The following is a 129,615-nucleotide window of genomic DNA, read 5'->3' on the forward strand; positions in this document are numbered from 1 at the left end:
AAAAAGGGTGAATTGTTCCATAAATCTCAATTTTCGTGTATGATTTTGACAAATATCTCAAAATTCTTGCAAGACCCGTGATTTTTCCATTGCATATGTTGGAAATAGAGTTTTCTAAACTAGAGCTTTTATAAAACGTTGTTTGTTGTTTAATAAATACATTCCTAAAGTGCTGTGGTACTTTAACATGTATTTGGTAAATAAACTGAAAAAATACTTTTGTATAACAAAATTACTATAAAGGACATTGTATAGTATTATACAACATAGCATAATAAAATATAATATATATTTTACATAAATGTATGATATAGTATAATATTACTGTAATATAATATAATATTATTATAATATAGTAATATAACATTAGATATTATAGCATAATAATTTAATATAACATATCAATGCATTATGATATAATGTAATATAATATTATAGTTATAGTATAATACAATAATAAAGATACAAAATATTATGATTATTAGCGTAAATTAATTTTTCATAATATAACATAATATTAAATTATTTAATTCATAATTAGGATTCTTTGTTAGGGGTCCAGCAGATTTTTAGGTTTATAAAAGGACAAAGTATATAATTATTATATTTTATTATGGGTATTTTGGTCAAACAACAACTTTTCGACAAAGCTCAAAAGTACTTTTTCGGAAAGCTCCAAAGTGAAGCTTCTCCCAAAAAGTTGTTTTTAGCTTTCTGAAAAAACTAAAACAGTTTTCTGAAATTTTTATTAAACACTCTTTTTTATCCAAAAGCTCTTTTGGAGAGGTAGAAAGTACTTTTTTTTTTCTCTCCAAAAACTTTCCAAATAGTATAAAATATTATAATTATTAGCATAAATTAATTTTTTTTAACATTAAATTAAATTAAATTATATTATATTATATATTTATGTATTAATATATTAGTTATTGCACTTACGGTGAGTGCAAGCCGATATTTAGCATCGTCCCGATACTTTCGCAAACCGAAATTTCGCCGACACGGAAACATTGAATAGATCTCGGCATCCCTCACGGTCGTCATAAAATTCCGTCTTCTCCTCCACCCAGCGAGGGTGGAGTTTCTTTCAGCAGAAGCGAAAAAGAGCGGGTAACTTCTTCTCTTTCGCTCTTCCTTAGGGCTCGATTACTCCTTCTAGTAATACTTCAAGATTATCCTGCTCTAATAAAAGAAAGAAATTAAAATCCACAAGTTGGCAGGTCCAATCCGATGTTTCTGTCAAGACTCTCACGGCTCGGTCTCCGGATTGCAAAAGACTCAGGTTTCATTTTTTATGAGAACTTCTTAGAATCGTTGTTGGTTTATGATCAAAGTGAGATACATGGTAGCTCGGTTTGTTGGATTGGTGAATTTGGTTACAGTATTTTGTTGTGAAGTAAAAAAAACTTTGGAATATGGTAAAAATTAGGTAATAAAGAATTATTAAGGGCCTGTTTAGCATCCCGTTATTTATGTTTTTGTTTCTCTGCAAGTTAGTGAAATACCAAGCGGAAATTGATGTTGAAGATAGCATTTGCCTGAAGTTATTTTTACTCTTTCTTGAAAGCAGCATGTCTTTGATACCAAAATCTCTAATATTCTTGCAAACAATTTCATTTCAGAGAACAGAAGGGTTTCATCATGCATGTTGCTCGCTTAACTTCGTTTTTCTTCTTGAATTTTTGAAAACGAAAACAGAAAAGAAAAGCCCTAAAATCGTGGATATTTGATGTCGGGTAATGGGTGTAGGTAGTGCTACAGTTATGTCTATATCAATGAATTGCCAATGCTGTCTATGCTGAAAAAAAATTTGGATGCCGATGAAACCTTAATATAAAATTATCATGATCTTTGACTCTCAATACTCTATGGGTCCTAGCAGTGAAACAAGTTGATGAGTCCTGGGGTCTATCTAAAACTCCGAAGTCCGAACCTTAATTTTCTGCTCTAAGTGCAAGGACAATCATTTCCTAATTGTTGGATAAATTGATTGCTTTGAGATTAATGATAACGCCAAAGAACTCTGATACTATCTTTTCAATCTTCTTATCTCACGTAGGTTGCCAATAAATTAATGAAGAATCCATATGAAGAACAATGTGTTTGATAGTCATTTTATCGTGATATTTAATATGTATAAACCCTTTAGGGTCCAAGTTTTCCTTGATCTCAGATAGTTAATGCCTATCATTGGATGAGTTATGGATGCTGATCATGATTTTAATAGAGATTCACTTATAATCTGCAACTTTCAATAAGTTTTGGGCCTCTTGACACACAATAAGTCTATTAGGTCTGCAGTCTGTCTCAACCTTTGGGCCTTAATTTTCTACTCTAAGCCAATGTGAAATTATTTCCTACTTGTTCACTGATCAATTTGTTTCAATTTAATGATAAAACCATAGAGCTTCCATCTTGTATCTGCAATTTTCCAGTCTCCATGGTGCGTTCGCAAAACTGCTCTCCCAAGTGCAGGAGAATCGCACAAGTAGTATAACTCGGGAGTCCGAGGTCGATTCCTAAGGGAGCGATCTATGTATTATTAGCGCAATTTCAGATGTAATTTCATATGGTTTTTAGGAATTGAAAGCAGAGAATAATAAGTAATTAAACAAAGTTCAACGAAATAGAGATGGTTAGGGATGCGCATCGCGGCTGGCCGCGGGATACCCGGAACGCGGAATCTGGGAGGCTCGGACACGGGTCCGTCCTGGATGGCAAGACATGGAAGAGGATGGCTGGATCGCAGGCTCCGGAAGCATCGTGAATGGCTAGGATGCGGAGGACGGGTGCGGACGCTAATCCGGAAAGGAAGGAAGGCTGACCGCAGATGGAGAAACTGACGTGGGACCTTTTTGCATGCATCGCGGGGGAAACTGGACCGCGGAGACGGAAGGAATCCATCACGAACGGTTGGGAAGCGGGTCGGAAGTTGACGCGGAAGGAAGCACGAAACGAACTCCTCCCCTATTTTTGCACGGCTCACGGCTGATCTCTGTTTTCCTAATAAGAGGGGATCGGATCTGCTGATTACGTTCATGATTGAGAGGGATCGGGATCTCCTCCACGCACTGGTCATGGAATGTAGATCGGAAGGCTAGGAGTGGATGGCTGCCATGTGTCGCTCCAATGTGATCAGGCTTGGCCGCTGCCCGTGGTTGTGAGCTTGATGAATGATGGGTTCGACCAGGCCATGGCAAGATTGGGTGCGCACGGCTTGGGGCTATGCATCTTTCTGAACCCAATCTGTACCAAATGCGCATTTTATCTCTGATTTACGATAATCTGTGCCAAACAAAAATATAATATTAACTTAGCGATTTTATCGTTATATGTTAGTAGTAATACTAATTTAAGCATCGTGTAAATCGTACTTTTGTGCTCTCATCACACACCCGAACTAGCTTATTGCTAGTCTCTAGCAATTAACGAGCAAACGATAAAATGAGGGTACAAAAGATGTAGTCTAACCTATGACTTTTTATTGAAGCTAAGTACACAAAACGGAGATACATACCCATTTTCGTAGGAAATCATGATTGCACTTAGCACGTGCAACAAGCCGTTAAACCCCTAGGTTACCCTAGTGGACGAGTTTTGTCTTGTGAGGGTTTGCAGAGATGTTACCCACAAACATCATGAATGATATGACATGAAATGAGATCCTAATAGAAATGTGAAATAAATCCTAAGCCAATACACATGTAATTAATATATATATATATATATTTTCAAGCATGGCAAATTTCAAAGCAAGAAAATATAAAAGTGTAGTGTGCATAAAATAGTATGACTTTCTCAGAGTACCAATACCTCCACCACAACAGGGCACTGGCCGAGCTTTAGGCGCACTACTCAAGTTTACAAGTGTTTTCTGCAATTTGTTAGAACATGACCCATCAAATTTTCAGAATATCACATGTTGTCTAAATTGTCAAGAATGGTTCGCATGTAAAGAAGGAGCTATCAATCCCAACTAAATAACCCGGGTATACATAGGTCCAACACAATGGAGTCAAACCAGCCATTATCATATGTCACTGGGTTCAGTCTGACCAACCCATTCATGCTTATTTTTATTTTTTTATTTTTAAATGCATATGACGACTACAGCTGTCCAACCCCATTAGGCTCTAGTAAGGTCCATGTAGTGAGTTTTCATGCAATCCCCGATCCAGTTGGCTCAAGGCATTAGATGAAACACCTCTTGAACTTAATTACTCGAACCAGACTACGCCACGAGGCCGGACTTGTCATCATAAGGATTTTTTTTTTTTGAATCATAATTATGCAAGAAAAGAGAAGGTAGACTGAACCATATAGATATTTTTATTATATACGTGACTGCATCGTGACTATAGGTCAAACAGGGTCGGATCATAAGGCACCTAGGTGATCTAGCCGGAATATTCAACCTCTATTTTTATGTGAAAACTAAATCATGAACCTCATAGTACAAACAAAGATACTCGTACTTCTTTTACATATAAGATTTACAAAAATGCAGCTAACAATTGTGAACTTCTGAGGCCCTCCTATTGTCATTAAGTGCATGTGCGGGGATCTAATAATAGGTCTCTGATCAGTCATAGTATGCATGTGTTCCTTGCCTTAATAGTTGCACAAACTCAATATGAAAATACATGTGCCTTTGCTTAGAGAAGAAAGTAATAGCATAAATCAAATGCAAAAACAAAACCTCTCCTCTTTTCTTTTTTTTTTCAAAATATTTTCCTCCTCCCAACTTAAACATGCAAACAAGAAGGCAGGTATATGTTGGTTTAGGTAGGAATCGGGACTGTGTTAGCTCGTAGGGAGAGTTGGAACTACTCCCACCAAATTGATTGCATTGTCCTCAATGTAATGGATACAAGAAAACGATATATGAGAGACAATAGAAAAAATAGTATTGGAGAGCAGAGTAATACCTTGAGCTGTTGATATCCAGAAAAGAAGACCTACAAAATAAGAAGAAAACTAGAAATAGAAAAAAAAAATTCTAACTAATATACACATACCTTTGCCGTCATGCTCAGTCATAAGAAGGCTTCCCCAAGAAAAAGGAATCCTCTTCATCTGCAAAATTCTCAAGAAAAGGTTTTAACCTATGTCCATTTACCTTGAAAGTATTACCATCCTGTGGATTCTCAATCTCAATTGCCCCATGTGGAAAAATAGTTTTGATAAGGAAAGGGCTTGTCCATCTCGATCGTAACTTGCCAGAAAACATATGTAAGCGGAAATCATATAAAAGAACTTTTTGCAAAGGTTCGAAAGACTTTTTCAAAATTGATTTATCATGTAAAATCTTCATCCGTTCTTTGTAAATTTTAGCATTATCATAGGCATCTCTACGAATTTCATTAAGCTCGTTCAATTGCAACCTCCTAGCTAGACCGGCATCTTGCAATTCAAAATTCAATTTTCTCCAATATGATTTGTGCTCTATTTTTATAGGCAGATGACATGCTTTCCCGTGGACTAGCTGGTAGAAAGACATGCCAAGAATAGTTTTGTATGCGGTACGGTAAGCCCACAATGCATCTGATAGCTTCAAGGACTAATTTTTTCGTAATGGATTCACCGCTTTCTCTAAAATATGCTTGATCTCCCTATTGGCTAACTCTACTTGGCCACTAATTTGCGGATGATATGGGGTAGCGACTTTGTGAGTGACATCATACTTTTTCAATAAGGTCTCGAAAGGCTTATTACAAAAATGCTTTCCACCATCACTAATTATAATCTTAGGCATGCCAAATCGTGAAAAGATATTTTCTTTCAGAAATTTCAAAACAGGTTTGTGATCATTGGTTCTACAGGCAACAACTTCTACCCATTTGGACACATACTCAACACCAACTAGTATGTACTCGTGTCAGAAAGATGGTGGGAATGGGCCCATGAAATCGATGCCTCAACAATCGAAAATCTCGATAACAGTAATGGGCTGAAGAGGCATTATTTGCCTACGAGTTAGACTTCCAATACGTTGACATGGATCGCATGTTCTACAGAACTCGTGGGCATCTTTAAACATTGTAGGCCAATAGAAACCACATTGCAAGACCTTTGCAACAGTTTTCTTAGAGGCAAAGTGTCCACCACAAGCATTAGCATGGCAAAAAGAGAGTATGCTTTGTATATCATGATCCGGTATGTATCGTTTAAAGATTTGATCATTGCAATACTTAAACAAATAGGGCTCGTCATAGTAATAATTCTTCACCTCGCATAAGAAATTTTTTCTATCTGTCGACTCCCAATGCTTCGGAATCCGGTTCGTAACAGTTTACAATGTCAGCGTACCATGGCATAGTAGAGAGTGCAAACAACTGCTCTTCAGGAAATGAGTCCTTGATGGAAAATTGTGACTCTGAATCATGAAAAACTAGCCGTGATAAATGGTCAGCGACCACATTCTCTACTTTTTTTTTATCTTTAATAGCGATGTCAAATTTTTGGAGTAGAAGTATCCATCGTATTAAGCGTGGTTTGACCTCTTTCTTATCCAGCAAATATTTTAGCGTTGCATGGTCCCTGAAGATAACAATAGGAGCACCAAGGATATAAGAGCGAAATTTGTCTAATGCAAATACTATTGCAAGCAATTCCTTCTCGGTAGTAGTGTAATTCATTTGAGCATCATTTAAGATTTTGCTCGCATAGTAAATGGCATATGGCTTATTATTCTTACGTTGTCCTAGGATAGCTCCTATTGCATAGTCATTGGCGTCGCACATGATCTTAAAAGGTAGCGACCAATCGTTCGTACAATAGGTGCGGTGCTAAGCATGGACTTTAACTTTTTGAACGCAACTTAACAGGTTTCATTCCAATTAAATGGTGTATCAAGGGCTAGGAGGTTACACAATGGTCGAGCTATGACACTAAAATCCTTGATGAACCTCCTATAAAATCCGGCATGACCCAAAAATGATCTAACATCTCTAACCATCTTGGGTGCAGGTAGCTTAGCGATTAAATCGATCTTAGCTCTATCAACTTTCATGCCCTTCGATGAAACAATATGTCCTAGGACGATTCCCTTTGGCACCATGAAGTGGCATTTCTCCCAATTCAGTATCAAATTCTTTTTCATACATCGAGCTAAGACTGCTTGTAAATGTGACAAGCAATCATCAAATGAGTCGCCAAAAATGGAGAAGTCGTCCATGAATACTTCCAAAAACTTCTCGTTCATGTCTTCAAAGATGCTGAGCATGTATCTTTGGAATGTTGCAGGCGCATTACACAACCCGAATGGCATCCGTCAGAAAGCAAATGTGCCAAAAGGACAAGTGAAGGTAGTCTTCTCTTGATCTTCTGGTGAAATCTCGATTTGGTAATATCCAGAATAGCCATCGAGAACAATAGAAGGCGTGCCCTGCAACTCTTTCCAACACTTGGTCTAGGAAGGGTAGAGGAAAGTAATCCTTGTGATCGAATTCAGCTTTTGGTAGTCGACACACATGCGCCAACTCGTCGGAACACGAGTTGGGACCAGTTCACCTTGCTCGTTTTCTACTACCGTCAAACCCGACTTCTGAGGAACGACTTGAGTAGGACTTACCCACTTGCTATCGAAAATTGGATAAATAATACCCATATCAAGCAACTTGAGGACTTCCGCCTTAACCACATCTCTCATCGTAGGATTCAACCTGCGTTGCATTTGCCTTGTGGTTTTAGCATTGTCCTCCAAATATATCCGGTGCGTGCAAATCAAGGGGCTAATCCCCTTTAAGTCGGCAATAGACCACCCTAACGCTCTTTTATGATTCTTTAGAACACCAAGTAATTTGCTTTCTTGGCATGATCAAGCCCAGAAGAGATGATTATAGGAAAAGTGTCCTCGGGTCCAAGAAAGACATACTTGAGTTCTTTTGGTAAGGGTTTCAACTCGAGCTTAGGCGCTTGTTCATGGGATGGTACTATTTTTGCCTCTCGAGATGGCAGCTGGTCAAAATATTCTACCTTTGGTCTCCACCCATTGATCATCATAGCATTCAAACAGTCCACACTAGGTGTGACTAACAAATCATCTTCATCGGTGCCATTAGAACACCAATCAATTAAGCCATCGCCGGATAGGTCGTTAAATACTCCAGCTAACAAATATTCTTCCGCGATGGTTTCAACCCAATCAACCTCCTTGCTCTCTTTGGGATCATTGGGTTGCTTGCACACATTAAAGATGTTTAGTTCCAGGGTCATGTTACCAAAAAAAGGCTTCATGACGCCATTTCTATAAGTAATCAATGCATTAGAAGTTGCAAGGAATGGACATCCTAAAATGACCGAAATCTGAGACTGTGAGTTTGAAGCTGGATGTGTGTCCAATACAATAAAATCGACAGAAAAGTAGAACTTGTCTACTTGGGCCAACACATCCTCGATAATCTCCTTCGGAATCTTGACTGACCCGTCAGCTAATTGTAAAGTGACGGAAGTTGGCTTTAACTTACCTAAACCAAGTTGCTCATATACTAAATATGGCAACAAATTTACATTCGCCCCTAAATCTAACAATGCTCGCTCTATCCTAAAGTCACCTATGATGCATGAGATGGTTGGGCAACCCGGATCCTTATATTTAGGGAGGACGTTGTGCTGCAAAATAGCACTCATATTTTCAGTTAAAAATACCTTCTTTTTAACATTTAATCGGCGCTTGACAGTACACAAGTCCTTCAAAAATTTAGCGTATGAGAGTATTTGTTTGATTGCATCAAGAAGAGGTATGTTGATCTTTAGCTGCTTAAAATGCTCAAGAATTTTAGAATTTGGTTCGAGCTTTTGCAACGGCTTTAACCGTTGTGGAAAAGGTGGGGAAAAAGGGCATTCGACTTTCTCGATAGAGGTTGGGACCTCAACTTCTTTGTCCTTTTTATCATCTTTGGGCACATCAGAATTAGAAGTGACTTGCGGTCTCAATGGGACAGTCTGATCAATGACTTTTCCATTATGCAAAGTCATGATGCTCTTTGCATGCTCTGTATGCGAACCAGAAGGAGTCGTATTATTACTACCATGCACTTGTGGGTTTGGTTAGGGTTGAGCTGGAAGCTTACTCTTCTCCTAAGTACTTAGGACCGTAGTCAACATTGACAATTGGTTTCTTATATCTTCAAAATTTCGAGTATTTTGAGCATTGATATTGGCTTGACCTTGTAGAAAAGATTGTATAGATTGCAAGGTATCCTCGATACTCGGCTTCTGAGAGGGTGATGGTGCATAAGTAGGATGTGCAGGTGGAGGGGCTGGATGGTATATACTGCTGAGGACGATCGTTCCTCCACCTAAAATTCGAATGATTCTTCCAACCAGGGTTATAGGTATCCGAGAATGGATCATTATAAGTCTTCTGGTAGGAGTTCATAGCGTTTGCCTGATCGTGCAAGACTTCCTTGAATGCCGATATGGTGGGGCAATCTGTAGTGGTATGACCAGATATGTCGCAGATCCCACAACACTCGTTTCTGAGCTCTATGGTCTTGACGGGCTCAACCTTCCTAAGTTCAATTTTCTTTACCTTCCTAGTGAGGGCTGCCATTTTAGCATGAAGATCATCCTCAGTTCTGAGGTTGTAAAGGCCACCCTGTTCAGAGCTAGTAGGCTTGAGCAAAGACTTATTGTTTCTATCCCCGTTATCCCAAAGTTGGGCTGTCTTAGCAAGAAAATCCAAATATTCCCATGCCTCATTAGGTTGCTTTTCTAAAAATCTACCATTGCACATGGTTTCTACGAACTGTTTCAATTGTGGAGACAAACCTTTGTAGAAAAAGTTAATAGGTCTCCAAATTTCGAACCCGTGATGAGGACATGAGAGAAGTTCTTTAAATCTGTCCCAACATTCATAAAAGGTTTCATGATCTTTTTGTTGGAAATTGCTGATTTGCCTTTTTAGAAAGTTGGTCTTTTGTGTGGGAAAGAACTTTTTCAAAAATTCTCTCTGCATATCTTGCCAAGTTTTTATTGATCTAGGTCGCAAGGAGTTTAGCCATGTTTTGGCCTTATCCTTTAGAGAGAGAAAGGCAACAACGTCAGCTTGAGGATATCCTCGGTGACGTTCGGCACCCTGAATGTGATGCTTAATTCTTCAAAATTCTTTAGATGAAGATAAGGATTCTCAGACTCTAAACCATAAAATTTTGGTAGCAATTGAATTACCCCTGGTTTGATATCAAAATGTCCTACATTATCAGAAAAAATCATGCATGAAGGCTGACTAGTTCTAGTAGGTTGTAGGTATTGTCTCAAAGTCATAACAAAGGGTTCATGTTCTCGATCAGGGTGACTCCCGGCATCTTCATTTAAATCAGCCATCTCACGAGGTGTGAGATATTGCGAAGAAATCTCAGGAATGTGTTCCAAGGGATTGTCAAAAAATGTACGACTTAATCGACCGCTATCGTCCCTATTCCACTTTAGCATGCAAATTTTTATTTTATTTTATTTTATTTATTATTTATTTATTTATTTATTATATATATTTTTAAAAAAATGAAACTTACCTAAACTAAATCTCTAATTGGATCTGAAAATATACTAACAATTCAGCCGTTCCTCGGCAACGGCGCCAAAAACTTGGTGCGTTCGCAAAACTGCTCTCTCAAGTGCAGGAGAATTGCACAAGTAATATAACTCGGGAGTCCGAGGTCGATTTCTCAGCGAGCGGTCTATGTATTATTAGTGTAATTTCATATGTAATTTCATATGGTTTTTAGGAATTGAAAGCAGAGAATAATAAGTAATTAAACAAAGTTCGATGAAATAGAGATGGTTAGGGATCCAGAATCCCCCTTGATGATATCGCATCCAAGAAATAAACTTTATGGTTCTTGATTAAAGATTAATAGTAGGATAGATCTAATCATGGTATATGTTTCATGAACACATGAACCCAATTTCTAAGCATTCATCGTAACTATTACATCTACGACAAATCAAATACTAAAGCGATCCATGTATCAATAGACATAAACCATTAAAGAACTATCTACAAAATAATTATGTAAGAATCCATAACACATCAAAAACATAAATCAATAAGAGCAAAGGTTCAGAGTTTACTTCAAAGAAAGCAATACATCAAAGGTTCCTCCATCACCCTTCACCTAAGAAATCAGCCTCTCATTAAAAACATTAGCCTCTCTTCTTTTTTTTCTTTTCTTTTTGGAAACAGAGCATCCTCTGTTTCTTTTTTTTTAAAAAAATGAGAGCTCCCCACCCAAGCCAAGAGAGATGCCCCTTATACCCAACTCTCCCCCCACAGTTTATTCGTGGAAGGCCAATCTTAATTTAAATTACTCCCTAACCGATCGCACGAGACAAACGTGGAAAGGAGAGGGAACGGATGTATGGGATGAACGCGGAGAAGTGGATCGCTAATCCGGAAGCTGGAAAATTACTGGGAATGCTGAAATGGAGAAGGAAGCGGACGCGGGAGGCTGGAATCTGGGAAGTGAATCACGGACGGCTAACATGCGGAGGGTGCTAGAATCTGGGAGGAGGCGGTCATCCAGGATGCGCATCCCGGCTGGCCGCGGGATACCCGAACGCGGAATCCGGGAGGCTTGGACGCGGGTCCGTCCTGGATGGCAAGACACGGAAGAGGATGGCTGGATCGCGGGCTCCAAAAGCATCGTGGACGGCTGGGACGTGGAGGACGGGTGCGGATGCTAATCCGGAAAGGAAGGAAGGCTGATCGCGGATGGAGAAACTGACATGGGACCTTTTTGCATGCATCGCGGGGGAAACTGGACCACGGAGACAGAAGTAACCCATCACGGATGGCTGGGAAGCGGGTTTGGAAGCTGACACGGAAGGAAGCACGAAACGAACTCCTCCCCTGTTTTCGCATGGCTCATGGCTGATCTCTGTTTTCCTAATAAGAGGGGATCAGATCTGCTGATTACGTGCATGATTGAGAGGGATCATGATCTCCTCCACGCGCTGGTCCTCTGCAGGGAAGAACCAGATGCATGGAATGTAGATCGGAAGGCTAGGAGTGGATGGCTGCCATGTGTCGCTCCAATGTGATCAGGCTTGGCCGTTGCCCGTGGTTGTGGGCTTGATGAATGATGGGTTCGGCCAGGCCATGGCGAGATTGGGTGCGCACAGCTTGGGGCTATGCATCTTTCTGAACCCAATCTGTACCAAATGCGCATTTTATCTCTGATTTACGATAACCTGTGCCAAACAAAAATATAATATTAACTCAGCGATTTTATCGTTATATGTTAGCGATAATACTGATTTAAGCAACGTGTAAATCGCATTTTTGTGCTCTCATCACTCCATTACATTGGACTGGGACCTGTTGGAATTACAAAGTGCTTTATACGTATTGTATTTTGTTATTTAAGATGTACAGACCCTTCAGCATCAAGAATGCTTCCATGAATCTTCCATTTCTTTAGAGTTGGCTTTATGCATTTTTCATTTCTGTATGCCCTTGACTTCTTGCCATGTGTTATTAGTTATCTTTGGAATTTTGTTTCAAATTTGCCTTCTTTTTTGCAGGTCAATTTTCTACAATTAAAAGAGGCTACTTTAGTAGGCATTTCAGTCATAATTTACACCCTGTGGTTAGTTTCTTTTTTTCTGGTCGCATAAGTTTTCCTATCTAAAATGCGGGCCATATGCTGAATTCAAAAATGTTCCAGATGACAACTTCGTATTGTTTTCTCATCATCTTTTGAACTACCATTTTGAATTATTAAATTTATTTGGCAACTAATTGGCCTTCTTATGCTTCTTTGATTTTCGCTACCATTAGTTAGTTTTTCCCCCTCTGCCAAGGCTATATATGTGATATCTTATGCTATTTGTATGAAAAAAATATGTATCATGAACTTATTGTAAAGCAAAACAACTTGAAGCTATCCCTGTGAATGCAAACTTCCATTGAGTAGCTATAGTATTTTGAGTGCCAGCCCTTATTTTGAAAACTAAAAGTAGGAGGTTTAGTAATAGTAATGCAAAAGACATCATTGAATCCGCCATATCTTGTACAGCTAAGGGTTGACCAAATGTGCTTGTCTCCACTTGTACTTGTTAGGGATGCTAGTTTGCTCGATACAATTTAGAAGCTCTTTAAAGAGGTGGTTAAAATGGTTTCTCTTTGTGGTGTGGTGAGATTTCTGGATGGAGTTTAGTCTTTAGAAAAAGAGTTTTATATATTCATTTTTCTTTTTTTTGAAGAAACTAAAATAGATGCGAGTGGGGTAGTTTATTAGGTTTTAATGATAAGAATAGGCCCTATTGCTCCAGGAGAAAGAAGTCTTACAGCCAACTATTAGCAGTGATGAAGGAGCCATGGAATTTATTACGGTTCTTGGTTCAGCAAAAAAGAGAAAAAGTAGGTCGGACAAGAAAGAGATGAAAGAAAGAATGAGAGAATGAGAAAAGATAGGGGAGAAATTAAAAGAAAAAAGAGAAAGGATAAATGATATGAGGAGCTGTAAAGAAACAATAAAGAAAGTACAAGAAAGATTCAGCCATGTTACTGTAGCAATATGGAATTTTATCAGGACCTCCTTTCCAGCCAACCTTGTGCTTAACCAAATCAGTGGCAGCCTACCATTTTCCTTAATTTTCTAAATGGATGGCCCTACCAGCATTGTTATGTGATAAGTCACTAATATGATGCTTCATTTGTATTAGGATCTGTTCTTGCAACTAAGAGAGAATGATGGATTTCTCAGAAATGCCCAGATATTTGGATTGAGGTATCATGAAGTTGGTTAAAATGAGTAGTTGTTTGATGGTTGCTAACTAAAGTAAAAAACTTAATTCAACTTATTTCAACTAAGGATGATGCCTTAGTTTGAACATTTCCTTTGTGATCCTGAAATGACTAGTCATAAAAAAATTGTGCTGCTCTCCGTCCAAGCACAAGTTTTCTTGCAGTGCAGGGACAGATGTAGTAGTGCCCAACTCTTGTTGTGTAATCTGCTAGCATTCTTAATGCGCTTACAGCTGGAAGCTTGAGATTTTGGAATTTACATTTTTTGCTCACGGAATTTACATGGTAATCTTCTTTTTGCTTTGGAATGCTTTTTCATAGTGGTCAAACCTGAAAGGCATGTGTCAATTTGATTAAAAATCTTACAAATTCTGTGATGTTTTCCAGACGGCGAAGTTCTTGGTTTTGCAAATAGACATATGGGGTACACCGTTCCCTGTTCTTATTATTGATTGCTAATTTCATTTGTACAATCTGCCTTATACTTTTTATTAATGATGTATTAAATGTCAAACTCTAGTTACCTTCTTTTTATCACATTAAGCAACTTTCATCGCTTCATTGCTTCAATTTGTAACTACCGTGCCCCTTTTAAGTCATAATATATTCTAGATTTTCCATGACATAATTGTCACTGTTCTGCAGCCAGATTGTTCTTTCATTTTATACCGTAGATGTATAAGAAATGCTCTCTTTTGAGTGGTTATATGCACCTTTCTCCATCTCCTTGTTTTAAAAAATAGTTGGATAGTGCTCTAGGTTCTAATCTCTAAGACTATTTATTTGCCATTGTCCAGAATAACTGTTTTTTTTGTACTACAACCATTGATAACATTCATGAGGAAGGGAGCGAGCAGAAAGAAACGTAAGTTCTTAATCTAGTCTATAATTGACTGATAAAAAATATATCTTCCATATTTTGGTATGTACAGGCTTCATAAGCATGCAATGTTATAGTTGTCTTCATAACCATGCAATGCTATCTTCTGATATATGCATAGAAATTCCTATGCTGCTGTTGGATTTGCTATTTGCGTCTTTGTAATACCATTCTATCCACTTGTATGTGGTCTAGTCCAATGAAAAGCAAGGACCAGGAGTTACACCATACTTGGCAAAGTAAGACATTCTAGAGACAACTTCAGTGGTAGATCCAGGACCATCTGACAATTTCTATGCTCACGCTCTAAATATAGCATTGTCCCTTTGTAAGTTTGACTTATGCCACCTTTCTGATGTATTAGCTACTCACTCTTTTGGCATATCTCGGCTATCAAGTGTTCAAAACCTCAGAAGATTTATATTTGATTGTCACCTCTTAACAGGAAACATGATTCCAGAACTTTTAATTTGTATATGTTGCTATTGATGAAGACCTTAAAACCTGATTACGTGCATTTTTAAGCCACTATTGGCATTCTTGCTGAATGCTACTTCCTGCATGTTTAGCATTTGGCCTAGCTCTCTATATAGCAAATGAGGTCACCATTTTTAAAAACTTCAGGCATAATTTTGGTTGTTCTCAGCATTTTATTATTGTTAGTATTCATTTGATCCCTCTCAGAGAATGCTAGTATCTGTTTATTTACAGGTCTTTAAAACAATTGAGACTTATGCCTTCTTTATAGTTTGTGAAGTAATAACAAATATAACTTCTTTCATTACTCAGACACTTCTGGTCTATCATTTAGGAGCCCTTCCTTATCTGCAGTTAATTATGCAGAATATCTGTGACATTTGTCGACAAAGATGGAGAAGAGAAGCTTATCAAGGTTCCTATTGGAATGTCAATGTTGGAAGCTGCTCACCAAAATGACATAGATTTAGAAGGTGAATATCTTGTCGCAGTTAGACGATCAATTGATATTTGCAACATGTCATTTTTGTGATAACATTACCGAGTAGTTTCTTTAAACAATATTTTTGAGAGAAAATCGATATTCTAATTTTCTTTGAGGATTGCGAACAGTCATGTCCTCTTGATTGTTTGAATTTTCTTGTACCTTTAAGAGCCGATTAGATAAATACATCATGAACTTAGAATAATGAGCGTTTAGTTTGTTTGCTTTACAGTTTCAGTAACATTTCCTGCTAACGTGATGTCAGGGGCTTGCGAGGGCTCACTTGCATGTTCAACCTGTCATGTGATTATAATGGTATGACAGGCATACTATTCATCTGAAATTTTCTTCTTTGAGATAGCTTATAAACTTGATATGGTATCTGATTAGCAAGTTGCTTATAGGATGTGGATTATTACAAAAAGTTAGAAGAGCCAACTGATGAAGAAAATGACATGTTGGACCTTGCATTTGGGCTTACGGAAACGTAAACATCTCCCTCCACAATGCCCTTTTGGTTCTTATCTATTTTATTCATTAAATTTAACTCCTGAACTGTTGAGTTTCTGCTCCAGGTCGTTTGTCTCCACATTTTGTGCATCACACAAGTCAAATCCCAATCATATTATATTTTAAATATGCTTTTGGCATCATATCATTTCTCACCTGCAGTTGAGTGATTCTTTGGATGATCCAGCTCCTATCAAATATTTGCCATGCACTATTTGCAAATATGCTGAAATTCATGAGTTGATTTCTATCCAACTCAATCTTGGAACTTCCCCAAATACTGGAAAAAAGTATATGGATGACAATAACATCTGCTTCTTATGTGTTTTAGTCATGGGTCGATTTAAAAAAAAAAGAAATGGAGAATAAAACAAGAAAGAGGAAAAGGAAATTAGCTTCAATGCATAGTTGATTTTTATTCCAGATTTTAAGTGTGTGATAGAAATGATTTTTTTGGGGGGCCTTGGCAATTGGCTGTCTTAAATGCTTCTGTGATTTTGGACCCCCTGTTGCAGGTCCCGTCTTGGTTGTCAAGTAATTGCAAAGCCCGAGCTTGATGGAATGCGCTTAGCACTGCCGGCAGCAACGCGGAACTTTGCTGTTGATGGGTATAAACCAAAACCACACTGAGTGCAATGTGCATCCTACCTTGCAGTATGCAAAGGGGTCGCAATTCAACCTCAGTTTTCTCAGTTTTGTAGCATATGCCAGAATACATAATTTATACATCAAGATCATGAAACATAAAAGGCTTCGCCGCGTCCATGCCGGTTATTATACAATAACCGATCACATTTTTCCTGGTATGTGTCGTGGACTTGTTGGCTAATCTAAGATGGAGATTGGCTCTATACTCAGAGATATAGGGATTAAGCTTGAGAAGGTTTAGAACTCATTTGGTTCATGAAAAGAATTTTTTCTCACTGTAATGTTTATTTTAGGAAGCTCATGCTTGGATATATGATATTTGGAAAAGTAACTCTTGCTTATTTGGTTGACCATAAAAAAGTAGTACATTACCGAGTGGCTTATATTTGGTTAAGCATCTACTTTCTAAGAAAAGTTATATAAAATACATGTTATATCCTTAATGAAAAAAAATGATCTTATCCCATTCTATCTAAAAGTTTAAGAATATTTTTGAAAAAAAAATATTCTAATTCTTAGGAATTGAATTTTTGTCATACTCTAGTTTTTCTTTCTCATGAAATATGAAAATCTTATTTTTATAAAAAGTTATTTTTTCATCTCTCCTTTGAAATTTCAATCAAATATGAAATATTTTTCTACTTTTTCATTGACCATATTTTCCATCATCTTCTTCCTGCGAACCAAACAAGTTCTTGAGGAGTGAGGCTACCTATCAATAAGCAAGCATGATTCCTTTATGAGCTGTCACTTTTTTTGTTCTTGTTCTTCTTGCTGCTTCAAGTCTTTCATGATTTTATTATTATGACTGCTAAATCAGATTCATGAACCTCGTCCTCGAATCCCAGAGACCATACCAGCTAACATGTGCATGTATTTTGCGAAGCCATGAGGAGATGTAATGTGATTCATAAGCATTAGATTGGAGTCTTTTTCTTTTTGAGCAACACTGGACCATAAATATTCAAATGAGAAATAATGGACCGGTCTTAAAAATTTAGTGATTTCGAGACATGCGCCTGCGTTCATATTTAACGTTGCCTCATATCATAGAGCAGACTGCGTGGGAAGCCAGCATTCGTACGTGACAAGCACCGAACAACCACTAGCTTCCGGCTAAGCCTCACTCTGTCCGCCCGGGCCCGCGTGATAAATTTGTATCCAGGCAAGAAAGAGGCGCAAAACTACAACGGTAATCGTCGCCTGCGGAGCTTTCTTAACTCTAAAAGCTATTGCTTGTATTTTTATGAGGAACTAATACATCTGAGGAACAAACCAAAAAAAAGGAAAAAAATTAAGTGCTGTGCATTTGTGCTTGGTGCTTTTTATAAGCTTGTGAGTTTAACCTGAAATATGTATGTCAGCTAAGAATCCGCGAGCGGCCCAGATTTGGCAGTGCGTGGGGGATCTTTCTTGATGTCGGGCGTGGCAGGTCCCCATTGAAGGTTTTTCTCACTCGCTTGAGGGCGTTTGCGAGGAGGCCAAACACGGTGAAGTGGGGGGTTCGTTGTGCCTATTTGGCCTATCAAATTTAGCTGAATAGAAACCCCCGGATCTTCGAAGATAGGTTGCTACATTTGAGGGTGGTGGCAGCTAGAGTTTTGCTTCATGCATCGGAGGTCATTAGTAGTGCACTTTTTTATTCTTCCGAGACGATTAGGGATATCCTGGGCTCTCATTCAGCTGAGTCAGTGACCAAGTTCGTTTTTGTTTTCTAAAAGGCCCCACCCTCTAATTTTTTTAAGGTGAATTTTGATGGCAACGCTATGGAGAAAGGTGAGTAGGGGGGAGTAGGTTTTGTTATCAGAGACCACTACTCCAGGCTTGTGGCGGCCGGCGGATGATGGATCTATGACACCTCTATCATTGGAGCAGAGCTAAGGACGGTATGGGAGGGTGTCTCCTACATGAGGCATGCTCTGGGTGCTAATTGCATTCACCTGGAGGGGGACTCGACCACTGTGATCGAGAGAATCCGCAGACAACACACCACGACGGATGGGCAGTCTCTACTCTATGATATCCGGAAGATGACAGGGAACTATGGTTCCTTCAGGGCTACTCATGTCTATCGGAAGGCGAACACGGCAGCCGACTGGGTGGCCTTCTTCGCGGGGCCTCGCTCTAGGAGTTTTCTTTGGGTAAATCAGGCGGATATTCCTTACTCTTTTTGCTGGTGTCTTTTTTCTGACTTTATTGGTTGTACTCAAATGCATTGGGCCGCCTCTGCGTGGAATAACACATGTTCCTCGTTAAAATACTCAGCAAGAATGAATCTTGAAAAATAACAGACAAGATACTAGTTAAAGTATCCAACACAGGGTTGCCATTAATTAAGAATTAAATATTAATATTATAAAACAAAAGGAAGACATGAAACATGTTCAAAATTCGAAAGCCACACAAACAAATGGCATAACAATACGTATTCCGGCTTCATCATTGGACTCAAATCTAAAAATGTTATTTTGGACCTTGTACGTATTTTAAAATAGCATGCCGCGATATTTACCCAAGAATCCTCCGGAAATGGTGTAAACCCAGTTTGGGTAGGTGTTCTATTGGAGGTCTAATTGCCAGTTTTGCCCTGAGAGTTCCGGAAGAAAAAAGTATAAGTTGAACAAGTTTAGGGAGATGGAAGCATTTTTCTTTAGGCTAAGTGCTCTAAGTCATGACAATTCAAGCCGTTTCCTTTTGACAAATACATTCATAAAAATTCCCTACTTGACCGGGTTTTCTTTGGAAGGGATACATGTAGTTAACATATTTATGCAAATCCATCATATTATATGAAATGAACCCATCAATTTTTTCCACTGGCTGCTCCAATAGTGTGCGCCCCTTGGATTGAATCCTCTCTTGAAACTTCGAAATCAAACACATAGTATTAATATGCCCAGTTGATTGAGTCCTCTCTCTCGAAACTTCGAAATCAAACGCATATTATTAATACGCCCATCCAATTGGGTCCTCTCTCAAAACTTCGAAATCAAATGCATAGTATTAATACGCCCATCCGATTGAGTTCTTTCTCGAAACTTCGAAATCAAATGCATGGCATTAATATAAAATTAATTTGAAAGTCTTTCCTAAAACTTTGAATTCAAAAATGGAAAGTATTTGTTAAAAATAATCATCTCAGATATTATATTTTTACATATTCATCAATTGCGCCCACCGAATTGGATTATCCCTTGAACCTTCAAAATTGAGCACACAATATTGACATAAAACCGAAGGCGAGAGATCCTTCTCGAAACCAAGGTTCATGAACATGCATTAAATGAGGGACATATGATGAGCTTATAAAAGGCCATGAAGGAATCATGGCCTACCCAGAGCCATTCCCAGTGTGATATCCCCCATGAGATTAAGAGAGTCCCCACCATGCCCTTTGAGGGCCTTTGTGATGTGCAAAGCCGTCAAATGGGATGCCTTTGATGCTTGCACTATGAGTCCCATACCATCCTTACCTAAATTCTACTCCGAGCGGCCTCCTCCACGCAGCGCCGTCATCCTCTCATAGCCTTCGAGGGGGTGGGTTGCCATCTCCATCTCTAGAACGAAAAGGAGGAATCGGCGATACCCCCAACGAAATCTAGAGTAGAGAAGACGTGAGTGCTGCCATCAGCGAGGCCCTCGTTGCTGCCGCCACCTCCAAGGGTGGTAAAGATCGGGCAGGAGCTTTTGGGGGCATGCATGACGTGCCAAACTGCCAACATCCCCCACCCTGCTTCTTTGATCTTGGGACCTCCCTCTTCCCTATTGGATCACTGCCACCCTACTCAAAGTCTTTGCCGCCAGAAGGAGACAGAGAAGGGACGAGCTTTGTGATCCATGATCACAACTCCAGATTTATTACTGTAAGAGGGCGCTGCACTTGTGACACGATAGTCATAGGAGCGGAGCTCACGACGACATGGAAGGGCATCATTTATGCGAAGATTATTTTAGGAGCTGGTGATATCATCCTGGAAAGAGACTCCGCTATGGTGATCGATTGTATACGGGATGCTGAGCGCCAAGGCGATGACCATCCTTTCCTTACAAATATTTAGCGGATGGCAAGAGATTGTAAGTCCTTTCAGGCTGCTTCTCTATATCAGGAGGCGATCAGGATGTCAGATTGGATTGCCTCCTTTGCTACCCATCATTCCAGAGAGATTTCATAGACATAGGCTGATATGTATCTCCATCTTTATGCCACATTATGTTTCTTGACTCAGTTGGTTGCACTCACGCGAAATTAATATGACAGGCCATTGTACCAAAAAAAAAAAAATCTTTGCTGCCATCACCAAGCGGGCCGTGTGGTGGGCGACAAATAGCAACTTTTATTTTTGCTAGGTACATGTTGGACATGAACCAAGCTCGGAAATCCAGAGAGCTACCAGCAAGACTCATGGCTTGGCAAGAGCTTGAGGAAGCCATTATGGAGGTGCAAGATTGAAACCATGGCACTGATTTTCTTTCGAAAAAATTATATATTAATAAGATTTATACTTTGCATATGTATTTCAAATGGCAATTTTGATTTTAAATACATCCAGCTATAAAGTTTTACATGCAAATGAATGTGTAGTTCTAAAAATGAAGGGAAAAAAATAAATATTTCATATTTTTTTTATCTTGTTGATGAAATTCATTTTAACATATGAATGCATAGGGATGGTAAACCTAAGACTAACCGGAAACTAGAGAGAAGAGAGAGTAGGAAAACAAATAAAATAAAGAATTTGCTACAGTGGTTACTAAAATTTTTGCAGAAATTTCTGACACCATTTGTCGTAGAATGAACAGTCTTGTTTTCGCTTGACTGTAACGGTTGTAGCTCGCGAAAAGTCCAAGTATAAACGGTAAGTATGGTGATTTTTCTTACTTTTGGAGGCCATTTAATTGAACATCACAGGATATCGAGTGGTAATGTACTTGGTCAGGAAGCACGCTTAGCAGGCTCTCGAGCTCCTCCGGCCGTCCGATCCCCTCCTTCCATATCATCTGCACCATCAATTCCCCCAAATCCTTACGCGGATCGCATGGGCCACTTCCACCACCACCACGAAACTCTCCAACCCACCCGTTCTCCTCCGCCTCCGCCCTCCTCCACGCTGCCGCCGGCGCATTAATCCTTCCGATCTTCGCCCTCGATCCCACCGACGGCCGTGGGGGACAAACTCTAACCTTGGGCCGGACCCTCCCGCCGAAGGGCTTCCTCGTCTTTCCGCCGCTACGATTCTCCTCCGTCCGATCAGCATCACTGGCCAGAGGAGGCTTCGTCCTACCGCCGGAAGCCCCGCCGCGTTCTCTTCCCGCCTTGTCGCTCCTGCTCCTCCTCGTGCGCCGCCGCCGCCGCCGGTGCACCCGCGCGGGATCGCTCTCTGAGACGGGCTCGAAATTCCGGGACCATCGCCGGGACGACCACCTCGAGAAAGGGATCAGTTGGCCCAGCGGCTGCGACTCAACGACGTGCAATTCCGACCGGGGGTCGGAGAATGAAGGTAGTGGCCTGAATTCGAGCTGGCTCACCGAGTTATGCCGGGCGGGTCGGGCGATTCCTAGCCAGTGACTCGTCCTCTCTCGAGCGAGAAGGCTGTCATCCTCAGATGGATCGCCGGCGTCGTGGAAGGAGGCGAGGAATCGGGCGATTAGGTGGTCGAGGACAGCGGGGAAGATGGAGAGGTGGTCGGAGGCGGCGGGATGGCGAGGAAAAGTGGGCAGCGACGGGAAGGAGACAGGTTCGGTGCTTCGCTTAGGCTCGGTGGGCGGGGCTATTTGCTGAAAAAATTTTGAATACTTATTTAAAATTAAATAAATTAAATAATATTTTTTTGGTTAGCTATTTGGTACACAGTTCTCTTTTGAAACTTCGAAATCAAATGCATGGTATTACTGTGCCCATCGAATCAGAGTCCTCTTTTGAAACTTCAAAATCAAATGCATGCCATTAATATAGAATTATTTTAAAAGTTTATATTTTACATATTCATAAAATTGCATTGACATTCGCCCACTGGATTGGATTATTCCTTAAACCTTCAAAACTAAGCATGCAATATCGACATAAAACCAAAGGCAAGATCCTTCTCGAAAGCGAAGGTTCATGAACGTAAATTTAATGAGGGACATATAATAAGCTTATAAAAGGCCATAGAAAATTCATGGCCTACCCGAAGCCATTCGTAGTGTGATATCTCTCATGATATTAAGAGAGTCTTGCCCGAAGCTATTCGCAGTGTGATATCCCTCATGAGATTAAGAGAGTCCAATAATGGCCTACCCAAAGCCATTCATAGTGTGATATCTCTCATGAGATGAAGAGAGTCCTTATTATGCTCATTGAGGGCCTTTGAGATGTGCAGAGCCGTCAACTAGGATGTCTTTGATGCTTGCACTATGAGTCCCATACTACCGATACCTAAATTCTTCTCCGAGCAGCATCCTCAATGCAGCATCGTCATCCTCTCATAGTCTTCGAGGGGGTAGACTGTCGTCTCCATCTCTAATACTAAAAGGGGGCGTTTGGTAACCCCAACAGGATCACCACGATGATCTAAGATCCCTGATGATCCGAATGCTAGGGTGATTTGATCCCCGGTGATCTAAGATCAATATGTTTGGTAGGCCATGGTCCCGTGATTAAAAATTCTGGAATATCCATGAATAACTTGTGGTATGGTACGAAGATCCAAGATCACTGACTACATAATACCACAAATATCCTTGATATATCTTAGATGGATTTTTTATATATTTTTAATTCTCATGAATTAAAAATATAAGTCAATATACTAATTCTTATAATAGCTCCATAATTTTGTCACATATTCTATTTTTAGTAGCTCTTATCATATATTTTTTAATCATATAAAATATTAATATATTTATCAATATATTAATTATTAATATATTCTATAAAATATATTTATTACTCCTATAAATTATTAATCTTATAAAAATATGTTATTTTTCATTATAGAATTAATATTTTTATTTATACTTATAATAGATTTTTTAATACTAATAATTATTTTGATTAGAAAAATAATGTAAATAGGAGTAATATAGTAATATATTAAATATTTTCATTATATAAATATAAAATATAATAATATATTTCTACTAGAATTTAAAATTATCCTTCAATAATAATAGGATAATAATATGACTAGTAATATATTATAATATAATATATCATTAATATAATATATAATATCAACATAATATATATATATAATATTGACATAATATATTGATGGTATATTGATATATCATTTTTTCTGCTAACTTGAGAAGTATTTTTGTCTTTAATTTTCAACCCAGAATCACTGCCATGGGGCGATCTTGGATTTCCGACCCCAAGGATGGATATCCCATCACCGAGTTGGGAGGTGATTTGAGGAGTGGAGGTGATTTAATATTACTGCCACGTAGGATCACCGTGGTGCAACCAAACACGGTGATCTCATCATCTTCACCCACATCACCCTTGATCCTAGAACGACCACCCCATACCAAACGCCCCCAAAGGGGGAACCGGTGATGCCCCCAACGAAACCTAGAGTGTAGGAGATGGCAAGCGCTACCACCAGCGGGATCCTCGTTGCCACCACCACCTCCATAGATGGTGAAGGTTAGGCAGGAGCTCTGGGGCAGGTGCCAAACTGCCAACATCCCTCCACAAGACCAATGCATCCACATTCTCCCTTGCTTTTTTGACCTAGGCCCATCTCCTTCGTCGCTATCATTTCCTCCCTATTGGATCACTCCCATCCTCGCAAATGCCTTTGCCACCATCACGAAGTGGGCTGTGTGGTGCTTAATGTTCTGGCCGGCTCTACATGATGGTATACACCATGTCAGACTAATAGCCTCTTAAGTTGACACATAGGCACCAACAGCAGGCTTTGCCCAAATTTAAAGGTCAGTGGGAGATATTGCAACAAATTGAAAATTATAGAATTGGCATTACAGCAATTGGAGATATAGGAAGTAAATAAAATGCAGGATGTTAATTATTTTTTAGCCTAGATTTTAACTTGGTATGATATTTATGACAGTTGAATGTAATCATTCCTCACAAATTGGTTAATTAGTTTCAGGACCATAAACTTAGCTAAGGCGAACTTGATTGCATTAGATCTAGTTGGAATAGTCTAGCACACGGACTTGAAGCCATAATCAATTTAAATCTAATTCAAGCTAAACCTAGTATAGTGCAACTTCCTTGCAACCCTGGTCATTATTAAACAATATAAATTACAATAGCATGGAACACCTTATGATAGTAACATTGTAATGGCATTAGAAATATTTAAGATGTAAAGGTGTTGCTCTTTATGGGGATGTCATTGTTATAATATTAAATTGGTCATAAATGTGAAATTGTGATAATTCAAAACTTGATATGAATATATAGCATTATGGATGGAAACTAACTAAAAGAGAAAGAAGATATTGCAAAACTCTCATGCCAACTTAGTAGAGAGACTCGGCTTTATATAGTCTGAATGTACATCTGTTGATTACATTTGAAAATGGAAAAACTATTGTTTACAAGGAATGTATACCAGAATTTCTATAATCATGGAAAAATGTGATTTGGGTAATAGGGAGAAGATTGTGCCTTGACTGAGGATGCTTTAACCAAATCCAAATCTGGAGAATTTTGAATTTTGAATTTTGAATTTGATCCTCATGGAGGAGATCGTGCCTTGATCGAGGATGCCTTAATTGAAACCAAATCTAAATCCAAATCTGGAGGATTTTGAATTTTGAATTTGATCCTCATGGAGGAGATCGTGCCTTGACCGAGGATGCCTTAATTGAATCCAAATCTGAAGGATTTTGAATTTGATCCTTATCACGCCTCTGCAAGATCAACGGGGAGGAGATCACATTGAGCTTGATGCGGAGATGAGCAAAACGAGTCGAGACCAACGGTTTGGTGAGACCATCGGCTAGTTGGTCTTTGCTAGAGATAAAACGAACTTCCAAAGATTTCTGCTGAACTTTCTCTCTAACAAAGTGATAATCGATTTCCACATGCTTAGTGCGAGCATGGAAGACCGGATTTGTGGTGAGGTATGTTGCCCCTATGTTGTCGCACATAAGACAGGCCGAGTGGGGAGAAAAATTTCAAGTTCGCGAAGCAAGGATTGGAGCCAAATAGATTCTGCAGTAGCATGAGCCACGGCATGATATTCAGCCTCCGTGCTTGAACGAGCAACGGTGGGCTATTTCTTGGAGCTCCAAGAAATGAGATTGTGTCCAAAAAAGATGCAAAAACCTGATATGGATTTTCTATCATCGGGGCATCCAGCCCAATCTGCATCTGAGTAAATAGAAATTTGAAAAGAGGAGGTGGGTCGAATGAGAAGTCCGAAATCAATGGAAAATTTCAAGTAGCGAAGAATGCGCTTTACTGCCGTCCAGTGAACATCCGTTGGTTTGTGCATAAATTGACAAACATTGTTAACAGCAAATGAAATATCTGGACGTGTGAGAGAGAGATATTGGAGTGCACCCACGACGCTACGAAAAAGAGAAGGATCCGAAAATGAATTTCCGACAAACAAGGATAGTGGTTGAGAGGATGACATTGATGAGGAGACCGGCTTGGCGTCGAGTATATTAGTGCGCTGAAGAAGGTTGAAAATGTATCTTCTTTGAGAGAGAAGAAGACCAGCAGATACACGCAACACTTCGACACCCAAGAAATAATGGAGATCCCCTAAATCCTTGACAGCAAACTCACAACTTAAATCGGAAATGAGTTTATTAATTGCAGCATCATCAGACCCGGTAATAATAATGTCATCCATGTACACAAGAACAAATAAAGTAACCGAACCGTATTTGAAGATAAATAGAGAAGTATCAGAACTGGAATTCACAAATCCAAGAGACAAGAGCTGCTCACTCAAACGAGAGTACCAGGCATGTGGGGCCTGCTTCAAGCCATAGAGAGCTTTGTGTAATTTGCAGAGATGGTTGGGAAAATTAGGCTGCACATACCCAGTTGGTTGGCGCATATAAACATCTTGCGAAAGAAAACCATGGAGAAAGGCGTTCTGTACATCTATTTGGCGAATTTTCCAATGATGTGAAACTGCAATACTGAGAACCAAGCGGATGGTAGTTGGTTTAATCACAGGACTGAAAGTATCATCAAAGTCGATACCTTGCTGTTGGTGATACCCTTTGGCAACCAATCGAGCCTTCCTACGCTCCATAGAGCCATCAGGCTTTTTCTTTGTTTTGTAAACCTACATAGAACCCACAATGTTCATACCTGGGGTAGCCGGCACAAGGGACCAAGTGCCATTTTTCATGAGAGCTGAAAATTTCTTATCCATGGCAGAGCGCCATTCAGCATGCTTACTAACCTCAGTGTAACAAGAGGGATCTTCAGGGACCATGCTCATAGCAAGAAGAACTTTGGGCAAAGGATAACGAACTGTGCCATTAGTAAATGTCTTTGGTTTCACAATATCATTCTGAGAGCGAGTCCGCATAGGATGAGAACGAGGCATGGGAACATCAGCAACGACAGCGGATTCAGGAGGCAGAGGATGTAGATTTGTCGGCAAGGACTCAGATGTTGTGGGAGATGCAGAGGAAAACGAGGAAGACTGGTCACAGGAAGGAGAGACATGTATTGAAGGAGCAGTAGACGACGTCGTCTCATTCAATGATGTGGACTTGTTTGGAAGAGAGGACAACATAGAGGTGGAGGGTGTTTGAGTGTTGTGTAGGCGTATGGGAAAAGGAAGTTGTGTCGTTGGTGTGGCAGCAGATGGTTGAGTGGGTGTCGAATTTAGATGAGAAAAGGAGAATAGATTCTCATCAAAAATAACATGCCTAGAAACATACACCTTGCCCGAGGTGAGATCTAAGCATTTATATCCACGATGGTTGTTGCTAAATCCAATAAACACACACTGCTTTGATCGAAAGTCAAGTTTGTGTTTGTTAAATGGGCGAAGGAATGGGTAGCATGCACAACCGAAAATACGGAGAAGAGAAAAATCTGGAGTTTTGTTAAACAATTTTTCAGAAGGAGAAGTGCTAAGAGGAGATGTAGGAAGTCGGTTGATGAGATATGTGGCCATAAGGAAAGCGTCATCCCAATAAGCATGAGGAATAAGACCATGAGATAAGAGAGACAACCCCATTTCGACAACATGTCGATGTTTTCGTTCAACAGAGCCATTCTGTTGAGAAGTATGGGGACAGGTGATGCGATGGTTAATGCCAATATCTATGAAGAATTTGTGGAGAGAGCGATACTCACCACCCCAATTTGTTTGAACTAATTTTATTTTGCAATCAAACAATCGTTCAACCATTTTTTGAAAAGAACGAAAGATAGTTAAGACATTAGATTTACTGGGAATAGGATAGAGCCAAACAAACTTGCTAAAATGATCCACAAATGACACATAATATTTATTTCCATGAGAAGACATAATAGGAGATGGACCCCAAACATCTGAGAAAATTAACTCAAGAGGAGAAGAAGACTCTGACCGAGACTCACAGAAGGGAAGACGATGACTTTTTCCTTGTTGGCATGCCAAGCAAACACCAGAAATTTTATTTGAGGAAACGGGAAGAGAAAACTTGGAGATGACATGCTGCACAGTTTGATAGGATGGGTGTCCCATGCGGTAGTACCATGTTTCAAGAGGAACACGTTGACAGAGAAAGGTGTGGGAAGAACCGGAAGGAGACACATAGGAGGGGAACAAGTACAAGCTATCCTTAGTCTTGCTGTGCAGCAGTATGTTCCCCATGGCTTCGTCCTTCACCAAAAAATAAGAAGAGTGAAACTCTATGAAGACATTATTCTCATGTGTAAATTGGCTCACAGAAATCAGGTTCTTTTGAATCTGAGGAACATATAATAAATTTGACAGTTGAAAAGAGTGTGAAGGAGAGCTGAGTGTAGAAGAAACAATTTTTGCAATAGTCAAACCTGTCCCATCTCCCACTTGAATTTGACCTGCCCCTGCATGAGGCTCGGAATGAATGCTTAAATTTTGGAGATCATTGGTAAGGTGATTGGTAGATCCGGTGTCGAGATACCAATTTGCGTCAACAGATGGTTGTTGGGCCATAAAGTAGGCAGACATATTGGGTGCAACACCTTGATAGGCATGGTCAAAATGATAGTAGCACTTTATTGCCATGTGTCCAATCTTTCCACACACTTGACAAACAGGATGAGAGATGGATGAGGAAGAGCCTCCTCTGCCGCGGCCACCACCACCACGACCTCTACCATGATTGTTGTTGTGTTGAGGACGGTTGTTTGAAAATGAGCGCGGTTGTGAAACCTGTCTACCTCCACGAGAATAGGAATTATCATGGCGTGTGGCCACATTAACCGAGCCAACAATAGTATCAAAGGCAGAGTTGTGTTGTTCAAGCCTCAGTTCGAAGTGAAGTAAATGGCCAAACAGGTCTTCTAAGGGCATTGCATCAGTGCGTGTGGTGATAGAGGTTACAAGAGCATCATAGGTAGAATCCAGACCTCCAAGGAGATAAGAGGTGATTTCATGGTCTTGCAAAGGTTGTCCAATAGCAGCCAAGGTATTGGAGAGCGATTTTACCTTTTAGAAATAATCAGATATGGAGAGACTTTCCTTTTTGATGGTGGAAAGTTGGGCCCGAATCTGTATCACACGAGCTTTGGAATGAGAGGAGAACATTCGTTCCAAGGCTGTCTAGACATCGCGTGCGGTGGTTATGCCCACCATGTAAGCGAGGATGCTTTCGGACAATGATGATACTAAAGTACTCAGAACAACCTGATCTTGTTCAAACCAGGTGCAATAGTTTGGATTAAGAACCTCGGTTGGTGCAGCAGAAGACGATGCTGCAATGGGGTTGGGCACATACATAGGAGGACAAGAGATGGTGCCATCAACATAGCCATAAAGGCGTTGGCCTCGCAAATAGGGGACGACTTGTGCTTTCCACAAGAGATAATTGTCCTTGGTGAGTTTGACTGTCACCAAGCTTTGGATATTAACAGGGATAGTGGAGGTTGGAGTGGTGAAGGCTGCAGTTGTTTCGGAGGCCATTGAAAAAAAAAAAATTTGACAATGGTCACGAAAAGCTCTGATACCATAAAAGAGAAAGAAGATATTGCAAAACTCTCATGCCAACTTAGTAGAGAGACTCGGCTTTATATAGTCTGAATGTACATCTGTTGATTACATTTGAAAATGGAAAAACTATTGTTTACAAGAAATGCATACCAGAATTTCTATAATCATGGAAAAATGTGATTTGGGTTTGTGCCTTGACTGAAGATGCTTTAACCAAATCCAAATCTGAAGAATTTTGAATTTTGAATTTTGAATTTGATCCTCATGGAGGAGATCGTGCCTTGATCGAGGATGCCTTAATTGAAACCAAATCTAAATCCAAATCTGGAGGATTTTGAATTTTGAATTTGATCCTCATGGAGGAGATCGTGCCTTGACCGAGGATGCCTTAACTGAATCCAAATTTGGAGGATTTTGAATTTGATCCTTATCACTAACTATACTTAATTCCTTCAATCACAACCAAACATCTAATATTTATGGTCATAGGAATGAGCAACTTTCATTTCAGCCGTTTGGTTGGAAGGAGTTCCATTCCCATTCTAATTTTGGAGGGAGTGGGAAATGCCCACATCTTCCAAATTCTAATCCCTACTTTCTCATAGTATTCAAAATCCGTTCTGATTCCAAATTTGATTCCAGTCATTCTGATTTTTATTGTAATTCATTTCAATTCCAATTCCGATTTCGCCTCTGATCACGAACCAGATACAACTTAATTTGATTTGTAACTAAAAGTTGTTTCTAGCGGCACAAGTCACAATTAAATTTATAGCACATATAATTATATCCTTCAAATAAGAGCGACAGTATATAAGTGTATAAAGCTGATAGAAATTTAACATGAATACTGGGTAATAACCCAGTGGTCGCTCTGATGGTTATATTTTAGTCATGGACATCAAATTAAGGTGGTCCCCTGAGATCATGCTTCCAAGTTAAAGCTTCTTCCATGCGGATAAAACACCCGTGATCCCAGTTATTATCTAAGCAACAATGAGGACCGCTGACACGTTAAAGTGTCGTCCACTCGGTTCACGCGATTTAGCATGAAATATCGACGTTTTCTCTTTAAAAGTAACGAAAAAGTTCGAGACTCGGTGAAGCAGCAAACATCGGTTTAGATTTTTCTTAGCTTGAATGAGTAAAAAAATATTAAGACCCAGGTTGATGAGATGGTGGGGCATTTGTTGGTAAGTCAATTAGAGGGGGATTCAATCATGGACTTTCCATGTCAATTGTCAACCACTAGCTAAGTCAAAACGTTCATACTCAGGGTTTACTTTTAATCTTGACTTTGCATCGGCAAGTCAAAGATTTCATATTATATACTTTATCTAATTTCACCAATATCTATCTTTCAATCTATATTTACATGGACTTCCATACTCTTCAACTTTGTCAATATCCTAGGCATTCATATACTTGAAGAAATCCAGTATAAGTACACTAAATATGATTTCCCCAACCTATATCATCATGTAATATATTACATGCAAAGCACATAATTGTTGCAATCAAAAAACATTTTTTTTCTTTTAAATTCAGCTCAGGAGATAATTCAAGTTACACAAGAAAGATGATTTTTCCCTCACCAATATTTGGCATGGTCCAAACACAAATTATGCAACAAACTCATCTTCCACTCCAATTACTCCATGCATGCAATTCACTTCCAAGGACTTGAATTTTTGACCCCTCACGAGCCAGCAAGGTTTCTCATTTGTAGACTAAAATATTTGAATTATTCTCAAGTAGTTTATGACCAATAACAAGTGTTAGTCGGCAGTTGGCAATATGACCATGTCAAGCGTGAGCATGCGGCCATTCGCCAAATATAGTCTTGCCGGTGACTATTCAATTTGTTCAAGTATAAGTGGTGCCGTCCTATAATCCAAACATTCCTCTCACAAAGAACTTTCCTCCCCAGTTATCCTGTCCTTTCAATATTAAAAACATTTGGACTAGTTTGGTTGGCAGAAAAAGAAAGGTGAAAATGTGGTTAACGAGAAAACAAAAAAATGTTTCTTGTTTGGTGGAAGTTTTGAAAGAAGAGAGATAAAAAAGTTGTGGTCTCCTTTTTTTCCTAAAAATATTGTTAAATCATCAAAATTCATAGGTAAAATTTTTTCTTTTATTAAAGATATAATAGATATTTCTTATAATTTTTTCAGAAAAGTAGATCCGCAACCAAACATAATCCACTTTTGCATGTGCCATTTTTTCATGATCAACCAAACATGACAAAACTATTTTTTCATGTATCATATTCTCAGAAATCATCTTCCTAGAAAAAATATTCAAATAAAAAAAAATTCGCAAACAAAACAAGTCCTTAGGACTTCTTTAGTTCACAGGGAGAATTCTCTTGCTAGAAGGAAATATGATACCTGAAAAAGTAACTTTTGTATGTTTGGTTGGCAATAAAAAAAAAATCATAAAATAACTTATATTTGGTTGAACATCTATTTTTCTTAAAAAAAATATAAATAACCTATTATATTCTTAATAAATAGAATATATATATATATATATATATATATATTATTTTCATAAAAAAACTATTTTTATTTTTTTAAGCAAAAATTAATCAAATAAAAATATTTTCTATTTTTTCGTTGACCAAACAAAAACGACTGCCTCAATAACACCTCAATTTCTCCCTTCCATTCCATCGCTCGGAAAGGTACATACAAACAAGCACGTGATTACACTTTCCTTTCATTCATGTTTCCTTTTTTTTCCCATTCTCACCGCCCTCCCACCCGCAACCGCGGTGGCTTCCACGCGGAATACCAACCAAGCGTCCACCCAAATTCCAGCAGGATCCATTCAGGAGGAGGTTGGATCTTTCCACGAAAGAAGGATTCAACTTCTTTCTCCCGAATCCACCGTTGGATCACCCATCGCACATGTCTGATTCATCTGCCTGCACAGCTCTCAAAGCGCCCGGTGGATGATTCAACGGTGGATTCGAATCTTTCTTTCGGAGGAAAGATCCAACCCCGATCCGATCCCCTTCCTCCTTTCCCGGTCTTTCTTACTCTCCAACGCGTAACCTTGCGTCAACGCAAGCTCCAGCCCGATTGTTTCCTCCTTTCCCTTCTTTCTGATTCTCCTACGCGTATCCAGAGAGCATACCGCCCTTGCCTTTAAACCCCATCCCCTCCAAGAACTTATCTCCAATCCCAAATCTCTCTCTCTCCTTTGCTCTCTTTTCCACACCAATCTTAGCTACTTCCTTTCATCTTCTTTTTTTTTTTTCCGACCTTCCGATGGGCAACTACGTCTCCTGCGCCCTCTCCACCGTTCCGAGCAGCAGAGCAAGAGCCGTCAAGGTTATCCTGCCGAGCGGCGACGTCCGGCGTATCATCGACGGGCCGGTGAACGCGGCCGAGATCATGCTCGACACCCCCGGACACTTCCTCGTGAACTCGCGCTCCATGCAGCTCGGTCGGCGCTTCGCGGCGCTCTCCGCCGACGAGGACCTCGAGATGGGTGACGTCTTCGTTATGATGCCTATGAAGAGACTCAACTCCATCATAACTGCGGCTGATATGGCTAGATTGTTGCTGGCTGCTAACAAAGAAGTCCGGAAGTCGAGGGTCCAGCCGGATTCTTCCTCTTCCTCCTCGTCGCAAGGGTCGCCGGCGAATCCCGTGGCGGCGCCGGCCTTGGATGATGTGGACGACGACGTTCCGACGGCGATGGGGACAGGGGAGTTTAAGTACAGATTGAGCATGTGCCGGTCGAGGAAACCGACGTTGGAGACCATCGCAGAGGAGGGCATCATCTCAAGATGAGAACAATTATATGACGCCTCTCTATCATGACTTTTTAGTGATCAAGGGGAAGAAGATTTCAGACGTAGGCTTCTTTTTTTTCGTGTTTTTATAAAAAAAAAAAATTATTTACTTGGTCCGTGATGGGGTGATTCTGTGACATGGTCTTATTCCTTGAATCACCATAAATACATCCAGTGAATATTCTAAAAGATTTGGTATTTTTTCTAGTGGACTTGGTAACTTTGCAAATCGAGAATGACGTTGTTAGCATCTTAGAATGGGTAAGATAATAATGAAATCAGGAAAATTGCGGTGCAATATATATCCATTTGCTGGACTTTTTTCCTCCAAATATCTGCACCAAAGCAGTAAATTAAGGGTGAAATGACCTCCTAAGAAGCCTGGTGGTGGCTTCTAATTTCAACTATTTTTCCCGAATAAGAGTTCACATATTTGAAAAGAAAAAAGTTTGCGCATGTTTCAGTATTTTAAAGATCGTTGGCTTAGAGTTTTATATGTCTGAACTGAGATATTTTCTTGTATTTTGCATGAATACTATGGTATTGTATTCTTGTATGTATAAGGTTGTGGTGTTCATTTCAATTGTTTCTTTTTTAAATTTAATTTTCAATATTTGTCTTCGTGTGGAGCGGAAGAAAAGGTCAAAAACAGTCTTATTGCCCTTGATCTTTCACACAGAAGATGGAAGAATTAATTAATGGTGCAGCCCTGTTCTTGAAAATTTGGATGATGTGTTGTTGATCAAATTGCTGACAATCTTGATCATGAGCAATTATGAATTGACCCATATTTGTTTGAATCTTCATAGTTTGTTTTGGATTTTGAATGATGTCTTGAATTTCAAGTTTAAGTAAAAAGCCTTTTTATTTTGTGACATTTTCAGATTAATTTATTCATGAACTTTACCTTGAACAAACTTTTATGTTTTAGAATCAATACTATCTATCTATAAGAAAAGAAGAGGATATCATGTACTAGTCTAGAGTCATTCCATCTAACCATAAACCTTTGTAGAAATTTCTAACATTACTAATTCCTTATCTGTTCTCATACAACCCAAACCCATTAGTTATTAAACCTATATATTTTATAATAAAATATGTAAAAGATTTTTGTTTGACTATGCCGCATGGACATCTCTCTTCTCTTCTACCATCTTGCCCGAGCCCGCCACAGAATCTCACTGGAGAGTCAATGTGTTCTTCCATGCAGCATTTTTCTTAAAGATCTATAATAGATTGTACTGCAATTTAGGTACAAAGTATGAAAATGTCTATTTTGGCACCCAATAATATTAAAATCATAGGATTGATTTGTTAATTCTTCTTAAAGCACAAATATATGGAATATATTAGGTTTTATTAAAAATAAAAAAAAGGAATATTATCTAATAATTATTTTAAACTATTAGTGATTATCTATTAAAAATGATATTTGAATTAACTGGAGGATATAGCTAGCTTCTTCACAAATTGAAATATAAACTATATAAAGAGGACAAGTAAATATTGTTTTAGGTGGTTAGTTGATTTTAAGGGCTATTATAAAAGTGGGAAAGATATTTTCTTGAAGCTTCGATATTGAATTTGAGTAATACGTCTAACTACTATATGCTGAATTGAATTTAACCATTTGAGAAATCTCACTTTTCACATTAGTAGATCAAGGATAATATTGTCACCAAAACCATAAAAAGATTAGGTAAATTATTACATGTCAGTATTTTACTCTTCCATAAAAGAAATATGATTATTGCTCTTGATTATTCAACTTGTCATCCATTTGAAAGTTAATCTATATTAGAGATGAATAGCTGATGACACCACAAATTTTATAGCAGCCATGAAAAGCTGATGACATCACAAACTTCGAATGTAATCACAATGAAGTAGAGAAAAGCTGTTGGACCCCTAGATTAATTGATATGCCATACTCAAAGAGGAGCGAAAGAATTGGCAAAGCAGGCTCTCTAGCTAGCACCCACAAGGACAACTTTGAGCTAGAAAGGACACCAATTTGTAGCACATATATTAGCAAAGTGGCACAAACTCCCCAAACTGCAGTGAAAGATGGATTAAAGAGAGCAAGCATACTCATCACGCGCTAGTGGTGGGACATTTGTAGTGTAATCCATGATCTAGCATGTTACTGAAGATTACAGGTGGATGTCAAACACCAAAAATGATGAATAAATCCAAAAATTGCAGCAAAAAATGCCCATTGTAGCAAAAATACGTGGTTCGATACCGACATTGTGCTAGTGTAGCCCCAATATGGGGTTCGGTACTAAGACGGTGAACCTTGAAGCATACCTAGAACCATGCAGAGCTCATGAGGTTTCCACACCACTACAGGAAAACCAACCTATCCCAGCGCTTTTTGCAATCTTTAGCGACTCTTATAAACATCAGCTAAAGTCTCATTGACGCAACGCGAAGCGTCGCCAAAGCGTCGGCGATACCGGAGTGGCAAAATTTTTTGCCGATGCAAGACAAAAGCGTCAGTAAAAATTGGGATTTGCCGACGCTTATAAAGCGTCGGCGATAACCTGACGGACAAATTCCTCACGGCTTTCCTACTGATTTTTCCTAACGCTTTAAAGCGTCAACAATTGCCGACGCTTCAAAGTATCAGGAAATTCCGAATTTGCCGACGCTAATGTAAGCATTTGATGTGTCGGCATAGGCGTGCCGGGGCTGTGCCACGACGTCTTTTACCGACGCTTAAGAGCGTCAGAAATTGTATTTTTTTTAAAAAAATAAAAATCCAATTCATATTATAAAATACATATTATAAAACACATATTATAACAATATGAACCTGTATTACATTGACATATTGACACAAATACTCAGATTATTCGAAATATCAATATTGTCATATCTAATTAAAAATTTGCTTAATAAATTTAGAATTACAATGTACTCTGAAAAAATAAGAAACATATACATATCAAATTCAATAAAAAATAGTTTAGAAGGTTTCGGGGATGGGATTTAGCTCCATCATCATCGTCTCTACGAGCGTTTGAAGTATCAGGAATCTACAAAAAAAAAAGAGAAAACCTTAGAAATTAGGAATAATGTAATATATTAACTCATATATCATAATTGATAATATGTAAAGTATTCAAATATATATAGTTATTTTTTTGAGAAGAGAGAAATCGCTGTAATATGGATGAAATATTGGTGCTTTTGAATTAATATTGGTCTAGCCTATTGCGAAATCTTATTTGAAGCCATTTCATGGCCTTTGTATTTTTTTTTTTTTTTTTTCAGGATAACTTCTGTCTTCCATTACCTTGATCATGTCCGGACTTATCCTGCTATCATGTTTGGTGGTTTGGAAGGATCTCGTGTATGCACGGTTGCATTCTTCAAAATTGAATTTCGAAACTGCTCTTGGAGCAGTGTTGATGACTGGACATTTTGCTGACTGGGAATTCCATGTAGTTTTCCCGTTAAGAATTGTTATCCTTTTTGCAGCTTTTTTTTTTCATGCAAGATTAATAATTTCGGTACCGGATCTCTTATCAATACTATGTATGCTGGATACCTAAGTTGATTAGGCGTACCAGATTACCTGAGTTGATTAGGCGTACCAAGATTCGGTATGCTGCTAGTATCAAGTCTTAGTTTAGTACCAGCAAAGATGGGTACATTGGATATGGGGTGAAGTGGACTGGCAAACGAATTGTATTTTAGGCGATAACATGTTTTAATTTGGGTTGATGATCGGTGATGGATGCATTGAACCAATATTTACTCCCTTTATGCTTCCTAAAGGGTTGGTCGTATTCTTAGCAGGATTGTTCTTATGTATAGTATCTTTTTTTCGCTTGTTTACACTTTTCGTTAATTCATGAATCATGAGCTAGCGTCAGAAATTTGCTGTCATGTGTTGCTACAATTTTCAAATTGGTCCGGATCTAACATCAATATTGTCATGTAAAATGCAAGCAACCGCCAACAATCATTCCGGATGTCTTGAATGCAAAAATTGCATTATAAATCTCGACGCTGCGTTTAACTAAGGAAGTGAGAAGAAGTATAAGTTTTTAGACCTTTTTTCATTCCATCTCTTACGTACGAAACGCTTCTAAGGATGAACATCAATTGTGTTTGATTCAGAATGCTGGCTCCCAGCACGAGCCTTAATCTTGATTATAGAATTTGTGATTGTCCTAAGTGGAAATTGATTTTTTTTTTTAAAAAAAAAGAGTCCTTAGCTCCTTTATGACTTTGTTATTTCATTTTGATTTTGAGGCTAGAAACAACCCCTGTCCATCTACTTTATATCCGCCGTATCCCAATCAGGGCCGGAGCCCAGGCCCCCAAACAGATTGATCTACTGCTCGTGATACAATACATGGGTTCTAATTATGCCATCCAGAGTTTCAGATCAAGCTTCGGTATCGACTTTATTCTATGTAGATTTTAACTCTTTAATGGTAGTATGAGTTCAGTCTGAACATTCTCTCTCTTTAAGAGTGACATGAAGGGAAAATTTTTTTGAAAAAAAAGGGAAAGGAAGGAACTTTTTGGCCGAGCTTTCGAGTGGCATTGTGACTAGTCTTGCTCTTTCACGTTTCCTCCTAAGAATCGAGCTACTAAGACACGACAAAGGTAGAGCCCGATCTCTTAAGCTTGAAGGTTTGTTATTAAACCACAATAAATAATACTGCACGTGCCTGGCCACACCCCCAAGCTCAAGCCCTGTGATTATCTTGCAGCCACGCCGCTAAAGTGGCTACATTAGGTCTCAAGCACTAGTACAAGATCAGGTGCGAAGTACTTGGCCTGTTGATGGCGACATTGAACACAGTGCGAAAACACAACTGCCGGTTTAGCTGGCGAGGTACACACACAATTGCCGCACTTTAATTGTTCATCACACTAATCATACTTTATTTAAAGGAAGTTTGTCACACTAAGAGAGCAATATCACATAACCAAAGCGAAGACGAGCATAATACCACATTAACACCACAGTACCTGCCTAAAACATGCGACTCTAAATTTATTCAACCGTACTGACTCGAACTATCAAACCAAACACAGCACCAAAAGCAGGAGGAGATCCAAAGGGTGTATGAGGCGCATGCCATCACTACTCTCCCTCAGATTCAGACTCGGCATTTTGCAGCCACTCCACAAAGGGCTTCGCAATCTTCAACGCCTGAGAGCTTTTGCCGGCCGCTAGCCCTTCCTCGTACCACTGGACAATGCTCTCCTCCTCCAGAACGTCTCCATCGTAGAGGACCTTCAGAACAAGCGCCACCTCTTTCACGGCATCTCCGCTGCACTTGCCGCAGAAAGCTTCGATGGTTCGGAGCAGAAGCATCTGGGATCCTTCATCCTGCACGGCAGCACTGATGTAATTCTTTTTCTTGCCCACCTCTTTGGCAAATCCCTTCCCAGCACCATCGAAGAGTGCTTCGAACAGGGCTGTCATGACTTCCTGAGGAGATTCCGCAACAGAACCCAGAAAGGTGCGAAGCTGGCCTGGTGCAGACCCCTTGCTCAGCTTGCCCTTGATCTCCTTAAGCAGTGTTTCATGATTGTTAGAATTGACACCATTTTGGGTTGCACCAGCAGCTTTGCCTGCAGCCTTCGCAGTACCATTGACAGGGCTCTCCTCCTTTGCCTTCCGGGGCTGCTGCTTCTCGTCTGGCTCGTTGGTGGCGAGCATCACCATCTCGGCCGTCGCAGCATTCAATTGTTCCTGGATACGCTGCTTCGCAGCTTCAAGCGATGTATCTGTCTGCCACTGCACATCGTCACCGTCGTCGTCATTAGCTGCATTGTCATCGCCATGCTGGCTGCCAGCAGGTGAGGCTGAACGATCTTCATCAGAGCCGCCACCATTGGCTTTCTTCTTTGCAGCAGCAGCAACCTTCGAAGAAGCTCCATCCTTGGAAGTGGTTGTTCCTTTCTTCTTCGTGTCCTTCTTCAGCTTCTTCTGCTCCTCATCAGCAGCCTCCCCTTCCTTTAACCGCTCCTTCTCTGCCCTCCTCAAACCCTTCTTGCCCTTTGCTCCCTTCTTCTGCTCAGGAGGGTTCTTCAAGATGAAGGTTGTCAGCTTGTCCCTCATGTCAACATCAGACACAAAGCCACAGGCTGCGCATTTCAGTGTTAGCATCTGGTTCTTAGTGATGATGATCTCAGTCTCCGGGTTGCCACATCCGTAACACTGAACATATTTCTTGATGAAATTCTCCAGAAGTCCAGCTAGCTTGGCAGTTTCATGGGCCCCATTGACCAAGGAAGTCCCTGTTTTTTCATCAAATTTCGACTGTGCTCCAAGCTCACATCCAAAATATTTTGTAGTGTAAGATGCGGGCCTGGCCAATGCCTTCGCAATATCCACCATGTTCACAATGTTAGTCTTGATGCCATTTCCACGGCCTTCTATTTTGGTTATCATCTTGGGCATCTTGTACCTATAGAAGGCATCATCGCTGTTTGAAGCACCGATATTCTGCAAGGCCATCTCTGATGAATTGATTCCTTACTAATAAAGGCCGTGGTACTTTCAGAGGTAGCAAGCACCTGAAGGAAAAAATCGGTCGTCTCCTTTAAGAACACCAAGCAGATTTTCTGCAATGAGCGGAGGATGCCTACGACAGCAAGTGGTAGAATGTTGAAGTTGCCCCTGATGCATGCAGCCAAACCTCTCCCAGGGGAGCCTGTACCTTTTTCTTGGTGTAGGAGAATACCCTCCAAGCAATCCAATTGATCCCAAATCGAGCGAGGCTTGTTCAGACATAAAAGAAGCTTCAATCTTGACACCCTCCACTTTCACAATGTTGAGATATTATAGATAGATTTTACAACTTCCTGAATTAGGCAAACCATATACCAGATGGTTAAACCAAAAGCCAGAAAACCAAAATGATATTAAATAAAACATGCAAGAAGCCATCCATGGTGTCATATGTAATGATTTTGATGCAGTATTAGCTTCTTAAAATTGAAAATTTATTTGCACAATATTATCTCACAGTATGTGACAACAGTCAGATATAACATCTAGCGGGCATGCAGCTAGTCAGGAGCAAAAATTCAGTTAAAGCCTCTCCATTTGGTTGCCATTGCCTCATCTATGTTTTCCTTCCTCAAATCAATAAAAACCAGACAAAGCACGAGGAACTGGGTTTATATCACTAAATTATACTGTTGGGTAGGTCACTATTTTGGTATTACCTGCAAAATAATTCCTAGGAATCTACTTGCAATTGCATGAGACGTTAACAGTTAAATGCTACTATGCAACTAGCAAACATTCATGTGTGATAGCTGCAAGTCCCAGCAAACACTAGACAAGAAAATAATTTGAACCCTCAAAGAAAAAAGGAAAGGAAAGGAAAAAAAAAAAGACATGCATAGGTCTGTAAATTGAACACATGAGCTTTCAGACAGGCTGTTTATCTTTCCATTACAGATGTAAAGAATCATAAGTACTAAAAGAAGCTGCAGCAAAAACTAAACAATTTTTAATAGCATGAATTGAAAGGACTTTCCCTGGAGTCTTCTGTCTGAGATAGTGTATTACCCCATGATTTGAAGACAACCGATCATTCGCAAGCTCCAGCAGCTAGTTACCAATTGTGAGACTATCGTTTTTCTTTGGACCGCCCTTATAAAAGAAAATTGGGTAAATCAAGTCAAGTCTTTCCAATCCTAGAGACATCACTACTTATCTGAATCTGTGTTTATATAATACTAAGCTATAGGTGTCAAACTGGATTTCCAAAAAACCTTCATGTTTGCGCTGTTGTTATATGAATAATTACAATCAATGACATTCACTTTTGGATGATGAACCCTAGACTGCAATGCCAAGACCGGTTCCCTCATCAGTTATTTCAGTACATGAGCATTATTGCACCGAGAATCTAAACACTTTTCATTCCTACTGCTCCAAGATGTGTATAACCCAGCAATCAGTCATTTATAGCTGCTTCTATCGCATAGTTATCAAAAGTTCCTTCAAGCCCAAAAAAGTAAAAAATTACAAATGCAATTTAACAATTAAAAATAGACCAGTCTCTAAATATGCACAGTTAAAATGCCAATGCTATAAGATATAGATGCTCATTATCCTTTCCACGGAAGTATCATCACTATTTGAAATATTAACGTAGTTATAATACATGTATGTATTCATGAATAATTACATGCACCCAATATGTATCATCTCCCTTGCAAATAGCTAAGTCCGCAAACAAGCCCACCCGAAATCCCAAATAAGCAGAGCACTATTCAGGTTTTGCTTGGTCCCATGGAAAGGATGATCAGGTTCAGCACATGAGCCAACTGAATAAGGTCAATTAACAAGCCAAGCTTGAGCTTATTTGTTTTAAAAAATGTATATAAGAATTCAATGACCAATTTCTCAAAGTAATTTTCGATGGCTTAACAGATCCAACCAAAGAGCTGCAGATTATTAACACTTAATTCATCGAAAAAAGAACAAGCTATAAACAAGCAGGATATCAAAATGAAACCATGACTTCAACAGCATGGTGAAACTCAGATAACAGGATATAATTGTAGCCAGTTTTAAACCAACTATTTCACCTCCACGAGTTTTAGTTTATCTCTCTCTCTCACACAACTTTTTACTTCACACCTAAAAAACAATCCTAACAACCATGTTTACACCTACGGCATGAAAATGGAAATTGAAAAGCACCAAGGTTCCAAGACTAGCCACCTTAACATCTGGACAAAGAATTTGAATGCTAATGGTTATACCATATTTAGCACTATAATAAAACTTCGGATCTATGAACAAAAGCAATAGTTTTGTGCTCTGCAACCACATATTTGACAGCCAGGAAAAAAAATTTCATGGTGATCTTTTATCTAGAGAAATGTAGCACAAAATCAGCACTACGTATCAAAATATAATTTGATAATACACTACCATCTAGCATTCACGTTCTCACAAGTGCATAAGATCAAGAATTCCAACTGCAAGTATAAAGCAACAGAGCAAAGTACAGATTCAAGTCCGATGGCATTTCTTTCTGCTTACTTTACAGCCCCAAAATAACCAATAAAAGAAGGCCACACATATGCATCGCAAGACATGGAATCCTCGAGAGAAAAAAGGATTCGCAAATTTCAGCCGTGATAATTTTGGCTTTGCAGGTGAAAGCCACCATCGCATCATCCAATAGGTTTCAAAGAAACTTTAGCCTAGTTACTGAATTAAAATAACTGACGTCAAATTCGAACAGGACAACAGATAAACCCTCCACTATATAAAATTAGAACTTTTGGATCCTTCTCCAGCAGAGGGCTTCAAGCCTTGATGATTAGCAAACAAAAATCCCCATATCCTCTTTTTAAAAAAAGATAATTCTATTAAAAGATCCGAAAAATATCGCAGATTCAACACCCAAATTATCCATGAAACTCCCATATACAGATCCAATCTGATGTCATCAGAAGAAAAAAAAGACAAAAGAAGAAAGAAAAAATCAAATCAGAAGCAATATAATACGAAACAACATAAAATAATCATCGATCAAGCTGATGCAATAGAATTCACCTTAAGATTACGATCGGAAGAGATCGAAACTCTTGAGAACGATCAAATCAGCACAAAAAAAGCTCAAAAATTCTCAAAAAAAAAAAAACAGGCGTAAGGCAAAGCGATTGAGATCGAAGCCATCGCTGCCATATAGGGAGAACAATACATCGAAGAGAGAAGGGTATTCTTTACCTGGATGAGGCCGCTCCGAGGAATCCCTAGACCCTTCCCCTGCCCGGACTCGGATGAATGAAGAGCCGAGAGGGACGAGGGTTGGCGTTTTATAGGATAAACCGAGGAGCCGAGAGCCTGGTGCTCAAAGGATTAGGGCACCGCCTTGTCCGTTTCTTGCCCCTGGATTTCTTCCGATTTACGAATTCTCTCCCTTCCCTAGGTTTTCCAAGGCGGTGGTTGGTGTGCCATGGTGGGCCGGGGTGGGCCGGAGTAGTTCGTTGGGTCCCAGGCTTGGGTCGGGTTTGCGACTTGATTGGGCCAGCCTACCAAACATGCGATGGGTCTCATGGCTCCCGGGCTCATGATGTCACAAGGCGAGAGTGCATGGATCTCCAAATTATATTACATTTTATCTTTTAGAAGGAATTATTATTATAAAAAGCATATATTCTTACAAATATATATTTTTATGCCATGCATTAAACTAGCCAGGTATTAAACTATCTATTTATATGTTATAATGTTCATAAAGTTCCTTGAACTAGACAATTTGTCTACTGAGTAAAATTAAATCGTTGGAAAAAAAAAAAGAGGCGGCTCGATACACACACCAATAGTGATGATTCTTAATTGTAATAGGAAATTTGGATGATAAGCGTGCCTTTCAAGTAGTGTGGAAGCATCCTGTGATTACAACTTCTTGCATTTCAACTTCTCATAAATACATGTTTGACAAGTGTCATCATATTAAATAGTGACCTTCTTTTATCGTGCAAATTTAAAGTCTATCAACCATGTTCTATATGTATATATATATATATATATATATATATATATATATATATATATATATATATATATATATATATATATATATATATATATATATATATATGCGCAAGAAGGCCTCCCATTGTTGAAATAAGACATATAATCCCCCGCCCCCCCCCCCACAAAAAAAAAACCAGTAAATAATCAAAAGATTTATCATACCTAGAGAACCTTATTAGTTGTTCATTATTTTTAAGAAAAATTTGCTTTTGAACTCGATTAAAACTTGCTCTTAGAGAATCCCGTTGCATCCAAGATGTCGTGTGCCCACTGTGCTATAACCATGCAAGTCGATAGCATGATGTCCCTTGAAAATACACACAAGTCCAAAATCCTGACGTATAATGCTATACAGGATGATGTTTCCTAGCTTAATATTTTATTTAGCGAAAGCTCCAATTCTAGACTAAGCTTTCTTTCTCTTTACCTCTTCGCTTAAAAAATTATCTTGTTTTGTCCTTGTCATCTTCCCTTTTCTTTGTTTCTGAGTGCCCTATGCAGGGTTATTTTATATTTAATTGTTTGGTAGCATATGGTTAACTAATTCTTTACTTATTTTAATCAAATTTGATCTCCATGACATCATATATAAAGAACCAGAGTATTTAATTTTTCATCGTTACCACCACTGCGTAAGTCTCCATTTAATCATGCAAGTAAGATAATTTGTCAGCATCATCTACTGCATAAGTCAGACATGAGATGAAAGGAAGCACGTATGGTGCCAATAAAACTTGGAGATCTTTGCTCAATTCAAGAAGAGAGGATAAAAATACCAAGTTGCATTATCATAAACTCTTCTTCAGAACCTTTCACAAGAATGGGTTTACATAAAAATACTATCACAAAAACGCCTCTCTCTTAAATGGAGATTGTTTTTCTTGGAACTAATTTAGCATAAATGATTAAATTCTAATGTACATAGGGATATCATAATATATATGCACACATCACAATGGAAGACTCGCCTCAAAATGGAGCATTCTAGATTTTCTACGTTGATATAGATGTCAATAAAAAAAAATAAAATTACATATTTTATTGTACACTTCTAAAATAGAGGTTCAGCTCGTATAGAGATATGGATTCATTCACCCCATGGATACTAGCATTAATAACATCATATTCATATGCTCGAATATTATTAGAGAGTATGATTTATGTGTAACAAAATTCTGGCTATTGAAGTCTTTTATTTATTATAATTTATTATATTATTATATTGTATATCAAGAATAATTTGAAAATAGAAAAAAAAATCATCCCATGCGTTACGGATGTGCATGAAATCCTCCTTTCGCGCATACGGATGCCAATATTAATGATGCTAGTTTTTGCCCAACCATCATTAAAGTCTATTTCTTAATGCACAACAAAATTTTGGCAATTTAAACCTTCTATTTATTATAATTTCTTACTTTGTTGTATTGCATTACAGAAAGTAGTTGGAAAAATAAAAAAAGGGCCTTGCATGGGGCGATATTAATGATGGGGTTTATGAAAGGAGGCTCGGATTGTTCAAAGTTATTCGTTTGTCGTATAGACGTCAATATTAATGACGGAAGCTTCTGCTCCATCATCATTAAAGTTTATTATTTTTTTGGTAACTTTTAAAATTTTTTGTGCAATTTGTGTCACGCCCTAAACTCAGAGCATCACAGACGTCACATACTTATATAGCGAAACATACAAGCATGCAAGATTACAGATCATATCAAAGCAATAATAATTCTTAAAAATTTATTTAATTAAGATCTTATTCAAATAATTCTTACAATTGTTTCAAGGAGACATAAGTGAACATATGCTAACTATTTATTTAAATCAAATAAAATATTCTGACTAGTCTAAATAGTTTAACTAGAACCGAGAATGTCTTCAGAAAATCTCTGTACTCCCTCAAATTCTAAACAATCATGAATCTGGATCTGAAAAAAAATATAGAAAGAAGAAATAATAAGCCACATTAGCTCGGTAATCAATCTAACACATCAAAATGGGGTTTAAACATGCCAAATAATTAGTCAAAGAATAAGATAATGACCGAGAATAAATCAATTCTCGAATAACACATATATCTCTTTTGAAGTTTACTATTATTTTTATAAACCGATACTAAAAATCCAATATGAGGCTATAGTCGTATAACCCAGTAGTATAGGTCAGAATGCACAAAATGCCAAATACCACTATTTTTAACCACCAGTGGTTCGATGTCCAAATACCATTATTCTAATCATTGGTGGTTCGGTATTGAAACCAGTTTCTTAGATTACAAATCGACAGGATCAACGAATAATCCCTATTGGCGGGGCCAAATCATAGCCACACTAAGAATACATACATAAGAAACAAATTTCATAATTTACCCAATCATATTTCCAAATTTTCATAACATAATACATAACATATTTTTTTAAAAAAATACTATTGTAACAAAAATATTTTTGACCCATTTGACCAAGTACAAAACAGATATAGCATTATATTTAATAAACTAATTATTATTTTACCAAAATTTGGAAAACATACTTTGAAGCAATTGTCAGCGGCCGTTCGAACGATCCCGCAGAGTCCATGGCAGTCACTGTTGCTGTGGCTTATCCACTTAACCGAAGGGGGAAAAAGAAGTAGAGGATCATGATCGCGATCTTCTGTTTCTATCCTTTCTTCTCGCCGAAGTTAGTTGGGCCTACCGACTTCAGCCCAAAATGGCCTATTCAAGGCCGGATCTCACAATTTGCAATAGAAATTTTGGCTAGTGAAGCCGCTTATTTTGTTATAATTTATTGTATTGTTATACTACATTCCAATAAAATAGGAAAGATGAGAAAAATTGTATCCTACGCATCATATGAGTTACATGCTAGCAATATTCTATGATGGGTGAAGTTTAATCCTCCCTGTAAGTAGACTCAATCATGGGCCAGGCCAGACTTTGCCCCAAGGTCAACACTATTACTTATGCCTAGTCTTGGCCCGACCCAGCCTTCAAGCCTGCCATCAAGGGCCAAGCCCGACCCTTACTCGATTTTCAGGCTTCAAGCTTCATGACCCCTTTTTATCTTTTAATACTAAAATACTTAAAAATATGTTAAAAAATATTAAATACAAATAATTAAATATCACCAGCAATCTAAAATATGTTTGCTATCCAATTAAGTTTGCATGTCACCAATAATTATCAATTAAGTCTACAAATACATCAAATATAAATAAATAATATAAGAAAAATTAAAAAAAATAAGGATGGGCTGGGCTTTAGCTGATGCTCTAATTCCCTCGGTCCTTTTACTTAACGGGTCTACTTCTTTCTTTTTCTCTCTCTTTTTTTTTTTTTTTTTTTTGATACAACGGCAGCTCAAACAGGAGGAAGTTGTCCCGGATCTTACAGGCCTGAAGCTTTAGACCTGATCCGTCCAAACATGTTTCAGGCCCGAGCAGGCCGGCCCGGCCCGTGAACAACAAAGGCCTGCAAGGTGCAGCAACTCCACACCTACTCGGGGCTCAACATATACCTAGAATGCTCCCGATACTACCAATTTTCCAGTGCCTCGTCAACCACTCCTCCAAACTACTACCAAGAAATATACCAATCCAGTTTTCCAGACCGGATCTCTGCAAATCCAATCTCCGGACGTCAAACCCTTCTCTTTTCTTTTTCTCCTCCTTTCTTTCGAGAGATCAATTCCAGAGATTCCGATCTCTTGTCCGTTTCTTCTTTCCCTCTCGAATGTCTATTTCCAATGCCCCGTCTCATCTTGTTCTTCTCCTATTCGTCCTCTTGATTTCGGTTTTCGAAGCTTTCGCTGGGCCTTCGCGGTCTCTCCTCCGAACCCTCGGAGATGGCCCCGATCTCCCCGATGCCGCCGTGGACCTCAACAGCTCCAATTTCGATCGCGTCCTTAAGGAGTCTCCGGCGGCCTTTGCGGTCGTCGAGTTCTTTGCTCACTGGTATGCCAGCCCTTTTCTTTCTCTTTCTCCGCAGATGATTCCTGTCTTGTTCCCCGATTTGTTTCGAGTGACGATGTAAATTTGATCAGAAATCACTGTTCCTGAACCGAGGATTGGCTTTGGCATTTCTTGATTACCAGAAAGTTCTTTTTATTGAAAAAATAAAATTTCTTGAAAGGTTTTGTCTTTTCCAGCAATTTCCGTCTCTATATATGCTGTAGGATTCGTTCGAAACTAGTCTCTTTGAACCGAGATTGGTCTGGGCATGCCATGATTTCAAGAAAATTGTCTTTTTATTCTTTTTTTCCTTTAGATATTTTTTAATCTGAAGTTAAATTCTTGAGTTTGGGATATGCGTACCAAAGGGAGGAAAAAATCAAATTGATCATGTTCAGTTTTGCAGCTAAGTTTCGTTTGATACTGTTGTCAATCCCTTCATACTTTTTTTTTTGTCTGGTCAACTGATTGCCTTATACGGGGGATTCGGCATCTTAATCAGTTGTCATTTGATTTGGACTTCCGATCTGAATTACTTGTGGTATTTAGGACTAGAAATTTGCGATGGGTTGTCTGGCTTTAGTGTCTGAGAAGCAAATTTTGGATTTCTATCCCGTGATGATTCAATTATGAGTGACTGGTTGCTCTACACATAGGACTAAATGCACAGATTCTTTGATAGAATGATGGCATGTTAGAGTTTGTAGTGAATTTGAGATCAGTGGGAAACAAACGGGCAGGGGCTAGTTTTGATAAGATTCTAGGAACCAACTTGAAATTCACCTTTGATGAAAATAAACTTTCAGGTAATGACAGGTTTATTCATATGATTAGTATTCATGAACTTTTCTAGTCATCATGCTCAATGGAGAGATTGGGTTCTGAGGGAATAACATTAAAGCATCCTTAAATGTTAACAACAGCCAATCTATTAGAATTTAAAAGACTTACATGATTGATGTGTAATGGAGATGCAGCTTGACAATAAAAGGAGAATCTAGTGTTATCATGTGAAAACTGCAATCTGAGATCTTAAACTCTCTAATTTTGTAATTTGATTTGATTTTGCATAGATATTCTTAAAAGCTCCTTTTAGAAAGTGGTTATAAGGCACGTGCAGATACATGTGGCTGCTAAATATCTTACAATTGGGGATAATTTAATTAAGTCTAAATTCTAAAGGACCTAAAAGTAATCAACTCATAATTAACTTAAGCACGTTATATCTCACCTTTGCCTTGCTAAATTGGATTTTATCTCACATGTTGGCTTGGAGGATAGCATGAATGTGTCTGTTCCTACATACAGTCTTTACTCCTTATTCTCAAAGTCAACAATGTCAAAATTCATACTTTTATAAGAGTATAGCATGTTTTAAACCTTTAAAAAAAACTAATTCAGACTATTATTGGAATATTTTAAATATTTATTGTATTATCTGATTAATATTATTTCTGGAAATTGAGCTACTTTTGTATAATTTAGGGATTAAGTTTCTTTCGTCCTTCTAACTTCTAAAATAAACTAGGGAAAGTTCATTCTGCCGAATAAATGTTGGGTTAATTGGGTGATTGGTGTGAATAGTTAGTTGACTTGTAAAATATTTTAGGTCGCTAAGATGGAGTAATTTGATGTGTGCTATGTACAAAAATAGAACGAGGTTAAGAGAATAGCACATCATAAGATAAGTTTGAGATAAGAAAATAACACAGCAGCAAAGGAGATAAGAAAGTAGTACAACGGTAAAGGAGTAGCATATACAAGAAATTAAGGGATAGAAGAAAGATATTTGAGCAGTGATTTAGAGCAACTAAGAGAGATTAGGAGGAAACGAGAGGGCTAAACCTGGACTCAAATCTTCAATTCATTTCCTAAGAAAAAACCCAGCATAAATTGCCTTCTAATGGCCAGCCATAGGGCCCTTTCATAGCTTTTTCATAATTTGTTCTACAAGTTAATTAGAATAACCAAGTAATCAATCATCTTATGGAACCAAAAACCTTCTTATAATGCAAAATTAATTCAGAATACAATAGAACATGTTGCTGGAAACTGGACCCGGGGGCGGCCGTCGGCTGAGAAGGAGGAGCTCCGGTGGGGTCGATGGGCTGCGGGTGGCGGCGGTCCGTCGGCGGGCAGCGTCCTCCGGGAGACCTGCAAGAGGAAGCCGGTGGCCGGGGGTTTCCGGCGCCGACCCTCCGATGCTTAAGTCAGAGGGAGAATATGAGCAGGAACAATTCTTTCAGAGTTTCAGTCTCTCTCCTTTATGGTAGAGATATTCCTCTTTTATAGTGAGGTGCTAAGTTACCTGTGACGCGACGGGACCAGGTTGCTGTACGGTCGAGCACGTCACATAGATTGATGCACGATCACGGGAATTAATGTTTTGCCGTAGAGGATGAGGTCGGAATCATGGAGTTGTCATAGCTGATTGCCCGCAGCCAAGCTGATTTGCTGTGGAGGATTGGAGATCCGTAGACGACAGGAGCCATACGCGTTAATTGTTGAGTAAGCCGGAGGTATGCAGAGACCATGCGCATTAATTGTTGCGTAAGCTGGAGGTTTGCAGAGACCATACGCATTAATTGTTGCGTAACCCGGAGGTCTGCAGAGACCATACGCATTAATTGTTGCATAAGCCGCCCAAGGCGTGGTTCCGAACTGGGCCGTAGGAGGACGTAACAGTGGCGGGCAGTTGGTGAGGTCTGACTTCTAGAGATTGGATGCCTTCTCAGGTCGGGCGTTTTCTAGATCGGGCTTTCCGAGGTTGAGAGTTCAGGGTCGGGCGCCAGGTCATCCGTGGTCGGGCACCAAGTCGGTCGTCCGAGGTTGGTTATCCGGGGTCGGGCGTTTGAGGTCGGTCGTCTGATCAGATATTTTGGGGTGACCTGTATTTCCCTTAACACTACCTCCCGACTTCCGAGTCCGAGCTGCTAGCAAGCTAGGACGTGGGAAGTAATTGCTTTTATCGCAGTGGTGGGGGTTATGGAAGTTTAAATTACGCCGACGCTCCGCGCGCTTTGGGGCGCCTTTAATGAGGAGAGGGGAAACGATGCCCTTTCGTCCCTCAAGGTTGCTTCGAATAGCGGGCTTATGATGGGGCTCCGAGATCCGATGGGACGACGCCTTGATCCCGTATCCGAGGCGTCTGTTCGGAATAAATGCGCTGCTCTGGCTTCCGGAGTTGATACGCGGCGCGATCTGGACGAAAGGCGGGATTCAGCCCCGCTGATCTGGACCGTTGGGGAGGTCTATATAAACCCCCCGACTTAGCCCTAAAAAGGTCCTGCTTGTTTGTTTGTTTTTACTGCCGTTTTCTCTCTCAACTGCGACTGAGTCTTCCCGGCGATATTTGGAGGCGATTTCCGGTGGTGACCAGAGACAACTCCCGGTGACCCGCTAGCAGGTCGTCTTCCCACATTAGCTTGGAGGGATTTTTCTTTGAATTCCTGTCTCCTCTCCTTTCTTTGTTTTCGTTCTTTGCTCCTTTCTTCCTTCTTCTTTCTTTCGGGATGGGTCTCGGTCCCGGTGAAGTCGGGTCTTCCCTAACCGAGGAGGAACTGGAGCTAGTTCATTCCCGGTTCTTCTTCCGACCTGGGTTCCGTCTTGAACTCGCAGGGTCGGAAGGCCGGATGACTAGGCCTCCGCCAGGTCGGATCGGGGCGTATATTGATACGCTCTGGGCCGGCCTGCGGTTCCCGCTTCATGAGTTTGTGAATGACCTGCTGGTGGAGTACCAGCTCATTCCGGCGCAGCTCACTCCAAACTCATGGAGGACTATCGTCGGATTTGTATCCCTCTGCCTGGCGCACGGGATCCCGACCTCGGTGAACGTCTTCCGCCGGTGTTTCATGTTAAAAACGAACCCGACGGACGTAGAATGGTTGTATTTTGCCTGGAGGAGCGGTATGTCGCTCTTCCGAGGTGCCCCTTCCTCAATTCATGAGTGGAAGGGGAGATTTTTCTTTCTTTCTTCCGAGCTCTCGTGGGGGTTTGATCCAAGATGGGGGCATCCCGGGCTAAAGGCCCTAAATAGGCTCAACAATCTTTTGGTGGACAAGCAGAGGGCTTTTGATGCCCTGCGAAGCCTTGGAAGGGACATCCTCTTGACCGAGCTTCTGACCGAGGAAGCTCTGGTAGAGGTGGCCTGAGCTCGGCGCGCCCCGAGGGTAAGGGCAGTTGTGCTGCTCCTTCATTCTTTAGTTTTTACCTTATTTGTTTCTTCCCTTTGTTCTTTCGATGTTGGGTTGACGCTTAGAAGAATTTCTTTACTTCAGACATTCCCCACATGCCGACCAGCAACACATCCCTATTTTCTCGGCTGAAGAAGCGGAAAGCTGAAGCCGGCGGGGCTATTCCCAAGCCCCGGAAGAAGTCCAAGTCGGCCTCTACTTCTGCCCCTGCCGAGGTGAGGGGTTCTGAGGCCGGAGTCTCGGCGGTTGCCCGTGGGCAAGTTCCAGTCGCCGAGCATGCGAGCTCGGGATCTGCGGGGGCGTCTGGCTCGGCGTCCCCAACCTGTTCTGCCCCCGTTTCTCAGCGGGCGGGTAGGCCGGTCATCCGCTTGCGACGCTCGGGGCCCGAGCCGAGCAGGGGCCCCGGGGTCCCGAGTGCATCCCGCCCCGTTGTTGCGAGCTCGGCTGGGCCGAGCTCTTCGGGGGCCGACAGGAGGGAGTCGGCCGAGCCGGAATCCCCAATATCCGAGGGGAGCCCGGCTTTCCGAGATAGCGATGTCGCGCGTGAGGTATTCTGCCGCGCCATGCTTCCAGCTGACCGGGCTGAATTCCGGACTTTCACGCTGGAGGAAATCGTCGACCAGACGTATTGCAACACAGCTCGGGTAAGTCATCTTCTCATTTTACCCTTAACTGTCAGTGTTTCTTTCGCTTTTACTTATAGTTGCTTTTCCTGCAGCATATCCACGAAGTTGATACCCTGGTATTCATCGCCTCGGAATGCCAGGAGGAGTCTCGGCGACTCTACAGGCAACTAGAGCCGGCCAAGAAAAGGATTGCCGAGCTTGAGGCCGCGCTGGCGGAAGCTGTGGCGTGGCGAGAGGCCACTGAAGCCGGGCGGCGGGCGATGGCTGACGAGCTCGAGGAGGAGCGGGGTGCGCATGCTTTGGCAAGGTCGGAGTTGCGCGCCTCCAAGGCACGTCTCGCTGAGGCTCGCTCCGAAGCCGCCGGGTACAAGTACGAGGGCGGGGTTCTTCGCCTTAAAGTCGAGCAACTCGAGGCCTGAGAGAAGAGGGTGCTCGAACGGGCCGAAAATGCTGTGGAACTCTTTAAAGAGTCGGAGGAGTTCCGCGACATGTTGGAGGAGGAGACCGTGGACGGGTTCCTCCGGGGCTTCGAAAATTTTTGAAGACAGATGGCCCGTTACTGCCCCCAGTACGATCTGTCAGGGATCCGGCCAAGAAAAGGATTCGGCGATGAGTTCGATCTGCCCTCCGAATTAGAGGACGAGGGGGAAGCCGCCGAAGCCGAGGTCGGGGGACAAGTCTCCGAGCCTGAGGCCGCCGAGGCCGGAGCTGACGCAACCGAGCAGGCGACCTTAGAGGTTCTTCCGGGGGAGGTCCATGAGGCCGCTGGCGAGCCCTCAACCGGGGTCGCCGCGGGGGGCCCCGAGCTGACGCCCGCCGAAGACCCTCGAATCATTATTGTAGATGATCCCGAGGCCGACGCGAAAGGAGCCGCCGCCTCCTAGGACATAGCTTTTCCTTCTGCTTTCTTTTTGTAAACTGGTTCGGCCTTTGAATATGACCGGACCATAATCTTGTATTCGGCCTTTAAGCCTTTATTAATGAAGGAATTTCTTTTTGCAACTTCATGTCTATCTTTCTCTTCCTTCCATGTAGTAAGGGGGTTTATACCTTGGTTGTCAGAACTAAATTATTCCTGACGAATCCTCCTAAGTGCTCGAGCCCAGCTGATAGACTTAGGTCCCAATCACTCTTGCCGAGTTGTCAGGCTTGGCTTTAGTAAAGATTTTAGGCTTCAAGCTTAGACTTTTAGGGAAATTTGCTAAGTCTTTGAGCTTGGATATTGAGGGGGTCCCGCTAGGCCCCTTAGTTTTCCTTCGAGGGGGGATCTGCTAAGCCTTCGGGCTCAGCTTCCGGATCGCCAAAGCACTTAGCTCAGCTTTCAAAGGAGTTTCGCTAAGCGTTTAAATCTTCTTCCTAAGGGATTTAGTCGAGTCCTTAGGCTTAGCTTTCGGGATAAGCCTGCCGAAGCTTCAAAGTCGGGCTTCGAGGAGGTCCCGTGAGGCCAAGGTTGAATTTTCATGCTTTCTGGTTCCGAGCTTGGTCGGGATTTTGTCGATTGTTATGTAGTATAAATAAACAGAGATAGCGATCTAGATACTGAGTTGAATCGTACCTCCTACTTCATTGGAGTTGACCATCTTAGTTTGAGGGGAGTGACTCCACTCTGTGGTCGGCCTTTAGGGATGTCCCTTGGCTAGCCGTTTGCTTCCGTGAATGGTGTGACCCATCGCGGGGGTGGCGCCTTGGCGTAATCCTCATGCGGCAGTATTCCTCGCACTGGCCGAGCAGAGGGGAATGGCGCCTTCCCTTCGAGGTAATGTCTACCTGGGGCACGTCGGCAAGTCAGACGGTTTGCGAAGATATGGCTTTATCATTGGAGTCCTTGGGCGGCCGCATAGATACTGCTTTGCTGTAGCCATCGGGCGCCGTAAGGGACTGCGTAAGTACTCCCCCATATTTCTTCCCGAGGCCGAGGGAGTTTGAGACTCTACGGTCGGCATACGGGGCATCTCGACCTTAGTGGAGGAATGGAGCTCAAGGTCGGGGGAGCTCAGGCTCGCTGTCGACCTGGTGACGCTTTTCGAGGTCGAGGGAGTTTGGAACTCTACAGTCGACACACGGGGCATCTCGATCTTGGTCGAGGTATTGAGCACGAAGTCGAGGGAGCTTGGGCTCGCTGTCGATCTGGTGACGCTTTCCGAGGTCGAGGGAGTTTGGGACTCTACGGTCGACACACGGGGCATCCCGACCTTGGTCGAGGTATCGAGCATGAGGTCGAGGGAGCTTGGGCTCGCTGTCGACCTGGTGACGCTTCCCGAGGTCAAGAAAGTTTGGGACTCTACGGTCGACACACGGGGCATTCCGACCTTGGTCGAGGTATCGAGCACGAGGTCGAGGGAGCTTGGGCTCGCTGTCGACCTGGTGACGCTTTCCGAGGTCGAGGGAGTTTGGGACTCTACGGTCGACACACGGGGCATCCCGACCTTGGTCGACATTTTTTAGGGAGATCGAGGCCGAGCTTGACGTTGACGTAGCATGGTGTTAACCCCTCAACTGGGGCGTCCGAACTTGGTCGGGCATCCGAATTTAGTCAGGTTTCCTGGAGTCCACAAATATTTTATCGTCAGGAAAAGTGTAGAGTAATAAAAAGGGAACTACAAATAGATCAGCACAGAGAGGAGGGGCGCGAAAGTCGTGTTTCCGGGTGTTGGAGACCCTTAGAGGTCCTATTGGTAGTACATCCGGAGGTTTTCGGAGTTCCAACTCCGTGGGATGGGGGTCCCTTTGAGAGACTCCAACTTGTACGCTCCGGGCCGTTGTACTCGGGCGATTCGGTACGGTCCTTTCCAGTTTGGGGCGAGCTTTCCTTGCTCGGTGGGCTGAAAAGCTTCGGCTCTCCTGAGGACGAGGTCCCTTACTTTGAAAAACTTGGGCTTGACTCTAGAGTTGTAGTACTGGGCCGTTTTTGCTGGTACCTTGCTATGCGGACTCGGGCGACTTCTCGTGTTTCTTCAACGAGGTCTAAGTTATTCCTGAGCCGAGAAGAGTTGGAGTTGGCATCGTAGTGCTCCACTCTCGAGGAGGGGAGACCAATTTCCAGCGGGATAACAACCTCCTTCCCATATGCCAGTTTGAAGGGGGTCTCGCCAGTGGGTAATCGGAATGTAGTTCGGTAAGCCCAGAGGACGTTGTACAAATCTTCGACCCACTGTCCTTTGGACCGATCGAGCCTGGCCTTGAGCCCCTGCAGAATGGTGCGATTTGTTACCTCAGTTTCTCCATTCGTTTGGGGATGGGCGACCGAGGTGAAACGGTGGTCGATGCCGAGCTCGGAGCAGAACTCTCAAAAACGGATGTTGTCAAACTGACGGCTGTTGTCAGATATAAGGATGCGGGGGAGCCCGAATCTGCAGATTATCGACTTCCAAACGAAGTCCCGCATCCTCTGCTCGGTGATCCGAGCTACAGGCTCAGCTTCGACCCATTTGGTGAAATAGTCGATGGAGACGATCAGAAACTTCTTTTGCCCGGTAGCTAGGGGAAAGGGCCCCAGGATGTCAATCCCCTATTGGGCGAATGGCCAGGAGGCGATAATCGAGGTCAGCGGGGTCGAGGGTCGGCGCTGGATATTGGCGTTCCGCTGGCACCGGTCGCACCTTCGGACAAAGTCCGTCGCGTCTTTTTGGAGAGTGGGCCAAAAGTACCCTTGGCGCAAAATTTTATGAGCCAGTGCTCGGCCTCCCAGATGATTCCCGCATATCCCTTCATGGACCTCTCGCATAGCATAGTCCGCTTCTGACGGAAGGAGACATCTGAGGAGAGGGGAGGTGAAGGATTTCCGGTAGAGCTTACCTTTATATAATATGAATCGGGAGGCTAGACGCCTGATTCGGCGAACCTCGAGCCCATCATTGGGGAGGGTTTCACTTTGTAGGTAGCCGACGAGCTCGTCTATTCAGCTCGGCTCGGTGTCTATGCACATGGCCGGCTCAGGTTCCTCTATGCTGGGTGTTTGGAGATATTCGAGCGCTGTCGCCTTGGGGAGCTTGCTCATGCGGGAGGTTGCCAGCTTCGACAGCTGATCGGCTCTGAGATTTTCGATCCTGGGGATATGGTGAATGTTGAAGGAGCCTAGGGCGGACGTGAGGTCTCGCACCTTTTGGAGATATTTCTGCATCGACGGCTCCTTTGCTTCAAAGTCTCCCGAAACCTGGCTCACGACCAGTTGGGAGTCACTGAAGACCTTTAGGTTCCCGGCTTTCAGCTCCTTTGCCAATTTGAGCCCAGCAATGAGCGCTTCATACTCTGCCTCATTGTTTGAGGCCGGGAACTCAAGGCGTAGGGCTTGCTCTGCCACCACCCCATCTGGGCTTGGAAGGATGAGATCGGCCCCACTACCCCCCGAGGTCGAGGAGCCGTCCACATATAGGACCCATGGCTGTCTCGGGGTCTCCTTTGTTGGCATGGATGGGTGCTCGGGGTCGTCCGGCAAAGTGCACTCCACAATGAAATCGGCGAGTGTCTGTGCTTTGATTGCCGGCCTCGGGCGGTATTCGAGGTCGAACTCTCCGAGCTCGACTGCCCATTTGGCGATCCTTCCGGCGCGGTCCGACCTCTGCAAGATTTGTTTGATAGGCTGGTCGGTCAGTACGGCCACGGTGTGGGCCTGAAAGTAGGATCGGAGTCTCCGAGCCGAAGTGATCAAGGCGAAGATTGTTTTCTCCAACTTAGAATATCGGGTCTCAGCATCCCTGAGGACCCGACTGGTATAGTAGATAGGCTTTTGGAGCCTGTCCTCCTCCCGGACTAGGACTGAGCTTACTGCAATCGGGGAGACGGCCAGGTACAGGTAAAGAGCTTCGCCTTGCTGAGGTTTGGTAAGTAGCGGAGGGGAGGCGAAAAGGCGCTTGAGCTCCTCAAAAGCTTGTTGGCATTCATCCGACCACAAGAAATCTTTCGGTCGCTTGAGGATTTTGAAGAATGGGAGGCACCGCTCGGCCGATCTGGAGACAAATCTCCCCAGAGCCGCGACCCGCCCAGTAAGTCGTTGTACCTCCTTGACCGTCTTTGGTGGCACCATGTCCCGCAGCGCTTGGATCTTCTCGGGATTGGCTTCAACTCCGCGCTGGGTCACTACGAAGCCCAGGAATTTGTCCGAGGTGACTCCAAATGCGCACTTTGCGGGATTAAGCTTCACTTGGTACTTTCTGAGCTTGGAGAAGGCTTCATTAAGGTCAGCCACATGGTGCTCTGCCGTCCGGCTCTTCACCAGCATGTCATCCACATAGACTTCCATATTTCGGCCTATCTGGTCTTTGAAGATTTGGCTGACCAGCCTTTGGTATGTACCTCCCGCATTCTTCAACTCGAATGGCATCACCTTATAACAATAAGTGCCCTTGTCGGTGATGAAAGCCGTTTTCTCCTCATCTTCGGGTGCCATTCGGATTTGATTATACCCCGAGAAGGCGTCCATGAAAGTTAGCAGTTGATGCCTTGAAGTGGAATCCACGAGCTGGTCGATGCTGGGGAGGGAGAAACTATCCTTCGGGCAGGCCTTGTTCAGGTCAGTGTAGTCCACGCACATACGCCACTTTTCATTAGCTTTCTTCACGAGGACCACGTTGGCGAGCCAATCCGGATAGGAGACCTTCCGGATGAAGCCGGCCTCGAGGAGTCTGTCCACTTCCTCGGCCGCTGCTCGCTGTCGTTCCAGGGCGGAGCTTCGCTTCTTTTGCCTCACGGGTCTGCTGGTTGATTTTACCTGGAGCCGGTGGACCATGACCTTGGGGTCGATTCCCGGCATGTAAGCGGGCGACCAAACAAAGACGTCCATGTTGGCTCGAAGGAATTCGGTCAGACGCTCTCTTTCGCAGGGACTTAGGCCGGAGCCAACCTGTACGGTTAGTTCTGGGGAACTTTCTAGTAAAGGGCTTTGGGTAAGAAGCTCACCAGGCTCTACCCGTTCCTTCCAAGGGTCGTCTCGTACGTCCAAGGTTTCGATGGGCAGCATGTGGTCCGTTGCTTGGGTCGACGCCTTGGCCAGTAGCTCCCGCCGGCTCGGTGCTTCGGCCGATCGCTTTGCTTTGTAGGTCGCCATGTAGCACCGCTTGGCCATCATCTGATCTCCGCGGACCTCGCCGACTCCTTGGTTGGTAGGGAACCGCAGGAGCAGGTGGTAGGTTGAGACTATGGCTCGAAGGGCATTTAGCCCTGGTCGTCCGAGGATAGCATTGTAGGCCGAAGACAGGCGGACCACGAGAAAGTCCGTCCTCACAGTACTTTCTCGGGGGGCGAGACCAACCGTGACTAGAAGGCTGACCTCACCCTCAACTGGGATCGAGTCCCCGGTGAATCCGACCAACGGGGCATTTATTTTCCGAAGCTGGCTTTCCGCTAAACCCATTTTTTGGTAGGCTTGATAATACAAAATATTCGCCGAGCTTCCATTATCAACTAAGACCCGCTTTACATGAAACTTGTTTGCAACCATGGATATGACCACAGCGTCATCGTGAGGAGTCTCAACTCCTCCTAAGTCCTCCTTTGAAAATGAGATAGCTTCGGAGGTGCGCGGGCGCTTTGGAGAGGTCCTTCCCTCGGCTAAGTCTTCAGCCGGGCTTCTTCCTCCCACGACATTGATGATGCCGGCAATGGGCCTGTTGTCATTTGGATTTTCGGGCGGCACGGCGTCTTCTACTGGCCTCCTTTCCTCATGTCGGTTCCTTACAAATCGATTGAGTACCCCGCGCCGGATAAGCGCCTCGATTTTGTCTCGGAGCTGGAAGCAATCCTCCATGCCGTGCCCGTGGTCTCGGTGGAAGCGGCAATACTTTCCGGGGTTGCGCGGGACTCCTATATCCCGCATCGGAGGCGGAGGTCGGAAAAAGTCCCGACCTTCAATCTCCATCAGAATTTCGGTCCGAGGTGCGTTGATGGGTGTGTAGTTCTCGTACTTCCCCGAATGCATCTGAGGTCGTAGCGGGGACCTCGGCCGAGGTGGAGACCTTGGTCGAAGCTGCCCCCGCTGTCGGGGCGGACTCCTCAGTCGGGGAAGATTCTTCTCACGGCGGGGGGATCGGCTTCTCTGGCGGCCGCGCTCCTCGCGGCGCTTCTTCTGCTTCTTTGAAGCCAGCTCGGTCGCACCCCGCCTGTAGGCGATAGCTTTCTCAGCCTTTGCATATTTCCGGGCTCGGGCCAGCATTTCGGTAAAGTCGGCGGGGAAGCTCTTTTTAATGGAGAAGAGAAATCTGTAGGAGCGAGCCCTAGTCTTTAGTGCTGACATGGCTATCGACTGGTCGAGCTCGCGGACCTCCCATGTTGTGGTGGTGAAGCGGTCGAGATACCCCCTGAGAGATTTCTCCTCCTTCTGCTTGATATCCAGGAGGAAGTCCGATGTTCGCCGCTGGCGCCGGCTGGCAGCGAAGTTGGTGGCGAACTGCCTGCCGAGCTGCTCGAAAGAGGATACCGTGCTCGGCTTTAGTCCGGAAAACCAAAGCCGAGCTGTCCCTCGGAGGGTCGCTGGGAAGGCCTTGCAGAGCACGGCCTCCGAGGATCCTTGCAGTTCCATGAGAGCTCGGTAACTCTCCAAATGGTCGAGGAGGTCGGTGGTTCCGCTGTAGGGCTCCACTTAGGGCATCTTGAACCTCGGTGGGACTGGCTCGTCCTCGATCTGGCGAGAGAAGGGGGACTTGGTAGTGAATTCAAAGTCCCCTTCGCGCCTTGCCTTCCTGCTATGAAGCGCCTCGACTTGGCGCTCGAGGTTCTCGACTTTCCTGTCGAGCTCCCCAGCCTGGGGGATTGTCACGGTAGTCTGTTCCGGCTCGTGGCGGTCCGGGGCCGACTCAGCCTCCGAAAGTTGCGGCCTTCGGTCTATGCTTCTCCCCGGCAACTCCCTCCGGAGAGAGGCTCGGGCCGGGTCTTGGCGATAGCATTGCTCTTCATTATTGGCCCTCGAGGAGCCACGGAGATTCTGGCTCTGGGGTACTGGTCCGTTCTGAGGGAGCGCTGGCTGGACCCGGGCCTGCGGGGGCGGCACAGGTAAGGCTTCCCCACGCTGCAAGCCTTGGATGGCTACGGCCAAGGCTTGAACCTGCTGCACCAGGGTGTTGAACTGTTCCGGCTGGACTTGAGGAACTGGATCAGTCGGAGACGGTGAATTCTGGACAGAGTGTTCAGGACTTGGTGGGAGACGCCGGGAGGTGTTAGAAGCTCCTTTACTTCTCAACTTCATGGCTGCAACTCGGGCTCTTCCTCTAGCGCCAACTGTTGCTGGAAACTGGACCCGGGGGCGGCCGTCGGCTGAGAAGGAGGAGCTCCGGTGGGGTCGATGGGCTGCGGGTGGCGGCGGTCCGTCGGCGGGCGGCGTCCTCCGGGAGACCTGCAAGAGGAAGCCGGTGGCCTGAGGTTTCCGGCGCCGACCCTCCGATGCTTAAGTCAGAGGGAGAATATGAGCAGGAACAATTCTTTCAGAGTTTCAGTCTCTCTCCTTTATGGTAGAGGTATTCCTCTTTTATAGTGAGGTGCTGAGTTACCTGTGACACGACGGGATCAGGTTGCTGTACGGCCGAGCACGTCACATAGATTGATGCACGATCACGGGAATTAATGTTTTGCCGTAGAGGATGAGGTCGGAATCATGGAGTTGTCATAGCTGATTGCTCGCAGCCGAGCTGATTTGCCGTGGAGGATTAGAGATCCGTAGACAACAGGAGCCATACGCGTTAATTGTTGAGTAAGCCGGAGGTCTGCAGAGACCATGCGCATTAATTGTTGCGTAAGCCGGAGGTTTGCAGAGACCATACGCATTAATTGTTGCGTAAGCCGGAGGTCTGCAGAGACCATACGCATTAATTGTTACGTAAGCCGCCCAAGGCGTGGTTCCGAACTGGGCCGTAGGAGGACGTGACAGTGGCGGGCAGTTGGTGAGGTCTGACTTCTAGAGATTGGATGCCTTCTCAGGTCGGGCGTTTTCTAGGTCGGGCTTTCCGAGGTTGAGAGTTTAGGGTCGGGCGCCTAGTCTGGCGCCAGGTCATCCGTGGTCGGGCATCAAGTCGGTCGTCCGAGGTCGGGCGTCCGAGGTTGGTTATCCGGGGTCGGGCGTTTGAGGTCGGTCGTCTGATCAGGTATTTTGGGGTGACCTGTATTTCCCTCAACAGATCCCTATGTGCAAAAACACCTAAAACAGCCAAAATTCAAATCCTAATGACTTTATGCCTTGTCCAACAAAAGCTATTCTATAGTGGGACTGTTGCATATCAATTCTACTTAAATCAGGTTTATTGAAACACTTTTAAAATTATCAAAGTAAAATATTTGAAAATATAATAATCAGAAATTGAATTATTTTTTAATTTTTCTTTCTCCGTTAGATTTACATGAATAGAGGTCACTCATCGCACTTTTTGGTTTGCTAAAGGTTAAGCTTATCTTTGGAGTAGGGAAAATATATTACATATAAATGTTTTGAATGCTGGAAGTAAGACAATCAAATTTGCTTTAAATTTTATGTTGAATGTCAAGCAGCAAATATTTATATTTGATGTTAAATATTTTATTTTATTATTTTACTATTGTGTTTTTCCCATAAAGGTTGCTTGTTTAGAACTTTCTTCTTTTATACTTTTTCCAATTGACAAGTTGCCATCTTATATGTGTAATCTCATAATTTTGTCATTGCGCCTCTTTTCTATTTGTATATGCTAATTCTGTATGATGTTTTATTCTGCAGGTGTCCTGCCTGTAGAAATTATAAGGTATATGAGCCTAACATTTGAGGATACTTTCCTGGAATTCTTCAGATGCTAACTTTTGGTCTTTCTTGAGCAACAATCATACAGTCACACTATGAGAAGGTTGCGAGGCTTTTCAATGGGCCAGATGCACCACATCCTGGGATTGTTATCATGACAAGGGTTGACTGTGCAATGAAGGTATAGTGGCTCTAAATTAGGATGAATTTTCTTTTCTATATGTTAATCAGCTGTTGGATCTTTATATCTTGGGTTTGTGTCTTTTGCATGCCCTTGAAAACTCGGATAGCTCGAGTTCCTTTATTCAGTAATTTTAACTATAAGCATGATACTTAATTGAGGAAACTAATGCAAGAACAAGGTTGCACCTTGGGTATCTCTAAATAAATTATAGGGTATTCATGGTAGTAGTACTATCCGATGGAGCACTTTTTTATGCCCATTAGATATTATGCTGGTAGTTGAAGAATTTTTTTTTGTAGATACAAGCAAAATATGGTGCAAAGTCTTTCTTGTCTGTAAATGTGATTGTGGAAAACAACTTTATAAACCTTTGAGAACTTTCATGTATCGTCATATGTTTCAACAGAAGAATGTTGAATAAGATCAACTTTTGTTGAAATCATGCAATGAATTCATTCTTCCAGACTCACCATGGGCTGTAGTTTGTGACTTTTTAACATATTTTTCTTCATATCATATATTCCACTCAAACCTAAGAGATGAGTCAAGATATGCATCATGGTATGTACTTTCTGAAGTACGTCGACATTTTTTCTTAAATTTAACATATTTCATCATTTTATTCTTAAATAGCTGCTTTAATGTTGTTTCCCCTTTCCATTATTTCATAAAAGTATCCGATGTTTGCCCATTCCCATCAATGGAACTCGTACAAGTGGTGCCAGCACAGGTTTCACATCCCTTAGTTCCAAAAATCTGCAATCTCAATTGTAATAATTTCAAGTGCGTAGTTTCAGTTCCATTGCTGCCCACCACGTGGTGTTTTCATTTGTCTTAAATATTTTCTCAACTTGAGAATGAACCAGAGCACACTAAGAAATTTTGTTGGGGCTTTGTAATATTTTTGTTGTTTGTCAAAACCTGCATCAGCTTGAAAATATTAAAATGCATATACATACATGCATATGTACATAGAATTCAAGTTTTAGAGTAGCAAATTGAACCTTGTAATTTGAGGATGTCTACTTGAGCTTATAAGTAGAAGCAATAGCAATTATTTTTGCACAATCGTCACATACATACGTACGTACATACATACATACATACATACGTACATACATACATACATACATACATACATACATACATACATACATACATATATATATATATATATATATATATATATATATATATATATATCCACACACACACACACATAGACCCACATATGCATACATAGATATACATTATATTTATACATACATACATATGTACGTACATTTGTATGTATATCCATAATTAAAGGACTTGTTAACAATTCAACCTCAAGAACAAGTGGTGCCACTTATATTATATATAGTCAACATTATATACGTCTGCTAGTAAATGGTCCATAACTTCTTAACTTTGGGGATATGCTTTTCAATGTTTTCTCTAGTATGTGGCCCTGATTTGCTCCATGTGTTGACTGGCTAGTTCAGGATAAACAGAAAGCTTGACATAAGATGCAAAGCAGGATGGAATATGCCAAGCCATTAATTTAAAAAACTAGTCCTAGGAAAATTATATGCAATCTAAGATCGTAAGATTTGCAAAGAGAAAGTGGAAACTACATGCAATCCCAGAGTTAAGAAGGTATGCCATGATATGTTTGAAAAAACCTAGGAAAAGATGAGATTAAATGGTGGATGTACCGGCAAATCAATCTAATAATTCTTGCTACAAAATATTTTAGGGAGTCCAAGCTGTAGAGTTCCTTTAAATAGGTGTTGTCATGTCCTTTGTGGCTTTCATCCAGATACTCAAAAGCCACTTTGATGCGAAAAAAAACCAGGCAGCAGCGATCTTTGTCCTTAGAATGATCTCCCCTCGACGTGTCATAATTACACACGAGTGAATTTAGAAGAAAATAATTCTCATCAGCAAGCAAGATTTACAAAGATTTTTATCCAAACCTTCATCAACCAATACTTAGTCTACCTACCTTATGGATGTATGCATGTAACTTTCAACTATGATATTTCTTAACATGATTTTAAAAGCATGTGCAAAAGCATTACAACAAATGAGTCGGTAATGCCTCTGGATTATCTTAGGCATGACTTAAAATTTCAAGCATGATTGTGCCCCATCTTTTAACCCTGCACAAACTGATGCTACCAAACTAGGCTTGCTCTAAAGCAAAAACAAAATGTTTATCATAAGAGAGCATTATGAGAAACATCAAAACAATCAATATAAGAAAGTAGAAAGCAGCTTCTAGTTTTCAAGAATAATAAGACTGCAGAAACCATTAATTGTAAATCTATTACTTTGTTGGCGACAATAATAATGTACTATTTTGATGGAAAGAAACTCGGAGGAGGGGGAGAAGACTGTTGTTTTTGAAAACTATATTTTTCATAGTAGTTATTGGCTTATTGCCTTTATTGCTTCCCACGAATATTTAGGCCTGTTAACGAGCCAAGCTGCTTGGGCCCGGGCCCAAAATGAAGCCTGTTTAAACTCGAGCTCAAGCCCGAGCTCGCACCTGAGCAGCTCATGAGCCTAAACAAGCTCGTGACCCTCCCCCCCCACAACTCATGACTTAACCATTTTTGACCCTCCCCCGGAACCCCCCACCCCCCCCCCCCCCCCAACCCAAAAAAAAAAAAAAAACTTGTGACTTAACCATTTTTGACCCTTCCCCCGGACACCCCCCCACCCCACCCCACCCCACCCGGCCACCCCTCTCGTCTGAAAATTGCTTTCAAAAGTCCGGCTCCTCGACCTGGATCTTAGCCCGTCTCCCTCGACGACCTCCTCCATGCCTCCCTCGATGTTGTCGACGATCTCCTCTACGCCTCCCTCGGCTCGCTCCCCGACTTGGATCTCAGCCCGCCTCCCTCGACGTCGTCGACGACCTCCTCCACGCCTCCCTCGGCTCCCCGACTTGGATCTCAGCCTGCCTCCCTCGACGTCGTCGACGACCTCCTCCACGCCTTCCTCGGCTCCCCGATCTGGATCTCAGCCCGCCTCCCTCGACGACCTCCTCCATGCCTCCCTCGACGACCTCCTCCAGATCCCCCAGGCCCAGGACCCTCTCCGCCGCCCCGCCTTGCCCGGATCGACCTCCTCCACGCCTCCCTTGACGACCTCCTCCAGATCCCCTAGGCCCAGGACCCTCTCCGCCGCCCCGCCTCCGCCCCCTGGACTGACTGCCTCCCTCGCCCGCCTCGACCTCCTCTGCCCTCCAGGCCCACCCCGCCACCTCCTCGCCCCCTGCGTCTTCAACCTCTGCAGCCCTGCTACTTCGAGTTCATCGACGATGCCTCCCTCCTCGCCCTCGCCGCCGCCTGCTCCCGTCTCTTCCTCCACCTCGTCGACCCCTCCACCCTCTCTTTCGCCCGACCCATCCCCATCCCCATCCTCGGGCTCGAGCTCGGGCTCGAGCTTGTAATTGAAATGGGTTTTACGAACTCAAGCCCGAGCTTTTGCTGTGCCAAACGAGCCCGAGCCTGAACCCAAGACAGAGCTCGATATCGAGCTCGAGCCCGAGATTCTATGAAACGAGCCAAGCTCGAGCCTCGGGCTCGGCTCGGCTTGTTAACTGGCCTACGAATATTAGAGCTGAGGTGGTTCTCTTTAATAAAGGTTTAAGTCCATGGGTAATGGGTTCTCTTTTGCACAAAGGTTTAGATTTTAGACTAACATGTTGTCTGATCATGGGCATCATCTCTTTGATTTTGTCCTAGCACATGGGAGTTGGAACGTTGGAAATCTGAGACTTTAGAAATGCAGGTCTGAAAGGAGATGGGATCATGGGAGTAATCCAATGGTCATTGGTTTAGGCTACTAGGTTTTTTTATTAAGGTAAGCCACGTTTTGAATTTTTGAGAGTTGTGATTCTTTTTTATTTTTTTAAGCAAGGTTCGCCGTCTCGGTATCGGATCCCGTACCGGTGTCACATTAGCACAGTGTCGGTATGGTACGGTACGCCCGTACCGTCCGGTTTGGGCCGGTATGACGTACCATGCTTTTAAGATTGTATCTTTGGTATTGATTCACGATCCATTTCATGGCATTTAAGAGTGTTTGTGAAACCTATTAATTGGTTTTCCATTTGAGGCGGGCCTCCATGTTTCTTGTATGATAGGTAGCGTCCGTAACAGTCATATCTCACTATTTTTCCTGAAAGTGATGTGGACTGAAATGTTTTGTTATGATATTGGTTAATGCAAGTCTGTGCATGGTACTTGTATTTGCTAACTATGCTTCAACAACAGTTAAGATTGATTACCATAATGGGGATAATAGATTCTGAAGATGGAAGGATAATGGCATCCCCAGGGAGAAAACTACATAAATGTTTCAGAGACAATAGAACACTTAGGTAGATGAAGATGGTTTGAAGCTTTAATTGCCACATATGGTTAATGCTGTAGATGTGACCATGCCCCACTTATTGCCCGTACTTATCTAATGGCCAGAGATGTGGGATTTTGGCTTTGTTCTTCATCTGTATGTTCTGTTAGTAAGACAGATCAAGAGATCGAGAATTATTGCTCTTATCATTTGTTGGAGATCTGGAAGAGAGAAGTACAAGAATTTGTAAAACAGAACTTTGGATAGATGGGTTGCAAAGGGCACTAATTTTCCGTCCCTTTTTTTAAAAGAAGGCATTGTTCTTTGTTTTCCATGAATTCATGTGCCGATCGGCCTGACACAACATGATATGTGCTGTCTTAGTCCCTCATCGGCATGTGTAACTGGCATGGTACTAGTTGCATGTCAGTACTAGGCATGCTGCCTTGCTAGTGCGTGTCAAGTGTGCCAGGCATTGGCATGAAGCAATACAGCAAAGTACATTTCATGCTAGTGCCAGGCCAGCATGCCATTGGCAAGTGATACCTTATATATATATAATGTATGTACGTATGTATATGTATATATATTATAAGCATGCATGTGGTTACGTATGTATTTGACATCTATTTTCTTCTTGATCAACTCTTTGATGAATTCACCAAACTACTTGTATTGATTTGTTCTATTTTTTTTTGAGTTGACTGAAGCGAGAGGAAATTAATGTTGAAGAAAACAAAGGAGACATGTCTAGATCATTTTTTTCCTTTCTGTAAAATGTGTTCTTAATGATAATCATAATGTCAAATTATGCAGATCTACCTACTCATTTATTTCCATCGCAATGTATACAATAGGTTCAAATCAGCTCGGTGAATATTTTGAGGAAGCATGAGCCGTCTCACCACAGTAATTATAAAACAAAATTGAGATGGTGTGCCTAAACATAAGGGGTATAATCTTTTAGCTACCCTTAATTACTTCAAATTATTGCAATATTCAAATGATTCTGTTGGGAGATATTATTATAAATGATGTTTCATGAAGACTTGGAACTATGAAGATCAGTTTTATTTCCAGATGTTGGTCCGCATGAAGGGAATATGTTTAGGGGGATTAGTCTTTAACTTATCATGGGAGGTCTCTTTATGCTTTGTATGGATCGTGATATTTTTCCGTTAAAATTGATTTTGTAGATTGTTAAGGTGTATGGTTCATTTGTTTATTGTGAGATTTTCATATTCTTAGGTAATGTCGGTATACTGCCCAATGGTAATTGGTTCCAATTGTTTTGATTCTCTAGTTTCAAGTCAAATTGTTTTTCACTTCTTGCTCTTTTGTAATGTTTTGAATGGTTCACATTCATGGAGCAGTGCAGGTTAGTGATCGTCTTTATTTGTGTGTGAATGTTTGGCAGCACAGATGAATACGAATCTTTGTGATAGGTTTTCAGTTGGCCATTTTCCCATGCTATTATGGGGTCCACCACCTAAATTTGCATCCAGTCGATGGGATCCTAAGCAAGAGAAAAGTGAGATTCAATCAATTGATGATGGAAGGACAGCAGATCGTTTGCTCAAATGGATAAATAAGCAAATTGGCAGGCAAGTTGTGTCGTATCATTTTTTTTTAATGCTTTCATGAATCAGGAGTCAGCACACACTAGCTTTTGCCTTGTCTTCTTGTGCGTGATATTTCGATTTCAATGTACGGAAACATGATATTTTGGTGTATGAATTTTAAAGATGATACTAGCTTTTGTAATCTTGATAGTAGTTCCTGTAATGGTAAAGGGTGCCAGTTTACGATGCTACTATACTGAGACATGGTACAATAGTTTGTTGGCACCTCCTTTTTCTCTTTCTTTGTCTTTTTCTTTTTCTGTATGTACGCATGCTTGTTTAGGGGAGGGGGTTACTAGTATGAAAGCAATCTCGTGTAGTGGTAATTCACTGGTCTATTATTGTATGGCTAGCATGGACTGGTAAGATCCAGTACATGAATCCTTGGATGGGACATGCTAGATGGTAAGCATCTATTTTGATTATCATATGCTTGTAGTTTAGTTGCGCCACACACACACACACACACACACTTGGACTAGCTTTAAATTGGATATAAATGAAGTTTATGCATCATTGAATCATGATTCTACCTATTATAATATACAAAGATGATATGCTTGTAGGGTTATATGGTACAGTTCCCCCCCCCCCCCCCCCCCCCTCTCTCAAGTACACCAGATCTCTTGATCAGCTTAAAAATAGATGGATTAGTATATTGGCATCACTAATACTAGGAGCATACCTGTGATAAGCTAAGGGCCAATTTGATAAGATAAAAGAGGGGCATGGTTATGACGACCCAAGACCTTAGACAAAATGCTAGCCAGAATATATAATTTGAGTTTGGCCTTGCATAAGTACGAAAGTCTTCTCAGAGAATAATTGATGTGAGACTAAACACATGCCCGCATAGGTCCTCATGCTCCCCTATTTAAGCCTCGACGTCCTCACCAAGCTAATGGTTCGAATTCAATCAAATCCATACAAAAACACAATTAAATCTAAACACAAATACCATAACAAGCTTGTGGTTAGCCCTAAAACGGTCTGTGCTATAGTGCTTTCTAGTCCACATGGGCCATGGGTTGGGTTTCATTTGTAATTACCTAGGGCATTACACAAAAAGGCTAGCCTGAAAATATTATTTGGGTTCCTTGGCTTGTGTAAGTATGCTAGATCTCCCCAGTGCATAATTGATGTGGGACTAAACTCACGGTCCGCATGGGTCCTCACAATGATACTGGAGCTAGGTGGATTCTGATAGTGAGATATTCATTTGGCCTTCAGCATTATACAATAGTTACTATATATTGGACTGAGAATATTGAGAATCTGTCAATGTTGTTAATGACATAATTTTGAGTTAATTGTCTTCCTTATAAAGTACTCTTCTGATCAAGTGCAATTTCTAATTCTTGATCAATAATTGTTACGGATTTTCATCTGACGTGCAACAAACTCACTGAGGATTTTATTCCCTATCCGAGCATTATTTTTCACTATTCCTAATATCTTCTGTGGTTTATTAGCGTATAACATGGAAATCCAACCTAAGTAGGATTTCTAGAGGCGGTTTACAAGTTGCAAGCAGATGTTTGTACTTGTTTATCCAAAATATGCTGCATGGATGTGGTACTTCTTTATGTGCATTATATATATGATGATAGTTGCATCACTTGCATTTCCCAAGTAGTGAGGACAATCTTTATGATCCAGTTAAAAAATCACAATATGCTGAAAACACGAAGATCTATGTTTCTACATTTCTCTGAGGATACCTACAATGGATGAAAAGTTTGTTCTGCATTGCAGAAGATCCCGCATATAAAAGTATAAGGATTTTGGAGCAAATCATATAAATATTTTAAAGGCATATGCCTTCAGTGTCTGACTCAACCTGTTCCTTTTGTTGCTATTTTATATATTTCTTGCTTTCAACCTTAATTATATAAGATTGGATTATTTATGTGATAGCAATTTAAAACCATTTCAGCTTATTATTTCTAAATAAACTTGTTACAAGCATTCTCTGTTACCTTTGGAACTGAGATCATGTGCAAATCCAGCCAAATGAAGTTGCATGTTGCCATCATTTACTTGTTGAATATTATGGAAGCTGTTCAAAATTTTCTTTAGTCACGTGTCTTTGTAATGAGTGACCAAAGCAGATTATAAAAACTGCTCGAACATGATAGACAATGACTAGAAATTTTACTTCAACACTTGAACTGGCTATACTATCTTGCATCTTTTCTTTTCCCATGCTTGTATGCTTTTATGTGGTTGTAGCTTGTAAACTTGTAACTTGTCACTGTGACCTGCCAACAATATGTTTTCTGCTTATGGTCTAGCTAATTAAACTGGTACCTTGAGTTAGCCATTTTGTGCATTTACTTTTAAAATTCCATGGTAAATCGTTACTGTTAAAAACCAGATAAATTCCAATCTTGATATGTATGTTATGTTTCTGATATATGCAGCTCATTCAATTTAGATGATGAAAAATATGAGAATGAAAATACACTTCCACGGAATGACTCTGATCCTGAACAGGTATTTTATGCATTGCTGTGTGCTTTATTGTTATTCTGCTTCAGTTGAATTATCTTTTATCAGTGCACTTTTCTTTCAAGAATACAAGACTAAATTAATTATTATGTACTTATTTCATAAGATTGCTCGAGCTATTTATGATGTTGAGGAAGCAACAGCTGGTGCATTTGACATAATATTGGAACACAAGGTTGAGCTTTTTTCTTCTTGGATTAGATTTGTAAGTTATTTTTTTAAGAAATTGCACTGATAATTCTGTTCTTGTACAATTTGCAGATGATCAAGTCAGATACTCGAGTCCCGCTTATAAAGTTCTTCCAGCTTTTGGTCACTCACCATCCCTCTAAAAGGTCAAATTATCAAACTTTTCTGCATCTAGGACAATGAGTTTGTAGTTGCTTACTCTCGCATTTGATTATTAGGTGTCGAAGGGGAAGTGCTGAGATACTTGTAAACTTTGATGATCTGTGGCCTTCAGACCTTTTTTCAGTCGGTTCTCAAGAGACCAATGTATTGCAGGAAAGGGGCAGATTAAAAGGTTACTTGATCTGTGGGAAGGAAGTCCCTCGTGGGTATTGGGTGCGTATCTTGCTTCTTTGAACTATTCTTGTCTCTAGTATACTGAGATTTCTTTTTCTAACTGAAGTATTACTGAATATTTTGATTTTTGGATATGTTGCTAACCTATATCTTTGTTCATTCAACTTGCCTTAGAATTGAATTTCACAGTTAACATGGAAAATGTCTACCCTCTCTCTCTCTCTCAAAAAAAAAAAAGAACTTATAAGATAATCAGCCTTACATACAAAAAAGAATCCTTTTACAACTTTTAGAGGAAGAAGGATTTCTTGGGGAAAAAAGAATCCTTTTACCTGATAAAAAGTGCTCCTTGTATAAGTAAAAGTTGAAAAGCAGCTTCTAACGTGAGAAAGCTTTGGTTTCTGCAAGGGAGAAGTTAGAACACTTAGGTCTTCTTGGTCTTGCTTATGCTTATTTCAGGTACTTGCTTCTTGAAAAGAAAATGAGTTTTCTTTTCTTGAAGACAAAGGTGGTGTCTAAGGATTAGGCAAACTAAAATTCAATTCCACTCTTCACAGGTCAAACCTGAACCTAGTATCTGAACTGTGGGTTCAGTCTTAATCATTCATTTGGACTGAAACCTCAACCAAGTTTTTTTCGAGTCTTATGAATTCTAGATGCAGCCTACAAAGACTGAATAAACTTGACTTTGTACTGATTTATGTTCATAAGTTCTGAGCCAGACATCAAATATAAACCCAACCTGAGCTGAAATTGCGTCAAGTAAGTGGATCTAAAATCTAGATCCTAAATCCGTATCAAATCAAGCTTGGTTTAGTGCATGGCTTCAAATGGACCCAAATCCTACCAAACTCATCTGGGGATATGTTTCTGCTAATGCTTTTTACCTCTCTTTCCTTTAGTCACTAAAATAGTTTCAGTTACGTGTTTACCAAACACCAAATATCTGAAATGCTTCTTCTTGATCGCTTTCCTGGAAGTGCTTCATGGGAAGCCCTTTCTGAAAAGCAAATGTAACAACCACCAAGAAGAAAGGAAAAGAACCATTCTTTGGGTAAATTGGTTTCATGCTTAGATAACTGTAATGACTAAGAGACTGAATTGATTCACCAAGTCATACTTTACTCTCCAAAAGCCTGAGACTTACATAGATGCCCTTTAAAACTTAAAATTTGCATAAATGACTTTAGTGTTAGATATCATCCTCCTTAGTTCTCACACATATTTGCCTGAAATTTATTTTTTTTTGTTTTGAAGATGTTGCAACCATATTCATCTAATCTATAATCTTTCTTCCTTTACTACATACGAGTATCCTTCTGCTCCATTTCACTCTCCTTCCATGGAATACCATGAAAAATTCCTTCTTGACCTCTAAGTGACCTTTGAAGTTGTGCCATATAATGAACTAATCAATAATTGGTCTTTTCAAAGTTTTTTTTTTTTTTCAAAATACTTCACCAGCCATGGCCATTGCCATTACTGATTGTGGTAACAAGCGTCATGAATTCTTGGGAGCTACATCCTTCTATTTGCTATAATCCAAGAAATAACTATCATTGCTTATGTCCTTGGGTGCTACATCTGAAATAATATCACATTCTTTCATCATATTTATCCATAAAAAAATAATGTTTTACATATTTAGTACATGTTACATTATCTAAAAGTATTGCATGACTTGCTTATTCACGCTGCAATTTCTTTGCCATACTTATTTGTACAAAATCACATTGCAGATTTTTTGTCGTGGCAGCAAAAATGATACCAGGGGCTTTAGGTATTGTATTCTTCTTAGCTTTTCAAGAATAATCTCTGCTCTTGTTTCTTTTATACTTAATTATGTGGTAGCTGGACAATATCACCACACAGAATGAGCTAGTGCAGCACCTATATCTTCATTGGTTCAAGACAGGATTTTAGATCTATATAAAGAAAGAAATGTTTTGTTAGATCTATGTTTAGAAAGGAATATATTGTAGCCAGAACCTTAATAACTGAATTGCATAACAGTAAGATCCCAAAAATCAGATTAAACTGGCTTTGTAATTATCTTTATAATTCAAATAGATATTTGAACCCTAGAATGCCCTTTATTAATTATAAACAGTGTAGAGGTTCGAGGTCCTGGAATATCTTTCCAATGAACCTAGGCTTGTCAAAAATCAAGAAGATTGCTGATATGCTTGGGACAATTGTTCCAGGCCTTTTAGTACGATAAATTCGAACATCATAGTATCACAAATTATATGACTGTCTTCATAATGAAGAATCGGAAATCCCACCTAACAAACCTTGGTTAATACCTTATTTGCGGAGTCATATATTGTTGATTCACAGTTTTAATCTCTAAAAGTCCTCATCCTTGCACATATCTTTGAAATAAGAAAAGAAAATTTTGGTAGGTTTGTGAATGAGCCAAGTTACAAAACACATGCTTGGGGTTGAAAGTTCAAGCCTGAACCTTACCTCACCTGAACTAGGCCTGAGAGTCTGATGCCCAGTCACCTAACTTGGGCCAGGCATGAGGGTCTCGTGCCCAAGTTTGACTCTTCCACTAGTGTCCTATCGGTCCGGGTCAACTACCCAATCATTTAAGGATAACATCTAGGCTTAGGCATATCGCAAAAACTTTCAGGCCATTTAGGCCAGTGGGCCCATGGATAGCACTAGATGTAGTCACTTGCTTTATGATTCCTAGATCACATTTCATGATCCAATCAAGGAGAAGGAAGAATTTTCTCAATCCGCTTAACTTGACTCTCTCAAAAGAAATTTAGAGAACGATGAAAAAAAGGGCGAAAGCAGGAGTTAGGTCTCCTTTCTTTCATTGATGATCCAAAAACTGAGATATATAGCCTTTATTATAATAGTAGTGACGGCCGCCCTTGTACAATTTAGGTTGGATTTCTCTCTTAGTTCGAATAGGACTAGTTTTCCAAAAATAAGCATGACTAGCAGAAATAAATACGAAAAAAATTAAATCTTGTAAGAGGTAGATCTTGACTCCACCAATTTTTTCTTTTTGTCGTTCCTCTTAATTCTTCCCAGATTGGGAGATACGCTCGTTTAAAATCTTTCTAGGAAAGAAATTTTTTGGTTTGACTAGCCCGTTTGGGGCCCAAACGATGAAATTTCGGCCCGTTTTAACCTTCTAGGAGGTTGGCGCTATGTCGTAGATATCAAAAAGTTATCCGACTTAAAAAAAAAAAAGATCATCTTAATCGGACATTGTATAACCAAGTTATGGGCTCTAGAAGTTTGGCGCGCGATTCGGCTTCTTAATATGACAGATGTTGCTTCTGAACCCTATCCAGCTCTACCTATAGTGGCTTAAGTAGTCCACATCGAGCCTGATGATCCTCCTAGATCATTCTAAATACTGTCTATGTTTACTTGGGTCCCAATTCCAAATACTATCCGAAGGGCTTGGTTGTCTTTGAGTAAAGATGAACTAGTAGCTTAGTTTAATATTTTTTGAGGTTTTATAGGTTATGTTTTTCACTAGGAGACTTTGTAACCTTACGATAGCAGGTACACCACTGTGCATAGAAGATTCCAGTACCAAAGCCTTGATTAAACAAGTTGTGTACAATCTTTGCAATAAAATAGATGAATTTCTTACAAGTCTGGCAAGCTTTTTTTTTTCTAGGACATTGATGTCCATATAGAGTGCACCCAGATTAAGCCATGTGAGCTATTCATGAATGATATTAGAAAGGATACAAACCCATCTTGCTAACTTAAATCAGTAGAATCAAGGTTGGCGGAATCGGTACTGGTTCTCCGGTGGCACGAGTTGGTATGGGCCGTACTGGGCGTGTATCGATAGAGGAGACGGCACGCAAACCGTGAGAGCGAGAAAGAGAGAAAGAGGGAGGGAGTTTGAAACAGGGGAACCGACAACGGCTTTGCCTCTTGCGGCCTCCACTGGCCTTCGCCGACCCTCCGCCGGCCTCCCGCCCTCTCCCTCTCTCTCCCTCCCCCGCTCGCTCTCTTTGCTTCTCCTTCTCTGGCTCTGGCAACTGTTTCGTTTCCATTGCCAGAACCATAACGGTGAACCTCCGGTATGGCTCGGAACGGCCGAAACTGTCCGGTTCTGGACGATTTTGCCGACCCTGGGTAGAATGACTATTGTTGCTTTACTTGGCTGCTTGTAACCTTTTCCATCAGTGGTGCTTTGGAGCTTCATCTAGTGGATTAATACTATATATATAAATAGAACTTTTGGGTGTCCATTGTTGGTTGTCTAAATGGATGTTCAATGATCTCATACCCTGATGTGAGATCACAAGAGGAATGAAAGCAGATGGATGATAAAGAACTGAGACTCCAAGCACCATTTGACTTGATCTGCTCCCTTTAAATAATAATAATAAAAAATGATATGCATCTCAGCTGTCTCGCTTTTCTCCCTTTGATTAACTAGTTCAAGAATTTCAACTGTTCTTTCTATATCTCGTGTGCTCAAGATATTTGGAAATTTAACCATATCTTCTTGATACGTCATATCAAATATGTTACATGCCTTTTACCTGATATATTCAATAAATACATTACTTACAGAATTCCATCAGAAATGATGTTTTTGCTTATGTGATATTACTATTGGCAGCTGTGGCCTTTGGGTTCTATTACATTCTCTTTCTGTGAGAGTTGCTGATGGAGAGAGCCATTTGGCTTTCACTGCAATCTGTGATTTCATCCATAATTTCTTCATCTGTGAGGAATGTCGCAGACATTTTTATGACATGTGCTCAAGGTACAAAAAGATAACTTGCAAATGCTCGTTTCAGCGTGCTGTCTTATAGGTCTAATTTGAGAACTCTGCATGTAGTGCTTCAGTCCCATTTAATACAACACGTGATCTAAGCCTTTGGCTATGGAGCACGCATAACAAAGTCAATGAAAGGCTGAGGAAAGAAGAGAAAGCCTTAAGAACTGGTGACCCAAGGTTCCCCAAGGTTATATGGCCCCCGGAGCAACTCTGCCCATCATGCTATCTTTCTTCTATCAGTAAAAGAAATGGCACAGCTCAAGTAGATTGGAATGAGGATGAAGTGTTCAACTTTTTGGTTCAGTATTATGGGAAAACTCTAGTGTCTTCTTACAAGGATGCAAGCCTCGGCAGAAACAAAAGTGATGAATCTGTGGCAGATGATATCATCACCTCAACAAATGCAGTTGCTGTACCTCTTGGAGCTGCCATGGCCATTGCCTTTGCCAGCTGCGCATTTGGGGCGCTGGCTTGCTTTTGGCGGACACAGCAGAAGAATCGGAAGTACTTACACCAACTACACTCTTTAAAGAACATATGATTAGTAGGAGGGTAATCATCAGTATTATTGGCTTTGCTAGGAAGGCATCAATTAATAGTAATGTGAGTAATGTTTGTGGAGTTCACTCATTCTTTTTCTTTCTTTCTTTTCGTTTTTCAAATTCTACCATTTCAGGCAAAGAAAGAAGAATCGAGGCTGAGACTAGTTCAGTGTTAATCAGGCACTAGCGCTACAAAGCTGCATGGCATTATGGACGTTTTCATGACCACCCTGTTGTGCTTTCTTTTAATAATTGTCTAATTCTTCATCAAGGTCATTCCATGTATATTATTTAATATAATCATTATTGAAATTTTCAAATGCAGCTGAGCGCATATACACTGCAAAAGAAAAAGGGCGTGCAGATTAGGAATTTAGATTTTTTTTTCCCCTTTTTTTTTTGGCATGTGTTAAGATATTTTGATTGTTACGAGTCTGTAAACGGGGCAAGAACCCCGATTATTGAACCCATTTTGAGCGTGGGATCTGAAGAGGTCATGTTTCTGTTTAGTCCATTGTTGGGTTTAGTTGTTTCTCTCTACATTGGTTGATTCAATATTTAGAGTGTCGATATGGTTTTCGCTCTCCTCTCTTTTCTTATGTTGGATAATGCTTGTGGATATGGTGACTTGGTCATCAGACAACTCAACCAGCTCATAATCATTAATGACTGGATCTACCAAGAAAAAGGCTCATAAAGACTGCACATCCCGTCCTCTCAAAGTTTTCCAGTGTATGGGAGTCTTCCATTCGGTGGATAAGATGATGGAAGAGAGGATTTCTGTGATACTAGAAAATTTGGAACTGGCGAATCTAGCGGATCTAGACGAGCTTTACGTTCCTTTTCTAAAAATTAAAAGGATAACGGTGAGATCCCCATCTATTACGGTTACCTTGGAAAAATACTCGGCAAGCAATATCTGCTCAAAAATAAAAACCTAAGCGAGTCATCAACGCCATTCCAGGGCCTCCTCCCAAAATGCCGGAATGCAGAGTAACACCTCGAATCTAACAATAGTTTAGATCAAAGGGGCCAGGATGCACACGGGAAGTTTCAATTACAGAGGAGCTCTGGAGCTTGTAAGTTTCTATATTCTAGGTGCTATCTATTCAAGCAACAATTTGATAAATAGACTGAGGTTTTCAAGATTTGATTTCTTCATGGTGATGAAATTTCTTTCCGTACACCTCTTTTCTTCTTTCTTCTAATTGTTGCTTTCTACTTCTCGAAGCCAATTTATACAGACCTCCGGACCTATCATCAGCTGTTGCTGTAGATCATGAAATAGTTTTAGGGACCACGTCAAATCTATAGACATACTTTAAACACTATAATTTAAGCTAATGTTCAAGTGCTTAGACTTGCTTTCTTTGCTCTTAAACATGATAACTTAAAATTTGGTAACCTGGAGTTAAAAAAAGTCTACCCTTGGTTAGCTATCCAGCATCCAAACCCTGCCTTACACCGTCCACACACATCAGTGCCTAAAATTGATGAATGAGCAATAAAGTACATTCTTGGATGCACAAACCGTCAAGAGTGAGAACATACTCTAAATCACCTACAGAATATTAAGTGGCAGTAGGTATCAAGTATTGCTCCACCTGCGCGAGAGACAGACCAAAAGTATAAATAGCTCAGAAAAATTCCATCCTGGTAAGGAAAAATGAGCTTAAAGTATCCACTTCTCAGTACTCTGAACTGGGAGTGGCATCTGGGCGAGTGAAGAAGTAAAGTTGTCAAAGGATTCAAGGAGTGGAGGTGTATCAAACTAAGAATCCAGATATGAAAATATATATTTATAGTGACAAATGACACTCAATCTAGTCATTACATTACTAATGAGTCCATGATATAGGATTGGGAAAGGAAAAAAAAAATGAAAGAACAATAAATTGTTGAACTGAATTTGATGTTGATAAAAATAAAGCTGTAAAGAAACTTTGTTTTAAAAGGGATTGAAGTATCAGAAAGTGGATGCCAAAATAAGAGGGAGATTTGCAAAGTGCATGTGACCATGATCCACATATCTTCTCTCAAAGGTCAAGTTCTTCCACACCTACCAGCCAATACTCTTGTCTAGATACTTCACAGATAGCTCCTCTTTTATCTCTAATCATTGTGGCTCCAATCTAAGAGGCAAGAATACATTCTCTATTAAAATCACAAACCTCCTAAGTCCTAACCTTGTTCCCTGAAGTTTCCCCAAGCTCTTAAATCTTCTCTCTTCCACCTTTATTTCACATGATTCAGAAAAGAGGAACTTGTTGCACAGTATACCACCAATGCGCTGTCAGACTTTTTAAACCACTTGAATGGGTGTGAATAATTGTCTTCTTTAATTAATAGAAAGTGTATACAATTCGTCAAGTTTTTTCCAATGTCTTAACTTTTCTTTGTACACTTAAGTGTTTCCAAGCTCTTAAATTTTATGTTCTACACTTTCATCTTACTTCATTCAGAAAAGAGGAACTAGTTGCAAGAAAACTACCTTGTATCAAAGTGCTGGCATACATTTTACCAATACCTGAATCGGCGTGAATAATTGTGCTTTCTTTAATTAATCGAAAATGTATATACACTTCATCTTTAGGTATCTTAAGCGAGGGGGCATCATTTGGAATGTCAAAACTATTGCAACATATTTATATATAGACAATCAATATGATGCCTATTTTATATGTAGTTTCTAGCTCATGATAATCCATCTGAAGCTCAAGTTTTCTCAAAATGCTAGCCCCACAAATTCCATTTTGTTCATTGCACATATTATGGAGCCAACACATCTGCATTCAGCTCTCCCTAGTAGACACGAATGATGTGTGGTTGAGGATGCATAGGTTGCGGTCGCCCATTCTCTGTTTCAGATGCTAAAGTGGAAGCTCCATCTGTCTCCTAGAATATTAACAAATAATAGATAAAAGGCTTCCATTTCAGGAAGAGAGGCAGATACTCGAAAGACCAAAAGAAAAGACAAATGTTTTTCAAGAATCTCCAGTCACCAGGGAAAGGTAACAAGACATACCTGCTGCTGGCGCCGGCAGTGAAATGTGGTAACTGCTCTCAACATTATATAGAGAGGTAGGATAATTCCAACAGTCCTCAACAGCAATAACTAATTCAGAGTCAGATCATCAATTAAAGCAGTGAATTTCTGTAAGCTCATCTAAGAAGTGTTAAAGAAATGGAAGGAATGTTTACCGTGAGACTTACTGCGAGCACTGGTAAAGAATACTGCTCGGCTCCATTCATAATAATAGGAAGCGTATGGCGAAGAATCAAAAGAACCATGAACTGGAAAGAAGGATTTAAAATTGTGAATTAGATGTTCAGATATGATCTGCATGCCACAATGGAAATTTTATATAGTTTAGTGAGAAAGACTCACAATTACGGTGATCAAGCGACAGTACATAATGCTTCTTGTGTTTGAAGCTGAATAATCCCTGTAGTCAGGACCTACAATATCACGATCTGACGGAGTCATTGTTATATATCGATGATTGTGGACATCGCGCTGAGAAACCTCCCAATTTCCCCTGATATAAATATCATAAGATCGTATTAATGACAGTTACTTTATATATATATATATATATATATATATATATATATATATATATATATATATATATATATATTGGTTTTTTTGGGGGGGGGGGGGGGGGGGGGGGGGGCGCAGGGGCGCAGGCGCAAAAGATACCTGAAGTTCATTGGGATACTTCCATACAGAAACAACTTCGGAGGGGCAGTGTAACCTGGCTTGAATTGCTGGAATCCACAGAGTAACACAAGAGCTTCAGTCAGTGCGCTATTATTCTAAGAGTAAAGTTGCAGAGTATAGATTATAACTATGTAAGAAGAAAAGGATTAAGAAAAGAAAATAAAACTTTTTGCTGAAAAAAAAAGAAAGATAAGGATAGATAAGTATCACCTGTAGGCATATCTCACACATGGTGTCACCCTTCTCGTTGCACCACCTTTGAACACATCTGCGGTGAGCATACTGAAAGATACAAGGAAAGGTTACAACTAGATAATGAGCATATCTTCAGTTCTTTCACATGTCGTTAAATGAGCATTGAAACCAATTCCATGGCATTCTGCACATAGATAATGTTACCTAGAAGGCTGAGTTCAACAAGTTTTCACATACTTTATCAAATACACCCCCCGGCCCCCAACCCTAAATTCATATATCTCCCACTGTCGTAAGCACAGTTCTTCATTTAAAATTAAAGCTAGATCAGATACCGTGATAGCATCCAAAAGATTACTGTTGTTTTGTTCTCTAAACAAATCACTTTATGCATGCCTGAATAAAAAATTGCATTGCATTGCGAAAACTAAACTATTTTGCCGATTCAGGAAAAAAGAGTTCAATTGTACATGCTGGATATGAATTATCCTCAACGGACACTAAGAGGACTTCTCGTTCCATGTTTACTCTATTAGCTGAGTTGTCTATCACTAATTTGTTTTGTATTCATCTTTAAAAACCATAATTAAGCTGCTGTCTGAAGATCAAATTTGAATAGAAAGCCTTTATAACAGACAACCTGAACATGAACAACAGATTCCAGTCCAAAAAGCTCATCTAATCTAGAAACATATATCAAAATTAAGGGTGGATCCAATTTACCCTTAAGCTTCCAGAGCAGGAGCAGGGGATCTCCATGTTGGAGTCCTCATCCTCATCATGGCAAATTCGACACTGCACCAACTTCTCAGCCGATGTCCCATCCCTGACATTCTTCTTTGGCAGAAGGTCAATCTCCAGCTCCACCATCGAAGCTGAATCAGGAGACCCAACAGCGGCATCGTTTCTGCTTCTGATGGCGGCTTCCAGCGTAGACTCGGTGAGCAAGCGGTCCACCAACAACACAAAATGGTCGCCCATCCTTTCACAACTACAGAGGAACAGCACTCAGTTACAAGCTGAAACTTAATAGCAAAAAGAAAAACCCAACAAATAAGTTTTCATGCACTGAAGTTTGGAGAATTATGAAAAATAGTTATTGAAGCTAATGTTACGGAGAAAGATGATACCTTAACAAGAAGGGAATAATGATTAAGCTACAAAGGGGGGGAAAATATAAAAAGAATAGAAATGTCAACCATCAAAAAAGAGACGTGGAAGATAAACATATTAACTGAATGAATAAAAACAAAAATAATATAGTAGAAATGAACATACAAGGAGAAGATGATGGTAATTATAAGAAAAGGGAGCAAAGCGAAAGGCCTGTGAAAGGAGCCATCTTCGTAACAAAGAAGAGATAAGAAACATATATAGTGCACCAGAAAATCAAAGAAGACGCGCTAAAATCTTAAAAAAAAAACAACAAAGAAAGAAAAATTGGGAAGAAGAAAACCAACCGATAAAAATACAATAACATCTTCAATGAACGAAACTAAGAATCGATTTAAGATCCTAATCTAAGATCGCAAACAACAAAATGAAGGAAATTGAGCATCGAAAACGCACAAAAAGGCGACAAACTTTGAAAATTTCCAAAAAGGCGGCGCCTTTATGGATGGAAACAGAGAAGACATATCCAAAACCATTTGATAGGAAAAAGAACTATTTAGAAGAACGAACCCCAGAAAAGGAAACAAGTAAACGGCCATGAAAGGAAGGAGTACCCACCAGAAGAGAGAAGAAAGCGCGCGAGAAAAAGGCGGCAGCTTTTCTACGGGTTCCAAAGCTCTTCCCTTTTCTCCTATAGAGACTGGCCAAAGAGACTTACGAAGTGGGATTCGGATATCTTAGAGTGAAGGAAGGAAGGAAGAGAGGGAGAGAGGAGAAGGAGAGGAAGGAGGGAATTGGGGTGGAAAGAAGAGAGGGCTTTAAGAAAGAAGCAAGAGATGGAGTGCGGGCTTGGGTCATTACTGAGAACTCAGAGCCAAAGGTCTTCTATTTTTCTTCTCATGTGATAAACGCAACAATTCAGAACCTCACCAAAAATTAAAAATTAAAAATTAAAAATTAAAAATTATTATTTATTTTTTTATATAAATATTTAAAATTTATTTAATATATAATTAATATAAGACTAAATATATATTCATATAGATTCCCGTGTAGGTCCTCTAGTCTATGTAAATTATAGAATAGATCGTTTTAATATTATTTAAAACATTTCAATGCCACATCCAAAAAAACTAGCTAGAATGTATTATTTAAGTTTCTCGCTTCTATATAAATACCTAAAATTTATCTAATGCATAACCACTAAATATATACTTGCATAGGTTCCTGTAATATATAACCATGAGTTTAAAGTTTATACCCAGATATGAATATGCTCAGTGGGCAGCTAGTGTAAACTTTTACGTTAAAAACAGTAATTATAGATAAAGAATGATATGGCATGCCCACCCTCGAAGCACCATCCTGGTTTGTTACTTTTTTCAATTCCTATTATTCTTGCTTTTTTTTTTTCATATTTATTGATTCCAATGGCAATATTTGCTCTACTCGTCTCCTCTGATATTTATTTACACTACTTCCATCCTCGACTCACATGTCTTATCCTTCATTTCACCTCTCCCTCATTTCTCCCCTCTCAATGTTGTTTCACTTTAAGGTATTTATTGGCATGCAAAATAACCCATCCCGCAATCCAATATGGTGTTACTCTTTCATTTGTCTAGCCTTTTAGACTTATTGAGTTTGTGAGAATCATATAAGATAGGCTATAGATATATTGGGCATATGAGGGTGGTTAAGTTTCTCCATGATCTACTGGATGAGTAAGTGAGACAATGAGAAAGAGATTATGGTTGAATTAAATCATAGATTACGAGTATTTTGATTTTTTAGCAAGAAACATGCCATGAATCTAACTACCATACTATCATTGTTAAGAAAGGAGGAAACTAAAGCACTAGCTTAGATAAATGTTTACGTTTGACAATCCTACTGCACTAGTGGTGGTGCTCTCCTAATTATGACCTGCAACAATATCTTTCTCCTACATCAATTAAAGATTAGAATGTCTAGATAAAGGATCAAATCAGATGATTTTGCCTAAGCAACATTCTTTTTCTAAGATTATTTAGCACAATTCAACTTCATTTTGTTGAACATTCAAATGTAAATCATAAATAACTTGTTTAGTTTGAGATGGTTAGGCCCATGAACTTGATTGCTTGCAAAGGACATAGCTTGTATCAAATTATATTGAAGGTTATTTTAACCATGAAAAATGGCTCCAAAATTAGGATCCGACAGGATTTCCTTACAGACGTAGTTGTGCCTCGCTTTCGAGTGCAAATCCACACGCAATAATTAGATTGGTTTGAGATTATTTCACTCAAATTCTATAAACAATATCAATCAATACACGTGCAAATATTGCTTTACTCTTGTATTAAAACATTACTCAGTATACGTATTTCAATTATTCTCTGATGTTGAATGTTTTTATCTTGTTCTCGATAAAGAAATTCTATTTTAGGAGGCTTCTATACTTTCATCCCTTCGGTCATCTTGGCTGCTCCTCTTCATGTCCTCTTCTAAATGCATTCACAAATTATTGATAAAGCTTTGTTCCGAACTCATTAGATATTATTGTTTTTGTTCAATTATTGGTTACTTATTAGACAAGGATCGACCTAATGCACCCATTTTTGAAGTAAATGATACCAGTCCATTGCATGATGAAGAGAAGACATGTGACATTAGTTTCTCACAACACATGATTATTATGTTTAGTTATTAAATTATAGCTGAGATCACCATTTATTGAATTTTATTTTTTCGGGGCCGCCCTCTTGGATTTTTTAATCCCTTGCCATTGCCGAAATCAAGTGCTTGTTAGGAAATCGGATTGGTCAATGAAGCTGACCTAAGTCAGAAAATGAGATAACCATTTGAATAAACTTGTGGTTGGTTTGGTTGGCAAACCTCCCTCAGCTAATGATGTAATCAGCCTCCCAATCCCTAATGGCGAGGAGGGCTTTGATGACCATGGCCTACGCTGGGATCTCATGTGATGGTGTCTTATTGTGTGGTTGAACCACCTGCCACCTCCCCAATACCACAAATCATTCCGGGCCAAGTGAGTGTGAGCCAAATGTGGGTCCACTCTAGAAGGTGGACTTGCTCTTAATTAAGGTTGCATTGATGTGAGGGAAGGGATCGCCTCATTTGTGGACTGGGTCAGCATGCCGGCGAGGTCCTTTGGACACACTAGGAACCTCTCCTCCATTGCTTAGTCATTTGTTGTATCTTGATTCTGCTGGCTGTACTCAAGCTAGAGTAGTGTGACCAGCCGTTATACCAAAAAAAAAAAAAAAAAAGAGAAGGAAGGGATTGCACTCACTGTAGCCGGACTAAAACTTGTTGGATAGGATGGAGGGGAGCTAAATATTTTATTTTGGAAAAAAAAAGAGGTGGGATTTTATTTTTTTGATAAGATGGATAGGATGTACAACTCTAATATAAATATATCTAAAAAAATCAAAAGATAAAATATGGTGGAGGGAAAGAGTAGTCTCGTAGCTGTCCCACAAGCAACTTCCAGAGTGCAGAGCCACATAAGGAGGTGGGAGCCCTGGATGTTTGTCTCATCCACTTCTACACCTAGGACAAATGTAATATACTTAATTATATTTAATTAAATATAATAATTATCAATAATTGGATCTCTTTTAGGAGAAGTTCGAACTCAATATATTAAATTATCAATAATTGGATCGGATTGATTCGTTAATCTTTAATGGACTGATCAATGGACTAATAGCAGTGGTTTGGCATTTAAATTTGAAGACTAAGAAGGATTTCTACGTAACAAGGAATCTGGGCTAGCATTGAAGAACAAAGGGCACTAATGAAAAGTAAAAAAAAAAAAAAAATTGATTTGCTTGGAAATTAAAGCACAGAAAATAATTTAAAATGGACTTTTAGAGACTTACAAAAAAAAATTAATGGATGTTCTGGATCTCAACATAAATTCCGAGTGCCAATGGATGACATAAAAACTATAGATCTGGTTGGTGAATTTGATCACTTTGAAGAGTTTATTCATAAATTTTTATTTATATAATCATCTGCAGCAAAGCTGTAATAGAGCGACCCAAAAAGCCATGCATCTCTCATGATGCCTTTTGCTCTGCACTAGTTTGAATCAAGCTTCCTCCCTTGTCTACTAGTAGAGATGAGATAATATTGATGGTAGACAAATAGAAGTAAAACCTATTAAATGATAGTGCGTCTTTCAACTTCCAAATTAAGTTTGTTCAAGTAACTAATAGTTATTGTATATGATACACAAACTGCAAGACAATGAGGTAATATCGCTTACATATATATGTCAATAACCTATGTCATTATGGATGTCTCTCCAGTAAAATTATGTATGAAAAAAATATTAACTAACATGTACCATATATACTCGACCCAAACAATATAAGAAACGTGTACATGAAAATGCCTTGATTACTGTGGGCCCACTTAACCCCTAATTTATGCCATGCAAAGAGAGCACTAATTTGTCTTTCTTCTTCTTTAAACTTTTGGATGAAACAACATAATTCTATATGATCTTCGTAGAGAAATGCTACATTTATATATGTAGATAGATGTGGGGCGGATAGACTTCGGAGAGAAAAGTCTAGATAGAACAGCAGCTGGTATATATCGAAGCAAATCCCACTCTAACACAGTCGAGGAGTAGTAATAAAGGGTAATCATGCAACAAGAACCAGTACTTCCATTGCTACGTAAAGATAGAAAGCCTTGGTCTGTAGACCATTTTCTTCACCCAACTGTTGCTGCATGGCTTTCCCTTCCCATGGGTGTTTTGAAACTAAACTTTGATGGGGTTGCAGCGGGTTACGTGCTTAGAGACTCTAATGCCAATCTTCTTTGTATAGCTGGTCGCCCGTTATCTCCATGCACCATTCCTTATGCTGAGTTAGTGGCAGCCTGAGTTTTGAATTACCATGCTTCACCATTATGGATTAAAGGCGACTCAACTACTATTATTTCATTTCCGAACTCATCACACAAGCATACGGCCCTCTCTAACCCTCTGTTGCAGGATATCTTTGCTTGGAAGTGCTCCCTGTTCACTTTTACAGCCACCCACATAAGAAAAACTGGTAACTTCGTAGTTGATTGGGCAGCAGCTGGTGGACTCCGCAACGCCTTCTGTATTGCAGGGGCAGCAATCTCATCAACCCCTTCCGATCTTCAGTATCTCTTGTGGAAAGATCTGCTCATATAACGTACTTCTTACTTCTGTAACTTTTGCTTATGCCCGGTTTGTATCAAAAAAAAAACAAAAGCGACAAGAACCCTGTCCCTTGGCCATACATGATAAAAGATTTCAGAATGAAGTAAAGAGAAGGAAAGGTTCAATCTTTGTGTGGTTGGGTTGCAGTCACTTGAAAAAAGGGGAAATATATGTTCAAGTAGAAGTTGCACACGCGTCGCCAGCTCCTTCATGAAATCTCACAAAGCATTATCTGTTTGCTTGCTTTGAGAATAGTGATCCCTTATATGGTTTCTGACTTGATATTAATTATCATACTTAACATGATCTGGCTACTGTTTTTAACCATGAGGCTCCAATGAGCAGTTAGGAAAGTGAGAGAGGTCATATTGGAGGTCCAAGTACCGTCAACCATGAGTAATAAGAACTGGTATTTTTAATATTGTAGCATGATTCAAACCATGGAAAGTTTCTACCACTACCAAAGCAACATTTTATTGATTAAATTAATCTCCAGCCACCATGTATCACCTATCTGCTGTAGCTCAGGTTTGGCCAGATGACGTGCTTTTGAGCTTTTTCTTGACTAAAATACGTAAAAACAGCCAATGTCTAGCTCCATTCTATGGTTTGACTTATTCGGAATTGCAAATTTAAGTTGAAGCTTTAATTTGGCTGCAATGAATGCTTGCTTAAAGCTCATTTTCCAAGGAACGAACCAAGTTTGAACTATTTTACTTAGGAATGCTTGGCTCGAAATCAACTCGTGATCAATCTCCCTCTCATGAGAAGAAATCAGAACTCATTCGACCAAAAACTAATTGTCTTTGCCAAAATAGTAAATATATGGGGATGGACTATGCTCCTTTTAAGAGAAGAGGATCAAACTAATAATGAAATATTTAAAATTTAAGATCCATACCATTGATTATGATTTATACTACTAAATTAAGCTACCTAAAAATCAAATATTATATATTTTAATGGTCTCTAATCTATGCATTATATAGATATAAAAATAGATAATTATCATTGTACTAATAAGCTAGAATACATGATAAGGCATTAGAATTAAGAATCCATTTTACTGATCATAATCTAAATATGTTATAATATATAAATTGAAAACCAATAAATTTTAATGCTTAGACTATAGCAAAATATGACCTTACATCATTTTAATCGCTCATTTTAAACTACCAAAACACGTAATTTTTTTTTTGTTTCTAATTATTTTTAATAGTAAGATTATGATCAGCAAATCTTTAATTTGAAGCTTTATTATTGATTCTAAACTCAAGAGGTTTCGATTCTCTCCTCTCTCGGAAAGAACAGAGTTTCAATTATATGGATTTGTTGAAACAACTCAACTACTCCTAAGGTCCAAATGCAAGAATACAAAAAATCAACCTCATGATTGTAAATCTCTGAGGAAAGTCCCATCAAAGAGGTTTGGTGGCCTCTAAGGATGGGTAGGAGTGGATGTGATGGAATGCACAATGATGTCAGGCACCATCTACCAGGTGAAATAATGAATCCCACGTCCTAATTCAATGATCATGGCATAGCCCAAGCTCGCAACGAGGGACCATCTCTCTTTCAAACCCCACTCAATTGTGCCCCCTCAAACAGGCATACTGCCCTGTTATTTGAACATCATTCCAGGTTCTGTAGACGTCTCCATAAAGGTGGTGTGGTTGGCCAACCCTGCTCTTTTTCTAAATTCCACAGGGTTTAGGGACATTAAGCTGATGGCAACGTCTATGGCGAGGAGTAATCCCACGATGAGACGCAAAGACCTTCGCATTATATGGCCTGAATTCAACCAGGTATCGTTAACTGCACTTATCGTACTAATCTAATCTTATGGCGCTTGGGCGAAGTACGAAATTGCTTGTTTGGATGCCCAACCGCTGGTGTCACCTAAGTAACAGCTTCAGAGTAGAGATTTTCAATTAGGGCCGTTGTATTTTTTTTTTAATTTTTTTTGCATGGATATCCTTCTAAATATCGAATTTTGCATGAATACCCTTTCAAAATTGATATTTGCATGTATACCCTCGTAAAACACTTGTTGTGTCATTCTATCTTTTTTTTTATTTTTATTTTGGCATATGTATCCAGGCTATCTAACGGCGTTAAAAAATTAACGGTTTCAAATTAAAATGACTAAAATATCCTTAATGGATAGACATACAAATAGATCGTGATCCCGATAGTAAGAAAAAAAGACAGAAACAATAGCATAATTTTAAAATTTTATTTTATTTTTAATTAATATAAATATGATTTTTCTTAACACCATTATAACAACCGTTATATTACGGACATTTATACAATAACAGAGTTTTACGATGATATACATGCAAATATCAATTTTGAAAGGGTATTCATGCAAAATCCGATATTTAAAAGGATATCCATGCAAAAAACCCTATTTTTTTTTTTACAGTTCTAATGGCCTTCATGCAATCAATTTAATAAGTATTATTTGTTTTTTTAAATATTTTAAGACGCGAAGACCGTGCGGATATGTGTTTAGTCCCACATTAGCTATACAATAAGAGAATTTTGAAAATTCATAAAGGACTAAAGAACTTAATTCTGGATCATTATAAATAGTATCAGAACGGAGAGGTTGATGCTTTAGATGAAGCCTCTTTGAGAGAGTTAAAGGCCCACCAAGGAGGTATCTTGCCGTGGAAGAACGGAGAGGTGGTAAGAACGCATGATTGCCTACATCGTCATCAAGTTTTTTGATTAGATTTCCAAATTTAGCTCTCAGCCATCCAAATAGAAACAGGCCAGTCTCTTACAACCAATCGAAATGTCAGTTTCTTCAGTCTTTCTGAGAGCCAGGCGTTTTTTCAGATGCACGGTCCCAAGCTGAAGCACCAGTTCTCATCCAGTGGTCTAATCACCAAAGAGAAGTCCCACTAGCATGCTTGTCTTAGAGTTGCTTTTGATGGTGCCACAGGCAAGGCCACTGACGCAGCCATGAGATCAGAAATAACTCCTACCATGTGCTGCTCTTCATCTAGTTCTCAGATTATATCAACCAGAACAAGTGATGACGGGCACTATGGAAACATTTTAAGTTCAGCACAAGCAAAGAAGAGTCAGATATCATGAATATTTGTCCTGCATATTTGTCACAGCAGAAATCACAGCAAACTATCAAAATTGCAGTACTTATCTGAGGAGATGATCTAGAGCTTGCAAATCGCAGCAGCTGGATCAGCCTGGAACTCCCATCAATACGTCAAGAAACAAACGAAAATCAAATGAGGTGGGCACTATAGAATATCAAATGGGGCAGAATTTTTATTTTGCCATATTTTCTGTTGTCCGTATTTTCAAGATGAAACTCAGAAGTTAAAGAGGGACAAAAACTTTTTTTTTTTTAAAAAAAAAAAGAGCATGCGCTAAAAAAGACCATCTGCGAAGGGAAACCATCCGTATCCTTTTTCTTCTTCATCAAATCTCTATCTATCTTTTTCCTCATCAAGCCATCTCTCCCATCCATGGATTATTCCTTCTCTTTTCGAGTCATTTTCTCCTCCTCGAAATCCCTTAAGATATTTGTACCTAAGGATTCATGAAATCTAAGAAATAGAATATATATAATTTCTTATATTAGACAAAGCTAAAAAATTGTATGCTGGTACAACACCATATTTTAAAAACTATATATTGATTTACCTATAGATGTGCATGAGCTCGCTAGATGACTGATTTGTTTGATGTATTTTACCTGATCATGTAGTATGTACTGATAAAAAATATGTTCTAAAAACTATATATTGATTTATCTTAAAATGTGTATTAAATCACTATTGGATGTATCCAATATATAAAAGAAGCTTCTAATATATGTCAAAAAATCGATGAGTATGTATTACCTCACCATATAGTGTATATTGATGAATATGACATTCTGAAAACTATTTATCAATTTGCCTCGATATATGTAATATATTGCTAGATAGCTAATTTGCTAAATATATATCTTCTGCCCCTATATTACGTACTGGTGAATACCATGTTCTAGAAACTGTATATTAATTTATCTAAATATGTGTATTAGCTTGCTCGATGACTAATTTGTTTGATATGTATTATATAACCATATAATATATACCGGTAATATCAATTTACCTATCTATCTATCTATCTATATATATATATATATATATATATATATATATATATATATATATATATATATATATATATATATATATATATATATATATATTAGCTTGCTCTATAATTAATTTATTTGATGTATACCACATGATCATATGATACATACCAATAAAAAGCATGTTTTAAAAACGAGAAATAAAAAGGATGCCACGTGAGTTTTTTTTTTAAGATTTTTTTGTAATCACAGAATCCGTAAGATTTCTTTTTTTTTTTAAGATGGGGCAAAAAAAGAGACGCCATCCCATATTTTTTTCTCTAGTGCTCACCCGATATAATTTTTGTACTCAAGAAACAAACCATAGATCAACTTGCCCATTGCTCATTGCTCTCAAACCATCATAAGGAAGCCCAAGGCTACGGTTCCTGCAGATTTAACAGCCGAACATTCACGGCTCTGCATATTCACCCCAAACGATGCTTTTCCCCGCTTGGATTCTCCTGCTAAGCAACTAGGTATTGGGCCTTACATTGATAGGGGGGCAAGCGTATACACGAACTATATAGGTGCTTCTCTGCTTTGCCTAGGAATGTCACTGCCCGCAGCAATCCTCACTTGAGATGGCTTCGCAAACACCTCCTCCCTTTGGGGGCGGTTTGCATAGAATATCCACAGAACGAGGCAGAGCAAGATCCCGGTGGAGATCAAGCCCAGTCCAGCATTAACCAGCCGGAGGTCAAGCTTCAGACGGGGGCAGTAGAGGGTGGTAATGGAGCTGAAAGTCTCACGCACAAACTTGCAGTCTTGAAGGCTGAGCAAAAACGGGGTGTAGTGCTCAAGGGCATAGCTCACATTTACAGCCGCCACCAGCTCGCCGTATATCTTTGTTGTCACCCTGCCAGGAGTGATGCATAGACCTGAATCTGAGACGACACATACGTACTTCTGCCAAACCTGAAATTGTAAAACATGGCAAGTTCAGTACAGGATCGAGCAATAATTATTCATCTTAATGTCAAACTGGTGGCGAAATAATAATAATAAAAAAAAGACACCATGATGGTATCCAAGAGAATTGGCAGATTGAAAGGACAGAAGAACTACTTTCGGCACAGATTAAAATGATGGTTGTTTTCTTTTCTCGTTTTCAATATAAACATTAAACGCAAAAGCATCCTAACAAGGTAATTTCTATACGCACCATTGAAGCATTCACAAATGGCACCTCTTCAGGTTCACATTGTCTGTCATGCAGCTGAGTGTCATAAGGAGAGCAAAGATATGGCATAAGGGGACCAGACTGGTTGTAGAAATAACTATCATGCGGAGATGCGTGATCTGAGTTTGCAATAGATGATATTGCTTTGTTGACTACGTTTACAATCTGGACGATGACTTCTTTACTCTGATGAAGTGTCAGATTTGTCATCTGCTCATCAACGCATGGAAGGATGTTGCTTAGAGCTGTCTCGGCCTGTGGATTGTGAACCCATTCATCCATTGCAGTGCAGGTGTCCCCTACAGCACTGAGACAAACAACATGGTAATTCCTCTTAAGGTGCATGTATATTATCTCGAAGTAATTAAGGAACACATATCAAGCATCTAACCAAAAACTGTGTCCACATTAGCACAAGGAGAGACATGCCAATTCTATTAACAGGACTTGCTGCAGGTGGTGCTAGGAAACTGCAGCCTAATAATGTGCATCACCTTTTTGCCAAGCTTCATGTTTTTTATTATGACACATGTATATGCGCACTGAGCGCACAATATTTGACTAATTGATATTGGCAGCACCCCTCCACATTTCTAAACTTTCCCCTTGATGAGCAAAAGTTTGACATTTAAAAAATGTGGATGATACTTGCCAACGAGGCGCCTTGGAGCGTGCGCACACAACTTGCCACATGCACTTTATGAAAATTATTATAGGTAAAAAGAAATTGATACTGTACATATTATTGACTTCTCTCCCCTTTGTTCCAAACACGGGTTTAGGAAGCAGGGAAGCACATTGACAGTAGATTTGTCAGATTATAAATTTAACCATAGAGGTTTCCCCATGCCGGATGTCAAAATTTTGAAATAAGAAGATTGCTGTTACATGTGCAACTCAATAAGATGATTGGCTGTTACATGTGCAACTCAATATCCAAGCATGTGTAATGCATGCAGGCCATCAACGAATGTGGATTGCCGCAAATTAACCACTTGTGGTCAGATGCATGAATAGTGCCTCAAGGAATGAAGAATGTGATTAGAAAGACTCCGCTATCATCACCTTTTCCCCTCCCTATCAAGGGATAAAAAATGAGCCTCAGTTCCTTGAGAGCATTAGATATGAAATAGTCGGTGAAGCATGCAAGCAAACTCATTTGCATAGCAAAAACAGTATTTGAGCATCAACTATTAAACAGCTAAAATGCAAACAGCATTTCAATTTATGCATATGAAATTATATAATGCTCTATCACACCCACAAGGCATGGGCTTTTTTCTCTGGCTAATATTAAATTTTTGAAAATGAATAAAATGTGAATTCCCATAGTTTGGTTCTTACTTGTCGACGATGACAAAAATTCCACAGAGAATGAAGGTAACTGCTACAAGAAGCCACCCACTCATAATAAAGCTGAAACAACACCACAAATAAAAGCTAGGTCATGAAAAATGCATCAACATCCAGAAATATGCAAAATGCAGGCCAGAACTTACACGTAGGTTGCATTTTTGCACCCAAGAACTGAAAGTACTGCAACAAAAACAAGCCAATATATACATTATGACAGAGAAGCACCAAATCAAAATTACAAGTTACACAAGCATATAGAGATGCAATGAAATTGAAACACTAAATATAAAGAAATATGTGTTTACTTCAAAGGAATATTAGAGTACTTACAAAAACCAAGTATGGCCAAAAATAGCATCCCTGCTGCTAGCACAATTAATGTACTCCTCCTGGCACAAGAGAAAAAGAAGGCAGATATGAAATTTTAACATGTTATAAAAGCAAGATGGATCACACAACCAGCAGAAATTATAGAATCATACATGTCATTAAAAAGTTCTCTTATTTTGCTAGAATTTTCAGTTGTTTTCTCTGATAGCACACTAGCTGCATCATTTAGATCTACAATCAACTGGTCTATTTTTTGCTGGACATCTGATGGCAGATAGAGCTGGTCCACATTAATAGTCTTGGCAAGTGATAGAAAATCTGTGACATTCTTGAGGACCTGGACAGTGAAATCTGATTGATTCACAACAAAGCCCAAAGTATCCAGTCCTTCACCATGGAATTCATCCTGTCCCACTGAGAGAAGAATGCATCCAGTCCTGGTAAAATTAAACACAGAAAAAAATTCAAGCACAAACTAAGTTAGAAGATCAAAGAAATTGGCTTCAACCATTTATATCATACAAAGTTAATATAAAAATAGAAAACTTAAGATTTCAAAAATGTTAAAAAGCGTGGCTCATATTCCATATACAAACTTAATTCAATTTCTGATTATGATTGTCCAGATCTTATCAAAACTTTTTTGTTTAGTTATTTCATGCTCTTTTAGCCTCACCAATATGTTGGGCTCTTCTGATGCTAAATTAAGCATTGGATCTGATATTAGGTTCTGTAGGTAAGGTTGACCTATATTTTTTGAAATTTCTTTTTGTCAAAATGACATTTTGAGATTTTGTAATTAAATAAACTAAGCACAATTTTGATACATTTTATAATTAATAGTATATGCACAACAGAGGCTTTATTGGTTGATCATCACGACTTTTATGGGTGAAAATCAGTACTAACACACAATGTGGGCGGAGCAGAAATAAAGTAAATTTTGACAAAACATGAAACAACAGTAAGGTTATTCCATTGTAACATGGGTGTCCCAGGTTCAAAACATGGAAACAATCTCTGTGTACAAGGGTGTAAGGCTACATACATTTGACCTTCCCGTACCCCATAGTAGTGGGGGCCTCATGCAGGTCCAGTTTACAACAAAGTGAAAATGAGCTTACCCAGGTATGGCAGGGCCAGCAGCCAAGTTGGCTTAGTGACTGCATGAGCCTAGACAGCCCAAGTTGCAACTCTTTAGATAGTTACATCGGGATAGATGCAAAATGCAGGTAAAAAAGAAGAACAGCCAGCCCCAAAATCAATTTGAAAAGATTTTTTTCCCTTTTCCAATTTAGACTGTTTCAAATTAAAGTTTCAGTCAATCATTATATACAGTCATGTATGGCATATAAGTTCAATAAGAATCACAGAAAGATCATCGATAAGATTAGCAAAGAATGAAGAGCAAAACAATGTGACAAGTGCCTTATGACATCTCTGGCTAATATTATAGGCTCCACTGCCATTGGATGTCCAGTAAAATTTTTCGATGATGTGATACATGTGAGAAGAACTTTTGGAATAGAAGTAGATGTTTATAGGGGTTCAGAGAATTACGATGCTGCACATGTGAAGACTGTTAACAATATAAGGCAAATCCATTGTGAGCGGAATGGTTCTCTCTCCTTGATGCCCCTTCTCCACCTACAACAGTGATGTGCACCGAAAGCCAACCCAAAGGAAATGAACCAAAGTAATGCAAGAACGAATCCTGCAGCTCCTGTAAATCCAACAGACTGCAAGAACAATCAAAAGTAAGCAAAAAGAATGGTATCCATCTTCAAACTAAATTTCTGTAAAAATGATTTGAGCTTCAGAGTATCCAGATTGCTTAACACGCAAATTGTGCATGAGCATGGGACACACACGTAAGACAAATGCATACACAGAGAGAGGGGTAGAGAGAGAGAGAGAGAGAGAGAGAGAGAGAGAGAGAGGCTAAGCTCTGTAGTATCAAGGTCTCAGTAAAACCAGTGCAATATCAATGTCCCATGTCATGCCAATGATCCACAGCATCTAACACATATAAATCAAAAAACATGTATTCTAGAAGTCACTTAACTATGCATCAAGCGAATGCGAAAAATAAATGGTATAAATGGTGCCAGTATGTTAGAATGCATAATAAGGCATGCAAATTTTAAATCCATTGATTATGTCAAACAGGCCATAAAAATATACTTGAACAAAAATTCATTGGAACTGAGTGCTTATAAACTATAAATCTACCATTGAAAGTGCTCGCATTTCTAGACCATTCATTAATCTATTCCCTGAAATCCTATATGATCTGATTATATGCATGGTTTCAGCTATATCTCTATCACAAGAAATATTTGGACAAGGCATAATGACTGCATGGGAGCATGAGATCAGTGCATGTTATCATATGTAATATGCTAAAGGTATATGTATGTATATTGAATCATGTATACGCTGGCACATATTGAAAAGCTTATGCTTAAACATGAATAGATGGCATGCACATCTTAAGTGGACATGCATATATAAAAATACTGTACACATATATCAAATATCTTACAAAAGCACATATATATACAAACACTTAATGTTTTATACACTTTTTTAAAAAGTGGCAGAACCCCATTCTGATTCTTATTCATGAAATCAAGGATCATCTAAACATAGACTTGAACTTAGCCCCAGCTTATATTGAAATAAGCCAAACATAGACAAAATTGCCTTGACTAAATAAAATAAAAAAACAAAATCAAATGCAAAAAACATATCCCTTAAATATGTGTGTGTGTGTGTGTGTGTGTGTGAGAGAGAGAGAGAGAGAGAGAGAGAGAGAGAGAGAGAGAGAGCGAGCAACCTGATAGAAAGCAATCTGCTAATGAGACCCCAAAACAACTCCACAATCTCAAGAAATTCTCAACTTAATACATACCTAAATAAATATAGCAGTTTTTTAAATGGTAAAAATTAAGATAATGATATTATTGCTTTATCATCTCTTGTAAAGTTAAATGATTATCCAGTTAGTTTTCCTCCCCTTCATTTTTATCATTGTTTACCAGATCATCTAATTTTAAAGAGACAATGGATCTGGTGCATAGATTACTTTTCATTCCTACTAAGTTATGTACATGCAGCCATTTTCAACTTCTCTCATAGTATCTGTAAGACGTCTAATAAATCAAATCTCATATCATCCCTCCCCTCCCTCCCCATCATTTGTTCAAAGTATTGCCTTTCACGCTATAACATCTATCAACAGAGGAAGACTGATGCACATGTTTTGTCGATTCTTACTGTAATTTCCAGACTTAACATTTTTTAAAAACCCAGTTGCTCATGCAATCTAGTTGTCAAGCACAAAAGAAAACGGTCCAATATTTGACTATTCTTGTGGTAATTTCGATGCTTGATGTTCTTTTGATGATTGGCGATCAAAAAACTTCTAGCTTGGAGATTATTGTATGGCACTTTGACATTTTTAACGACCTAGTTATTGAATACAAGAAAACAGACATTACACAAAAAGCAACTTGGCATAGTACCAGCTCACACAATCAACATCAAGCACAAAAGAAATAAGGTCAATGTAGTTTAAACCGAGCGGTTTAACATGAATTATCATGACAATTCATGAAATCCACCGTGCAACTTACATGGAGTGATTATTACTTTTTTTGTCTTGAATAAATGATGTATTTTATTATTTTCGTTCAGTCCATGGCCAGTTAGTGTCATCCACTAAAAACATAGACATAAAATCTGGTGACAGTACTAGCCAACAACCAGGTATGAAGATATTTAACGATCCTTAATGTCCAAAAGCAAGTTCGCTTTCATGACAACAGCAGTGAGCTAGAGCGAGTTTTTAACCTTGTTCCTGCAAAAGCAAGTTCTTGGTTGTTCCTGCAAAGTCAAATGATAACTACAGAGACCTTTCAGTTTTTAACCTTTTTGAATAAGGACTAGTTCGGTATTAAGGAAATGAATGTTCTTGAACAGATAGCAAACACTCCATCACGGAAAGTAACTGTACATACAAATCAAAACTTCGTAATATCAAGACCCAAAATCTACTTTAAATCCTCATAAGAAGTGCAACACTTCCTCTCTGTCTCTCTTGCAATTAAACAGACCATATCAGAGAAGAATCAAAAGAAAGAATTCGGATAACTTACCGCCCAATAGTGCTTGTTGGTAATGTCCCAACCCCCTCGATACAGCCTGAACTTGCGCAGTACATCCGGCCTCCTCGTCCTTTTCTCTGCCAAAACCAGCGGGAATTTTGCATCAGGAGCCGAAGCAGAAGGACCTGATGCCACGGGAGAAAATTTCAAGAGTCCGTTCGCCCATGGCGCCAAATTCTGTCCCCCTTTCATCAAACAAACAAGACAAGAACTTCAAATAAGGAACCGCATGACTAACCACCAAGACCGACTAAAAAAGAAAATAAAGCTCCTCTGAACAAATAAAGACAAGAACATCACTTTGGAACTCCTTAAATCACTAAAATCCTCAACAAAATTCTGAAAAAGAACTGCTCCACTACTGTAAATCCTCTATGGCCGAGCAACACCACCCGTTCCAACTGGGAAGAGTCCCGATTCGGTCGAATTCCAACTCCCCAATCTCGACAAAGAAATCTACCCAGGAAACAAGCTTTGAGCAAAACAAATCAAGAGAAGCAATCACACAACAACCAACCTAGTATAAACCCCCTGGGGACCTCCTCTCCTCCGACGAGAGCTGGAGAACCCTCGGCGACCACCGCCGGAGGGCAGGCCACGATGAGAAGGAAGAAAAAGACGGCGAGCCATCCGGCGGCGGCGATCTCCATCGGCGGCACCTCAGCGCATCAAACGCCACCAAAGGGAGGCCATCAAGAAGAGCAACCTTACGAGAAATTCTAGGGTTTCGTTCCCACTATCCTCGGCTTCGAGGAAGAGATAGCCGGGAGAGCTGCGAAGGGGTATTTATAGCGGGAGCGGCAGAGAGGGAGGTGGTTCACATGGACGGTGAGCAGTGGGATCGCCGGGATGGCGAGGAGGTGGGCCAGGATTTGATAAATGCACTTCTAATATTTTTGTTTATATTATAAACTAATTTTTTCTGGGAATATAAATTCATAGAAAAATATATATTGTGGAAAAGATGGTGTCTATGTATCGCTGCGCGCATCGAAAAGGCGTGACTGAAACGGGGCGGAGCGGCTCCTTTGTCGGATTCGATGAACTTATTTTTTGATTTGAATTGACCCTCCTATTTTAAGGTATATACAGAAATACCACTGAAAGTGGGAACGCAAGAAAGGACTCGAAGAAAACTGGCATCCCATGAAAGCATGATGAATTATTATGATGGAAATTATTTTTATTTTAATTTGTGCAATAAGTTCAGCGCATACTATATTTTATTTTTATTTTTTTCTTAAAAAAAAAAAAGGGGAAGGGGGTAGCATCCCCCACTGCCCCCATCCTATCGGGAGAATATTCGATGCGGACAGAAATAATCGTGTATTGGGCACCTCGGCCGGTTTTACTCATATCCTCTCCACCCGTGGGCCCGGCTCGGTTATCCCTCTAGGCTCTGGCACGAATACGACGTGTGAGTACGTCACATCTGTCACCACCGAGGCTGCTAATAGAGCGATACGTCCTTTCAGACCCCGCGTCCGAGCAAAGAGCATCTGGTCTCTATAATTTAATCGACGCCCGTGCGTTTCGAACTCGGAACTACTTGGTTGGAAGTAAAGCTACGCTCCCATTGGGCTACCACCTCGATGGCCAGCACATACTTTATCGGTTAAATGGTTGTTGGCTGTTAAGTGAAGATATAAATGCATACATATATACATACATAAATTTTTGGATGGATGTTATTATTTATAAAATAAATATATCTTCCCATTTCCAAAAAAATTTAAAATAAAATAATACTGTTTTGTTTGGATAGATATAAAAAAGGTAAAATAACGGCTATTATTTGACTAGATGTTTGGCATGGGAATTCTCGCAAATTACGTCATATCTTATTGTGACCTATTTGATTTCATTATCTATATGTAACTATTTTTTTTTTAAGACGAGAGGGCAAGGCCCACTTGCAGAATCTCCAACAATTCTAACCTTTCATAAATATACTCTACTAAATTCTTTATTTTAATTAATAATTAGAATAGAATTATCAGAAATTTACTATATAAAATAAAAAACATATAAGCATGCATACAAAACCGGCATATTTTGGCCTTACTACATAGCATTAACCTAGCAATCCTCATACCTAAATACCGTGCATTGAAGTACATTTATATGGACTTTTGTAAAACAGATTTAGCGTAATAACTTTAATAAATTTATAGTTTTGAAAATTATTAAAAATACATGCATACATCCTAACATATATATCATATCAACATAATATTTTAACATATATTGCATTTTAAGTTTTTCATGAAGTAATATTTTTTAATAAAATAGTTAAAAATTTATTAGAGAATTAAAAGGTAATAAAAGATTAGATACTATTTTATAAACATGTATATTATTCAAATTAATAGTTCAACGATCCTATTTTATATTTAAGTAAAAATCTAATTGTTCATACTTTTATAACAAAACGAATAAAAAAAAATAAACAAAGAGCCCTCACATACCCTACCAAATAATTGGCTATCGAAGAAACATATGGATTAAAATAAAAAGTATATCTATCTCACATGCTCCAACATTGTCGTAAATTTGAAAAAATTATTGATAGCATCACTTCTAACAACCACGAACCAACACCCATAAATACGGATAAAAAAATAAATAGAAGAAAAAAAATAAAGTAATATATATTTATTTTATGTGTGTTGGTTCACAGTTGAAATGGTCCATCAGTGGATTTGGTCCAACTAAAAACTGGGTTGGAAACTTGGGGAAGGGGGTGGTAAGGCCATGGCTGCAGGGGTAATTAAGGGAACCCATCCGGGGTCGTTTTGGTCACCGTGGGTTTTCAGCGTAGTTAGCGGTGTGAAAGCGAAACGAATCCGTGAGGCGCGAACGCGTGGGGCCGCGGACTCGTGGCGTTCTTCCCGGGGTTTCGGAGGGCAACGGATGTCGGCGTCCGAGTGTATGGTCTTTGAAATCGCCTCCAAAACCTTTTATTACGGTGCAATCAAAACATGGTTTAAGATAATGACTTATATTATTTATAAATAAAGGATGTGACATAACCATTATTATTTGACCGAAATTTCATTATTATAGCCTTTGCATAATTGAAATAATAGTTGTCACTAACTATTCGTATTAGTTGCTTAAAATTCCTACATTTTTTAGCTTCCATGCATAAAAATAAATCTTTGAATCAGTTAAGAATTATTTTTAATTATTGCACTGTAAGTTTAATAGATAAAATTATTATTTTGTATTTAGTACTCAATTCATCGATCTAACGTGATAGGCAAGGATTAATGTAACCGACAAGCATAGATGGTATTAGTCGGGGCTCTGCGTATTTCTCAACCAATCATCGACTTTCATAACAGAGTTGGTGAACTAAGTGGTGATATGGTAAGTGATTTCTTGCATTTTTATGTTTATTTTTTTATTATTATCATCTTATACTATAACTGTGGATGATTGTTGACTTATAGTAAAAGTTACTTTAGTACATTAGTCTAAGCAAGCTTGATGAATAATAGTCATTATAACTATTGTAATGGTAGGTACCAAGTTGGAAAGGAATCGTTATCATGGGATTTTAATTAGTGTTATTGATTCCTTGGGCTATAAACAATATATGGTACGAGACAGATAACTAAATCACTTCTGAAAGAGGTAGAAAATTTTATCTTTTAATATGATGGGAGGTAGAAAATTTGCTAGCTTATATGGCTAGAGAAATAGAGCTCTTTGAGAAGCATCTTTTATTTTCTTCTTTGTGAGAGCTTTAACACTTGATTCATTGTTTAATTGTAATTTTACATTTTGTTCTTGCACATTTAGTTTTTTTTTTGTTTTTTCCATGCACATAGTTAGGCTAAATTTTGCTCTATGGACTAAATCACATAACCCATGCTTACATTAAATTCGAATGGCCTTACAATTAAGTACTCATACTGTCGGACCTTGCTGCTGAACTAAATTAAATCGGTTCCATATTAAAAGTTGGGCTGGTAACCATAGATCTCAAGTGGTAGGATAACATCTCAAACAAAATAATCACAGAGGGAGTTCCTTGTAAAATTGTAACGAGGGGCAACTAATGAAACACATTACCAGCGACAAGTCACCACCATCAACATTGACCTTTACCTTGCTAATATCTTGTACCACTTTAAGTTTGGTATAAGTATATACGTTCAAATATACAAACGTGTACATGGTGAAAAAGTTAAAATTATTTTCTAGAAATAGTGAAAATTGACGTTGTTGAAGACATCCAATCCCGACGATATTCAATCTTGCATCATTATAATTTTCACTAGAAACAATATAATGATTTTTTTTTGGGAACAAATTTTACAACTAATATTTGCTACATGCAATATATGTGAGTCATGGAAATTACATGGAGAACTTCACTAATAAAATACACCGTATCTCTATCAAATATCTTAGTTGTGCACATTTTCTACAAAGAGTCTTTGTTTTTTTTTTCTCATTTTAGATATATAGTATAGATACGTGCCCGCGCGCGCAGGCATGCATGCACATGCAAACATCATTCTTATCTTCTCCAAATCATCGAACCTTTTTCTCTAGAACAAATAAGATCTGCATGTCTTTCTGATCTGGGGTCGAGACTGAAGCAGAATTTTTTTCCTTTTTTCTTTTTTTTTTGTAAAAGTTATAATTACTAAAACCTAAAGCTTAGGGAAAAATAGATAAATGAGAAATCATGAACTTATAGCTAAACCTAAAGATGGTGAGAGGTTGAGAATAGCAGAAACTAGAAGCATGGCTATGGCAAGAAGGTGCATGCATTTAAAGGATAGGTGTAAAGCAAGCACAAGTTTCATGCCTCAATCAAGGAGGGTGGTTGGCGAGGAAGGGTTCTTGTTGTGGCTGCCAAAAGAGCATGGTCATAATGGTCTTGGCATTGGATGAGGGTGACAGTGGATGGGGTTAGAGACAGTAACATTAGTGAAGGATAATACGTACTTCATCTAAGTTTCGAAGATAATATTCATCTTTCAAGAGCTAATGATTGGAATTACTTGCCTTCCAACCAGAACAAACTCGAGAATTATAATGTAGCACACCTTTCAGGGATTATCATGCTGAGTTCCATTCTTTGTTACCGGAATCAACATGTCTTACTAACTTTTGTAATCATTAGAAGAATGAGTGAATGGCCTTAAACTATAAAGCATTAGCAATTGAAGCACATAAACCTAGAAGGGGTGGTCTCCTTGTCCTTTTAGATTTTAATCTAGTTTATATACTTTAAGCTTGATGATTCCTTGAATCCAAGCTTGAGAGGTAAAGACAGGGAGAAGATACTTGAGTGGCTACAATTAGGTACAATTAGGTCAACCTCCTAAGAACCATTGCAACAACATGGAAGAGGCATGCGCATGACATCCACTACGGATGGTAAAATAATCTGCTCAGAGTGATACCAAATACGTAAAATATCATAAAGAGATCCGACTGGAAATTCTTGGTGCCAATAAATATCACACCTTGGATTCATGTCCATATCACCATGTTTCAACAAAGTGGAGTCAGTCTGGATTCGTTGGCTTAATTAGGAGTTGGTGGCAACTTTGGACTGAAAAGTGAAAACTAAGCACTACAAGACAGAAATGAGAACTAACGAGCAAAATTTAAGAGCAACCCATGTCCCCTCTGCACCAAAAGGTAGGGTTTTATTTATTTATTTTTCTCTCTTCTTTAGGAAGTTGGCCATGCTTACATTGTTGAAAGGTCCACCTTTTGCTTTCACCTTTTATCATCAAATCTTTTGAGTGACCCTATCATGGGCACTGCTATGCTAGGCATGTGCTCATGTGCAGGTAGTGAAGCAAACAAGGTGATGGAGAAATTATGCCTTACACTACGTGCATCAGGATGGTTGTGCACTGGGCCACCTCAGTGCTTGGCCTACAAAAGAGGAGATATGGTGATTGGCGTGATGCACGGCCATATTGGTGCACGCGGTGTAGAATATAATTTCTCCCATGGGTGAGTAATGGGGTTAAGATGTGCATACTGCTTATGATCTTAGTCAAGAAAATAAAGATAATAATATATTTAAAATTAAATATATTATTAAATCAAAAATGGAATTAAGCTGCTATTCTTTTTTTATGTATCCATTTCTAAATAATACCAACCATAATTGGAAAGGGAGAGGATTGATACCAGTCGACAACTACATTCTTAGAAGGCGTCGGTTTGATGCATAACCGGACGAAATGTTCGAAGATGTGCTTTTGAGGGAAGCTATTCAGGAATAGATCGAATTGTTTTTACTTTAGGAACAAACATCAACTTCTTCTCTTTATTCTTAGTACAAGAATACTCATTGAGAAATATTTCTGATTTAAATCATTCAAAAACGGTTTCTAATATTAAACATGATTCTAATCGGAGACTCCATCCTCACTGCTGCTCCCCTCATCTTCTTCAAAGCCATCGGCTTCAGCTATGCCTACCATTCTCTCCCCCCTTCCCAACATTTGCACTCTTCACAAAATTTAGATTTTAAAGGCTTCACCTTTGGACTACATATCCAAAGGTGAGCACACACCATAAGCATTGGTGCCCTTCACGGCCGACCAAACTTTTTTTCCTTGTCTACGGATTTGTGATGCATGGAATTTGTTACAGTATAACGTGGGTTATGTATGTCTTCAACTAAAGGATGATCCCTAGCCTACATAAGTGGTTTCTTTTTTTAGCTACTGAAATTGTTATTATTGTTGTTGTTGTTGTTCCTGTTGTTGTTATTTTGATAAATTTCCAATACTAGATCATAATAGGGGTTTATTTTATGACATGATCTACAAACGACCTATTGTTAGTAGGTTTGGGTTTCATATAAATAGATTTAGATCCTAAATAGATTAATCTACCAAGATCATTTTATCAAATGGGTCAATTTTTTTTTTAGATCTTTGAGTATTTAACCTATTTTGACCCATTTAATAAGTGAGTCGAGTCACGACCAATCCATTTAATTTGTTTAAGACCTATTTAGCCTACATAAAACCTATTTAACTCATTTCTGTCTTTTTAATTTGACCCACCTAACCTATTTAGCTTGTTTAATTCGTTAAAAATCCACTTAACTCGTTTAACCCATTTAACCTAATTCAGCCTATTTAGTAAATGGGTTACACTGGTTGAGGGGGGTTACTTATTTAATAAATAGGTCAAATTTAGATCTGAATTTTTGACCCATTTAATAAAAATTTGAGTTCAGGTTGATAAATTTTTGACTTAACCTATATCCAACCCAACACATTTAGATTGCCACCCCTAGACCATAGTCAATTAAAAATTTTGATTATATTTTTTCATTCTAGATGTTCATTTTTGTGGAGGATAGAAGGGAAAAAAAAAATCCATGTATAGGTTATTCTTACATTCAGATAAAATCTCAGCTGAAATCAACAAAAGGATAAGGAAGCCAACAATACATCTAGCATAAAATTTTATGCTGCAATCCTAATCATCACTTAAATTTGATATGAATTATAGGTTGGGTTTTCTTGTTTTGATAAAAGTAATAGGTCAGTTGTTTATCCATCATCCATCCCTTTCCTTGCACACTCCAGTCTAACTTGGATTCTCTCAATATTGTAAACTTCTAGATAGTCTAGTTATTTATTGGGATAGGTCTCACCAGTCTAAGAGAACTTGCAGTTTAAACCTAATGATCAGGTTTGGCAATATTGGCTTGACCCAAATTTTGCCAATCTTGTGTTGGGATTTTCATCCCAACTGGTCAAGGCGGGCCATGAACTTTCAAGCCTTGGTATCTTTTAATCCAACCTATAAATATATTATATTTTATAAATTATATATTATTTAGAGTTGGAAATGGACTAAATAATATTTATTAGAATTTATTTTTATTTTTGAATATTTTTAGCTCAAAATTACAAACTTAAGTAACCAATTAATAACTGTATTCATATATCCATATTCGTTAAAAAAAAAAAGAGATATAGATATGAAGACACAACCATATAGTTATATCTGATTATTTTTATTTATAATTTTATTTTAATTTTATATACAAGTCATATTATTTTTTAGAAATAAATAAAAATATTCAAATATTATTAACTTGATTTATTTTTAAATTTATAACTATAATTTAATTATTTTATTTAAATATTTGTATTTATATTATATTTATTTAAAATAAATATAGATACGTTAACATCTGTGTCCACATTAGTATTTGCCAAAAAAAAAAAAGAACTCGGGAGAATATGGATATACTGATGTTTTCAGCCGTCGTATTATTATATTTGTTATTATTTACGAAATTTAATTTTAAAAATCGAGAAAGGGCATTAGGGATTCGGGAGCTCTTATTTTCCTCCCATTTCCTCCTCTACGAACCGCCCCGGCGACGCCGCCGCCGATCCTCCTCCTCTTCCTCCTTCTCCCCTCTCTCTCTCGCGGCGCCTGACCCCAGCTGGCCTCTCCCTCCCCTTCCACTCCTCTGAGATCCGACGCCGCCTCTCTCCCCGACCGATGACCACCCGTCTCGTTGCCGACCGCTCCCTAGATCCCCCTTCCATCCGGTTCGACGCCATGACCGGCGACCCAAAGCTCCCAATACCGAGGCCCTTAAACCTCCCACCTCCTCTCTGGCCGCCTCGTACCCATTCCCGGCCGGTCGAACTCTCCGACCCCGACGGCCGACATCGATGGCGGAAGAAGAACCAAGCAGTCGAATCGTCCCCAAATCGGACTCCGACGTCACAACGGGTGCGTTCTCTACTTCTCTTTCTCGCACGAGCGACGGACTTAGGCCTGGGCCTGTTCAGTTCTAGACCTTGAAAGATACGGGCCGGGCGGGTCTCAGGATTTCCCGTCCGTAGCCGGGCCGGGCCCGAGGATTTCACGTCCGTAGATGGGCCGGGCCGGGCGGGTCTCAGGATCTCACGTCCTTAGCCAGGCCGGGCCGTCCTCGGTGTTTGGAAATTTTCTGTATATTTTCCCAGTATGCTCGATTCCGAGTCTAACTCGGATTATCTGAAGACCTTTCTTAATTCGGCAAAGGAGAGAGAGAGACTTCTGCTATAAAGAAGAGCAAGCGGAAAAAAAAAACAACGAAAGAGAAGCGAAAAGAAAACTAGAAAAGTTTCAAACAAAGAAGAAGAGAAAAACACAGAGCAAGCAGAGATGGAGGAAGATGAAGGCATTGGAAACGTTGCGCCCGGCCACCACTTCAGGCCTTTTCCCAAGGAGCTGGTGGAATTCTACCTTCGGCCCAGGCTGTTGAACCAACCCCTACCAAACCAGGCTATCAAAGAGTTGAACCTCTACGATTTCCACCCCAGGGATATTTTAGGTTCGTTCTGCACCTTTTCTTCTTAAAGTTTTCTTTTAAAGAAATAGTTATAGTTATGATTATAATTAATTATTCTTGGATAGAATCTTAATAAACTAGTTTGGTCTAAATTTGTTTCTCAACTCTATCTAAAGCATGTAGAACAAAAAACGAAAAAAAGAAATTTTTTTTTTTAAGTTCAATTCCTGAAAGCCATTGGTCGTTTTTCTTTTGAAACAGATACTTATTTCTCTCTGTGTTGAAATTTTGAAACTTTATTTCTAAATCGTACGTATTTTGGCTGAGTAATAATTTAGCCTTTGCTGCAAAAGACCGTGATGATTTCAATACGACGATAAAAGAGTATCCAGAAAGAAACGGTTCAGAAGGGTTTTTTTTTTTTTTTTTTTTTTCAATTACACTACAATAACTTCGTCTAGTTGTGTTGTAGAAGGAAAAAAAAAATTCATATAGAACGTAAAACAATTTTCACAAAGAATTTTCCTTTTAAGAGGATTTTTTTTATGTACTCGATTTTTCCAAATCTTGTTTCTGAATTTTATTTTCGGTTTGGAAAGGGATGTTACTACAGGAAAAAAATTACATATTACGTCATGCAATAGTTCAGTCATTAGCAAGTTCTTTCGCCTAAAAAGTAAAGAAAGAAAAATAAAAAGTAAATAACTGATGTAGAGACCATCCTGAAAAGATAAATATTAATTAAATCTTTTTTATTTAATTCTTTCATACGCTTATTTCTAATTATTTTTTATATATAAATATTACTGAACCATGATTTTTTTTTTTTTGTGGAAACCGTTGTGACCTCTATATTTTTGGTATGTTGCAATATAAAATTTTATAATTGTTTCACTGAGTTTATATGGCATGCTATTTTTTTTTCAAAACTAAAAAAATAAACATAAACACTAGGTGGGCGGCTTGAACACATACATGCAGTTTTAGGAGGAAAAAAACAAGAAGTTTTGAAACATCTAGTATATTTTGACATTATGGATAACAGTCATTTGGTCAATGTACTTTTCTCTTTTTTTTAAAAAAAATATTTGAACAAATAATAATTTTGGAGGAAGGACTTAAGTTTAAGTGATAGGAGAGAACTTTAATTTCACATGAACTCAGCTGCACCTCAATATTGATGTATATATGTTAGGGAGTTAAAATAGATATGACACTCTAGTTAGAGTAGATTATAACTGCTGAACATGTCACACAGGTAAAATAGATTTTATAATCTAATTTTTCCATGAATAAAATAATTTAAAAAAATTATAAGATCCAGCGTGCATAATTACAATTTGGCTGAAAAAGTAAAAAAAGACTGTCTTGCAGAATAAAAATATTCATCATATATCATGAATTTGCAAAGCTAGCTATTTTGAATTATTCTATCTACCACTTTTATTGCATGCTGGAGGTAGTGCTTTAACTGCAGTAAGAATTTTGTATTTTTTATAGGTAATACACCTCCTGGTAAGCATCTATATTTCTTCACTCCAAGAAAAAAGAAATATCCTAACGGAACAATGCCCGCTCGCGGAACAAAAGGGGGATATTGGAAGGCCTCAGGAAAAGATACGATCATCAGAAATAAATATGCAAATGAGATTGGTCGCAAGAAGTCTCTTGTCTTCTATGAGGGGCACCAACGTAATGGAACAAGAACAAGATGGCTGATGCAAGAGTACACTATTAAGGAATTCTGGTTTCCTACCAACCAAAACAAGGATGAGGTAAACCTATTGAAAGCCTTCATGCAACTCTTAATTTCTACGAAGATTAGATGGCATTTCGTTAATATAATTTCATGATGAATCTACATAGTGGGAATGCTAATGTTTATATTCATGCCCGTAGGGTCCGTGTCATTATGTTGACAAAATATTTTAATTCTAAGATCATGCATCAGTTTATAGAAGAATCTGTCGAATAATGCATTACACACCAATGAGAAAATAGTATTTTTATATTGTTAAAATAATAGAAAATTTTATTTCTTTTAATCCTTTGGTTTTCTTAATTTCAAGGAAAATCATTCATGGTTTAAAAAAAAATCTTTTTTCCTTGCTTTTATTGTGCTTCCAATGACCTACATGCTCAAGATAACCATAATTACGTACTTATCAAAATCAACAACATAGTACTTTAAACATCCTAGCTAGCTTCTTTAGTGAGCAATTAGCTGCATGCTTTATGTTAAGATAAATGGCAGTATAAGCAATAAATTAATATGCCCACTAGATAAGTAGTATCTTTATGAGATAAGTTACAAGATAATTATATTGGTAGATGCTAAATCTGAAAAGTCAAAAATAGAAAAAAATCTAAAGACTCTAAAAGGAAAAGACTTGTACAGTCAAGAACGTATTCAAAAAAAATTCCAGCTTTCCCACCGATTAAAACGTGAGTGTCAATTTGTTTTGGTGAAAACAAGTGTCAAATTTTTGAATGACATATAATCATCTGAGGAAAGGCTACATCAGCAGGCACTCGGACCTTTTCTTGGTTGAAATAAGCAATCTGCAGCGATAGAGAGCATGATAAAATGCATCATCCATAGCTAATTCCCGCTCCGACAAAATTTTTGCCTGCATTTGCTACCACCGCAACATGTGGCGCTTCATCTCTATGGTGGATTGAACCATCCAATTACATACTTTCATACCATTTCTGATTTATATTTTATTTTTAATCTTTTTTTCTTGTAGCTTGGTGCTCTGGCTTTGTGTGAAATATACTTAAAGCCAACACCAAATCAGTCGAGGGATGGCAAGCTTCAAGTGGATGAACAGGAAGTGGAGGAAGAAGGATCACCATCTCCTTCTTCGGATAACATATTTGCTGATCGTCGAGTCCGGCCACGTCCACCTCCATGCAACCATGGCAAGGATGCCCCGGTCGCTTCTACGAGTGGGTGCCCATCAGCAACGGCGAGGCCTGGTCCTTCCATGCCATCCATGGGCTACAATAATCTCTGGAGCCACAACATGGTGCTAATTCCTCAATCCAGCCTCAGGCCAGGGGGTCCTCAGGCTATGGGGGGTTATCGTAGCAGTCATCAGATCAGGCCACTACCTGCTCATCACCGTCAACCTGGCCATGTTGCTCGCTCATCTGGTTTCGGCAACGCCGGTGGTCTTCTCCTGCATACGATGTCTCCGATGCAGCCTGGCGTCTTGGTTCATTCATCCTACTGTCACTGTGTGGTATCGGCGCCATCGCCGCAGTTTGGGAGTTCAGCCATTTCATCCTTTCGAAACCAGCTGGTGCCGCCCAATATAGCTGCTTCATCCTCCCAATATCAACTACCGCTGCAATTCAACTTTGAAGCTCGCCAATCCATGTCGTCAGACTCCAAAACATCTCCACAAACAACTCTCTGGCCACTACCGAGCCACTTGAGTTGATGGTGGAGAACATCTAGATTTCCAGGTTCAGTAACATAGATTAGGAATCAAGTGTGTCTTCATTTTCTCTTTTTTTTTGGTTGGTCGAGTAGGAATCAAGGTTGAATTGAGGTTGAATTTAGTTTTAGCTTTCTTAGAAGTTCTATTAGTCTTAGTTGCTCGCTAGGTAGCATGGGATTCACTCATTCGCATGGACCAGGAGTCCGATTTTAGATTCGTATGAGTTCAGAATGTTCTTGAAATCAAGGAACTAATGGAGGAAATTCGTTTATTAAATTTGTCTCTTATGGGTGGGTGACCATCCATAACTTGTGTTCATCTTCCAAGCCAGCGTACATTCTCGTGTTAACATGAAGCAAAGTACAAAAACAAGAGCTAAATAGAAATAATAATCTCAAGTTAGCATAACATAGTTTCAACTATTACTCATCAATTGCTTTAGTAAAAAGAGAGAAATTACATAGAATTGAAGCATCCACTCTCTGTCGTCATGGTAAACACAGCATACCTCTGCATCTAGCCAAGGATGGAATTTCATTAGTTCGAGCAAGGACAAATCTCAGACCACAAAACAGAGCCGAATGGTTTCAGGAAGCGATTGCAATTATGTCGAATGAAATACATCAGAGAATTAGTAATACGTAAACAAAGCCTCTACACAAAATTATATATAAATTTCCTACCACAAACATAACGAATAAACCGAAGCTCCTGCTTAACCAATTTATAAATCAACGTCAGATGACACACAAATTAGTACAAGCAACGTGACGCCAATATAATATTCACCACCAAATTAGAAAAGCTAATCTCACCATATCAGATGCATGAACAAAAGAGTCTGTTTGTATGCTTCCAAGCATATAAACAGGTGATGGTGCCGTAACTGATGTTCCATTCCGGAATAAACCATTCACAAATTACAGCCAGAAATTATATACCAAGAGTGAATCAAAATTTTTCGTTAGACATTCAATAACCATATAAGATAGACAAAAGAATCACACCCCATTTCACTGTAACACCATTATACTGAATTAATTGCCAACAAAAATTCATGGAAAATTCCATGAAAGTTTTAACTTTCTTCCCTGCCTGGAACAATAACATCTCCTTCCCTGGCATGAAATGTCCCAAATACAAGAAAATTCTCCACCACTTCCAAAGGGAAATAACCATTAGTTCCTTCTGAAGGCCAATATATAATCTAGTCTAACTAAAAATCAAAACTTTCTTCTTCCATGGGTAATCAAATCACGTCACCTCACCTACTGCTTTTCCAACACCGTCACCCCATCCTCGCCGGCAATGATAACCGACGACGCCATTCCAAGAAACATCCCGTGCTCGACCACCCCCGTGATCCTCAATATCTTGTCGCTGATCAGATCCAGATCGCCATGGATCCCATTGTCAAAAAATAAATTCACAATGTAATTCCCATTGTCCGTCACAAAGGGTTCGTCTTTCCCACCATCGCCGGCGGCGGAGGCGGCACGTCGGAGCTTGGCATCGAAGCCGGGCTCGCCGTCAAAGAGAATACGGAGGCGGCCGAGGGTGTGACCCCAGCAAAAGGGAATGACCTCGACGGGAACGGCGAGGCCGCTGCCGCCAAGGCGGGGGACCATCTTGGACTCGTCGACGATGACGACGAAGCGGCGGCTGGCGCCCTCGATCATCTTCTCGCGAAGGAGGGAGCCGCCACGGCCCTTGACGAGGTTGAGGGACGGGTCGACCTCGTCGGCGCCGTCGATGGAGAGGTCGACGATGGGATGGGCGTGGAGGTCGGAGAGGGGGATGCCGACGGCGGCGGCGTGCGCCTCCGTCTTCTTGGAGGTGGGGATGCCGACGATGTCGCGGAGGACGCCGCGGCGGAGGAGCTCGCCGATGCGGTCGAGGGCGTGTGCGGCGGTGGAGCCAGTGCCGAGGCCGACGACCATGCCGGACTCCAGAAGCTCTACGGCGCGGTGGGCAGCGATGCGCTTTAGGTCATCCTGCGTCGGGGCGGCCGGCGGCTTCACCTCCGGCGGCGGGGCCAGGGTTGCCAGAACGGGGGGCGTCTCGGAATAAAGGAGGTGGGGGCAGGGGATGGCCATGTCTAAGGTTTCAGAGCAGACGGCATGCATTCTTATAGACCCGAAGGGAGATAAAAAAAAAAAAAAAAAAAAACCGAATTTTTATCTCAAAGATTTCTCGACTTGAGACCGGCCGAAGTGGAATGGGGATTCTTTAGCAAAGGAGAGGTAGATATTTTTCCGCTTGCTTGCTTTTTCCCTCAAGTTTTGGTTTTTATCGTAAAGAAAGATTTAGGGCTAGGTTAGGGCCAGAGATAAGGGTTTGGGTTAGCGTTAGGGTTTCGACTTTCGAATATAGAGGGGAGAGGAAGGTGGCGCCTCGACCCGGAGGAGGATGTTGGGAGTGCAGGACCGGATTCGCTGTTTTATCATAACAACGAACAAACTATCTTTTGCACTATATACAGCGTAGGAACGATCAAACGTGTCCCTAAACCAAATCTTGGGTTACGTGTCGGCATTCTATGTTTTGCGTCATCCAGCTGATGAAGTCCAACTTCTTTGGCAATACTTTAGATCGCATCGGTCAAGATTCGGCGTTCATGACGGGGTGAAGGTGATTGCGAACTGAGGTGTTTGGACTGGACGGTCCAGATTGGCGGGCTCCTGCTTCTGACCACAGGATGGACCCCAGCTGGACGGTCAAGGACGCATCGTGTGCGGTGGTCCAGCCGAGAACGAGGTCGAGTAGGAAAAGAGAGGATGCGTCTGGTTATCGGACGTCGGAGGGGGGCATTTCTGTCATTTCAGTGGTAATCAAGTCATGCTATGGTGGTAACCCCAGACCAAACGTCCAAAGTGCTCTGCGTATGTATATCGAAAGACGGACAAAACTGCTCATAAAGACAAACAAGATGATCGATCGGATCATTTTCTTTGCTGCTTATTATTTTGGAAAGATCTTTTGAATATAATATGACGTTGCGCTCCACTTCTACGTCATTCTCTTTTTTTAGACTCTGCTGGTTACACTTATGTTAGAATGATGTGAGTAGCTGTTGTATCAAAAAAAAAAAAAATGCAACCCGACCTGATTCACTGCATAATCGATATACCATCTATCTTGCTTTCGTCGTAAGATAATGCGTGTCTATTTACATAAGTCTCATGATATATAAGTATTTATATTTTATGCGACAGATACAAGGTCTATATGCGCCTCCCAATTTGATGCTCTTTTCTTAGCACCAGTAATGGTCACATTGGGCCGCACCAATTGGTGGTTTCAAAGCTTGCTTGTCTCATTTATATTATAACTACCGCATGCATTTTAGAAAGAGAATGTAGAGGAGCACTTCATGACCGAATTTCTTTCTCGTCGGTACCTCTTGCTATTATAAAAGAATGGACAATATTTGTACCATAGATTTTTCCATGGGCAAGGAGATATTCCTGGTCTTTGCTGCTTGCACCTTGTACTCATGGAATATAAAAAGAAATTATAGCTGTCAGGTGAATACTGATTGGATTCTTTTGCATCATTAAACAATTGATTTCATCATCTAAGCAGAACTTCCGGTAGAGAGCATCGATGGGTTGAAGATAGCTGTTATCCTTCTTTAAGCTCTTGGCATCACGCAAACTTCTGGTCTTTGCTCGACGCGGCATTGTACTCCGAATATTACAAAAGAAATTATATTTGACGTCGCTGTCTATAGGATAGCAAAGTAGTGGAGTGAATCGGATGGAATTGCATCCTATCGTGCTAAGCCTTCATCTCAATCAAGAAAAAAGCCTCCTAGTGATAGGAAACAATTATAGTGGCAAATAGAACGTAAAGTCAAACTTGGCTTTCTCTTCTGAGAGCTGCCATAGCGTTGAAATCGGATGAAAGCAAGTCCAGCCAAATTGGGGTGAGGGAAGGTTTTTGAACCAAGATCACTTGCATCCAGTAGACTAGATACTCGTAGCTGCAGCAGGAAGGCTTAAGACCACTCACTACGAGAATAGGTGGCGTTCAACACTAAATGCAACAAATCTTGTCTTCATTTGAAATGCACAAATCGACCTCAGCAACCCCTCCTTGAGAAAATTATATTCTAGCCATGAAAGCATCTATAGCAGTAGTTTGGAATGGTCAAATACCTAAAATGTAGAGCACTATCACCTGCTTATATGCTTAGAAGCATAGGAACTGATTCTTTTGTTTATGCAGCTGGATATGGTAAGACTAGCTGTCCTATTGGTCAGTCCACCTTTTCACATAGTGGGGAGCTTTTCGTTGATGGTGGGGAATATTAGATTTTGCCTGCGCCAACTTATTTCTTCTAACTTATTTGTGCGTCATCTGACCCCAATCTTATATATTCACTAAGCGTTGTTAGCTAAGCACCTGTGCAACGAGATCACGACGCTCGTAATAAGCATCAATGCTTAATGATATTTATAAGCATCGTCGGATGCCATTCACCACCACTCGATGCTTTTTTGTAAGCGTAGCCGGAAGCCAACAAAAGATTATACAAACAAGCTATAAAACGATGCTTAAAAACGTCGTTCGAAGCCATCTCCCAGACGATGCTAATATGCATCGTCGGAAGCCTTCCCCCACGCTATTTCCAACTGATCCCCTTCATAGCCGATCCACCAACGTCTTAATTTCCAAATCCCTCTCTGCCCCCACCGTGCTCCAAGCTCATCCTTCTCCTCCTCCACCTGCTCTGTCGATCTCCTCCGCCGACCTCCTCCTCCTCTTAGCGTCTGTAAGACCATAGCTCTTTTGTTGGCCTCTGCTCTTCTCAAGCTCTCCCTCCCGACCCCTACTCTCTCTCTCTCTCTCTTCTCCCCTCTCCCTCTCGAGTTCTTTCTCTTTGATCTGCAGCCACTAGCCTCTGCCAATCGACGATACTCTAATCTCCACTGCCCACCACTCTGGTCTCATAGCTTTGAGGTGAGGTCTAGCACCATAATGAATAATATTTTTTTTAAAAAAATATTTGTTATGTTTTATATCACAGTGTGTGTTTGATTAGTTAAATTCCATGCTCAAAAGTTGATTGAGATGTGAATTTGTATGATGCAGCAATATCTATGCTTTAATCAAACCCGTTGAGATGTGATCCATCATCTGGATCATGTTTTAGTTACCAGCTATTTAGAAATTTATAAAAAAAAGTTTTATGACAAATTTATAACCATCATCTGTTTTCTGTTGAGATGTGTTAAATTTACAATTTACAAAAATAAGACATTGATGTCTTTTAAGTTTGGAATTTTAGAAATAAGATATAACATAAAAATAGGATAATGAAGATTCTTGATCAAGATTATAAGGTATGCATAATGTGCAGCTTTACCATCGGCCACCCCCACCACAGTGACCCTCGATGGCAGTGGCTTCGGCCGGCTCCAACAACAATCACATTAGCAACACCATTGGTCACGGTGGTCAGCAATAGAGAGAAAATAAATGAAAACCCTAACCTTAGATCGGCAAAAAAAAGAAGAAAAATGGAACAGTCCATCTCACCCACTAGCGATGTCTCCACCTTAGGACATAGAGGTGGACGAGAACTCAATTAGAGCTCCGACAGGAACCTCGATCCCAAACAACGACAGATCAAAACCGAAACAGGGGAAGGAAAACTCAAAGTAGAGAAACCTCTTATGGACATAGAGGTGGACGAGAACTCAATTAGAGCTCCGACAGGAACCTCGATCCCAAACAACGACAGATCAAAACCGAAACAGGGGAAGGAAAACTCAAAGTAGAGAAACCTCTTATGGATAAATCAGGCGACTGGCGGCCGTAATCGAGCTATCAATGTGATCTTGGGGTTGGAAAAGAAAAGGAGAAGAGTTAAAGGTCATAACCTCAATGTCGGTGACCAATCAATGATAACACGACAAAGTTTTTTAGTTGAAATTGAAGGAAAACTCGAGGCAATCGCCAGCGATTGATTGGGATGAAAAACGATGCCAAGAGAGAAGACAGAAGGACCTCTTTATAGATTGAATCTAGGGCTCCGACAAGCTCTAAACTTCGCATGTCTGATCAAGTCAGAGAAGAAGATGGACTCCTAGAAGGAATCAGCTTCTTCTATCTCATGTGTAGGGCACGTGAGGCCTAAATAATTTTTTTTTGTTTTCCTTTCTTTGTTTTGAGATTTGCACAGGAAAGAAATTGGGCTTGTGCAGTTCTTTTGGGCCTATGCGAGTTTTGGGCCGGTTAATGGACCGGGCCCTCACAAAACTTTGACCGGCTCTCACAAAATATGTCAAACAATTATGCACGATAACTATATACAAAGAAATGAGAGCTAAATGAGCAAAAATTAAGAGCAACCCATGTTCCCTCTATGCCAACAGGTAGGGTTTTATTTATTTATTTATTTGTTTATCCTTCTTCTTAAGAAAGCTGGCAATGCTTGCATTGTTGACAGGTCCACCTTTTGCTTTCATATTTGCCATCAAATCTTTTATGTGACTCTATATTGGGTCCTGCTATACTAGATCTACGAACTCGAGGGCAAAGTGATTTGCTTAACATCTTCTTGCCTCGATGATAGCTAACCTATAGAGCCAGTTTTTATCATCACAATAATCATAACCATCCATAGATTATGGTAGATGATTATAACAAGGTAAAGCTGAAAACCGAGGACCCCTCCTATGATCATATAATACTAATTTGAAACCCTCCTGCAACTGCATAATACTAACCCGGAACCCTCTTGCAACCGCATAATGCTGACCTAGAACCCTCTTAGGGCCGTATAACGTCAATCTAAAGGTAGGATTTTTATTTATTTATTTATTTATTCCTCTTCTTAAGAAAGTTGGCCATGCTTGCATTGTTGACAGGTCCACCTTTTGCTTTCATATTTACCATCAAATCTTTTATGTGACTCTTATCATGGGTCCAGCTATACTAGGCATGCGCACGTGTGTGGGAAGCGAGCAACATGCCATCACCGAGACGAGCACAATAACTATATACAAAAGAAATTATAGCTGACATTGTATGCACCAACATGGCCATGTACCATGCCACCACGATATTTCCTTTCTTTGGGCCAATCACCGAGACAAGTACATAATGAATGAAATCCATGGAAGACAAGAATTTCCAAAAGTTGCTCGCCCCATGACCTCTGCATGTTATACATGTAGTGAAATAAGGCATCTCCATGATGACTTCTCACCATCAAAGTCCACCTCACCAATACGGACAACAAAGCAGATTGCAAGTATCAGGAGCATGACACTTATCAATCGGAGTTGATAGAGGAAAAAATGGATCGTCTAGCCCACAACTAAAAGGCCGCCCAGTTTTGGCCCAGTAAACACCAACGATAAATGACCGAATTTTCACTTCGGCCTAGAGCCAGCTTGTCCTCGGAACTCCGCCTAAAGCTCCACCAACTCCAAACATTCGCCGACTCCCCCAACCAAGTTTGAGGTACCTCCAGACAAACGCCGACCTGTCCCGACCAAGTTCGAGATGCCAAACCCCCAGCAATACGCTCCGACCCTCCAGCTTGGGGCGCTCCTCCGAGCACACCTCGAAACCCGAAAAATTGAGCTACTTCCAGTATCCGCCAAGCCGACTTCGTCAAACGCATGACGCGATTACTTAACGAGCTCGGCCTCGTCAACAACCGCACCCATGTGTGGGCCTACGCCCACCTACGTGGCCGTACTCCACCACACTGCCGTGTCATGTCTCCATGACTGGCCAGCAGTAGTCAGACGGCACCCTGCCTACTCCGACCAGACCCTGCTGTGACTGTCAACGCCCTACCATTCTTAAGAACGGGCTGTACCGCATGTTACCAGCCAACCTGAGCTGTGCGGCATCCGGCTCGGAGCCATGCCCCCTCATGATGGGGACTGACAGTACCTCCGTCACCTGGGCCACTCCACCGAGGCTATAAATAGCTCGGTCAGGTAATTTCTAAAGAATTTTGGCTAGACCAAATTTGCCTACTCTAACTTGATCGTCGGAGGGCCCTCATCGGGAACACCAGTGAGGCTTTGTGCAGGACCGCGGCCGTCGCGCAGGAGGTGGCTCCCGTCTTCCCCTTTCCAACACCGGCAGCTCCCTCGGCTCCACCGGTGCGGTCACCCTCGGGCCAGATTTGAGCCACAACAAGAGTTAATTGGTGACTCGTTCTATGACAACAAACAAGATGATGGACCCAGCATTGAGTTTGATGCAGATTAGCGTCAAAGCTTTATTCTACAGCATATGATGTCTGCACCTAAAGCCAAAGAAGAGGATTGGATTCAAAATAACATCTTCCTCCCATTGCACCACCACTAGATGAGTTTGCAATGTCATCATTAATAGTGGGTCATGTGAGTAACTTTTTCTCAAGAGGGTATCGACAAGCTTAATCTAAAGATAAAAAGGCATCCACAACCACACAAAATTTGCTTGGTTCAAAAAGGGTAACGAGTTTCTAATCTCCAAACATTGTTTTGTTAATTTCTATATTGGTAACACTTACATTGACAACATATGGTAATATCGATGGATGCTTGTCATATCATATTGGATCATCCTTGGCAATATGATCGAGAGGATGTGCATCATAGAAACACTTATGCTTTTGGTAAAGATGGATAAAAATAATTGTCAAACCCATAAGAAAGAAAGGACTTCTATCACCATTCAATACCATGGGCTTCTTTAAAGACAACAAAAGAGAGCTTTTCAACTCGAGAACTAGTTCTCTCCAACCTAGGGGTAGTCTTGCTGACATGTATTTGACTTGATTCTTATCTTGGACTAAATAGAAGTACACAGAGGTTCGACTTCAGGTTCCAGCCTAAGTCAGTTCTAGAAGGCTAGAAAATAATCCTAGAGATCTTATCTAATCAAGTGACATCAAGATGAGTTAGAGATCTTATCCAATCAAGTGATGTTAGGATGAATTAAGATTATGCCATCAAGAGGTATATTATAGGGAATATTCTTATTTTTTTCCTTTTTTGGAAGAAATGAATGTAGATATATTTGTGTGAAGGTTCAAGAGGTCCTATAACTACAGATAGGGATGCCTAGCTATTGTAAAAAGTATCTTAAAATTGAATAAAATTACTAGTTCCATTCTTCATTATTCTATGAGAGTTCTTTATTGTTGTTTCTTCTTCCTATCTTGCTATTTTATTTTTGGGTAGATCTTCTTCCTCAAAGAGAATGTTCACTGCATGCACTACTCTTTCAAAATCACTATAAAATGTGATTGGGAAATAGTTTCATTTATTTTCCGTCTCAAAGAAAATTATTTATCTTTCTTTCACACCTTTGTTTTGGTAAGTTTCTTTCTTCATTCCAATCCTTTTTTTATGGCTTTAGTAGAATTTTTTACGTAAGGCATGTTTCAGTGGTTATTATAAAGTCCACCAAACATACAATGTTAACCATTTTGCGACCATAAGTTAATCTTAATATGCCAATTTTTCTTTCTTTTCCTTGCCACTTTATCCTCATACTTGGTTGCTGAATATATTTTTTCTGATCATGTATTCAATCTTTTACAGAGCAAAGCATCATTAGATAAAGGGAGGTGGAGTTTCCGGAAGAGATCCTCTGGACATCTAGTGCATAGCAACTCTATGATCTCAGAACCCGGTCTTAGCACGAAAATAGCAGAAACCATGACCAATGACTTTCATTCTGAAAAGGAATCAACTGTTCCAGAAAACCCAACAATACTAGAAGAGACAAATGAAAAATCCCCATTATCAGTTGCAGTTGATTCAGAAGTAGCTGATACAGTAGTTTCATCTGTTCCAGAAAGCCCCCCAGGCTAGAACATACAAATGAAACACCTCTATCACCAGATGTCATTGATCCAGAAGTTTCTGATTCACTGCTCGGTGCTGAAGTTAGAACCGCCATTGATAAGAATTTCCAGGAAGATGCTGTTATTGTCATCGAGGCCGCAATCAGGGGATACTTGGTATATTTCTTATTGAGATTTTAACTTTATAAGCTGCAAAAGGTGGGTTGAAATCGAGGTTTTCTTGACCTTTTAAAATACTTTCAGGCTCGAAAAGAACTTGAAAAATGGAAGAATGTTGTCAGGTTGCAAGCTGCTGTACGTGGTCATCTTGTCAGGAGACAAGATGTGGGTGTTAGCAATATATCATATAAATAAACAATAATTCTATTAATTCAATTAATGAAAAATTTTAAAGGGAATAATATACATGCATATCATTCGGCATCCAAATAATTCTATTTTAATGCAAAATAAATCTATTCTAGCACAAAATAAATCTATGCATTTAATAAATTTATATTATAGAATTTCAAATCCTACAAATCTACTAATATTAAATTAAAAATAAAAGTAGAAGAAAGTAGCCTGATTGAAGGCAGGTCGAAGCGCGTAGACGCTGTCCCAAAGAAGTATTTGCCCCCACGTACGGGTCACCCGGCAATCCTTCTCGGAGATACGACGACCCTACAACTTCTTCTTCGGCACGTCTCGGAAGAAGTCAAAGCGAACCCGATCGAACTTGCAGATCCAGCAAAGAACGGAATGAAAAGAACTAAATAAACTGAATAAAAATGTAAAAATAAAATTTGGAAGTGGCTAAGAGGGAGAAGAATTTTTCCAGAATTTTTTTCACTATTTTTCTGAAATTTTTCGTGCTTCCAAAGAGATGAAATCAAGGGGTTTAAATAGGGATTTTTACAGGGGCCGTTTGGTCATTTGCGGACGCGTTTTCAAACGCGTCCGTTTTCAAATGCGTAACGCCCGCTGGGCGTTACCTTTTCTCAAACGCGCACGCGGCCCGAGATTTTGGCCGCGTGCGCATTTAAGTTTTTTTTTTTTCAACAATCCCCCACAAAAAAAAACTTAAATAATTTTAAAATCAAAATAAAATGCTGGATATCTTATATTATGTAATAGGTGTAGGTACCTTTCGGTTTGAACCTTCACTTAGTGACAATTGATTACATCTGTGGAGCCAAGGTGGTCTTAACCTTGAACCTCGGTCCATGGCTCAGATTAAATCAACAACACACATAATATAGCCCGATCTGGGTTCTAAGCGGGTTGCGCTGTTATGGCCATGCGCAGATATCTATCATGTGCTTTTTAGGGAATCGCCCATTTCCCATAATCGCGGCCTCACGACTGCACATATAGGTGAGTCCTAATAAGGAAGCTAGTAAGGAAGCTCCTGCCTCTTGGGTCTCGGACTCATTAAGAGTTATACAAACGAACTCATCCTACCGCTTGCTTTTATGAGCACTAGCGCCATAGGGATGAGGAAAACATGAAATAGTGCTCCTCTTAGTCACACTCCGGTTTGTTTCTACCCATTGAACCTTTTAAGGTTGGGTTCCCACCGTGGTGATCTATCTTTATGGGCTAAGCCCCATCCCCCTCGACGACTCTAGAACTACTGTTCTAGACAAGCCTTTAGTAAGCTGATCAGCCAAGTTATTTTCTGATTTAACAAAATTTAAGGCAACAACATTATTTTCAATTTATATCTTAATGATTTATGACGCACTTTTAAGTGCCTGTTCATTTTTACATTGGCATTTTCTTGGTTGCACTTATCTATTGCAGATTTACAGTCACAATGTAAGGAGACAGGTGGTAAAGGTGACTCATCTACAGGAAGGTCTATTAGTAGATCTCTGAGCCACTCAGCCCTCAGTACTAGTACTGTCTAAAGCTATCAGTTCAGACTCCATGGTACTCCTAGATATTAAGGTTTGTTTGGTGGATTTCCAAGACACAGCAGCACCTCCTAGGAGAAAGACGTATCCTGTGGTGGATTTAACATCTAAGGTATCGCTGATCCAGTTGGCATCACTATAGCCTTCTAGAACAGCAGGAAACCCACTAAAGTGCAAACTATAGGACTTGGTACCCTTAAGATACCTAAGAATTCTCTCTAATGCTGTCCAGTGATCTCTATTTGGATTAATAGTATATCTACTAAGTCTATTTACAGCATATGCTATGTCTGGCCTGGTGTAGTTTGTTAGGAATCCTAGTGAGCCTATGATTTGAGCATATAGGCTTTGAAGGACAGGAGTTCCTAAGTTCTTCTTAAGATGAGTAGAGGGATCAAATGGAGTAGAGACAGGCTGACAATCGGAATAATTAAATTTATTAAGTATCTTGTCAACATAATGACTTTGGGATAACTCAATACTTTTTGCACTTCTAATTATTTTGGTATTTAAAATTAAGTCAGCTTGTCCCAAGTCTTTCATATCAAACTTATGAGTTAAGAATTGTTTTACTTCATCAATTATCTGAAGATCTGTCCCAAAGATCAGTATATCATCTACATAGAGGCACAAGATCACAAATTTGTGTCCAACTCTCTTGTGGTATACACATTCGTCTGTACTATTGATTTCAAATCCAAATGTCAGTATGGTTTCATCAAATTTCAAGTGCCATTGCTTGGGTGCTTGTTTAAGACCATAAAGAGATCTGACTAGTCTGCAAACTTTATTTTCTTGGCCTGGAATTTTAAATCCCTCTGGCTGGTCCATATAAATTTCTTCATTTAAGTCTCCATTTAGAAAAGCTGTCTTAACATCCATCTGATGAATCACTAATTTATGAATGGAGGCTAATGCTATAAGGACTCTAATAGTAGTAATCCTAGCTACAGGTGCATAAACATCAAAGAAATCTACCCCAGGTCTCTGAGTAAAGCCCTTGGCAACTAATCTAGCCTTAAATTTATCTACAGAGCCATCAGGCCTAAGTTTCTTCTTAAAGATCCATTTGCACCCTATAGTTTTACAACCAGGAGGAAGATCAGTCAATTCCCAAGTATGATTTTGGATAATTGACTGCATCTCATTATCCACAGCTTCTCTCCAAAAAGGTGAATCCAAGGATTTCATTGCGTCCTCAAAGGTAGTTGGAGAGTCCTCTATAAGAAAAGTATAGAAGTCATCTCCAAATGTTTTCTCTACCCTGGATCTCTTACTCCTTCTAGGATCTGCTTCTACTTCTACTTCACTTGTCCTTATTTTACTAGAGCTACTAGCTATACCACTATCTACTCTAGTCTTAAGTGGAAAGGTGCCTTCAAAATATGTTGCATCTCTGGCTTCTATGATGGTGTTGTTACTAATATCACTTTCTTCTGAATTTATCACTAGAAATCTATTGGCATTACTATTGGCTGCATAACCTATGAATATGGCATCCACTGTTTTAGGCCCTATTTTCTTTCTCTTAAAATCAGGTATTTTAACTTTTGCCGAGCACCCCCACACTTTCAAATAGCTAAGATTAGGTTTTCTATGTTTCCAAACTTCATATGGTGTTAGATCATTATTTTTAGAGGGAATCCTATTAAGGATATAACAGGCTGAAACAAGAGCTTCCCCCCACAAATTTTCTGGCACTCCTGAGCTTATAAGCATGGAGTTCACCATATCCATTAAAGTCCTATTCTTCCTTTCTGCTACTCCATTTGATTGGGGAGAATAGGGTGCAGTCACTTCATGAATGATTCCATGATCTTCACAAAATTGAGTTATATCATTGGATGTATATTCACCTCCCCGATCTGATCTCAGAATTTTAATTTTCTTTTCTTGTTGGTTCTCAGCTTCGATCTTAAATATTTTAAATTTGCTGAGCACCTCATCCTTGGTTTTAATTAGATAGATATAACAGAATTTGGATAGATCATCTATGAAGGTCACAAAATATTTGTTACCTCCTCTAGAAGTTCTACCAGAGTCACAAACATCACTATGGATCAACTCTAATAGATCTGAATCCCTATTAACGGATTTAAAAGGCTTCCTAGGGAGTTTAGCTTCTACACAAATTTGACATTTCTCATGGTTCTTAAGATCACTTTTTGGTATTAGATTTAGGTTCATAAGTTGCTTAATTGAATTATAATTTACATGACCTAATCTACCATGCCAAATAGAAGGGGGTTCTATATTCATAATCAAATGATTTTCATTTATTAAAGGAGCTATTACATTCAACTTGAACAATCCTTCACTAAGGAATCCTTTTCCAATAAACATTACACCATGAGAAATTACAACCTTATTGGACTCAAAAACAAGACGAAAGCCTTGCTGGACAAGCAAGGAACCACTAATGAGATTTCTCCTAACAACTGGAACATGTTGGACGCCGTGCAGGGACAGGACTTTTCCAGATGTAAGCTTTAAGTCCACACGTCCTACTCCTAACACACGCGCCTCCGAGCTGTTTGCCATGATCACAGCTCCTCCACTTGAGATCTGGTAAGAAGAAAACCAGGAGCGATCCGAACAAATATGAATACCAGCTCCGGTATCAATCCACCAATCAAGTGCTTGTAAAGTCATGTTAACTTCAGGAGTGAAGGAAACAGACCTGAAAGCTGTCTCAGAGGAGCCAGCGCCGGAAGTCACCATGTTGACTTGAGCACTGGATGTGTGTGGACCCTTCTTCTTAGATTGAAGAGGTGCAGTTTTCTTATAGAAGCACTGGGGAGACAAATGGTTGGTCCGACCACACATAACAGAAACGAGCACCACCTTCCTCTTTTTTTCTTCTTCTGCTCCTGGGATTGAATAGGCTTCCCATTGTAGTGGTGGTTAGGGTTTCTAGGGTTGTAGGGTTTCTTCTTGAAATTCTTACGGAAGGGTCGGTTCTGATTTTTCTTAGGAGGAGCTTCTACATTATATGCATTATTTTTGGGTCCAGTAGAGGTATTATTTCTGAGCCTATGCTGCTCTTCAATCCTAATGGAGTTTAAGACTTGGGTTAGGGTGAGAACTCCTTGGGTATGGCTCAGGGTCTTGGCAAAATCAGACCAGGAAGTAGGTAGTTTATCTATCAGACAGGCTACCTGGAATGATTCATCCAAATTGGTTCCATTAGCCCTAAGCTGGTGGATCAGGGTTTCAAATTCATGAATTTGGTCATTCATAGGCTTTGAGTCCACCATCCTAAACTTATTGAAATCGGAGGCCTTGAACCTCTTTACCCCAGCATCATCAAGACCATATTTGCTATCTAGGGTGTCCCAGAGTTCTTTGGCACTCTTGGCTGTGTAATAGATATCATACAGCCTCTCAGAAAGAGCACCTAGAATTCTATGGATACAATGATAATCTATCTCATCAGGTGTCCTAGAGGGTGTGCTAGTGGAGGCAGAATGTTCAGTGTTGGAAGAGGTAGTTGGGTTGGACCCATTATCAACTTCGGTCGTACTTTCACCTATGGCTGAGATTAACCCTAATGTGGTGAGCCAGAACCGCATTTGATTCTGCCACCTCCTAAAGTTATGGCCATCAAATTTTTCAGGTTTGGCACTAAGATGGTCACTAGTGTTTGAGGCCATAGAATCAGGGTTACAGAATAGTGACAGAAACCTGATTGAAGGCAAAAAATCTATGTCAAAAGGTTGCACTAATATTTATATTGAACTTTGGATGTCTAATTGATATATTCAAAAAACTAATAGCCAGATCAGCTCCAGATCGGTGGTGGAGCACTAGGCTCACTTAAGTACCAGCCTTTCTTAGGCACGTATGCCTTTTTGACAAGCTTTTCTTAGACACTATTAGTTAGTGGATATAATCACTAGAAATCACACAAATTCAATATTTAAAATAACCTAAATGCAAATTTAAACGAATTAACTAATTTTTGAATTTTTCGTTTGACCTTTCCGAATTAGTAACGATTGATTACTAAATTTAATTCTAGCAAAACAATTATTGTAATTGAAATCTAATTTATCAATTCAATAAATTATATATATTAGAATTGATTTATTTTCTTATTAGAATAATTAATTACTAATTTTGTAGCAAATCAATTATGTAATTAAGATGTCAATTCAATGAATTAAAAGATTTATTTCTTTATTAGAATAATTGATTGAGATCTAATAAGTCAATTCAATGAATTAAAAGATTTATTCCTTTATTAAAATAATTGATTGAGATCTAATAGGTCAATTCAATAGATTAATTATTATGTATCAACCAATTTCCGAATTTCCCGTTTGAATGGGATCTGGAAATTACTCCTTGAGGAGTCCAAATGGAGGTATAATAAACCTCTTGGAGGTTAACCAAATTATTACCTCTTTAGAATAATTTATTATTAATGATGTGCTAGCAAAAACAATTATTGCAATTAAAATCTAATATGCCACAATTGTAATAAAAAAAATTTAGTTAATTATATATTACTAACAAAAGCAAATACTTCTTTGGATTGTTAGCAATATATCATATAAATAAACAATAATTCTATTAATTCAATTAATGGAAAATCTTAAAGGGAATAATATACATGCATATCATTCGGCATCCAAATAATTCTATTTTAATGCAAAATAAATCTATTCTAGCACAAAATAAATCTATGCATTTAATAAATTTATATTATAGAATTTCAAATCCTACAAATCTACTAATATTAAATTAAAAATAAAAGTAGAAGAAAGTAGCCTGATTGAAGGCAGGTCGAAGCGCGTAGACGCTGTCCCAAAGAAGTATTTGCCCCCACGTACGGGTCACCCGGCAATCCTTCTCGGAGATACGACGACCCTACAACTTCTTCTTCGGTACGTCTCGGAAGAAGTCAAAGCGAACCCGATCGAACTTGCAGATCCAGCAAAGAACGGAATGAAAAGAACTAAATAAACTGAATAAAAATGTAAAAATAAAATTTGGAAGTGGCTAAGAGGGAGAAGAATTTTTCCAGAATTTTTCCACTATTTTTCTGAAATTTTTCGTGCTTCCAAAGAGATGAAATCAAGGGGTTTAAATAGGGGTTTTTATAGGGGCCGTTTGGTCATTTGCGGACGCGTTTTCAAACGCGTCCGTTTTCAAATGGGGTAGTTCTATATACACCCCCCCTATTGCTCAGGACACCCCCCAAAAACAAAAAAAAATACCCAAACTAACCTTTAGTGTAATTACCATATTGCCCTTGAAATTTTCTCATACACCCCCCTTCCTCCTCCTCCGTTTCGTTTTGAAAAGAAAAAAAAAAACACCCCTCAAACCCCCCTTAAACCCCTCCTCCCCCGTTCCCCCTTCTCCCTCTCGTCGCCGGCATTCTCCCGATCTCCGACCACCTCGCCGGCTTCTCCCGGAACCACCTCGCCGGCTTCTCCCGAATTTTTTTTTTTTCACGGTTCGTGCTTCGTTCGGCACTGGATCGCCGAACAAAAGGCTTCTGTTCGGCTGAACAGTGCCGAACAGAAGCCTTCTGTTCGGCAACCCTCAACCGAACAGATCTGTTCGGCTGCACAGTGCCGAACAGAAGGCTTCTGTCCGGCACTGTTCAGCCGAACAGAAGCCTTTTGTTCGGCGATCCAGTGCCGAACAGAGCACGAACCGTGAAAAAAAAAAAATTCGGGAGAAGCCGGCGAGGTGGTTCCGGGAGAAGCCGGCGAGGTGGTCGGAGATCGGGAGAATGCCGGCGACGAGAGGGAGAAGGGGGAACGGGGGGGTTTTGGGCGTTGGCGAGGTGTTTTGGAGGGGAAGAGCGGGGTGGGGGGGGTTTGGGGGGTGTAGAGAGCAATTTAGGTGAGGGGGTGGGGAGGGTGGGGGGTAATTTAGAAATTTTTAATTTTTTAGGGGTGTCCTTAGCAAATGGGGGGGTGTAGAGAGTATTTAATTTTTTTTTAATTTTTGGGGGGTGTCCTGAGCAATAGGGGGGGTGCATATAGAACCACCCTTTCAAATGCGTAACGCCCGCTGGGCGTTACCTTTTCTCAAACGCGCACGCGGCCCGAGATTTTGGCCGCGTGCGCATTTAAGTTTTTTTTTTTTTCAACAGTGGGAACTTTGCGATGTGTACAAGCCATCATCAAAATGCAAGCACTTGCATGGGCACGCCATGCACGTCAACTAGAGGAGAAGTTTGCTGCAGAAGGGAAGCTTGATGAGAAACTCCAGGTAGATTCCTCGATGTAAAACCTCTTGATGAAGCTCTTGCTTCATTCTTGATTCCACATATCTTGCCTATAGCAACCAGGGTTGCCTCATTGACTGGCTAATGTTCCAAACTAGTATTAAGTGGGTCTTGGACTAATTCTTATGCTAGACTAAAAAATTTAGCAGATTCCAATCCTGTATTGACTATTTCCATATGCTAAATGAACCAACCAATGCTATGCCAACTGTTGTGTATTGTTGATGGCCTACGTTCTTTCTTTTCTAACC

At 40.0% G+C, this 129,615-nt stretch overlaps 8 protein-coding genes and 1 non-coding gene across 16 annotated transcripts; 5 read left to right on the plus strand and 4 right to left on the minus strand.

The window, feature by feature from the left end:
* The first annotated feature begins 984 nt into the window (after positions 1 to 984).
* Positions 985 to 17,104, plus strand: LOC103705609 (2Fe-2S ferredoxin-like). Of its 3 annotated transcripts, none has more exons than XM_008789391.4 (8): positions 985 to 1,110; positions 1,221 to 1,282; positions 12,529 to 12,593; positions 14,551 to 14,618; positions 15,477 to 15,583; positions 15,827 to 15,909; positions 15,999 to 16,081; positions 16,620 to 17,104. In XM_008789391.4, exons 2-8 carry the CDS (start codon positions 1,231 to 1,233, stop codon positions 16,732 to 16,734), a joined length of 573 nt encoding a protein of 190 aa, XP_008787613.1. In that variant the 5' UTR covers positions 985 to 1,110; positions 1,221 to 1,230; the 3' UTR covers positions 16,735 to 17,104. The 3 variants fall into 3 exon arrangements, with proteins under 3 accessions (XP_008787613.1, XP_008787614.1, XP_026659891.1); XM_008789392.4 differs by having other exon boundaries at positions 15,860 to 15,909; XM_026804090.2 differs by having other exon boundaries at positions 989 to 1,110; positions 1,214 to 1,282.
* LOC113462626 lies at positions 9,810 to 9,915 on the plus strand. The gene has a single exon (XR_003385390.1). It is a non-coding gene; the product is annotated as a small nucleolar RNA R71 (small nucleolar RNA).
* A 16,038-nt stretch (positions 17,105 to 33,142) lies between the features above and the next one.
* LOC103705608 lies at positions 33,143 to 33,670 on the plus strand. Its single transcript, XM_008789390.3, has one exon. It carries the CDS (start codon positions 33,143 to 33,145, stop codon positions 33,668 to 33,670), a length of 528 nt encoding a protein of 175 aa, XP_008787612.1.
* A 4,881-nt stretch (positions 33,671 to 38,551) lies between these two features.
* Positions 38,552 to 43,570, minus strand: LOC103705607 (eukaryotic translation initiation factor 5-like). 2 transcript variants are annotated; one of them, XM_008789388.4, is made up of 3 exons: positions 43,412 to 43,498; positions 41,231 to 41,314; positions 38,552 to 40,515 (listed from the first exon to the last, which is right to left on the minus strand). In XM_008789388.4, exon 3 carries the CDS (start codon positions 40,166 to 40,168, stop codon positions 38,786 to 38,788), a length of 1,383 nt encoding a protein of 460 aa, XP_008787610.3. In that variant the 5' UTR covers positions 40,169 to 40,515; positions 41,231 to 41,314; positions 43,412 to 43,498; the 3' UTR covers positions 38,552 to 38,785. The 2 variants fall into 2 exon arrangements, with proteins under 2 accessions (XP_008787610.3, XP_038981603.1); XM_039125675.1 differs by lacking the exon at positions 41,231 to 41,314 and having other exon boundaries at positions 43,412 to 43,570.
* A 4,196-nt stretch (positions 43,571 to 47,766) lies between these two features.
* Positions 47,767 to 77,782, plus strand: LOC103705606 (sulfhydryl oxidase 1-like). Of its 3 annotated transcripts, none has more exons than XR_005511565.1 (12): positions 47,767 to 48,178; positions 62,668 to 62,692; positions 62,777 to 62,869; positions 68,642 to 68,823; positions 71,265 to 71,337; positions 71,459 to 71,527; positions 71,614 to 71,687; positions 71,760 to 71,916; positions 73,617 to 73,657; positions 76,493 to 76,639; positions 76,715 to 77,257; positions 77,331 to 77,782. XR_005511565.1 is itself a non-coding variant. In XM_008789385.4 (12 exons), the coding sequence occupies exons 1-11, from the start codon at positions 47,958 to 47,960 to the stop codon at positions 77,193 to 77,195; spliced, it is 1,563 nt and encodes a 520-aa protein (XP_008787607.2). In that variant the 5' UTR covers positions 47,768 to 47,957; the 3' UTR covers positions 77,196 to 77,206; positions 77,331 to 77,782. The 3 variants fall into 3 exon arrangements, 2 of the variants coding, with proteins under 2 accessions (XP_008787607.2, XP_008787608.2); XM_008789385.4 differs by having other exon boundaries at positions 47,768 to 48,178; positions 76,715 to 77,206; XM_008789386.3 differs by having other exon boundaries at positions 47,768 to 48,178; positions 76,715 to 77,158.
* Positions 77,783 to 79,726: 1,944 nt separating this feature from the next.
* LOC103705604 lies at positions 79,727 to 83,101 on the minus strand. 3 transcript variants are annotated; one of them, XM_017842382.3, is made up of 9 exons: positions 82,847 to 83,101; positions 82,246 to 82,272; positions 81,839 to 82,106; positions 81,131 to 81,202; positions 80,900 to 80,967; positions 80,585 to 80,735; positions 80,398 to 80,490; positions 80,222 to 80,311; positions 79,727 to 80,091 (listed from the first exon to the last, which is right to left on the minus strand). In XM_017842382.3, exons 3-9 carry the CDS (start codon positions 82,094 to 82,096, stop codon positions 79,999 to 80,001), a joined length of 825 nt encoding a protein of 274 aa, XP_017697871.2. In that variant the 5' UTR covers positions 82,097 to 82,106; positions 82,246 to 82,272; positions 82,847 to 83,101; the 3' UTR covers positions 79,727 to 79,998. The 3 variants fall into 3 exon arrangements, with proteins under 3 accessions (XP_017697871.2, XP_008787606.2, XP_008787604.2); XM_008789384.4 differs by lacking the exon at positions 82,246 to 82,272 and having other exon boundaries at positions 80,410 to 80,490; positions 82,847 to 83,100; XM_008789382.4 differs by lacking the exon at positions 82,246 to 82,272 and having other exon boundaries at positions 82,847 to 83,100.
* Positions 83,102 to 91,911: 8,810 nt separating this feature from the next.
* Positions 91,912 to 99,434, minus strand: LOC103705603. Its single transcript, XM_008789381.4, has 9 exons — positions 99,158 to 99,434; positions 98,632 to 98,825; positions 96,032 to 96,210; positions 94,624 to 94,908; positions 94,472 to 94,530; positions 94,285 to 94,321; positions 94,130 to 94,201; positions 92,768 to 93,092; positions 91,912 to 92,520 (listed from the first exon to the last, which is right to left on the minus strand). The coding sequence occupies exons 1-9, from the start codon at positions 99,288 to 99,290 to the stop codon at positions 92,125 to 92,127; spliced, it is 1,680 nt and encodes a 559-aa protein (XP_008787603.1). The 5' UTR covers positions 99,291 to 99,434; the 3' UTR covers positions 91,912 to 92,124.
* Positions 99,435 to 106,915: 7,481 nt separating this feature from the next.
* LOC103719902 (NAC transcription factor 32-like) lies at positions 106,916 to 111,666 on the plus strand. Its single transcript, XM_008809384.4, has 3 exons — positions 106,916 to 107,983; positions 109,442 to 109,716; positions 110,692 to 111,666. Exons 1-3 carry the CDS (start codon positions 107,815 to 107,817, stop codon positions 111,388 to 111,390), a joined length of 1,143 nt encoding a protein of 380 aa, XP_008807606.2. The 5' UTR covers positions 106,916 to 107,814; the 3' UTR covers positions 111,391 to 111,666.
* A 735-nt stretch (positions 111,667 to 112,401) lies between these two features.
* On the minus strand, positions 112,402 to 113,738 carry LOC103719901 (probable ribose-5-phosphate isomerase 2). The gene has a single exon (XM_008809383.4). The coding sequence runs from the start codon at positions 113,514 to 113,516 to the stop codon at positions 112,659 to 112,661; it is 858 nt and encodes a 285-aa protein (XP_008807605.2). The 5' UTR covers positions 113,517 to 113,738; the 3' UTR covers positions 112,402 to 112,658.
* Between the last annotated feature and the right edge of the window lie 15,877 nt (positions 113,739 to 129,615).

Source organism: Phoenix dactylifera, chromosome 4, assembly GCF_009389715.1.
Source record: "Phoenix dactylifera cultivar Barhee BC4 chromosome 4, palm_55x_up_171113_PBpolish2nd_filt_p, whole genome shotgun sequence".
Taxonomy (NCBI): Eukaryota; Viridiplantae; Streptophyta; class Magnoliopsida; order Arecales; family Arecaceae; genus Phoenix; species Phoenix dactylifera.

Excerpts from the sequence above, each read along its gene's own strand:
- LOC103705603 (XM_008789381.4), bottom strand. The coding sequence starts at position 99,290 with ATGGAGATCGCCGCCGCCGGATGGCTCGCCGTCTTTTTCTTCCTTCTC. Across the intron at positions 94,322-94,471 it reads TTTGGCCATACTTGGTTTTT|TACTTTCAGTTCTTGGGTGC; the intron begins GTAAGTACTCTA and ends TTTTTGTTGCAG. Across the intron at positions 93,093-94,129 it reads ATTTTTGTCATCGTCGACAA|TGCTGTAGGGGACACCTGCA; the intron begins GTAAGAACCAAA and ends TGTTTGTCTCAG.
- LOC103719901 (XM_008809383.4), bottom strand. The coding sequence starts at position 113,516 with ATGCATGCCGTCTGCTCTGAAACCTTAGACATGGCCATCCCCTGCCCC.
- LOC103705606 (XM_008789385.4), top strand. The coding sequence starts at position 47,958 with ATGTCTATTTCCAATGCCCCGTCTCATCTTGTTCTTCTCCTATTCGTC. Across the intron at positions 62,693-62,776 it reads CTGCCTGTAGAAATTATAAG|TCACACTATGAGAAGGTTGC; the intron begins GTATATGAGCCT and ends ACAATCATACAG. Across the intron at positions 68,824-71,264 it reads ATAAATAAGCAAATTGGCAG|CTCATTCAATTTAGATGATG; the intron begins GCAAGTTGTGTC and ends TGATATATGCAG.
- LOC103719902 (XM_008809384.4), top strand. The coding sequence starts at position 107,815 with ATGGAGGAAGATGAAGGCATTGGAAACGTTGCGCCCGGCCACCACTTC. Across the intron at positions 107,984-109,441 it reads CCACCCCAGGGATATTTTAG|GTAATACACCTCCTGGTAAG; the intron begins GTTCGTTCTGCA and ends TATTTTTTATAG. Across the intron at positions 109,717-110,691 it reads CCAACCAAAACAAGGATGAG|CTTGGTGCTCTGGCTTTGTG; the intron begins GTAAACCTATTG and ends TTTTTCTTGTAG.
- LOC103705607 (XM_039125675.1), bottom strand. The coding sequence starts at position 40,168 with ATGGCCTTGCAGAATATCGGTGCTTCAAACAGCGATGATGCCTTCTAT.
- LOC103705608 (XM_008789390.3), top strand. The coding sequence starts at position 33,143 with ATGGGCAACTACGTCTCCTGCGCCCTCTCCACCGTTCCGAGCAGCAGA.
- LOC103705604 (XM_017842382.3), bottom strand. The coding sequence starts at position 82,096 with ATGGGCGACCATTTTGTGTTGTTGGTGGACCGCTTGCTCACCGAGTCT. Across the intron at positions 80,736-80,899 it reads AGTATCCCAATGAACTTCAG|GGGAAATTGGGAGGTTTCTC; the intron begins GTATCTTTTGCG and ends TATTTATATCAG. Across the intron at positions 80,092-80,221 it reads ACTGCCGGCGCCAGCAGCAG|GAGACAGATGGAGCTTCCAC; the intron begins GTATGTCTTGTT and ends TTAATATTCTAG.
- LOC103705609 (XM_008789391.4), top strand. The coding sequence starts at position 1,231 with ATGTTTCTGTCAAGACTCTCACGGCTCGGTCTCCGGATTGCAAAAGAC. Across the intron at positions 14,619-15,476 it reads GGGAGCGAGCAGAAAGAAAC|AATATCTGTGACATTTGTCG; the intron begins GTAAGTTCTTAA and ends TTAATTATGCAG. Across the intron at positions 15,584-15,826 it reads AAATGACATAGATTTAGAAG|TTTCAGTAACATTTCCTGCT; the intron begins GTGAATATCTTG and ends TTTGCTTTACAG.